The sequence below is a fragment of the Solanum verrucosum genome, unplaced genomic scaffold, assembly GCF_900185275.1.
Source record: "Solanum verrucosum unplaced genomic scaffold, falcon-dt-bn FXZP01000022.1, whole genome shotgun sequence".
Classification (NCBI taxonomy): domain Eukaryota; kingdom Viridiplantae; phylum Streptophyta; class Magnoliopsida; order Solanales; family Solanaceae; genus Solanum; species Solanum verrucosum.
This window is the reverse complement of record NW_026020086.1, coordinates 1,182,637-1,300,718: the sequence shown is the minus strand read 5'-3', so window position 1 is coordinate 1,300,718 and position 118,082 is coordinate 1,182,637. Positions and strand designations below refer to the sequence as shown.

General features: G+C 34.9%; 8 protein-coding genes and 1 pseudogene across 8 annotated transcripts; 6 read left to right on the top strand and 3 right to left on the bottom strand.

The window, feature by feature from the left end:
- The first annotated feature begins 905 nt into the window (after window positions 1–905).
- Window positions 906–4,181, top strand: LOC125824586 (heptahelical transmembrane protein 1-like). Its single transcript, XM_049503990.1, has 4 exons — window positions 906–1,312; window positions 1,700–1,792; window positions 2,715–2,772; window positions 3,241–4,181. Exons 1-4 carry the CDS (start codon window positions 1,023–1,025, stop codon window positions 3,910–3,912), a joined length of 1,113 nt encoding a protein of 370 aa, XP_049359947.1. The 5' UTR covers window positions 906–1,022; the 3' UTR covers window positions 3,913–4,181.
- A 1,732-nt stretch (window positions 4,182–5,913) lies between these two features.
- Window positions 5,914–32,727, top strand: LOC125824582 (uncharacterized). The gene is made up of 16 exons (XM_049503985.1): window positions 5,914–6,160; window positions 7,148–7,215; window positions 7,495–7,650; window positions 7,729–7,896; window positions 10,853–11,003; window positions 13,507–13,586; window positions 20,628–20,903; window positions 20,982–21,125; window positions 22,026–22,160; window positions 22,388–22,486; window positions 29,271–29,327; window positions 29,554–29,758; window positions 31,596–31,714; window positions 31,893–31,961; window positions 32,222–32,320; window positions 32,485–32,727. Exons 1-16 carry the CDS (start codon window positions 6,043–6,045, stop codon window positions 32,722–32,724), a joined length of 2,184 nt encoding a protein of 727 aa, XP_049359942.1. The 5' UTR covers window positions 5,914–6,042; the 3' UTR covers window positions 32,725–32,727.
- Window positions 31,989–32,097, bottom strand: LOC125824740 (U6 spliceosomal RNA; annotated as a pseudogene).
- A 6,831-nt stretch (window positions 32,728–39,558) lies between the features above and the next one.
- LOC125824583 (putative clathrin assembly protein At5g35200) lies at window positions 39,559–49,335 on the top strand. The gene is made up of 16 exons (XM_049503987.1): window positions 39,559–39,803; window positions 41,352–41,468; window positions 41,555–41,624; window positions 41,729–41,826; window positions 45,226–45,367; window positions 45,460–45,560; window positions 45,977–46,060; window positions 46,174–46,224; window positions 46,313–46,378; window positions 46,468–46,533; window positions 46,645–46,725; window positions 46,821–46,898; window positions 47,142–47,300; window positions 47,390–47,465; window positions 47,569–47,687; window positions 48,653–49,335. The coding sequence occupies exons 2-16, from the start codon at window positions 41,370–41,372 to the stop codon at window positions 49,034–49,036; spliced, it is 1,674 nt and encodes a 557-aa protein (XP_049359944.1). The 5' UTR covers window positions 39,559–39,803; window positions 41,352–41,369; the 3' UTR covers window positions 49,037–49,335.
- A 3,600-nt stretch (window positions 49,336–52,935) lies between these two features.
- On the top strand, window positions 52,936–62,454 carry LOC125824584 (uncharacterized). Its single transcript, XM_049503988.1, has 3 exons — window positions 52,936–53,500; window positions 55,922–56,106; window positions 61,814–62,454. The coding sequence occupies exons 1-3, from the start codon at window positions 52,969–52,971 to the stop codon at window positions 62,354–62,356; spliced, it is 1,260 nt and encodes a 419-aa protein (XP_049359945.1). The 5' UTR covers window positions 52,936–52,968; the 3' UTR covers window positions 62,357–62,454.
- A 1,642-nt stretch (window positions 62,455–64,096) lies between these two features.
- Window positions 64,097–71,130, bottom strand: LOC125824618 (flocculation protein FLO11-like). Its single transcript, XM_049504018.1, has 9 exons — window positions 71,067–71,130; window positions 70,859–70,992; window positions 67,855–67,914; window positions 66,954–67,774; window positions 66,277–66,875; window positions 65,318–65,441; window positions 65,157–65,237; window positions 64,369–64,600; window positions 64,097–64,332 (listed from the first exon to the last, which is right to left on the bottom strand). Exons 1-5 carry the CDS (start codon window positions 71,128–71,130, stop codon window positions 66,407–66,409), a joined length of 1,548 nt encoding a protein of 515 aa, XP_049359975.1. The 3' UTR covers window positions 64,097–64,332; window positions 64,369–64,600; window positions 65,157–65,237; window positions 65,318–65,441; window positions 66,277–66,406.
- A 36,268-nt stretch (window positions 71,131–107,398) lies between these two features.
- LOC125824587 (36.4 kDa proline-rich protein-like) lies at window positions 107,399–108,114 on the top strand. Its single transcript, XM_049503991.1, has one exon. The coding sequence runs from the start codon at window positions 107,437–107,439 to the stop codon at window positions 107,848–107,850; it is 414 nt and encodes a 137-aa protein (XP_049359948.1). The 5' UTR covers window positions 107,399–107,436; the 3' UTR covers window positions 107,851–108,114.
- A 3,201-nt stretch (window positions 108,115–111,315) lies between these two features.
- On the top strand, window positions 111,316–116,353 carry LOC125824585 (12-oxophytodienoate reductase 3). Its single transcript, XM_049503989.1, has 5 exons — window positions 111,316–111,633; window positions 112,095–112,235; window positions 113,726–113,856; window positions 114,708–114,890; window positions 115,406–116,353. The coding sequence occupies exons 1-5, from the start codon at window positions 111,545–111,547 to the stop codon at window positions 116,062–116,064; spliced, it is 1,203 nt and encodes a 400-aa protein (XP_049359946.1). The 5' UTR covers window positions 111,316–111,544; the 3' UTR covers window positions 116,065–116,353.
- Window positions 116,354–117,262: 909 nt separating this feature from the next.
- LOC125824452 (60S acidic ribosomal protein P2A-like) lies at window positions 117,263–117,607 on the bottom strand. The gene is made up of 2 exons (XM_049503830.1): window positions 117,405–117,607; window positions 117,263–117,362 (listed from the first exon to the last, which is right to left on the bottom strand). Exons 1-2 carry the CDS (start codon window positions 117,605–117,607, stop codon window positions 117,263–117,265), a joined length of 303 nt encoding a protein of 100 aa, XP_049359787.1.
- Window positions 117,608–118,082: the final 475 nt, after the last annotated feature.

The window sequence follows — 118,082 nt, the reverse complement described above, 5'->3', positions numbered from 1 at the left end:
AACATGAAAAAAATAAATTACGATAGATAATTTAAAACTAGAAAAGAGAAATTGCTTAACCGTTTGTTATATTGCCTTCTTAAATACTCAAGAGTAATATTTTCATCTTAACTACCATTATCCATACGTGTAACAAATCAATCAAAAACCGTTATATAAAGATAATCTCTACGTGGCTTATAATTATGATCATCCACATTTTATGTGTAAATAAAATTTGAATTTTTAGGTAGGTTGCTCAAAGTATAATACGTGTAACATGTGAGATTAAAATTTTTAAAATAAGATAAATACTTATTACAACGGATAAAAAAAAACAGATAATATAAATCAATCAGAGATAACAATAGTTAATCAAATTATAACTATAACCCCCCCCCCCCCCACCCCAACTATTTAATTTTTACATAACTCGAAGCATGTACAAGATCACGTACGCATTATATATATATATATATATATATATATCGAAAGAAATCTCCTTGGTTCACTTTATTTGTTGTTTTTATTAATAATAACTAGTTTAAAATAGTTTTCATTTTAGAAAATCATCAAGATATAATTAATTAATTACTTTCTATGTTTCAAAATAAGCGTCATTTTAACTTTTTTCACCCCATTAAGAAAAATCTAGATGCCACAAACAATAACAAGATCAACATATCCAGTGAAATTCCACAAAAGATTTTATATTATGAACGACTCTGTTGAAGATCGAACCCAAAATCTAGATGCCACGCGTACCAAACTTATTTATTTTTTAAAAAGTTGTGTGTGTTGGGGTGGAGGTGGAAAAATAACATGTCAAAGAAGTTATTGATGACCTAACTATTAAAAGTATTAGAAGTCAAAAAAAAAAAAAAAAAAACTCTATAAATACTCTATTCCTCCTCCTTACATTTTTCAACATAACACTAAAAACCTTCACTTATTTACTCAACCAAACACACCTTCAAAAAACCAAAAGAAAACAAAGATTTTTTTTTCCCTTTTCTATAATTCCACATTGATTTAAAGAAGGAATGATCAAAAGCTCTAAAGGGTCTATTTGGAAGAGAAAAAATATGAATCAAGAAAAGGAAAATGACAAAAATATTGCAAACAAAAGTTGCAAGAAGAATTTTGAGAAAATAACAAAGAAAGGGGAAAATTATAATAATGATAATAATTACCCTTTGGTTTGTTATGAAGAATTACCAGGATATATGAAGGATAATGAATTTATTCTCAATTATTATAGAGCTAATTGGCCTATTAAACAAGCTCTTTTAAGCATTTTTCGTTGGCATAATGAAACTCTTAATGTTTGGACGTAAGTATTTTATCTTATCTCTCATTACATTTCAACATATTTTTTTTATTTCCGATGACACGAGCTAAAACTTTGAGTTTATAAATTCTAAATTCTAAAAAATACAGCTCTATGTTCTTGATAAGTTAGTTATACGTGTTAAGTGGATTTTTGCACCAAAACTATTAGGTTTTGTTCATGGGTGGAGCTACGTAGAGTCGAGGGATTCATCTGAATCTTTTTTGACAAAAAACTACACAGTTTATATATGATTAAAATTACTTATTATGTATATATAGAGAGTAGATTTGAACCCCCTTCAACTTCTTCATAGGTTTATTTCTTTATTTTCGGTTTATTTCTCCTAATTTAGAGAAAACTAAACTTTTTTAAAATTCTATTTTGCAGGCATTTACTTGGATTTATTCTATTTGTGGCACTAACCTTATCAAATGTAGTGCAAGTGCCTCAACTCTCTGATTTCATGACTATGTTTATTTGGTAAGTCACCTAAATTATATTATCTAATATTTATATTGAGATCTGACAAAATTTCAATTTGTGTCGCAAAATCTTATATTAGAACAAAACACTTGATATATAATAATAAAGATGATTTTATATGCAGATTTTGAACCGAAAAACTCATTATTCCTTAAGTGACTTAAAAGAGATAAACTTTTAAGTGTTAGTATTACTTTGAGGCAAGATAAAATAAAGTTAGGTCACCTGACTATTAATTTTTTTTTAGCTAATTTCCCAACAAAATAATAAGTCAAGTATTTCCTACTATTAAATTTCAAAACTAGTATGAAAAGTCAATTTTTATTTTTAAATTTTTTATTTAAAAAAAAAGCTGAATTATTTTGTAGAGATAATCCTAGTGACAGCTAAAAAGACACTTTTAAAAGGGGTCCATTTTAATTACTATCTGAAAAGTTGGTTGATTGAATAGTAGTTTAATTTTAGCATATGCTTTTATGGTGTTGTTGGCCATCAAACTTCCAACTACATTCCATAAATACGTCCCCCCTATTTTTTTTTATTTATATATAAAAACAAAATAATAATAGTTTAGTTCTATGATTCATTAAAGTCATAAGAGTCACAACCTCCAACAATTTTTTTTGGGAATTTATGTCAATTCCGAAAGTAGAAAGAAGAAAAACAAAAAAATAATAATTTAATTTTATCTTAAGATTAGGGTAGGAAGGTCGAAAACTAGGTCAGAAGAGTCGTACGTAGTAGAGTCTTATCTTATTTTTAGTTAGTATTCACACAACATCTTCAATTTTTCTTCTATTTTTACTACTATACGTGACTTGTTTTGTATTGTTCATCTTGCTATTTTGCTGTCATTATTTCCTTTTAAATCTATTATGATTGTATGATAAAAATATTAAATTTTGGTTCAAATTCGCAGGAACTTTCCCATGAGTGGTGATGCAAATGTCTCTAACAATTCAAAGGAATTTTTCCAAGTGAGTCACTTTCCAAATTGTTTTTAAACAAATCAATTTCATTTTCTTGAATTCTAATTAAGGAAGAAAAAAATAACATGAAACATAAATATAAATAATAATAATAAAAAAAGTTATAACATGTTAAGTTACATTTTCAATAATTTTAATTTATTTATATCGACAATATATATAAACTAGGAAAATTGACATAACTACCCGTTTGCATAATGTATAAATATATATTATATATATATTTGTCCAGTAACTATAATCATTTTTGGTCAAGCGTCCAAATATATTAAGAAAAAAGTCAGTAAAATTAACTTAAATGGTTGTCCGCCAAAAAACAGTTGATAGATATGTAATATATGTATTATTAATGTATAATACATGTAATTTCGCTAACGAGCTATAAATATTTTTGGTCGATCGAGCAAATGTATATATAACTTTCCATAATATAAACCTTTTTTTTTCTTCTTTCAGGGTCCATCTAGACTAATTGATCACTTACAATTGGATAACATGATGTCAACAAAGAGTATACAAAGTGAAACAACATGGCCATTTTATGTATTCTTAGTTGGTTCAATGTTTTGTCTACTTTCAAGTAGCATTTGTCACCTCTTTTGTTGCCATTCACACAAGCTAAACATCCTTTTGTTGAGAATGGATTATGTTGGAATCACAGTCATGATAATCACCTCATTCTTCCCACCAATTTACTACATTTTTCAATGTTCACCACATTGGCAAATTGTATACCTAGGTGGTATCACAATCATGGGAATTTGCACCATCATCACCCTCCTATCCCCTGTGTTTTCGACAGGGAAGTATCGATCGTTCCGTGCTGTTCTGTTCATGTCTATGGGATTCTTTGGCCTGATACCTGCAGTCCACGCAGTAGTACTGAATTGGGACGAACCAGAAAGGAATGTCACGCTAGCGTATGAATTGGCAATGGCATTATCTTATTTAATCGGGACTATGTTTTATATTGCGCGGATCCCGGAGAGATGGAAACCTGGATTTTTTGACCTAGCTGGTCATAGTCATCAAATATTTCATGTATTTGTGATTTTAGGTGCATTGTCACACTATGGTGCTGCACTAGTGTTCTTGGAATATAGGAGTCGATTGAGCTGTGACACATAATAAATTACAATATACTATGATTTAATTTTATCAAAGGAAAAAAAAAGAATATGGTTATCATACTTTATTTTTTATTTGTATTTCTTTTTAAAAAAATATTTGATGTAAGGCATTGCATTGTGTAATACATGGTGTGAAGGTTCTTTTTTTTTTTTTTTTTTTATCTTTTTAGATGTAGGAAAAATCATTCATTTGTTATTTATATTATGTAATGAACTTCTAATGTATACAATTTCAAGATGAATTGAAGATTAAGATTTTTTTAGTGATTGTCACTATTTTTTTATTTATTTTTTACTATTCCATTTGAAGAAATATTAAAGTAAGAATACATATAATCATATTTTTGGGCTTTGATATGTTTTGTACAAATATGGACCAATATTTTGTCAAATGGGCTAACTCATTATGTTTTAATAAGTTCATAAACTTAATTTATGCCTCGAGATATAAGTTATGTCTCAAAGTATGAGTTCATTTTTAATATATCATGACTTAAAAAAATCATACTACTGAATTTATATTCTGAGGCACAAATTATGCTTACCTAACCTATGCCCCAAGGTATAAGTTATGTCTACTGAACTTATGCCTCATGCAAAATTTCCTAAAAAACTTGTTTTGTGAATTAATTAGATAGTACTAAAATGCCTTATAAAAAACATTCTCTAAGAAGATTTGTCTTATGAAAATAGGTCATAGTTAAAAATACTTTGATCCACATTTTTTTTATTAGAGGGTAATAGGGAAAAATTTAAAGACTACCCCCGAAATAGAAATAATCTGTAAAAAAAAAAAAGTTCAACTAGTGCCACTGAATTAAAAAAAAAGTATATAAAATTCCAAATACATGAAAAATAGCTAGGGCAAAAGTATAAAAAAAATTAATAATTTTGATCCCTCAATTGTTACACTCTTACTCTTGAAAGAGATGTAGAAAAAGCTCCAAGTAAGTGGAGTTTGAAACAGTTACTATAGCACTAAGAAATTGATGATGAAGTTCGTCGCTAAATAGCTCATAAATAATAATTTATTTTTAATAATCCGTCGCTAAATGTATTTCTTTGAATACAAATTACAATAGTAATTATCTATTTCCTATAAGAAGACCATAAGATGTTAAAGCAATCACACCTCAAACTCCACATAGTTTCATTTCTCAAGGAACCTCTTCTATAGAACTAACTAGTAATTTTTGGTTCCTTAACATTTCTTCGGAAGCAGTCTTTTTTGCCTTCACGAGATAGTAATAAGATGTGAATACACTCTATTCTCTTTAGATTTTTTTCCATTTATAGAATTTCACCAAATATGATGTTATAACATTTCTCCCTAAAAGGGAATTTCAACAAAGAACAAGTCTATTCACTTGGATCATAAAGTCTATAGAAAATGTGTGGCCCAATTAAAATCAGATTAAAGCCCATAATGGCCCATTGACAGCCCTCATCCAATAGATCTTATATATGGGCAAACAACACAAATTTAACTAGTTTAAGAGTAAATTGCTTTTCTTTAAGCGAGTTTTCAATATTTTGAATCCTACCAGAGCTTGAACTTCGGATACATGGATCAAAATTATGTGTAATTTATTCTAGATACACCGTATCCAAGTGAATTCGCATGTATCTGACTCTCTTGCTCGTCTGTCTTCCTATGTATTTGTATTTTAGAATATATGCGATATCGCAAATACATATATCTAGTGTGATTCGCATGAATCCGAAATGCATTAACTATCTCGTTCGCCTCCCTTTTATCTTGCTCGCCCCTATCCTTCTCTCGCTTGCCTCTCTCCCTATTTCAGTGTAGCCGATAGCAAAATACACTCACACACACATTTCCTTTTATACTCTCTCTCTCTTCTTCTTTTTCTCAAGAAAGATGGAAAAAATAATCGGGTCGGGTCGTGAAGGTCCATGTCCAACAGGATCCGACCCATTTCTTGCCCTACCAAATTAATCAGACCAATTCTCTTTCTCTTCATTTTTTTTCCTCTCTTTCCCTGCTGCTGCAATAGTAGGCCAAAACTGTGATAGTAATCACTGTTTCAATTTCAAGAATCTCAACTTTCTGAGCTCATTACACAATTTAGCGCATACCCAGATAAGTTTTTTCACTTTGGTAAACATGGCTGATGTTTCTGAAGCTGAAGGAGATAGAGAAGTACCAATTTGCCCTTCAATTCCTTCTGGTGAACAAACGGTTTGGGCTGATGCTTCATCTGTTCTTCAGCTCGCCTGCAATGGTCTCTTTCTCCTTTAATCACTTTATTTCCTTTATATCAATGTATTGGGTTTTCAAGTTTTGAGTTTTTAATGTGATGCTATAAGGAAGTGTGGGCGGGGTGGGGTGGGGTGGGGTGGGGGGTTATAGTACAGCTAGAAAATATTGATGTTGTTTTAGCTATTATCATGTTACTGAAGTACCAAGTAGTGGAAGAGTCAGGAATTCAAATAAAGGATTGAAAAAGAAACAATTTTTATGCCATAGGGATTCAATAATTTATATTTATGGAAAAAACATATTGTTTACCCTATTTCCATAGTAGAATTTCAACAATTGAGGTTCAGTTGGACCCCCTTGCACCCTTTGCGTCCGCCCCTGGTAGCACGTATGGTACCATGGGTGTTAGTTTATTGCTGCAATCTGTTATATATTTTGTTGAAACATGTTTATGTGCTGAGAAAAAAAATTGGGATCATTAAAAGGGGTGTATTGCGATTCGTTTATTCAATTAGATTGGGAGATGTAACAATACGAGAAGTAGAAGGAGCTTTGTTGAATACAAAGACTGCTTTTGAAGAAGAGCATTTTATCTATAAAATTGCCAGTAATATCCTTATAGAGAGGACATTTCCTTCTTTTTTTTCTTTGAAAATGGCGGTGTTACCTCCCACCAGCTGGGTAATTATGCATTTATACCCCTCAAGACTTAGGCAAATGGGAAGAATTTACCTAATGCCCAATCTTTTTACCTCTGTTGGGATCTGACCATTAAGGCCACAACATTGGGTGCCTTTTATGGGGGGGAAGTTTGCATTATTGTATTGGATGCGGCATTTGGGTTGGAAGGAAAAGAAAGAATTTTGATGAAGTTATGAATTTAACTAGTGAGCTTGATGTGGTCTTGGGATTTTGTTATTCATTATGCGGTCAAATATCATGCTACATCTGTGTAATTCAAGGAAGAAACTTGCCTCATGTGAATTTGTTTCAAATTATTTGGTCCCAGATCTTCGAGATGGAGAGCTGATACATGCGGAAAATTTTAATCTTTTTGCTGCCATGTCAGCATTAGAGGTAATGTTACGTTTCCAGTTTTGTGTTTTTTTCTTCAGTTCTATGATTATCTTGTGGATGATACCAATCATCCTTTTTCCTTGATACTTGTATGAAGTGGTATTTTTGACAAAGGTAACAGTTTTGTGTATGAAGTGGTATAGACTTCCTGGATCTTATCTGCTAGATCCTGCTTGATATGTTGTTACTTTTTGTCATACATTGATGAACTGTTTTTTTCCTTCATGATGATACTCTCTATCTTTGTGTTGCACTTACATGTTTCGTAATTTGAACTAGATAATGGACCCAAAGATGGATTCAGGCATGGTACGCACATACTATTCAGTAGATGAAGCTATTGAGTATGGTGCTGCTCCTATTCCTTTGAGTTTTGACAAAACAGTTGATGTGCAACGTGTCATTGATATCATGGATCATCTTCTTGCTTGTGAGGTATTCCTGGCTTCTTACACAAAGCGGTTATAGTCGAGCAAGAAGTTTTTCTTTGGCTGATATATATTGGGAATGCAGGCAACATGGCATAAAGGTTGTTCACTGGCTCAAACTGTTTTTTCTTGCTTATACCTTTTGAGGCCTGATAGGACGTCATCACATGCGCTACTACATTCATATTGCAGAGTCATGCGTGCAACCTGCAATGCGGTTGTCTGCACGGTCTCAGATACACGCACAAATGAAGTAAGCACCACCGCTACTCTCATTAATGTTTATCATTTCGTGTCTTCATGGAACATAGTTTTGACAAGTTGAATCTTCTATGGGAAAGGTGAAAAATGCGATCTATTTGTTATTTTAGTTAACTGATGAATATGATAGTTTAGCCTGATGTATGGAAGGTAGATGAGTCCTGTACTGCTTCAGTACCATCTTGGTACCTTATTAAACTTGACCTTTACTTATTAAAAATACATGATGTTATCTAACAAAAAACTGATGTATATAATATTTCTGGAAACAGTTTACAATCTTGGTAGCCCTTTTCTAAATGCAAATATGTTGGTGCGTTCTCCATGTCTGCACCTTGGAGGGGGACTGCAACATTTACCCTTCACTTTCTTCGTAAAATAGTGATGAAGAAAGTTAAAGAAGCATTTTTGTAGATCTTTTAATACTGGAGCCCAAATTGCACGATTGTTATTTGAAGATCATGGTGGCAAACCTTGTATGCTCTATGCTGTGGGTAGTGACCTGATCCTACAACTGAAAACACATGCGATTTGTTCAATGTTGTCCACCTCATATGTTGGAATAGTTTCACACTACTTAAGTTGATCTTCAGTTGGGTAACACTTGGAACCACGATATCTCCTATTCGTATGTTGTACTGTGACCCATCTCATAAACACACTCTAGGGTATCATTTACAAACAGTACATGTGAGAGTCTTGGGCTGTCCTTCCCCTCACACTAGTCGTGAAGCCCTTAAAGTATCTTTTTGTAACACTCTGTGCATCATGTTACTTGGCGCCTCCATTACCAGGGAGAATAACATTGGAAATAGCATGTTCCCCTGCATCTAGAGCTAGCGAAGAAAACATTGAGGCTCCTGGTAACGGGCAACCTCACTGTCGATATGCGGAATATAATCCATTTCCTCCATCTCTCTCTGCAACTCATGTTCGTCCTCGCTAAGTTAAAGAAGTCTGAATTCACACGATCGTATGTCTTCTAATATCCAGCTTCTCCTTGTATAGCTCCTTCCCACAAGTGATATTTAAAAGGTATCTTCCTTCCAGAATTGCCTTCGAAGAAACTGACATTGTGTCATGCAATGACTTCTTTAGTCTATTGGCAAGTATCTTAGCAATGATCTTATCGACAATGTTGTTAAAGATTCGCTATAAGATGGTTAAGATCTGAAACTATGCGGAATGCACGTTAGTGCTTTCCCTTGTTTAGGCTGCACATCGCGGCTGCCGGCAGGCATGGAGGCACTTCATGTGTTGTGTTGTACAGGCTCTATGCTGAAGAGGATGGCGCTAACTATATAATAAAATGTAGTTGGCGAAGTGATATTAATTTTTTTTTATGACAAGGGAAACCCGCAGTTGCTACCCTTTGGGTGCACACAGGGTAAAACCCCTGCTCCTATGCAATAGCTCGCAAACCACATAGGAGAGGTAACCCGCACTAGGCAAGCCCTCTCATCGCACCGGGAGGCAAACCTTGGCAAGAGGTTTCGAACTTGAGACCTCCAACATGGAAGTCCCAGGCCCAACCACTGGGCCACCCCGAAGGGTTGGCGAAGTGATTTTAATTGGCAAGAGAATATTATAATATAACGATTAGGAAAAGGAAATTAGAAATTTAGTGTAAGAAAATTAGCAACTGAACCATTAATAAAATTTCCATGTTAGGATTAAAAATGGTTTTTGAACTTGAGAAGTTTTTTCACTTCTTTTGTCCATATACTTTTTTCTTGTATTACATCATCTTTATTTGTCCCTTCACTTAAGGTCCCTAAAACCTCACAACTTTTCTACAGTTTTTGCCTTTGAAAAGACTGCTTATAGATGCTTCTTATTAGATTAATAGGTTTGCAGTCCTTGATTTTACTGCTCGATCAACAAAGTTACTGCTTATCAAAAATAAATTTTACTGCTCTATCATTTGTCTGTATTATTGTTATGAATGTGGCATCAATGCACTTTCCTAACTCTCGTCCTTCATCATTTACCAACACTGAAGAAAGTAAATGTTTTTTCTTGAAACTGGTAACATGAAAAAAGTCAAAGTGAATCCTCAGGTCATGCAAAACTCTCCACTGTTTCCAGCACTTCCTTTCCAAGATATCCCCATCTAGCCATTTCGTCAACTTCCCGTATCTGATTAAATTCTATCCCTCCTAGTGTTGGCCTCACTACCCTTATTCTTTGTACAATTAAGTGTAGAATCCCACAATGGCCCCTTTCACCTCCTTTCTCCCTTATGCACTGTTCCCTCTATCTCTATTGATTGTACAATGTTCCTTTTTGTGGTAGCTTGCCTATGAAAGAACTTTGTATTCTTGTCCGCATTTTCAACCAAAGTTCCAAATGTTTTTGGAGATGCAATCAAACAACAAAAGGGCTTTCACCTTGGCCACAACTCACGTCAAGAATCCCATCTTTCCTCATCTTAATCTGATTGCTATAAACATTATCTCTCTGTGTGGGGACAGTGAATGCTTAGAGTAGAATATAAAAAATGTAGCATTATTCAACATAATTGCAGATCAACAAAGGGATATTAAGAAATTGACCTGCTTCATAACATCGCATAAAAGAAAGGGAGACAGCACCTTTCTATCACTTTGAATAATGCTACATTTTTTGAGATTGGTGACTGTTTCAAGCCATGTACTGATTTAAAGAAATAGAACCAATCTCAAAAAATGTAGCATTATTCAAAGTGATAGGAAGGCGTTGTCCTCCTTTCTTTTATGCGACGTTATGAAGTAGGTCAATTTCTTAATATCACTTTGTTGATCTGCAATTATGTTGAAGTTGCTTGTCTTATGTTTAAGGATATTTGGTCCTCATTCTAATAAGAATATTCCTTTCTACTAAAAGCACTCAGTTATGTTCTTTAAGTAAGTGCCCAGATTTTGTTTTTGTTGTTGATTATCATTGTTTTCTTGTTATCTTTCTGTCAGGAGGAAGATCTCTTCACTATGACACATGGCCTTCCTCTAAAGGTAGATGGAGATGACAAATGTTTGACAATGCTACATGCAGTCGAAGAAACAATTGCTCGTCAATTACGGGCTTGTAAAGCTACATTGTCTAAGAAGAGAGTTACAGAAGGTAGTCATTGTGCATGGTGAGAGCAACCTTAGATATAAAAGAATTTAGACGTAAAAAAACTATGCTTTCTGCTACTGATAGATACTAGATAGTGCATAACATTTTGTCCTTTGTGCTTTCCCACTTTTTTGATGCTAAAGGAAGAATTATATTACTTTTTGCCTTATCTAAAAAATGGAAGAAATATTGCATATGTACACTCTACCCTTCCCAGACCACACTTTGTGGTACTACACTGGGTTGTTGTTGGCTTGGCAGACAAACTTCAATTCTAATCTTACTGCTGACTTCAGGAAAATAGAAATTGTTCCGAAAATTTCACCACTGTTTTTACCTTTTGAAGTCTGAGTTGTTACTTTGTATTTAACATCATAATGCCTAAAATTATTTGAGAGAGAAGAGCTCTATCATGTCTCCTATTGGTATCCTAATGCTATAATCACCAGGAAAAAGCTTGCAAACTGAAGGCATTGTGTTATTATTGATCATGAGATATTTCCCTTGCTATAAAGTACAGAGTGTTGAAGTTTGTCTTTTTGAGTGAAGCTATATTGCCCTTTTGGCAAGGTTTGTGCTGTCACTTGTGCAACTTTTATTTTAAATTTATTACAACGAGGTAATGCTACCTGATTTAAAAAAAAATTATTACAATGAGGTAGCCTTCAAACTTTGTCTTCCAGGTGTATTATATTGTGCAAAACCAGAGTTGCGACTTTTATGAAAGGTTGTGAACTTTCCGAAGTGTTGTGACTTTTCCAAAGAGTTGTGGCCTTTCCGGTAAGGCACAACAAGCATTTTTTCACACTACCTTTGTTGTCTATAAATAGAGGGGTTTCCTCTCATTTTAAAACAATGAAAATTCTTTTGCACTATTACATATTTAATTCTGAACTAATTCTTCTTCTTCTGCACAATTAAATACTTGTGTACTTTGATCCTGTTTAGTGGCTCACTAACACTATTGTTTTTGTATCATTACATTGGTGAGTAAAATCGTTTCATCCTGAGAGGATCTATTTCTTTAAACCTCGGGTACTAGAGGGGAATGATTTTCTTAAGGAGACACCGTGCATTCAGTGGGCTTGTTTTTTCTTTATGTTTCATTTTATTGTTACAGATCCTGGTTTGTTTTTTTTCCGTCATTAATTTATGCTTATGATATTAATTGTTGTTTTTGAGTACATATTTTAAACTTTGTTATTTATGTTTCTGTAAAGTTATTGTTATACAATTATATGATACACAATGATGACTATTTTTTTTGAAGTTTTTTTCCATTATCCCTTACTTCTCTTTCATCCTTTTCAAGGATCCTTAATGTTGTTTGTGCACAACTTCAATTCCAAAACACTATCATAACTATATTACATATGAAATTTGGATTTTGGAAGATTGCATTTTAATTTTAAAACACATAATGACTACATATTACTTATTGGTATATCAAATGATTATGGAATCTTTGCTCTTGATAAACACATTAGTTTTTTAAAACTTTTTTTTTTTAAAAAATATTTAATATTTTGAAAGTAATTGATAGTGTTATACTAACGAAATTTGCAAAGAAGAAAATTGAGAAATATATTTATTTGACTCTCTAATTAAAGACATTAAGTAACCATGCATATAGATGATAAAAATAAACTAACCATTGTAAAATTTCAAAAGCAAATTAATGAATTTGTAAAATGAAATTATGTAAACTAAGTGAAAATAGTGTTATGATTTGTAATTTTGCCTTTTCTTTTAATAAAACAAATGGTAAACTACAATTGAATAACATCTATACTCTTAAAAACAGATTTACATAAAAATACTATAACATCAAAATACAAGAAAAGTTCTATTCTAATAAATTTTAAAGAAGAATGTTCTAACCGCACGAAGCGTGTGCTCATTTACTAGTAACTGATAAAGCTGAGCTTTCCTAGCTCTTTAAGTTTAACATAGTGAAATATTTCCCCATAAATACAACAAGGGTAGACTTTGAGCCTTCAAAAAGGTTGTAATGCTGACATTAGCTATGGACATGCGGTGCATCTTTTGGGTAAGAATGCATAATACTGCTATTCTAATCAAGATCTTTTCAATACCATGAAAGCTTTGGTTCATGAGGATTTCTGATAATATAATTTTGCCAGAATCTAATTCTTGCATCTTCTTGATGCTGTTATTAATACCACTTACCTTATCAAATTTCTTTTTTTGCCAGAATCATAACTGTTAAGAACTATTCTGGGTCTTCTATTTGTTTAGATTTTTATCCTTGTATTAGTTTAAGTCCGGTCCTCTAATATCTGACGCTCTTTATGTCTCATGAACAAGCCCTTTTCTATTAAGGAAAAAACACTTCATATTTTCTGAAAATTGTAAGTTTTAAAAGCATGATGTGGTCAGAGAGTCTCATTCTCATGGAGAAAACTGCAGGAGCTTAGTGAAACTTCAACTATGCTTATCCCATCGACCACCATACGTTCTTATGTGTTGCTTATCTTTTGTGCAGATATAGAACCATTACAAAATAACCCTGATTTGGAGGAAGGATTCTGCAAATCTTTGTTATGCCGATTACGTTTTCGTAAGGTCTTACTCTGTGTTGTCATTTCAATAAAATTCTGTTATATAGGTCTTGCCGCCACTTTTCTTAACTAAAATCTATGTTTCATTTCACTCTATTAAGCTAGAGATTGATAATCATCTTGAGGATGTAGAGATGTTTTACTTGTTGACCAGGTTTCATGGCTCTCTCTGTCTTTTCTTCTGCATTCTCTCTCCCTCCGATTGATTTTGGCCTCTACCTTTGTATGCCATCATCAAAGCTGATGATGGGATTTCTGATTTTGGCTTGCAATTCAGTAACCTTTGTTCAAAAGAAGATAAATTAGGACGTAACTGATGCCCATATATCAAAAGGTAAACAAGTAACCCAAGCCCAAGATTTTTCAATCTTCCCTGGGTCCATATGAACCATATAAATGATTATTAGAATGTTAACTGTTTAGTTTGTCAAAAGAATGTTAACTGTTTAGTATCAGATTGTTAGATTAGAGCTTTAAAAGATATGAGTTCCTACTAGTGAAATAACTGGAAGGGGTCATTTGATTAGTTTAATAAGGATAGAACCATGTTGGGTACCTACACGATCTGCAGAAGGGGAAAATATATCAGATATCAATATATCCAGAAAAGGGAAAGGAATAGCTGGCAGCAGTAGGCATGTGACTGGGTATGAGTGTTTTTTTGAATTTGCAGGACCCACATGCGGGACCCAGTGACTTTACATGTGGTACAAATTTAAGAATGGAAAGGGATTTAATTACTGATGGGCTAAACTCTATTGGGCTCACTTCTGGGAAGCCCATTAATCTAAATACAACACAACCTTCAGTCACTCTCTCTGAAGCTATTCATTCAAGCCCAATAGAGGTTAGAATGCCATTCACAGAACCTTTCACTGAAGCCATTAGAGAGCAGAAGAACTTGGAGGTAAGTAATCTTGTTAATTTTGATGGGAATAAGGAGGTTGAACTTGCCATGAGGGGAGAGGAAGAAGGTAGGCGCAGGTGAAAAAAGAAAGAAGACAAGGATCGGTTAGAAAAACAAAATCATGGGGAGATTCTGATAATTGACGAGGTTATCGAAAGTCAAAAACAGGAGAGGAGGAGACGAATTTTTCAGACACTTTGGAAATCATGTACGCAGAGTCAAATCCAGTTCCACTTCAGATTGACATCAGTTCACAAGAGGAAGATATGGAAGCAAATGCAACTGAATGGGTTCAAGCGAACATGTTAAATTTGAGCCAGCTGTTTGGAGTTGATCTTAAGGGGTGTAGGAAGGAAGCACATGCTCTATTGATGAAACTTGATCAGAGGGAGAAGGAAAATGGGCTGGGGGAAAGTCAGAAAGTCACTAAGGAGAACAACATAGTCCCGAAAGAAATCGGAAATTTATTCTTCGATGTGAATTTCAAGTATGGAGAGCCAAGATCCAGTGGGAGAATTCTAACTCTCAAGCAATAATGAGTGTAAAAATTCTGTCTTGGAATGTAAGGGGGTTAAATGGAGAGAGCAATAGGGGGAATTAAAGATGGGAGGCTGATGTTCTAGTTCTTGTTGAGACAAAATTAGAGGGATCAATAGATAATATTTTACAAAGCATTTGGAGTAACAGATGGATGGGGGTGTTAATGAAGGAGGCTCAATGGAGTAGTGGAGGGATCTTAATACTATGGGATAGGAGAATCTGGAGGGGGGAGTTGTTTCTGAATGGAAACCAAAGCATAACTGGAAAGTTTTCCGGAGTAAATGATGATTTCAGTTGGCATCTCAGTGCAGTATATGCAGACTGCAACAGAATAAATAGGAGAGTGCTATGGCAAGAACTGTTAGAGCTGAAGCATAACATTAATGGGTCTTGGGTAGTGTGTGGTGACTTCAATGTCACTAGATATCCATAAGAGAGAACAAATTGTCACAGACTAACCGGTGCTATGACAGAATTCTCATCCTGGATTGAAGAAATGGAGATGGTTGGTCCTCCTTTATGTGGAGGCTCTTTCACCTGGAGAAAGGGAGAAGATCATATTTGTGCTTCTAGAATTGACAGATTTCTATTTTGTGCAGAGTGGGGAGAGAATTTTACTCAGATAATTCAGAGCAGTCTTCCCAAAATTGCTTCAGATCATAATCCTATTGTGTTGTCCTGTGGAGATGAAGGGTGGAGAAAGTCTTATTTTAAATTTGAGACATGGTGGTTAGAGGTGGAGGGTTTCAAAGAGAAGGTGAAAGATTGGTTGGGAGTCATTTAGTGTGACTGGCAGACCAGGTTATATTTTGGCTGAAAAGTTAAAAATGTTGAAAGTGAAGCTTAAGGAATGGAGCAAAAATAACAAGGGGAACTGGAAACAAAGGAAGGAAGATATTCTCAATCAAATTTCTAATTGGGAAACAATTCAGGAACAAAGGCCCCTTACAGATGATGAACTGCTACAAAAGACACATCTGGGCATGGAATTTGAAGATGTGGCAAGGAAGGAAGAATTAGCTTGGAAGCAAAGATCAAGAATCCAATGGCTAAAACAAGGTGACAAGAACACACGATTTTTTCACAGAATTGCAACTTCTCATAAAAGATTCAACTATATAGACCAATTGGAAGTGGATGGAGCTGTTACTAAGGATCAAGTTGTGATCAAAGAGGCCGTGCATAATTTCTATAAAAACCTATACAAGGAGGCAGCAGAACAACGGAGACCGGAGTTGAGATTGCAGGAGGCTACAATGATCAATGAAAAGTATGGCTGCAGAGACCTTTTGAGGAAGAAGAGATAAGGGAATGTTTGAACTTGTGTGCAATGGAGAAAGCCCAAGGTCCTGATGGCTATCCAATGGTGTTCTTCCAGACTTTCTGGGCTTTGTTGAAGGAAAACATCACCAATACAATTCAATTTTTTCATTCTAATCAGACTTTTGAGAAGAGCTTTAATGCAACTTTTATTGCTTTAATCCCAAAGAAACCTGGAGCATCAGAGTTGAAGGATTTTAGGCCAATCAGCCTGGTGGGGGAGTCTGCAAGATCATTGCTAGATTGTTGGTTGAAAGGCTAAAAAAGGTGGTGTCGAAATTGATCAACAAACATCAAATGGCTTTTGTAAAGGGTAGGCAAATCATGGATGCAACACTTATTGCTAGTGAATTCATTGACTCAAGAATGAAAGGAGGAGCCCCTGGCCTAATGTGCAAATTGGATATTCAGAAAGCCTATGACCACATGAATTGGTCTTTCCTCCTGAATACTCTCACACAAATGGGATTTGGTAGCAAATGGATGAAGTGGATTGAGGTATGTATAAAAACAGGCAAGTTTTCTGTCCTTGTGAATGGGAACCTGTGGGCTTTTTCGAATCAGAAAGAGGGCTGAGACAGGGTGATCCTCTCTCTCCTTTCTTATTCATTTTGGCATTGGAAGGCTTTGATAGTATGATGGGGATTGCAACACAAAACAGATGGATTAGAGGCTTTCAGGTCTGAGATAGAGTGGGGGAAGAAAAAGAAGTATGTCATATGCTCTATGCGGATGACATTATCATCTTTTGTGAACCTACAGCAGAACAAATTAGCTACATCAGAGTTATTTTGGTTTTGTTTGAAGCAGTTTCAGGGTTGAAAGTAAACTGGGGAAAAGTAGTCTCTTTCTTGTAAATGAGGTCCCTCAGATCCAACAACTAGCAAATATATTGGGATGCAGAGTGGAGCATTTGCCTACCATATATCTAGGCATGCCCCTTGGTAGCAAACACAAAACAATGGAGATATGGAATAGTATTCTGGTGAAAACTGAAAAGAAACTTGCTAGATGGAAGGCACAATACCTATCCCTAGGGGGTAGAATGTAGATTGATCCTCATAAACTCTGTTCTGGATTCTTTGCCAACCTATGTGATGTCCTTGTTTCCAATCCCAGCAAAGGTGGTGAAAAAACTAGACAAGCTTAGAAGGAACTTCCTATGGAAAAGCAATAAGGAGGGAAAGGGCTTTAACTTGGTCAACTGGAAGAATGTACTTCTTAGCAAAGACAGAGGGGGTTTAGGGATCAGAAATTTGAGGCTGCAAAATGAAAGCCTTTTGATGAAATGGTTGTGGAGATACACTGAGGAAGATGCAGCTCTTTGGAAGGAGGTTATAGTAGCAAAATATGGAGAACTAAACCCCTGGTGTACAGAAATCACCTCTCAACCATATGGGGTGGGGATATGGAGGACAATCAGGAACCTATGGTCACAAATGGAAGGAAATATGTATATCAAGGTGGGTAATGGAAACAAAACTAAATTTTGGAAAGATGGCTGGATAGACCAAACTTCTCTTAGGGAACTTTTTCCAGATTTGTTTCTAATCTGCGAGAACCCTGATGCTAGAGTGAGTGATTGTTCGACAGAACATGGATGGGACATATCTTTAAGAAGACTACTTAATGATTGGGAGGTGGAGAGGGTGGCAGCGCTAATGGGGAAACTAGCTGGAACGATTATAACCACAACAACAACAGACAAGATCCTGTGGAAACATAGTAAGGATGGAGTCTTCTCAGTCAACAATGCCTACAAAAGAGGACTACAGGGGATGACAGGGGGCCCAAAATATAATTGGAATTACTTTTGGAAGAGTAACATTCTTACAAAAGTAAAGTGTTTCACCTGGTTAGTGATAAAGAGAGCATGTTTAACAGAAGAAGTTCTACGGAAGAAAGGCAGGCAGCTGGTTCCTAGGTGTTTTTTGTGCAACTTGACAGGGGAAACAAATAACCATCTCTTCCTGCATTGTAAGTTTACCGCTCAAATTTGGAACTTGTTTCTCAACATCACAAGCATGAAGTGGACAATGCCAAAACATACATCTTGAGCTGCTGGATTAGGAGGGGAGGCAGTAAGAGTCAAAAGAGATGGTGGAAGCTAATACCATCATGTGTATGGTGGTCAGTCTGGAAAGAAAGAAATGGAAGATGTTTTGAAGATAGATCCAATTCCATCCACAAAGTTAAATAGAATTGTATAGTATCTCTACTTTTTTGGTGTAAACAGCTTTGTATAAATGATATAGATCAGATTATAGATTTGATATGAAATCTGTAGTCATCCCTTTTTGGAGGTAGCCAGCATACCCTTAATGCTGAAGAATTCAACTTTACCAGTTTAAAAAAAAATAAGGATAATAATCCTGGGATTATTTTATCCTATGTTTGGTTATAGGTATTGACAAAATTCATTTTTCAGTTGTATTTAGTTTATTACTTGAGATGAGACCTGGATGACACAAGGAGCTTGTTACCTTTTGAGTCAAGGGTTGGTCGGTAATATTTACCAAGAAATTAAGAATAATGGACAGCTTTATCCATTTAGAAGTGAGCTAACCTTTAGGAAAGGGGAAAAGCTAGGGTCCTTTGGGGCTGGGGATTAGGTGGATCTAGCCCTATGGCTAAATTTGCATATAGTTCTGTAAACATTTATTGCCAGATCTTGGAAAGATATTCCAACTACTTTATAAAAAATAATTAAAGGTATAACCGGACCAAGCTATAAATACTTGATAATGAAAGTAGGAGGAGAGCTGATAGAAAAGGAGAGGTTCCATAATTAAATTATTCTTCAAGCATGTTACCCTAGGTGAACCAGGCATAACATTTTGAGAACAATTCCTCTTTTTTATGAAGTAACAATAGTATTAAAAGCATCAAGAAGATGCATAAAAGCACTGTGCATGTGCTGATTACAAAGGAGAAATTGTTAGCCCTATTACAAAAGTCCTATGCTAGGGATAGGGAGCTAACAAAAACCAAATGAGACTCGGGGAAGCAAATAGGGGATAGACTGCTCCAACTACTTAAAACAATTAAACCTTGAACTTTTTGGGAGTGCAAGGGAGTTGCTAAACCATCAAAACATCTTCTCTCCTTTCTATCCAAATTGTCCAGAATATACATCCAGGAACCGTTCTCCAGACCTTCATGATGGATTTACCAACTTTCCATAGACCCCAGCTCTGTAGGCATCCTTAATGCTTTCTTGTAACACCCAATTAAATTCAAAAATAGAGAAAAACATGTTTCTACTGCACCAATGGAGGAATAAGTGTCTGTTTGTTTCCATGTTCTGATAGCACATATAACATTTGTTGACAATGTGAAAAGATCTTCTGCACAATCTCTTGGAATCCATGCAGACTAAGTGTTGAGCACAATTGAAGAAGATCTATGTAGGCGATATCAATTGCAATAGTCGAGAATATATTTTTTCTTATTAGTATGTTTCCTTTAGGTCTAAGCTTTCTTGAGTCTTTTAGCCATATCAGAGATTTTTATGCAAGTGCAAATTATATAGAACTTCTTGTACTTTTTATCTTTATTTTTACTTTGTATAATGTTAATTTGAGATGAAATTAAATGGAGAAACATGGTCAATGAGGATTCACATGACAAACTATAACTTGTTTGAGGTTGAGGCATAACAGTTGTATTTTATACCATGGGATTCCTGAATACTGCCTTACCACCAAGAACCATCTTGGTGCTAAGTCACTTCATTTTAAATATACAATCTACTTACCTTTTAAAAAAAACTTGATCTCCTGTGATATTGACTATCCCTGCAATCAAATGCACTACGAAGGATAATTATCTAATCTAAATTTTACTGGTCAGGGATTTTGGAATATAAACACTTGTGCATGCTCTAACTACTTTGGCTGTTAAGAGTTAAGACTTAAGCCAGTACCTCACTGTTGCTAAGGCCTTGGGCAGACTGCAGAGATGAAAGAAATGGAGTTGATTAGTTGTTTCTTTAGCAATGAGAGAATTACTTTTATGTTGTTTTGTAGACCAGCTCCCTTTATGAAGTATGTATAAAAAGGGGTTTCGGATAAAATTATATTCAACTTGCTCTAACTTGTAAAATCCGTAGAGTTCTTGCTGTTGATTAATGAACAAATGAATAAGGGGTAGTGATTCTACATCTTTGCACCTTTCTATTTAATTTGTAAATAGATAATGTATGTCACCCGGCCTAACTGATAAATGTCACTGCTGTTCCTCTTAATACTTATACTATTCTCTCTTTGGTGTTTCCAGCACTTTTACCATGTTGTCACAAATATGAAGAGACCACAAGGCAGAGGTTTGGAATTGGCAAAGAAACATATTGCTTGTTGCTTTGAAGAGTTAGAATCCATGATTAAGTCAGCAGAATTCTTGAGGTCTATCAATGCACCAGGAACTTTGGAAGATGGAATGAAAAATGAAACAACAGCTTCAGGTTGTCAACCTGTTGGGTTTGATTCTACCTTAAATAGTAGATTATCGGCTCCAACTCCACCTCGTGCTATTGAGACAATTAGCTGGAAGAAGGTAAGGCATGAAAAAACACATAAGCACCTTGCTTTGATCCAAGTAGTACAGCAAATCATGTTTGTATTCTTCTACCAGGCAGCTGAATATTTCCAAAAGCTTCTTCATGAACTAGAGATCATATGTTTCTACAGTTTAGATCCAGTCTTTGAAGGTGTTTTACGATTTGTGGTCGAGTTTCAAAAGTTTCAACCAGAATTGGTTGCTAGAGCTCATCTCCAGGTAATTTATAGCACATATAAATTCTGCATTCGTCCATTCATGAACATTGTGCACATCAATTTTGCCTGTTCTAATCTTGTTAATTCAATGGCTTAGTCCCTGAAATGGGAAGCTGATGTAGGCAACTCTTAGAACATCCCACATTAAGTTGCTGTCTTTACTCTTGTAGTCCAAAGAAGAATTTGTGCAGGGAGAGGAATACTAAGTATTTATGTAATCCTAAATCATCGTCGGTGTATAGACCCAAAGTATGGATCGTAGAGTTCAGAAAAAGTTATTTCTTAAATTTAGGCCTAGTGATTAAGCCATGAAGTGAACTGTACAGGATTGAAGGTTTTTATTTTTCTGCTCCCAAAGTCAATGACTTTGCTAACATATGCACAGAGGATAACTCACATTTTCATGTTAATGCATCTTGGTATTTGTGGTGATGACGTGATTGGAAGTTTATCCAAGAACAAGGATCTCTGTTAAGCTATTATGCTCATCTTTTCTCTACAAGTTTTTGGGAACTCTGATGTTTAAATTTAGTTAATGTTTTTGCATAATATTTAGTTATTATTGGGCCATCTTATGACTGAATAAGCCTTGTAGTTATGGTGCAAAAGGTTGGCATTAGCTTTTCGAGTTATCAAGAATCAACAAAGATATTTTCTATCTGAATTCACATGAAGAAAAATATGTCACCAGAAGATTATTCATTCATCCGCCGTCCAGAGGGGTGGTTGTGGGGTTGAGGGTTCATAACTTATGGTTCATATACTGGTTATGATTTGCCTTCTAATCTTCTATTGTATGTAGCAGAATTTGTGATCCAAGTTCATTTTTTTAACTTGTTGAACTTTAAGATATATTTTATCTTTTCTCAATGACATTCTCATGTGAAAGACTAATCAACAGCATTTGCTGGTTCAAGATGGGAAGCTTTATGGGCGTGACTCTGTCTTTGCTGTGATTTGTAAAGCTTCTTTGTTACCTGAGGTGGCGAAGAACCATGATATTCAGAAGAACGAAACTGTTGTACAGCTTGGGCAAGTAAGCATGAGTTTATTAAAGGGAGACTTTCTATGTCCAGAGCTTCTGATAAAAAATCTATCCTCAAATTTTTCTGTGCCTATTGGTACTCGTAAAATGTCAAACTGATCTGTTTTGGGTTTTATTTGTCGCCTAATTGGCTAGGTTTCTGCTTTGATCAAATTCCTTTTGCCTAGTCTATTTAATGAGATCTGTCACCATTAAAAACATGCTTTTGTCTAAAACAGTTGTTAATCACTTTGCTTCGAGTTCTTTGTACCAACATTTCGTGGCAACGGCGTAAACTTGGAAAGATTTTGCAAGATTGGCGCATCATACACGTACAGGTTTGAACAGTATACACTTGTCGAATTGCCGTTTCTTATCCCATTTGTACTTCTATTCTTGTGTATTTGCCTCTTTCTTTTTTTATCGTGATCATTACTTTTATACATTTTGTGGCCTGCGTCTTAGATTCCTCCATGTTCGGATGCTAAAGCAGAATTAGAATTTGAACTCTTTGCTTGTTCAAGTTGGCAGATAAAAAAACGTATAATGAGTAAACCACAGTCCTTCAAATGTTTTCTTACTTAGATATAAGCATGATGATTGGTGTGGAATGCAAGTGGAATATGAACAAATATCTGTCTTTATGATGGTCTACATAGGTGTGTTTTTCCTAAGGTTGTATTGAGATCCTGTGCCTTGGACATGGTAAGTTAAAATAAGTTAACTACTGATAGATGCAGGATGCATCTGTTAAGGTGTTAGTGGGAATCAATTTTATTAACAATATTCTTTTGCTGTTAAAGAGTAGATATACAACGTAGAATTTACTCAAATGTGTATGTTTTGCCCTTATGTGAGAGTAGTACTCATTTTAGTGAATTGGTATTTGTATCAAATCTTAGTCGCTAGCTTATTGATCTTTAGATGTTTTCTTAGAGATTTGTATTAAAAAGGGGCAACTCAATCACTAAGTGCCTGCTATGCCCAAGATCTAGGGAAGGGTTAGACCACATTGGGTTAATTGTAGGCAGAGACTTACCTTGCATTTCCATAAGAGGCTGTCTCCATGGCTTGGACCTGTGACCTCCTGGTCTCACGGAGAGAACCCTTTCTGTTGTGCTAACACTCCCCTTCTTGTTTGGTGATTTCTATACCTTTAGAAAATGTAGAGAACCTCTAGTTGTAGAGAACCTTAAATTGTCTTAAAAGACGAATTATTGAGTTAGGTATCAAAAGGACCCAAAGGGAGTGAATGGATATTAAGTTGGGTTAGAACAATACAAAGGTATTCTTAAATTCAAAGTTGGTAATGGAAGGAAAATATCCTTTTGGAATGATAACTAAGTTGGGGATACACTGAAATACCTATTTCCAGAATTACACAACCTATGCCAACAAGAAGCATCAGTGGCTGACATGTGGACACGACAAGGATGGAATCACAGCTTTAGAATACACTTAAATGATTGGGAGACTGATTAGGAAGCAGAGTTCTTCCAAATTCTATCCCACTTCAATGGTTTCTCAGTAGGGTAGGACAGCCTGATCTGGTAGTTTGACAACAAAGGGAAGTTCTCCGTAAATTCTTCTTACAGAGATTTCAGTTCGTACAACAATCAGGTGGGCTCTTGGCCATGGAAGATGATCTGGAAAGTCAAAGTACCTCATAAGGTAGCATGATTCACCTGGCTATTGGCTAAAGAAAAAGTTCTGACACATGAAAAGTTGATCAAGAGAGGTATACAACTATGCTCCAGATGCTACCTTTGTAATGAACAGGGAGAGACAATTCGTCATCTTTTCTTGCTTTGTAAATGGACAGATCAGCTATGGAAAATCTTCATCAACTTGAGGGAGATAAAATGGTTAATGCCAGGAAGAATCAAAGAAGTGTTAAACTGCTGGAATAGTGATGGCAATGCAGCTAGAAGAGAGGAGAGATGGAAGATTGTCCCAACTTGTATTTGGTGGTCTGTCTGGACAGAAAGGAAGGAATCAGAGATATTTTGAGGGCAAGTAATGCAGCATTCAGGAGTTTTTGATGAACTACCTAGGCTCCATCTTCTTTTTCCAGATCTGTACTGTTGTGTTTTCGAATATAATTTGGATCAGTGCTTCAGCCTTTAGTATAGTTGTTGATATCCCGTCTTTTTAGATTATACTCCTGTCGCAGTAGTAGCAAGTGTTTTCCTGTGTTGATTGTGCATTAGATTCAGTATCTTTCTAGTGGATTTGGTAGCTGATGGTGGTATTGAGTCATGTCGTCGGTTGAGGCCAAGGACGAGGGTAAATAGTGGTAAGTGGGTAACGGGTTCCCATAATTTTAGGGTAGGATCATGGAACATAGGATCGTTGACGGGGAAGTCCTTAGAGCTAGTGCAAATTCTCAAGAAGAAAGATAAATATAGCTTGTGTCCAAGAGACTAGATGGGTAGGTTCCAAGGCTCGGGAGGTCGACGGGTTTAAGTTGTGGTACTCGGGAGGATCTAGGGATAGAAATGGGGTGGGTATTTTAGTAGATGGGGATTTGAGGGAGCAAGTAGTGGAGGTTAGGAGGATCAATGATAGGTTGATGACGATTAAGATAGTCATTGGAGGCTGTACTGTAAGTGTTATTAGTGCTTATGCACCTCAAGTGGTCTTGGATGAGGAGGCCAAAAAGCTCTTCTATGAGGATTTGGATGAGGTAGTTAGAGGTATACCGAGCACCGAGAGAATAGTCATTGGTGGAGATTTTAATGGCCATATCGGGGCAACTGCTAGTGGCTTTGATGATGTTCATGGAGGCTTTGGTTTTGGGGAGAGAAATGGAGGTGGAACTTCGCTTCTGGATTTCGCTAAAGCCTTTGAGTTGGTGATTGTTAACTCATGCTTCCCGAAGAAGGAGAACCACTTGGTTACCTTTCGTAGCTCGATAGCTAAGACTCAGATAGATTACTTACTCCTTAGGAAGGGTGATAGAGGTCTCTGTAAGGATTGCAAGGTTATCCCAAGTGAAAATCTTACTACCCAACACAAGCTTTTGGTGATGGACCTGGAAATTAAGAGGGGTAGGAAGAAGAAGGTTGTTTTTGATCGACCGAGGATTAAATGGGGTGGCTTGACCCCTGCCCTTTCTCGGGAGATGGGCGAGAAGTTAACTGGGATGGGGGCTTGGAGTGGTAGTGAGGATGCGGACACCATGTGGAATAAAGCAGCTAGTTGCATTAGGGAAGTTGCTTCAAAGGTGTTGGGGGTATCAAGGGGTAACTTTGGAGGCCATAAAGGAGATTGGTGGTGGAATGGGGAAGTCCAAGGCTTAGTGGAAGCAAAGAAGGCGGCATACAAAAAATGGGTGGAGTGCGTAGATAAGGAAGAGAAGCGGACGCTTAAGGAGGTTTATAAGACGGCTAAGACAGAAGCTAAGTTAGCTGTTACGAAGGCTAAGACGGCAGCTTTCGAACGCTTGTATGTCGAGCTGGGGGAAAATGGTGGGGATAAGAAATTGTATAGGCTCGCAAAAGCAAGAGAGAGGAAGGCTCGCGACTTGGACCAAGTGAAGTGTATCAAGGATGAGGAAGGCAAAGTATTGGTGGAAGAGACCTCCATCAAACAAAGATGGCGAAGATACTTTCACAAACTTTTAAATGAAGAAGGGGATGGAGACATTGTGTTAGGTGATTTGGTGCACTCTGAAAGACTTCGGGACTTTGGGTACTGTAGGTGTTTTAGGATTGAGGAGGTTTTACGTGCTATTAGTAGGATGAGCAGGGGTAGAGCGACCGGACCCGATGAAATTCCGGTGGATTTTTGGAAGAGCACGGACAAGGCAGGTATAGAGTGGTTAACTGGGCTGTTTAATGTTATTTTTAAGACAGCAAAGATGCCTGATGAATGGAGGTGGAGTACAATGGTTCCGTTGTATAAAAACAAGGGTGATATCCAAAACTGTAACAACTACAGGGGTATCAAACTGCTAAGCCATACTATGAAGATTTGGGAAAGAGTGGTGGAGATGAGGGTGAGAAGAGGGGTGTCCATTTCTGAGAACCAGTTTGGATTCATGCCGGGACGATCGACTACCGAAGCCATTCATCTTATGCGAAGAATGGTAGAAAAATATAGAGAAAGGAAGAGGGACCTACATATGGTCTTCATTGACCTTGAAAAAGCCTATTACAAAGTACCGAGGAATATCCTCTGGAGGTGCTTGGAGGCTAAAGGTGTCCCGATGATTTATATTAGGGCGATGAAGGACATGTACGGTGGAGCCAAGACTCGGGTTAGAACGGTTGGAGGAGACTCGGAGCATTTCCCAGTTGAGATGGGGCTGCATCAGGGATCAGTCCTTAGCCCTTTTCTATTTGCTTTGGTGATGGATGAGTTGACGTGGTCTATTCAGGAGAAGGTCCCATGGTGTATGTTATTTGCGGATGACATAGTACTGATCGATGAGACACGGGATAGAGTTAATGCGAGGCTGGAGGTGTGGAGACAAGCGCTGGAGTCCAAAGGGTTCAGGTTGAGTAGGACCAAAACGGAATATTTGGGGTGCAAATTCAGTGATGCGTTGGATGAGGCAGATGGGGAAGTGAGACTTGACACACAGACCATTCCTAAGAAAGAAAGTTTTAAGTATCTTGGGGCTGTAATCTAAGGAAGTGGTGACATTGACGATGATGTCACACATCGCATAGGGGCTGCTTGGATGAAATGGAGGCTTGCTTCTGGAGTCTTGTGTGATAAGAAAGTTCCACCTAAACTTAAAGGTAAGTTCTACAAAGTGGTAGTTAGATCGGCCTTGTTGTATGGAGCGGAGTGTTGGCCAGTCAAGAACTCACATGTTCAAAAAATGCATGTTGCGGAGATGAGGATGTTGAGGTGGATGTGTGGGCACACTAGGAGCGATAAAATTAGGAATGAGGTTATCCGGGAGAAGGTGGGAGTGGCCCTGGGTGGACAAGCTGAGGGAAGCGAGACTGAGATGGTTTGGGCATGTGAAGAGGCGGTGTGCAGACGCCCCAGTGAGGAGGTGCGAGGGGCTGGTGGTAGAGGGTACGCGGAGGGGTAGAGGTAGGCCTAGGAAGTATTGGGGAGAGGTGATTAGACAGGACTTGGCTCAGCTTCACATCACCGAGGACATGACTCTTGATAGGAAGGAATGGAGGTCGAGTATTAAGGTTGAAGGTTAGTAGGGTTAGCGTGTTGTCTGTCCTTACGAGGGTTTGGGTTGGTAGTGTTTGTAGTAGTCCTAGCCTGGCACTTGTAGTTCTTATCTGTGATCCTATAGTCATATGTTGTTTACTGCGCTTCGTCTCTCTCAGTATTTTCTTGATGTTATTGTCTCCGTTGTTGATTATGCACTAGTTTTCTTATTGGATGTTATGTTTTATATAATGTTTCCTCTTCTCTTACTTGGTTTGGATGTACTTGAGCCGAGGGTCCACCGGAAACAGCCTCTCTACCTTCACGAGGTAGTGGTAAGGTCTGCGTACACTTTACCCTCCCCAGACCCCACTTGGTGGGATTCCACCGGGTATGTTGTTGTTGTTGTTGTTATAAACAGAATCTGTTAGGACAAACTGAAGATATTTTTAATGTTCTTGGCAGTTTGCAAGTATTTTAACATATAGGAGCCCATTTTGTAAGTGGCCTACTTTTGAGGGGGACTACACAGTTTCTGGTGTAGTATACCTGTTGATATTAATATATTGTTACCTTTATAAAAAAAAACAATTATTCGCTTCGGATCTAGCCCGCAAGATTTTCCCCAAAAGGCCTTGTACCATTAAGAGTATCCAACATCTTATTGGTGGCTTCTTGAGGGTCACGTTGAACTTGGTTCAACTAATAAGATGTTGGATCACACACACCCAACGATGACCTATTTAAACCAAGTTCCATGTGACCATCACCATTCATGAGCTGATTCGGAGATTAACTGTGTGTCACCCACACCATCCAGTATTTATGTCATCAAAGCTTATTGGATTTTTTTTTGTGAATCCGTCTTCAAAGTTATGGGTAAAAGATAGAAAACTGGCCTGTAGATAGCAAAGATGCTTAGTTGGGCCCCACACCAATACTCCCCGATCTCCATACTCGTCTCTCCGAACCATTGGCTCTGGTACCACATTGTTGGGCAAAACAAGCAACAAGAATGCACGACTAAGGTAACAGCGGAAGAAATACCAAGTGTAAAATTCCCTAATCTATTTGAACAAAGAGGAGACCTCAAGCACGAGCAAAAAAAGGAGCGGGCAGCAACTATAATCACCCACAAATAAATATGGCAATGCAAAAATAAATCAAATCCAAGAGGCATCAAATTTACGTGGAAAACCCTCTTCAATATGAAGAGTAAAATATTTACCGGACAAAAGCTCCACTAAATCAATAAGATAGTTAACAAAGGTTCTCCAAAATGGCCACAGAACAAGTGCCAAACACAGCAATGATCATTACAAGTTTGCACCAAGAAAAGCGAGAAATCACCAAAAACTCAGTCACTGTTCTTGGCTGAAAATCTGGAGCTATAAGACTCCAAATTGTGATCTATCAGTTCCTAATCATAGATCAAGATGCAAGGAACACTCTGTTCAAATTTCAGCTCGATCTGATAAAAACGAAGCAGAAACGCCAAAAGAAGTCGACTAATTTCTGCAGAAAAATCTGCACTTCACCCGTCCTCTTTACAAAGTGGTTGCTGTATTATTGCCTGCAAGCTCGTCTCTCCCTCTCTCTCTCTCTCTCTTTATGTATTGACATATTAAGTTCTCTGACTGAGCATTTTCTGGTGTGCAATGGAATCAGATTTCTAGTTAAAGCAAACCTCTCCTGTTTAGGTTCATAACATTGGTTTCTATCAAGGCATGTGTAAAACTGGGAAGCTGAGTATTGCACTATTGCCATACTTGTTTAAAGTAGAGGCTTCTGTTTCTGTTGCTGCAACTGGGTCATATGTATTATTTTCTTTTACTGTTTGGATTTCGATAAAATCGTCTAGGGTGCTGAGTAATGTCAAACTTGTTAAAGTATACGCTTCTGTTTCTGCTGATGCGACTGAGTCATCTATATTATTTCTTTTGTTAATCGCCTTCCTGTGAGCTGAATTCTGCATTTGTTTCTTTGATTTCTCCTTAGCTGGAACTGGCTTTTAGGAAAGAGTGCGGAGATATCTCAGCCACTTCAAGTAACGAGGTGAATATCCTCTGCAACTACAGAATACTATTTGAGGGTTTGTAATAATAGCTTTCTAAAATGAAATATGGCTTTTGAGGACCTGTAAAGCAGCTCTTGCTGCTGTGGTTTCCACCTTGTGCCATTTCTTCAAAGTGGAGAATACTGATCTTTCTTGATCTCTCGTCTTCTCAGTGGAACATTTCTCTTATGGAAACTATTATTCATTTTCTGAATTTTGTCGCAGAATATTTGCATGAAGATATGCAGACACATTCTCATATGGGTGGAGGAGCAAACATACTGGATTGCTTCCCGTTTCCTGATGTTGGGCTTTGAATTAGACTTGTATTCTACTGGTGAATATTGTATGGTCTATTGGTACATGTATATTATCCTGATCAAGCTTGCGGAGAGAACACATATGAGGGAAATGACAAGCAATGAAATCAGTAAGAATGCTGCTTGTTCCAACCATCTCTTTTTCCCTAGTTGTTGGTGTAAGTCTGTCGAACAATTCTGGATCTACATCCTTGGTAACCTTATATGTGGATTTCTAGTTTTCTACTGAAAGTTTTGTTGTACAAGGGTTTGATCTTTTGGATAATAGGTTTCTCCTTCTCTGTACCAAGGTCATACAAATTGATTCACTGGTTGAAGCTTTATGATACTTGTCATTAGTGGCTAGCTTATAGAGATCTGAACTAATTTTAGATATATCACTGTTTCCCTGTTGAAGTTTCTTGATCTTGAATTGTTTGTATAGGAGGACTTTTTGCTGGATGGTTGAATAGAGCTAGAATGTTATGTCATTAGATCACCTGCCATTAGCTAGAATGCCAAAAAATAAAATAAACCAGAGGGAAGAAAAGAAGGGAAAAAAAAGGTCATTGACATTTCATTTTTCATGATGAATGTAATGGTTTGACTCAGATTGTATTCAACCAAAAAATTGTGAAGGCATGTGTTGAATCATTAAAATGTTTTTCCATCTGATATCTAGACCGCGTAGAGGTCTCAAGATATTGAAATTAACAATTGTGGCTTTATCATATGTAAGTTATTTAGTGTTGACTGCACCTATGGTTGTGGCTTAGTGGCCAATGAAGTGGTGCAAATGTTGGAGATCAGGTTTCAAATTATAGCAGAGATAAAAATAACAGTAGGTGATTGTTTTTCATCTACGTTAGCTTAGTGGCATAGTTATCCAGTACCTGAACGGGTGCACCAACACCCAAAAACTTCAGCAATTTGTATTATACTTAATATCTTTGAGATTTGTGCATATACAGAGAGACCATATCAATGGATATACATACCCCCTACACCGTATTTTGTAACCAGTGATAGATTTATATTGAATGCAATTATGCACCGGCCACCTTCAAAAGTCTAGGTCCACCTCTATAGTAGCAGGTATCCAGTGGAATAATCGAGGTGTGTACAAGCTGACCAGACACTAAAGTTATATATATATATATATATATATATATATATATATAATAGAATTTTGAATAGGTTGTCAGTGCTGAATTACTTCATGATTGGGGTATAGATTGGTAAGAATACAAACATTTATATGATCTCTAAATCACCGATTCTCGTATAAGGATTATCAAATAGTTTCCAAAGGAATTTACTATTTCCCATAATAAATCACTAAAATTGTTGACTGAGGTAAATCTTGATCAGTTGATGGCTACGTATTGTAGACAACTTCGGACTTGGTACAACCCAACTTATCTAAATGCCCATATCTAAAGTCCCTTGGGGAAGGAGCAAAATTAGTTGAGTCTTAGTGTAGACAATTGATGAGCCGAGGCAATAGCTAGCAAGAGACATCGAATGTCCAGGTATTAAGTTGGAGAGCTGGAATGAGAAAAATAGAGGTAGAAAGCATGGGGAATGATGTTACCGACTACCGACACGCAGTTGACATTTTTTTTTGTTGACTTCATCCCCAGTTCCCACTCTTCGGTTTCTTTTTTTGTTTCCCTTCCTAAGGGATGCTCTTATTTAAATTATTACTTTGAGAACATTTTACTGTCGCATCTGCTTGCCACTTCTTTTAATAGAGTTGCAACTCACTCATCCACGGATATAGAAAAAATATACAACAACAATAACAATGTACCCATTGTGATCCCACAAGTGAGATTTGGGGAGGGTAGAGTGTACGTAGACCTTACCCCTACCTTATATATAGAACAAATATACAATTGAATTTTATTATATTATGGTTTTTTTCCACATAAGAGACACGCTATCTAAATATTTGACTTGTATCAGGTAAAAAGAAAGGGAAGAAGAAAAGAGATTTGGTGAAAGATGGAGGAAAAGATAATCAACTCCCACCTGCAATTTTGTTTCTTCAGTGCCATGTATATCTCGCTGAAGGTCTTACCATGGTAATTAGCTTTTTTCGATTTTGTTTATTATGCTTTCACTAATGCTCACAGCCTGCAAATCGTTTCTCCCGTTTTGGTTTTACCGTCTTTTTCATATCTGCACACTGCAGTGAGATTTTTAGTTGAACTTACAATTGATTCTATTGCTTGAGAACTTATTGGTTATTGCTTCCTCCAGATGCTTGCAGCTTTGAGGAATGAACGGCAAATCTATCTCAGCACAGGACCTTTCAATAGTGAGCATGAGGTGTGCCTTCTGATATTTGTCACGACTTTTTCTTTGGACCAGCACTCAATTTGTGCATGCCATCCTTGTGCATGGGCCTAGCCATGCTAACCCTCTCTGTATTGCTCCAATTTTATCGGATGTCCCCGAAGAGAGCACGAGTAGCTAACTAATTGTCATCCATTGTTGCGGAGTTCTTACATCTGCTCTCATTGATATGCTTGTCTAGTAGTGACAGGATATACATTTCCATTCTTGACAAATCTTGCATTTTTTCTCAGAGGTTTGTCCAGCACTTTGAGTTGCTTCTGAAAGCTTGCCTGCCTGATCATGTCTCATACTATTCTTTCGAGGAGACAACTGCTCATGCTCGTCTATCTGTGAGTTATCCTTGACAAATGTTTCCTTTCTGGTCTTTCTTTTTCTTTTTATTGTATATATTACTTGCCTTTTCTTTTTTTTCCTTTCGAGGGCTAGTTCTGGGGGAGGGGGTTGCAAAACTTGGTCTTCATCCAGGACGTAACATGAAACTCTAATTATGCAGAGCGTGTCTATGTATAACTGCTTCAAAGAAACTCAGAGAATAGCAAAGGAGCTAAGGAGCAATTTTTCTAATGATTCGGATAAAATGGCAGAGCTTCGACGTATCGAACAGGTTGCTGAACATAACAGTGTTGCGCTAAGTCTTATTTCCCGGCTAGGGGCTGTTGACGCGTCGCTTAAGGTTCAATTCGAGTTCAGCCACCATCCTTTCTTTGCCACTGCTGTGGTAAAGAGATCTTGAAGATGAACTCTTCCTCTCCAAATTTTGCCATCATTTCACTGTTGTGAAGAGATCTTGAAAGAGAAATTCTTCTCTTGATCTGCAGTTTTGAAGTATTATTAGGTCTCATTGGATGATGCAGTTGATTTTTTTTTCTTTGATATTTACATTATTTTTCTTTTCATTTATTTATTTATCATTTCCAATGATGTAATATTGTAATTTGGAAAATGAATAATCAAATATTTCATGTAAAATATAGCCATCTAGTGTGGGACATATGAGGCTTTGCTAGATCATATGTTGTGTTTTAAAAACAAAACAGAACTTTATTTTGAAATCCCAAAAAATTTAAGTGGAGAAGGGTAGAAGATCCGACTCACTATCCATCGAGTTGTGAATTGTCTGCCACTGACCTTCAGAGATTTCTCAATTATCGGAAAAGAGTCTCAATAGTTTCTAACGTTCACAATGATATGTGGCGTGGTATACCTAATCGTTTAGTCAACAAGATGTAGGTAAGTAGACATAGTTTCATGTATACGTTTTTTTGGAGCTAGAACCAATCAATAGAATAATGGCTCAAGAGTATCTATATAAAGCTCCTCTCTTCTTCACTCAAAGAGACAATACACTACAACTAGTCAGGAATTGCGTAAGAGAAGAGGCGTCGTAAGTAACAATAACGCAAAAGCAGGCGGTGGAGATCCGCTAAGGTAATCGGTTGCTTGGGGCTTAGGACAAGGAGCGTCCGGAGTTTCTTTAGGACAAAGAAAAATTTATATCATGTTTACACCGATCGGATTTTTAAAAGTACACCCTTTGATCGAACTGACTGTTGGACCCAATACCTGACCAAGATATTTCATAATTATTTCATTTGAAAGGCAGGTCGGGAGGATTAACGATACTCTGTTCATTTTTACTTGTCCACTATATTAAAAATAGAGGTCCAACAATAGTCGTCCAGTTTAAAAAATCAATGTATTATTACCTATTTGTATCCATTTTATCCTTGCTATTAGATACTATTCAATGTCTAATACATTTTCCAAAAGCATTCTATTGAATATATTCAAAATATAATATAGCAATATTACTCCTATTATTTATTGTTTCTTATATTAATTTCATTTCTCTCCACCAGATCAAATAATAGATCTTTCCACTAATGGCTTAAGAGGATCAAAAGTGCAATAAAAAAGACAGATTAACACTTTTCAAAGTAAACAGATTTTAAAAGTTTGGTCAAACAGATTATTATTGTCTTTACTAAAAATATTTGTTATTTTAAAAGTTTAAGATTAAAAAAAATAAAAAATTCTTAAGAATAATTATTCTTGAAAAACTAAAAACACATAAGTAAAATAAATATTAAAAAAAGAAATTATAATTTAAGACATAAATAACAATAAAACAGTTAAAATACTTCCCCTAATTAATATTTTTTAAGAAACATATAAAGAAAATACGACAAATATTTCGAGACGGGGTGTATAGAGAACAAGCTGGAGCACATGAAACTGTATTATTATTCTTCTTAACTGGCAAAACCACAAGCATATTTGCTGGATAATGAAGCATATTTGCTGTAAGCTGGAATCAATTATTTCATACTAATTAAAGATTGTTCATTAATTAGTTTAATCATCTAAAACTTATCTATCCATCTATCTAATATAGTATTAAAAAATAATAAATTCTCCATATTCTTATTGGCATATAAATTAATGATAAAGTCAAAATACTTCTAGAAAATCAATAAATTCAAAATTATGTACTAATAGTCCCAATTAGTAAAAATCACTTCTATGGATCTTTTTTCTCTCTATTGTACCCTATTCTATAATAAAGTATTGATTAGTTTTAATAAATTGCAAGTTATTTAACATAATTTTCTTCACATGATTCTACTTCTATACAATCCTCTTATAACTCTTTTATTCATCATAATTTTATACATACAATCTGATATATTTGTCGTTAATGTAAAATATGCTCAAACTATCTTAACCTATCTTTTCTCATTTTATTCTCAATGTATGCTATCTACACCTTCTTAAACACCACACATTTAAGAAGGTGTAGATAGCGTACATTGAGAATAAAATGAGAAAAGATAGGTTGAGATAGTTTTGAGTGCATGATATAATGTGTTAAAGTATAATCTTGTGTAGATGACCTTATAATTAGCTGTTTTATATGGTCTATATTTAATTTAATTAGGACCATCCTAAATCATTAGATTTGAACAATGGGTAATTGTAATTGACTTCAAGATTAAGTTTGAATTAATGCATAGTTTAGTGACAAGTCACAGCATGAGAAAATGATGCTAATTAACTTCTAGATTAAAAAATAAAATTCAAAGTTGACAACTAATTAAAAAGGTATTCAAGGATCCTTTTAACATCTAGAAACTAAAATCTTCGTTTTAAAAAAACTTAACAAATAATCTATCGGAAAAAGTTTTTTTTTAATTCATAAAAATAAGAGTAAGGTACTAAGATTTGCGTACACATTCATCCTTTTCAAATGTCACTCGTAAAATTTTACTGAATATATTGTTATTATACAAAATACAAATACACATAATGTGCCTTTTTTTAATAAACAAAACACACAAATTTTTATGTTGTTCACCGCTACTAATAAAGCATTAAAAAATGGAACAAAGAAAAATCATAAAGCTAGGTGGAGTCAAAATTAGTGTTTAATTTTTGTTAATTTATGTTAAATTATTTGTTTAATGTTTTAATGGGGTCCTCTATTTATTTTATATATTAAATAAAACTAGCAACTTTTTGTCAATGGAAATCTTAAACTTCTCATTTGATTAAAGATAATAATGAATTAAGTAACCCCAAAAGCTAATATCAAATACTTTCATATGAAGCCAAATTAAATAAATAAATAGCTCATGGTTCATCGTTGTGTTGAAATGATAAGTACATCTTTTTCATCATTAATCAAATATTTTGAGTTCAAATTCTATCAGATTTAGAGTTTTCTTAGTTTAAAAGTACTTTACTTTTCGAATATAATATGATCCTGATGCAGACATCAAACACTAAATATTGAATAGAGAATAATATAAAAACTTGTGGTTCATACCTAGAATATTTTTTTTAGTATTTGTTTATTGTTCAATTATTGGTTTAGATCTCTCCTTTGGTTGTGTAAGTCTAAAAAGGGGGATCAATGACTTGTGGAAAAGGAATAATACACTAATTGCCCACTAAGCATAAAGATTAATACTTTATATTTAATCATGCAGTGTCTTAAATTTTTATTATAATATTCCTTTATTAAAGGGATGCTGGTTTTTGTTCTTTATGTCTTAGAATTCAATTAATTAAAAGATAATCAATTTCTGATGGCTTCGCAATTTACTTGTGAATTGGTAATTTAAGGGCGTGAAGCAAATATTTTTATTCAGTGGCGGAGCCAGAAATTTTATTAAGGGTATTTAAGAATAATGGTGTGTGACTATTAAAATAAAACAAAAAAATATTGTGTTATTTGGGGTTCAAACTTGAAACTCCTTCACTCAATGGACGCCCATTACGACTACGTCAAAGATATAACTTTTGTCAAGGGTATCTAACTTTAAATGTATATCCTTTCAATATAGAATTTGACATATATATATATAACGTAATTTTCCGACGAAACGTGTTGGACACCTGGGTTAGCTCTAGCTGCGCCTTGCTTTTAGCTCCTTTGCCTCTCAATATATATATATATATATATATATATATATATATATGCATTTTTAACGAGCAAAGACCTTAAAATTGATTGTTTATTTATATATGTAATTTATGTTCAAGCATAATTTCAATTTTCATTAATATTTTATTACATTTTAATTTTAAATATTTTTTGTTGGACTTTGAGGATCAATTGATAGACATTTTTCTTGAAGAAGAGAATTCAGGATGAACACTTTTTTCATTCGCTATGCGCTGACTGGATGCGTACTTGTGTGATCAATCGATGGACGGGAGACTTCAACTCAAATAATCTTCCAAATACCTATTAAATGTTATTCCTATCATTTTAGTGAATTCCTAATGTGCTAATTATGAAATGGTAATAATCAAAATATTACAGGTGAAAAATAGATAGGTTGGACAGAATTTAAATTGAATAAATAACTTAAAATCAACAAATGACTCATCATATAATGGCAAAAGGAGCTAAGTTAAGAGTTGTTTAAACAATGAGTAGCCAAACTCGCCTAAATTAATCCAATATTTTTACAATTCCAAACTCGTTTCATTACTCAACTAATATAACATAGACTTATAACATAAATAAAATGATATTTCAAATACATTATTTGGCATACATCGTGATAAAAACAATCAGTACAATATATCAAAAATACACTTTCATGAATTAAAATTGATCTTTTTACAAGTAAAGTTAGACATCACAATAGTCTATTTGAATCGTTGATTATTAATAAATTAAATTGGTCATAAAGTCGTATAATTCAAATTAACCTATCATCACAATAGTCTATTGGTCATAAAGTCGTACAACTCCTATATGATTGAGTCAGTTAAAACTTCCTCTTACAATATAATACTAGTATAATTGAATGTAATATAAAGTGGTCATATGAAGCACAATGATATCCATAAAAATGTTAAAAATCCTCAAAATAGCAAGACCAATATTATACAACTCAAATATTAGTTACCAAATCAAGAAAAAGAGTCCCCCACTCCCTACCCCCTACCCCACCCTCAACTTTTTTTTAAAAAAAAAGAAAAAAAACAAGATTGATGATTAGCAGGTACATGTTAGTACAATGTGGTCAGTTTCACTAAAGTGCACATGTAGTTGTAAGATTTGTCTATTTGCTCAGCTGTGGACAGCTACTTTACATCTTAAACTTTTTGGGTCCCACTCTAACCATCATCATCAAATCTAACGGTCCATATTTAATCATTACAATATAATTAATACTACACTATAAAAAAAAATATTTACATTTATTTATCGTACGCTTCCGTATTCTGACAACTTTTCAACTAGTTAAATAAATGGAAGAATTTTACTGCTATTGTAAATTTTTTAAGAATTTTTTTTGGGCTTAAAGGATTTTTTAAATTTATTTTTTAGGGTGACAAATATTTAATAGGTGTTTGGTCATGAAAATTATGAGTACTTTAAAAAAATAGTATCCTCATTAGTAAGATACCAAACTAGGAATCGACAATTTGATTAAGGTAGAGAGAACGTTCCAAGCAATTGCTATTGATTAACCTTATTCAAGTACATTAATCAAAGATCTTACTTATCGGATTAATTTTTTGGTGAAGAAGAGGAAGTTTGATAAGCTAAATAAAATCTCGTTAAAGGCAATAATTTATTTAAAGGACTGTCCTTGCATGTGTAAGATTATATCAAAGTTTCACCATCTTATAAACTAGTCATTCACAATAACTTTCTTTATATAAGAATGGCGTATTTAAAATTTATTCAAACGCTAGCATGCATAAGTCAAAAAAGACAATTAAGAATGAAATATATGCAAACTAGAAAGGGAGGAGCCGACAATAAAATCCGCATTGTAAATATTGTTCACGCTTATACTAAAAGTAAACCCAACTAAAAATTTCATCAGGAAAATATTGCATGAAAAAATATATCGTATTATCGTTATAAGTAATTTAGAATAAGTTCACGTTGTTCTATAAATATTTTCAAAATGAAATTTTGTATTTGAAATTTAAGTTATGTTTGACCAAAAATATAAATTAAAATTACATACAAAATTACAAATTGGAGTTATCCAAAATACACTAATTAAAAAATTATCTTTTAGTTGTATTTACTGTTTACACGAAATTTTATTTATATAATTTAATGAGAAACATATAAATTGAAGTGAGTTAAAATTATTCTCTCTTTGCCTTCTCGATTAAAAACAATAAAGTGTTTAATTTAAATATTAATTAAATTGTGTAATTTTCTATATTTTTACAAACAAGATGTAGAACTGTTATAAGAACAAAATAAGAAATTAAAGAACTAACGTATGTAACATAATTGACTTAGTTATAATTAAATATTAAAACTAAGTATATATAAAGATAATAACACGGACTTTATATTTGTAGATTTAATTAAAATAAGTTTTTGCTCTAAACACCTTAGCAAATTTTTCATCACTAAAACATACAATGAGATGGTTGTGCAGTGTCAAATTCAAATCACACAAAAAAAAATATTCAGAAAATCTTAAAATTAATGGGATAAATAAATTTTGAACATAAAATATTTGAGTAAAATCCTGATTTTTAAAATTGCGAAGAGAAAAAAATGATGAGGAAAAAGGTGAACACAAACTTTTTTTTCAATCAAATTATCGGTGACATTCAGTATTTTAACTTGATTAAGTGAATCATCTTGACCTTTTCTTTTCATTTTTAAATTCGGAATACTATACATCAATATTATATAAATTTTTTTGACCCAACCCTATATGAAGAAACTAATATTTAAATTATCAATTTTATTCAAAACTATGATTATTAAATACTCATTCTAATAAAGAATATAACATCAAATAATATGATATTATATCTTAATTGAAGATTTTAATTTCAATTAACCAGACTTCAATGCACTGAATAAAAAAAATAGAAAAAGAGAGTAAAGAATATATAGAGAATACAGTAATTAGTACTACATATATATACAGTATAAATAAACCAAACAAAAAAAGAGAAAGAAGGCAGTGTATAGACGTGGATATACAAAATTTAGTACTCCTAAAATGCATATATATAATTATAATATAATAAAAAAAAAATGGTAATTGACACCGACCGCCAACCAAAACAAATTCATTGTTGGAGACTTTTCTTCTCTGCAGGCCACCAAAAAAGACTCCCCACACCCTCTGAGTCCATACCCTTCTAGCCCTTTTTACCTTTCTCCTCAAATTTCTCTCTGAAATTCTTCAGCTTCACTTGAGTTTCAACTTTTAAAACCTGTTGTTTTGATTCTTTTTTGTTCATAGGAAGATACCCTTTTGGCTTTCTTGGTTGTGGGATTGTTGGTTGAGCTGAACATTTGAGGTATGAATGTGTAAAGATTGAATTTTGGGTTTCTTGGATCTTTGATTATGAAGTTGTGTTTCAGACTAGTCTTTTGATTGTTATTTGTTTGTAAGAAGATACCTTTTTGGTCTTTTTGGTTGAGCTGAGCATTTGAGGTATCAATGTGTAAAGATTGAATTTTTAGTGTGTTGGATCTTTGATTATGAAGTTGTGTTTCAGACTAGCCTTTTGAATTTTTTTTGTTTGTAAGAAGATACCCTTTTAGCCTTTTTGGTTGAGTTGAACATTTGAGGTATTAATGTGTAAAGGTTGAATTTTTAGTGTGTTGGATCTTTGATTACGAAGTTGTGTTTCAGACTAGCCTTTTGAATTTTATTTGTTTGTATGATGATACCCTTTTGGCCTTTCTGGTTGAGCTGAGCATTTGAGGTATCAATGTGTAAAGATTGAATTTTTAGTGTGTTGGATCTTTGATTATGAAGTTGTGTTTCAGACAAGCCTTTTGAATTTTATTTGTTTGTATGAAGATACCCTTTTGGCCTTTCTGGTTGTGGTTTTTTTTTTTGGTTGAGTTGAACATTTGAGGTATGAATGTGTAAAGATTGAATTTTGGGTTTCTTGGATCTTTAATTATGAAGTGTTACAGACTAGCCTTTTGATTTTTATTTGTTTGTAAGAAGATACCCTTTTGGCCTTTTTTTTGGTAGTGGGATTTTTGGTTGAGCTGAACATTAGAGGTATAAATTTGTAAAGATTGAATTTTGGGTTTGTTGGATCTTTGATTATGAAGTGTTTGAGTCAATGTGCAGCCTGATTCTTTGTGGGTTCTTGGAATAAATTCTTTTGTTGGTTCTGAATTTTGATGGTGGTGACTAAAATGTTTTTGTTGTTTCCGATGTTCTGTTCTTCTTGAGCTTATTAGATGATCCCTAGGTGCATAACTTTGCGTTTGTTTCTTGGGATAGAATTTCACCTACAGAAAGTTTTAGAGATCAATTCAAGTGACTTTGTGACTTCACTAGGTCTCTTATGTTATATGATGAGCAGAATTTTCTTTCAATTCTTGGATTTTTTAATTTAGATTCACCAAAATTAGACTGACTTGGATATATGGTGTTTGAATCTTCTGGTGAAAGGAATACCATATAGATGATTTGACTTGGATATAGCGTGTTGGATTCAAATTGGTTCTTATCTGATACGTTAGAGGATAGCATGCTGTCACTTCTTGTGGAGTTATATCATACTCCGTCTCAATTTGATTGTTTGGTTTTGATTTGACATAGAGTTTAAAGAAAGAAAAGGAAGACTTTTGAATTACGTGTTCTTAAATTAAAGATATGTTGAATGTACCAAAATGTCTTTTAATCTTGTTGTCTTAAACATGCCATGTGGAAAGATGAAAATAAAGAGTTGCCAAAAAGGATAAGTGGCATTCTTTTTGAAACAGATTAAAAAAGACAAACAATTTGAAACAGAGGGAGTAGATGATTGGAGAAATGTTTCATTATGGTACATTTGAGTTCATTGATGTAGGCTGATTATTATAGCCACCACTGCCTGCAGGAAGCCGTGAAGAGAGAAATGTCGGGAGGAGGTACGCAGAACAGCTTAAGAAAAACCCTTGGATCACTCAAGGATACTACCACTGTCAGTTTAGCTAAAATTAACAGTAGCTATAAGGTAATGATATTCAGTTTTGTTACATGTTCTCATTCTACGTCCATTTTGAGTTCTCTCCTGATACCTGTTTTCTTAACGTTCTTTAGGAATTGGATATTGCTATAGTTAAGGCAACAAATCATGTTGAACATCCAGCAAAGGAGAAGTACATAAGAGGTAAGCATCAGACCGTTGTGTTACGGAGATGTAACTTGCCGTATTATAGCAATAAATTGCATTCAGAATGGGACTTGATAGAATTGTTCGATTCTCAATTTCAGCCATTTTTTCTGCCATCTCGGCTACCAGACCTCGAGCTGATGTTGCATACTGCATTCATGCTCTTGCGAGAAGGTTGTCAAAGACACATAATTGGGCGGTATGAACAATAAATTCAATTCTGTAGCATCTTTGTCATGAAAGATAAATTTAAGAGAAGCATTTTCTTTACCAATCAATCCTAGTAGTTCTCGAAACACTGATTTGGGAAGTCCTATTAGTTTTATTGTTGTTTCTTATTTACAATCAAAGAAAATTTACCATAAAGATTCTAAAGGTCGACGTAGAAACAAGGGGGCCCTGTGAACTACTATTCACCCACAAGTCCTGAAAATTAAATATAATTAGTTTTTTTAGGGAAAACAAGTTTAATCTCTCAAACAATTCCTCCATTAAGGGAAGAGAGAGTATTCATTTTGTTAACTTTACCTAGCTGATATATTGCCTCATGCTGCTTATAGTTTCTATACCTGAGAAGCGTAATGAATTCGATTCAGTAGCACCTTTTCATGAAAGGTAAATTCTTGAGAAGTTTGTCCCATACCTATCAATCAATATTAGTTCTCGAAATGCTGATTTGGCAAAGATCTCTTAGTTTATCGTTTCTTCTTTTCCACAAGCACAAATTCCCATTAAGATTCTAACGGTGAACATGAAAAATTAGGGGGTGCTATGGAGCTCTCATCCCAGTGTCACGAAAAAAAACTCTTCTTTTTTGGTTTTGGAAAAACCAAACTCACTATGTTCTTCCTGGAAAGTTAATTGAATCCCTCGAGCAATCCTTCCGTTAATGTAAAAGAATATTAAATCCCTCGTTTTATCCTTCTTTTAATGACAAGAGGGCGTTGCTCCGCTGGTAAGCACCATCCACCTCCAACCTTAAGGTTATATGTTCGAGTCAAGAGCAAGAAAGTGGAGTTCCTAGGGAGGGGTAAAAAAAATAAAATCCTTCCTTTGGGTAAGAGTTTCGATTTTGTTTTATTTTTCACTACTCATCTATTGCCTTTTGCTCTTTTATAATTTTAACTAACTTTGCATTATTTTTAATAAAGACCAACTATGTTCACATTCTTCACGGATAGGATGGTTTCTCTAATTTCTGAGTTAAAATTCTCAGACGGCTTTATTTGTGAACATTTCAAGATAGATATTCAATTGATGTTTCTTCTCTGTCTTATTTTGTGAGGGGTCATAAAATGGGAGGTAATTTTTGTGTAGTTGCCAAGCCTGTAAGCTTGCTATTTTGGCTAACTGAGTTACTGTCCCAGAAATGCCATGTTATTACATTAATTGTGCCAAATTATGTAAGCCAAAAATTGAATACATTGAATGGGGTATCAGTCCACAGTTTCATTAGCTTTCAGGTTTCCATTGTTGGACTGAAGTGAAAAAGATCCACATAATTACCACGTTCAGAGCAACAACTTCCCTTTAAGAATAATTTCTTTCTATTTTAATGGTTGGGTGAGCTAGGATTAGTACGCACTATCCCATTGGGCTAGACCACAAAGCTAAAGGTATACTTCATCTATGGTTGGGCTGTCAGTCCATTGTTCTTAAGGAAGTCCATTGTTCTTAAGGAAAACGTAAAAATTTTCTCTCCTTTGTTCAGAAGGGACCCTAAGGGGTCTATCAGTCTAAGATCCTAGCATTGATCTTGCAGCATTACTGTGTCCATGTCACAATCGAGCAACGCCAGCAGTAATGCAACTTTGTGGATCATGAGATGGTTCTCACCTATGTTGCTCGGACTCAGGTGCAGGTAGATATGGGTGCGAATCTAGAGGTTGGACTCTTCATCACTTAACTTTTTCGGTGGTATAGATCCGAGTGGATACTGGTACTGATACAGTCAATAAATGTATATTGTGACATATAAAGTATTTATTTTGATTAATTAAAGGTGGTATTGAACTAAAGCTAATAATTTTCTTTTTTTTTTATCAATACCTGATATTTTATTCATAGGATACCTTGTGAAATAGCATAGCAGTCTCATACTTCGTTTAACCATATATGTAAACCTAGGCCTACAAAATCAAATCAAATACCCAATCAATCTATACTTCCGGTCATAGATGTAGTCAAAGCACCCAAGACAAATTGACCAAATCCGGTGGATCCCACACACACCCATTTCGTGTCGACATGGGTGTGGCAAGGATTTTGAAGATTCTGTGCAACATAGGTTCTCACTTTTTGATTTAGTACTTTTTTCTTGTATATCATTTGATTACCAGAGCTTCAGCTGGTAACTGGCTTTTATAGAAGTTGATCACGTTTTAACTGCCATATAGCTGAGAGCTATTATTGTAGAATCTTGGTTGGTCTAAGGCACCATCATGGTAGACTGTTGGTCTAAGTTTCAAATGAACTCAAATTGGTGTAACCCAAGTTGGGGCATCAAGGTGGTATAAATTAAAAAAAGAAAAGGAAAAGAAACTCAAGTTGGTGAACTTTAGCCCTTTAGAGTTGTTTTACATCTGAAGGAGCTACTTTGAGAGACATTGACATGACTAAGGTCCAGGGTGAAGTTTCTAAAGTATACGACGACTTACAATTACAGCACAGCATCACTATTCAAAGAACATTGATGTGACTAAGGTCCTATGGAGACCCCATGAAGATCTCTATTGTCTCCCTCTTGTTCATGTTGAGATCCAATATATTTAGGAGCTTATGTTGAGCATAATATGAGACAAATAGACAACAGTTTTTGTGCTGTGTACTTAGCTATTTTGGTCTACTGACACATCATAGCCACTGACAATTTCATTGGTGAAAACTGTTAAAGAATGACAAATGTCCCACATTGGTGGTTAATGAGATGGGTAGACTCCTTATAAGGCTTGGGCAATCCTCCTCCCTTTGAGCTCGCTTTTGAGGTGTGAGTTAGGCCTAAGACCTAATTTAACAAAAACAAATCAGATTATATGCCCATTCTTTTCTGCAATATAGTTTCAGTCGTGGAGACTAATATCGTCTTGCTTTTGTGAAGATCTAACTCCTGGAGCTGAGGAATAATGTTGATAATCAAGTGTCAGTTTGAATGTTTTAAGACTCATTTTGCTTTGTTTTCATTATCTTGGTTTCACATTAATGCGTCAAACATAGAAACCTGATTGCGCTTCAAGTAACCTTGATTTCCTGATAATCATCACTTATATCCTCTCCACAGGTGACGCATAAAGCACCTTTACTGACCGAGGCAAATCTAGGATTTCTAGAACATGGTGTACTTTTAAAGAAAGGAGGAAAAAATGCTTAAAGTGGGAATTAATCCTTAGTCCTTTAGGTGAATAACTTAGCTTCCAACTAAGTGCACCATTAAGCCTTTTTGTAGCATAGGTGCCAACAGATAATATTAGATCAATTTTAGAAAATATATACATAAAGTACCTAGTTTTGTGGAAAGACTATAGGTTCACGTGCACCATAAAATTTCATTCCAAATTCGCCCCCGTTAACTGATTCATTTTTCACTGTCATCGGTTCACAGGTTGCTCTAAAAACATTGATCGTCATTCACCGTGCTTTAAGAGAGGTGGACCCCACATTCCATGAGGAACTTATTAACTATGGCCGCAGCAGAAATCGCATGCTTAACATGGCTCATTTCAAAGATGACTCTAGTCCAAATGGTATGCATATTATCAACCTTTTTTCTTGCTTACAGGAAGTTGACCATAGTGATCTCCTTCAATATTGATAATTGCTCTGATGAACTCTGCAGCATGGGATTACTCTGCTTGGGTGCGTTCATATGCCTTGTTCCTTGAGGAGAGGCTGGAATGTTTTCGAGTTCTGAAATATGATGTGGAGACTGATCGGCCGGTGAGAAACACTCTTTTTAATCTCTTCCAATAGTTAGTTTAAAGGAGTTCTGTTGCATATATGTGTGTGTGTTTGTGCATGTGTAATATATTGGTTGTTCAGGCCAACTTATGTGCCCCTCTACGAATCGACCGGATACCCTTGTCTGGCCCACAAGTCAGGTTGCTAAGGTTATTCTCCTTCCAAGGTTGGAACAGCCGCACCAAGTGTTTCAGTAGGGCTTCAAACTTGGGATCTTCAGTTTGTTACTCCCATACTAGGCCATCCTCTTGGCGACACCTTTGTGTGTGGATATTATTTTGTTTTTGTGCAACAATTGTTATTATATTGCAAGGACCCGTTTACTTTCCTTATCAATCTTCTTATCTTTAGGTGTAACATTAAATGCTGGAATTCCCTTGTGTTTTTTAATGCAGAGAACTAAAGATTTGGACACGCCGGAATTGCTTGAACAGTTACCAGCCTTACAACAACTTCTGTATCGTATTAATGGCTGTCAGGTACGTTTATCTTCATAATCAGTTCAATATAGTTGCTACATTGACAATATGTCCTTTATTCAGATGGCATATGCTTTTGTGCTCAAATTTATCATCATGAAACTTTCATGCAGCCACAAGGGGCATCTGCTCACAATTTTGTGATTCAGTTAGCACTTTCAATGGTAAGTAATCTGTTCTTCAAAGATTTATTAGAAACGATTTGCGTGTTTTATTTTCTCACTGTCTGATAGCTTATTATTATTTTGATAGGTTGCTACAGAAAGCATTAAAATCTACAATGCTATCAGTGATGGTACAGTTAATTTAGTTGACAAGGTTAGGCTTTTCTTTTGGCTATATTATAGATAGTCTTATTTCTCCTCAGTAACAATTAATTAAGGTTAACTGAGTTATTTTCTCAACAGTTCTTTGAGATGCAACGGAATGATGCTCTTAGGTCTCTGGATATATACCGCAGGGCTGGTCAGCAGGTATCATCCTGACACATTATTTGCAACGCCAGCTAATACATCATAACAGTCGAGAGACTGTTCCTTTAGGAATTTAGATACATTCCCTGATGCATCTCCATTTATTTTTAGGCGGAAGCACTTTCAGAGTTTTACGAAATATGTAAAAATATTGACGCGGGACGTGGCCAGAAATTTATTAAAATTGAGCAGGTATGAGATAACTTTTCTGGGAAATATATGCAATCTTTTCTAATTGCCATTGTAAATGTCTCTCTAATCCTTTTTATGTTCTATTTATAATCAAGCCCCCTGCATCATTTTTACAAGCTATGGAGGAGTATGTGAGAGATGCACCACGAGCTTCTACAGTGCGGAAAGATTCGGTAAGAAATCTCCTCACACCTTGATAAAACGTCAATTATCTCTGGATGGAGCTATTAAATGAATAGATGACATACTTTTATTTATTTAATAATATTTAACAAGCCCCTTCATATGAGAAGCTCTCCAAGCATGCAAAAATACTTTTTTGATAATGGTAGCCATTAGATTTGAATTTGATATGAACAAGTGTGTTTTACTCCAATTAGATTTGAAATTTTAATGCAACTTGTTTCGACATCCAGGAACCCAAAGTTATTTTAGCTATTGAGTACAAAAAGGACCCAGAGGTCAAAGATGCTGGCTCTCGTTCTCCCCCTCCACCTGAACCTGAAAAGGAACCTGAACCAAAGCCGGAACCTGTTAAAACGGAAGCTCCTCCAGCAGAACCTGCTGATCTTTTGGTAATAGTTTCAAGACACATCTCATCTGTAGCCTTATTGTATTTAACTCTATGATTGGATATTTGAAGCCTTTTATTTGTTGTCTGTAGTCTATGGACGATCCTTCTCCGGCTGCTGCAGAACTAGATGAGAAGAATTCCTTGGCTTTAGCTATCATACCAGTTGGTAAGTGTTTCAAACTCAATAGCACCAGATACCTAGAAAAGTTCGCAGCTCACCCAGGCCCCCATCCCCAAGATGGATATTCTGACTCTTGGTGCTATCACAGGCTCTACCTACCCACCAACTTCAACTGGTTCAAATCTTACTAATGGAACTTCAGGCTGGGAACTGGCTCTTGTGGAAGCTCCCAGCTCGAGTGAGAGTGCCACTACTGCTAGTAAACTGGTAAATTACACATTTTTCTCGTTTTGCTGCTTTTAATCGGTGCCCATTGATTAGAAAATTGAATGAATCTTGTTGTAAGAGACAAGATTATAATCTCACCATCTCTAATTTGGGGGCTAATGTAATGCCTGCAAGTAGAGGTGGATGCAACCTTCGTACAATAGGTACAATAGGTTCAACTGAACCCAGTATTTTTGACCTAAGTTGCTCAGACTCTTCAGTTTTGGTGCCGCACCCATGTCAAGACGACGTGGGTGTGGGATCCGTACCGGATTTGATCAATTGACTTTGGGTACTTTGACCAAAATCGACGGAGAAATCCGGGACAAATACGTATGATTTCTATAATCAAAACAAAGCTAAGGTGAAATTTAAGAAAGTGGAATAACTTGTATGTAGCAATTTCTATGTCATTTCTTTTTCTTTTTTCTCCTTGGGATTTCCTCTTGATCTCGGAATACCTTTTGAGTTTTCCCTATGTCTCATAATTTAGACGCATAACTCTATTTTTAGATATTTGGATTTTTTAAAGCTGAATTTCCCGCACCGTATCCGTGCTAGGATCCGTCCCCTCGAATCTTAAAATTTAGATCACGAAGGATCCGATCTCTAGATCCACACCCTATCAGACACCCGCACCTGTCTGAACAACTTAGTTTTGACAAGAAATATACTTGAAAACGAGAAGAACGAAGAATAGGATCCCAGACTTGGTGAAAGGCTGATGTTGCACAGCCATAGCGCCACAAAACTGTGAATTCCAGATATACATGTAACAATTTGATAAATATCAAGTCTCAACACGATATTTCTTAAGTACAATGCTAAGAATTTACAGGTTGAACCTTTCAAGTTTATATCTGGGATCTACATGCAGAAGAGTTAGATGCACCAGTGCACATTCTTCTTCACATGTATAAAGAGCCATACTTATACTGACGCTTCCTACTTTTGTAAAAATCTAGGGTGGAGGACTCGACAAACTTACGCTAGATAGTTTGTATGATGATGCAATGAGACAAACCAACCAAAATGTGAGCTATAATCCATGGAAACCTGCACCAGCGGTGGCTCCCATGATGCAGAATGTAGGATATGACCCGTTCTATGTCTCCAACATGGTGGCTGCCCCGACAAATGTGCAGATGGCAGCCATGGCCAACCAGCAACAGGCTTTCATGTTACAACAACAGCAGCAGCAACAGCAACAACACCACATGATGATGACGACTCCCCAACAACAACAGACTGCAAATCCCTTTGCCAACCCTTATGGAGCAGCTGCCAATCCATACGGCCCCGGTATGCATGTACAAACCGCTTATAATCCTTATACTGGCCTCATTTGAACAAAAATCCAGAGAGAACATGTTGCTATATTCAGCTATTGATTTTGATACTCGGAAGATTAGATATGTATCGATTCACGGGGTAGGAAAAGAATTATTTTGTTAAATATCTAGGTAGCTTTTCTTGGTTCATTCATTATTTGCAAACATCTCGGGGGCGCTCAATAATTCTCGACTCAAATTCTATCAGTTTTCTTTTTTGTAAGATTTGTGATTGTTGGAACACCAGATGTATTGTGAAACAAATTTGTTTAATGATTTGTACATCGTTTGGATATGAAATCTGGTCTTTTTGTATACTCTCCATTTTTATTAGGATTTTTTAGTAATCTTCCTATTGTTATTATGCATTTTGCAAGGCAATGCAGTTGTAACATTTGTACTTAAGACTGTTGTAATATAATACAAGACTGTTACCTTCTCAACAAAAAAAAAACATTTGTACTTAACATATTAGAATGTGAAGCATTTTGAGTTGATCCTTTGATATAGTTACGGAATCTTCATGAATTGGATCATTACCTTATTTCGTGGTATCTACGTTAGGTTCCTCTTTAAGGAAATCCTCGAAAAGCTTTCTCACACCCTGTCTCCTTATTTTTCTTGTTGGAAGGTCTATAAACGAGAATTCAAAGCCAAAAGGGTCATTTTTTCAAACAAAAATGCACAAAGCGCCACTTCTTTTGAAATGACCTTTCGATATAGTTAGGGACTCTTCATGAATTGGATCATTACCTTATTTCGTTGTATTTACACGAGGTTCCTCTTTAAGGAAATTTTCACACCCTGTCTCCTTATTTTCCTTGTTGAAGGCCTATAAACGAGAATTTGAAGCCAAACGGGCCATTTTTTCAAACAAAAATGTACAAAGCACCACTTCTTTTGAGATGACCAAAATGGACAAATGTGGGACACACTACTTACAACAAAAAGTTAAAATAATAAAAAATTATATGGCCAAACGACAGTTTGACCTACCTGTTATATTTTGGGTAAGTCGTTGATGAGCCAATGATTAATATGTTTTGGTCATATCTCCAAAATAGAGTACTCCTTTGTGCAGTTTTGTTGGTAAAAATGACCCTTCTGACTTCGGATTCCTATAAATGATACCCTTTCAAGTATCGAAAGGGAATGATCAACCCCTTTTAATTCAAAATTTGAGTAATAATTGTTACCAAATAATAACTAAAAGTCAAAATTATCTTCTTCTTTTTTTTGTAGGGAATATTTTAGCTATTTATCGTATTTAATAAAATTAGTAAATATCGATAAAGTAGTCGAAGAATGGAGATATACTCAATCAAGTTGTTTTAAAGACCGTTGTTTATCTATATTAGTAAAAAAATACTATTGATAAATATCAATAAAATAGTCGAAAAATGGAGATATACTCAATCAAGCTATTCCAAACACTACTGTCATTAGAGTGACATGTTTGGATGATTGAGAGAGACAAGCTCAACAAGAGGAAAAAGATAAAACAATACTCTTTTAAAGCAAACAAATAAATAAAAACTTTATTACACACTTCTCCCCACAAAAAATAAAAAAAGAAATAAAAAGAGAAAAAAATAAAAAAGAAAGACAACAAAAAGAGTCAATTCAAAGAGACTAAATTGGAATAGGTCCTACTCACCTTCCTTTGATAATAACCTTCTCAAATAAGGCGGTGCAAAATCGAATCAAAATTGATAAATTGAATTGAAAAAAAAGTTATTAATTTATTGGTAATGGGTTATTAATTCAGCGATTTTGATAATAATTTTGATTTTTTAAATTATCGGATTATTAGTTCTTAACGGTTTGAGGAGTTTTTAATCGGTTAATCAATAATCTGATAGTAAATTAAATAATTATATTTGTACCATTTGGGATGTAAAGTCTTTGAATTAGAGTTTAGTTTTATAAATACTTTTATTTTGTCTATCTCAAACTTCTTTTGTTATTCTACAAAGTGACCGTGTTTGTTTTTAAGCAAGATGCAATCTATCAACTCATGTGCATGGTTCATTTGGTTTGTCACATCATTTTAAGTGATTTTCAATAATTTTTTGTGTCTAATCTTAACGGTTAAATCAATAACCAAACAAATAATGGTAAATAATTGATAAATCAATATTTTAAGAGTTCTATAATGATTTAATATGTTCACAAATAGATACTCGATAAGCAATAAGTCAATATCTTAATAGTTCTTTAATGATTTTAGTATGTCTACAAAGTACAAACCGATAGGCGATAACCAATAAATCAAACATATAAACTTTAAAATTGAACTGAATCGATCAATACACAATCGTATTTGCAATACACTCAAACTTTTCGATGATAATATCATTAGTTGAAATATGTTTTTACTGTTATGATAAAATACTACGATAAAAGTATATAATAGCAAAAAATCAACTTTTTGTTTATTATAAAACTTTGACCTTAATTATGGCAATATTGTTATGAAAAATAGTTATTATTAAGAAGTCTGATCATAATAATAATAAGAATATCTATTAATTTCAATTCTTCATATTTTCACTCATTTTATTTTTATTGTTATGAACAAACTAAGTAATTGTATAATCATTGATCAAACACCATGGTGAGCTAGTCGCTTGTTTTTGCTCAAACAATATATTATATTAATAAATTCATTAAACATATATAAATATTAAATTTAAAATCTAATTCTTATCACTTAAATCATTCATTATAAAATTCAAAATGCATGATATGAAAATCCTAGTTTAGCTAATATAAAATATTAAAGGATCTGATATATCCCTCAACTTTGTCATTTAAAGCTGATATACCCCTCGTTATGAAAGTGGCTCATATATACCTCTAATGTTATACAAATGACTCACATATACCCTTTTTCTCTAATGGAAGTGAAAAAATTAATTTAAGTTTAATTTTTTAATTATTTAAAAAAATATAATCCCATATGGGTATATTTAATCCTCTTCAAACATATATTATTTTTTAAAACTTTTTTTTGTTTCAATGACTAATTTAGATTTATTATTTTGATGGTCAAATTTATTTAAGTTTCGCTAATATTCTTGTAAAATTTATTATAGATGACCCAATTTTTTTTTCTTCAAATACAAAAACTAAATTACAATATATCCAAAAAGTAAGTTTTAAATTATAATATAGCAGCAAAAAAAATAATTTTAATTTTTTTTCTTTACACTAAGGAATGAAAGAAAAAATAAAAAAAAGAATAAGAAACTCAAATAATGATAATTAAGAAGTCAAAAAATAATTTATGTCCGAAAAAATTATAACATACCTTGAAATTTGCTAGAAAAATCATATATACCCCTAAATGATTTTTAAAAAAAAATCAAAAGTCAAAAATATAAATTTAAAATTAGTTTTTTCACTTCCGTTAAATGAAGGGTATATGTGAGCTCATTTTGTAAAGGTAGGTATATGTGAGCCGTTTGTATAACAGTAAGAGTATATATGAGTCACTTTCAAAACGAGGGGCATATCAGCTCCAAATGACAAAATTGAGAGGTATATTAGACCTTTTCCCTTGTATGATTTATACTCCCTCCGTCCCATTTTATGTGGCAATATTTGACCGGGCACGGAGTTTAAGAAATAAATTAAGACTTTGAAATGTTTACCAAATTGTCATTTAAAAAGTAGACTCTTTTTTCTCTCTCCTCATAAATGTATTGGAGTATTATTTTAAGATTAAGTGGGACCAACAAGAATAAAAGAGGAATTGTACCTTTATAAACTTATCATATAAGGAAATGTGACATTCTTTTTGGAACTGACCAAAAAGGAAATGATGCCACATAAAATGGGATGGAGGGAGTAATAATTATTTTCTTCTAAATGAAAAAGAAAATTAAATAGAAATTTAAAAGTTTTAAAGGAGGAAAAATTGCAGATTGAAGAAAGAGAAAATAAAAATGTCATCTTGGTTCTCTCTTCCTATTCCAAATCCTTTCAAATTCGATGGCGACGGCGACGGCGGTGAAAAACCCTCATCACCGGCGGCGAAGGGTTCCGATCCCAATTCATCCGGCATAAAGGAAGATTTCTCAGCCATCTCCCAGACTTTCTCACAGCATCTCCGCGGTGTCGCCGCCTTTCTTGCGCCGACATCGCCAACTCAGTCGGAGCAAGAATCGTCAACTGAAAAATATAGTGGAATCAAGAGTGATTTACTGGAGATTGGGGATAGCTTTAAATCGGGTTTATCTTTGTTTTCTTCGAACAAAGCTGTTTCAGAGATTTCCAAGTTGGCTTCCAATTTTTTACAGTTTGGTGATGAGTCAATTGATCGTGAAAATGCTGAAGATGAAGATGGAGATGACGATTATGATGATGATGATGATGAAGAGGAAGCTGTGGGTATTACGGATGACGTTGTGGATTTTGTTAGCACAATCTCACAACGGCCTCAGTTGTGGACTGATTTTCCACTCTCTCTACCCACTGGTAATTCCTAAATATGTTGTTTTAGTTCACTGACTGTGCTAAATGAGTACTATTACTTGGTGATTAGATTCTTTGAGTGGTGATCACTTGCTGAGTGTTCTTTTTTTGAAAAAAAATTGAGTCTTGGTTAGCTTGCGTTCACCTTGGCTCTTTAACTAGATATCTACCACCTCCCAGCACAACTCACGGGTAAATGTAGCTACCAAGGCTTAAGCAGATTGAACATACTTCTTGTCTAAGCTGAGATTTGAAACCATAGTCCCCAAGGTTTGCACTCACTTTATTGGCCACTAGGTGACACTCTTGGGTGCTAGTCCACTATAGCTTGTTAAAGGATCAATTTTGACTGTAGGGCGAGAGTAGTACTAGGATGGGTGTCCCCTTGGAAGTTCTTGTGTTGCATCCCTCCTTTTTTGCCAAAAAAAAAAAGGAGCAATTTTTGACTCTGCCTTTTTAATGACATTGGTTGGGTGACAGCTTGCAACTCAAGTAATCAAGCTAGAAGCCTGTTGGGTAAACATCTCCATTATGACTGAAATGAAAGAGCTCACAAAGAGTTAGGATTCTAACAGTTGTTATTCCTATGCATCAACCACTTATCCATGCCTTTGGGACAATCTTTTGTGTTTTTTTGGCTAGATATTGGCTGAAATCAATTAACATATGCCTCAATCCCCAAATCGTTTGGTGTTGGGTTCATGATATTCTATATTAGTTTTGCTCTATTCAGGTCCATGTCTTTCCAATACTAAATAAGTGTTCTCTTAGTCTCATAGAGATTGATAGATGGCTGATAAAATCTTTGCCAGCAAAGGATGCAAATTGCTTCCTGTTATGTATAATTTGTCCATTTGGGTACTGTATTTGGTATATTATAACGCTTCATTGTCACCAAGTGTTGCAGTAGGTGTTACATACTTTATATTGATATGATAATGATGGTGGTTTGATCATTTGTAGTTGAACACTGCTATTAGTTGTTATCTTCCAATATTATGTTGTTCGTTGACTCTTGGTGTGTGTGTTCACAGAATGTATTATAGTAACTAGTAACATATTCATTTTTTTTCAAGCCTATGGTTTTGTTCATGATTAAAGAGGAAAAGTGTGGTATGGTTTTTAGTCACTTCATGATGTTGCTGTTACCTTATTTTATAGTATGCTTTGTATACAACAACAACAATTACTACACCTCAGTCCCAAACAAGATGGCATATAGATGATTTGCATATATACTTCAAATAACATGCATGCAACCAAATTTGGCAGTACATATACTCACATATGGTTAGTAAGGTAAATTATACATTAACTAAGGCATACAAAAATGATTAAGCTTTCCTGTGGGATTCCAGTCTCATAGTGGGAGTGTGGGACTGCCACCTGGTCGCTCCCTCCCCTCGATAAACAAGAAAAGGAGAAATGGAAATTATCATTTTTTTGGGCTAATTACCAAACCTAAACTATTAGATGCTGAACTTTTGTCAATAACCCTCTTCCATCCGGACCCCATCAATGTGTATAGAATTCAAATCATGAATATGAATTTGATATCTTTCCTTCCTTTTCTTTGTCCAATTTTTTCTTTTAAAAGAAGTTTATTAGGCAAGTGACTTTGCGTGTCTACCTGACAGAATGTGTTGGCAGATTGTAGCATGCAACAACTTCCTAAGTTGACAATCTTTATGGGTTATTCATCCATAACCTTTCACATGTATCAGCAAACCAAGTGGTTTTTGCATGCACGCTGGACTGTGTTTCTTAAGAATATCTTCTTTAATCTGTTTTGATAGTGGTTTTGTTAGTGAAGATAACTATAACATGATAATTAAATGTAAAACAGAAACTTGACAAGCTGAAAGGGAAAACAAAAGCTAGACTGTGTTTGCTAGTTCTTTATGCCTGCAAAGTAGAAGAGCGGAAACCAAAACTAAAAAAAATAAAAATGTAATTAGTGAATTTGTGATTGCCATTGGGGTATAAAGTTATAGACAATTGATGGTTACTACACATATGGAAGAGGCGATTTTTTTTTTTATAACTGTGGTGTCTGGGCCAGTTTGTGCACACCTCAACTATTTCCACGGTATACTTGCCACCTCCCACCAGCAACAAGTATCGGGTAACTTTGCCCATCAAAGATTAGGACACGGATGGGAAGAAATCACCTAGTGTTTTTGTCTTTGCTTGGATTTTAATCTGAGATCTCATGGTTCACAACTCACTTCGTTGGTCACTGTGTTGAAGAGGAGATCACCTTGGGTGTGAACGGAGGGGAAGGTCTGGGGTGGGATACTGGGATTTGTCTAGTTATTTTTTGCTTTATTTATGTTTTAGTTACACTTAAACTACATGTGTTTGCACAACTGTTCTTCATGTTTCTTGTGGCCTCTGATTGATGGTTATCAATTTTTCTTGCAGATTTTTCCATGTCTGATAGTCAGAAAGAACATGTGGCATCCATTGTGCATTTTGTGCCTGGACTTGAGTCCTTGAGGCAGAAGGTTTGCCATGAATTATCTGATCGGCAATTTTGGATGATCTATTTCGTTTTATTGCTTCCAAGGTTGAATGGGAATGACTTGGAGCTGTTGTCAACTCCTGAGGTAAGTTTCTCTCTGATAAGTTAATATATTCAATGACGTTTTGCTTGCAATTCTTTTATAAGTTGTGAGCAGACAGGAGACTGTTAAATTGAGAAAAATCTGCAATCCTGTAGATTAAAAACTATATGCACTGTGGAATGTTCTTGACCCGTATTTTACATACTTTAAGGATTACAATTTTGATTGGCTCATCATTCCATTTACATTCTTTAAATTTTACAGTTCGATTGAGTCATCATTCCAGCTGTAGCTCTAAAGTACTGCTTCTACATCACATCTCATTTACTGAACAATCAAACTATCCAGTTCATTGATTGTACTCTTAGTTTCTCTGTCTTCTGAACCAAGACAGTTTCTATAAATGAGAGAATGGAAGTTTACATGGCCTCTAAGGAATATATAATACCGTCTATTGGCCTAAGCTTAGTTAGTATTTTGTTGAAGCTTGACATTGCGGAAGTGATGAGTTTTTTAGATTTAAACTTTTATTTCTCCTAATTGTTCCTTTTTTGTGTGTGTATGTGAGCGTGGGAGAAGGGTGTTTGGTGGTGGTTGAAGTTGGGGAGAGATGAGAACTTCAGATCATCTTATTTCCTAGTTATACCATTCTGCTAGAACCTTAGAAATCACCTAATTTCATGGAATTGATTGCACTGAGAAATCTGAGTCTTATATTTCTCATTTTCTTTACACAGCTGACCAACGAATATACTTGTCTTTTTGTGACTGGCTACAAGTTGAATGAAGCTGAAATTTATCTGGGTGCAACTTAGAAAGTTCCAGGTTCGAATTTAGCCTGAGTTTTCAGATTCAGTAGGAGCTTTAGTGAAGTGAAAAATATTGAAAGGCATCAAAGAGGTACTGCCCCTATACGGATGCCGATATAGTATTGAGAAAACATGGACACTATTCTTGATTTATCTGCATACTAGCTTCATTAGTACCCCAAAAACTACTCCTAAGTGCCACAATAGAATAGGTTGCTGAAAAGTTAGTTTGGATCTTTCTAGACTCAGTCATGATCCTCCTACGTATTCCCAATCCTTGAAGCCAGAAGCACCAGCAGGGATGATGACTAACTCGAGCTAGTCCAAACCTGAAGTAATCTGAGGGAGTTCATAATCCAGCTCCATGTGAAAGCGCTACAACTTACTTCACTGTCTGCTATGTCCTTGATTATTTTATTGCAAACTAGTGATTTGATGTTTTATTGCTTTAGTTTTCATATTTACTATTATCCTTATTCTCTAATAAATTGTTCTACACTTGAAGGGATGATTTTGTCTCTTTATTTTCCTTCTACATGAAAGTAATTATCCCTTGTTGGTTTTTTAATAAAGAAATTAAGAAAATAACAGAGAAAGACTTTGAGAGAAAAAATACTGCAGTATTATCAAAGGGAATTATTTTATTAATAATTCAGAGACATACATTTATAGATATAATTCCTATCTAAAAAATAGAAAAATATGCTACTAACTTATCAGTTAAATTTAAATAACAAATAAAAGAACTAACTCCTAAATTTAAGTCACATAGGACTCTAATAAAATAATTTTAAAATCCTAAAAGTAGCTAACTGATTTATTCTGCAATATCCTGTGACATATTCTCAACATTCCTTCTTGGATCAGGAATTGTAGATTATAGTCTCATCTGAAATTGACCTTGTGAACAAATCTGCTAATTCATCATTTGTGTTGCAAGGCTTGTGTGCATCTTCTGTTGGATTAAATGAGAAGCTCTTACCTCTCATTTCAACTTGTAAAATCTCTTGCTTAGTAGAATCAAAGATTCGACAATATTTGTCTCCAAATAATAATTTAAATCCTTTTTCTATTAACTGACCAACACTAAATAAACTTTTATCCATATCAAGCACATAAAGAACATCTGAAATTATTTTTGTACTTGGATTTGTTTTAATTGAAACAGACCCTTTTCCTTTTGTAGGAATACAATCACCATTCCCAATTCTGACTTTCTTATTTTCCATAGGAATGAACTCTTTAAAAAGATTTCTTTCATATGTCATGTGGTTTGTACAACCACTATCAATCATCCAAAAATTAGATTTTTTGGTTGAAAAACAAGTTGCCACAAATAAGTGGTCTTCTTTTTCTTCTTCAGTAGTGTGACTTGGGCAACTGTTTCATCTTTTTGAAATTTGCTTTTGCAAATCATAGCTTCAGGATCAAGTTGTTTGCAGTTCTTGCACTGTGCATCTGGTCTTTTCCAACATTTATATGGAGGATGTCCATTTTTTCCACAGTGCTGACAAGGTGGGTAATTTTTCAAAAATTTACCCTTGCTTTGAGTTTTGTGGCTGGCTACTAATGCTCCTTCAACCATGCCATCTTGCCTCATAAGTCTCCTTTGTTCCTGAGCCTGCAAAGAATTTAACAATTCTGCCAAGGTAATTTTGGACAGATCTTGTGTGTTTTCCAAGGTAGTTATACATGCTTCATATCTTTCGGGCACTATAACAAGAACTTTTTCAACAATTCTTGTATCTTTAAATTCAGTGTCTAGTAATCTTACCTTGTTGACAATACCGAGCAATCTATCAGAGTATTCCTTGACTATTTCTGATTCTTTCATTCTCTGCAATTCGAATTCCTTCATTAAATTTAATACCTTCATTCCTCGTATTCTTTCATCTCCAGCATATTCTTTCTTCAGATAATTTCAAATATCTTATGGTGATGTGTGAGTCATGATTTTCGTGAAAACAGTTGTCGAAACAACAACAAACAAAGTTGCTTTTGCCTTCGACTTAATGGTTTTCTTTTCCTTGTGACTCTTGATCTGGGCCACGGTGGGATTATTTGGCAGCGGATTAATTTCATATTCCTCTTCCACGGCTTCCCAAAGATCAAGAGCCTCCAAGTAAGTTTCCATTCTCACAGCTCATAGTTGATAATTCTCACCATCAAAAATAGGAGGAGCCATTCGTGAAAAACTATTTTCGGAATTCATATTTGTACTCACAGGTCCCTCAAGAAGAAGGCTCTGATACCAATTGTTGGTTTTTTAATAAAGAAATTAAGAAAATAACAGAGAAAGACTTTGAGGGAAAAAATACTGCAGTATTATCAAAGGGAATTATTTTATTAATAATTCAGAGACATACATTTATAGATATAATTCCTAACTAAAAAATAGAAAAATATGCTACTAACTTATCAGTTAAATTTAAATAACAAATAAAAGAACTAACTCCTAAATTTAAGTCACATAGGACTCTAATAAAATAATTTAAAAATCCTAAAAGTAGCTAACTGATTTATTTTGCAATATCCGAGACATATTCTCAACATCCCTCACAAGTTTAATATAGTAATTATCTCTTAAAACTTTAAGTTGGTTCATTTTAGTTTATCCTAATAGTGACTCTTAAGTTTTGTGGAGCAGACAAAAATAGACAAATTGAAGAGGGAACAAGGGAAAAAAGTTCCTATACAAAAATTGCCATCAAGTCCATCACAAATAAAAAGTAAATACTCTTAATTAGAAAAAGTTCAAATCTTCATTGACTCTCCAAATAATTAATATTAGTAGGAATGTTAAAGCAAGAAAAAAGTTTGCGAAGCAAAGCGCATGGCAAAGAAGCAGCCAGCTGACTGCGCCCTTCCACCCAGCCTTCCTTTGTTGTGTGAATAAGGTCGTAGTCTGTATGGGCATTCTGGGCAGGCTGCAATAAGTCGCTAGTCGATGGTTTAGACCAATCGCAATTCATCACCATCTTGCCCGCCTCCAATTGATGACTGGCTATCGTACAATTGTTGACCTAAGCCCTTGTGCAGGGGCTCGGTATGACTCCTACTAAGAACTTGAAGCCCCCTCTCTCTAAATAGAAAAGAATGCATTTACAAAGAATAAAAGACTTTTTCAAAAAGCCGTAAATTCATGTTTATTTTGTCTAAAAATAGTCCCAGTCAAGTATCAAATACTTGTTAAACTATATGAAGAGAGTACCAAAAGGAAAAAAATATGTTTAGAAGTTAATTAGAAGCAGAGGCGAATCTATGATTTTTCGAACATGGGTGCACCAAGTAAAATGTATTGAAGTGAGAATTGATCCTTAATCCTCAAGGTCAAAAGCTCAACATTTAACCATGTGGACCGTTTAGACTTCTTGTAGTACGGGTGCAAGAATATAATATTATACAAAATCTTAAAAAATATACCTATAAAATATCTAATTTTACGAAGAGACCACGGGTGCGGGTGCCCTTTTTTTGGCTCTAAATTCGCCACTGATTAGAAGCAATGTTGTTCTAAGCGAAAAGCTCACAAAGCGAGAAGTTCCATGAGGCTTGAATCGAAAAGTAAGAAGTGAAGCGCATGCTTCTTTCAATTGAATCTCACAGTTAGTAAATAAAAATCAAATCAAATTACAATTAACATTAGAAATTCAAGTACCAAATATACAATATTGCTGATATTAATCCAACTCCTTTATGTTGGGATTTAGTTAATCGTTTCTTGTTGTGTGTCATTATTTGAAGTGCTTATTTCTCTAAAGAATGAAAGAAAACAAAAATACTTGGATGGGGATGGGGTGGTTACCGGCGGCAGTGAGGGAGGTGGGGGCGGCGGTGGCGAGGAATGGCTGCGGTGGCTGTGGATGGTGGTGTATTGACGAGTTAGGGTGTGGGGGTGGGAAGGAGGGCGATTTTGAGAGGAGGAGAGGAAAAATGGTTGAAAGTCAACCACTAGATCTGGATTTATTTAAAAAAACAAACCAACATGGTCAATATTATCAGTCGGTTTAGGTAATTTTTTTAAGAGTACTGACAGTTGGTTAAACTTTAAAAAATATTTAGTGGTAATTTTAACAACAGTTTCGGTCGTTTTTTTGGACTGACTGGGTCGGTCGGTTTTAGTAGTTTTATCTAACAGTAGCTTGTTGCCTACTATTATTGTTACACCCTGGACAATTTGGAGTAGACCTACATGCCAATGCCATCTGTAGATAATTCATGGAATTGGCAAGTTACAGCATTTTGCAGAGTATCTGTATAAATCATGCCGAGGAAAATGTACAAAGTATAGACTACTAAAGAAAAAGATCCAAGTATTGACTTGGCATTTGAGATTGAGGGCAGAATGATGTATTCTACTACCTGTGAAAGATAGTTCTGTAAGTTAATAGTGTAGGCTTCAACTGGCTTGAGTTCAGTAAATAATAGTGTGGGCTTCAACTGACTGAGTTCAGTAAATAATAGTGTAGGCTTCAACTGGCTTGCCTCGTGAAGATCCTAAACCTCAAAGTATGCTCTTCCCTGTATGGTTGTGTATCTATCGACTTTCTTAACCCAACCGCTCTTCCTCCCACGTTATTGCCTTTTCAGGTGGTTACAGGCTTACAGCGGCTTACATCTGATCCAACATGTTGGGATAAGAGATAATTTAATCACTTATTTTTTTCAGGGGGATTGTTTGGGAGATGTTGGGGCGTGTTGTTCTATGGAGGAGATGGAGAGTTCTCTTGGTGATATTTGTTTTTCCCTTTTCTCATATTTGCAAGTGGTTATCTTTTGTTGACTTTTTTTGAATGAAAATTTATGATGACATGATCATCATTTTCAAGGAAACAGCCTCTCTGCATACATCCTACCATCCTCACACCCTACTTGTAGGATTACATAAGTTCTTGCTATTGTTGATCATCTTTTTCAAGTTGATTCGACTTTTGCTGTAGATTGTTGAAGTAAGGGAGACACTTCTGCAGCAGTTGCAAAGTAAGAAAGATCCACAGCCAGAAGAATCCAAGGACTCTGAGATTGTTGATGCATCTGAGATGGATGTCAAGGTCAGTGGACAGCAAGGGTCTGATAGTAAATTGGAGGAGAAAAATATTTCAGTAGAGACTGCAAATGCCTCTCAAGATAAAGATAGTTTGCATGATGAGAAACGTCAAGAGCAGTTAGAAGATGAAAAGACCAAGAGTACAATCTCATATGCTGACAAGAACGAGGATGACGTTTCTTTCAGTGATCTTGAGGATGATGATACCGATCTATCGGATAGTAGACTACAAGGAAGCAAGCCCACACACAGAAAGAAAGTTTCCTCATCTAGTGAATCTCATGAATGGATTCAACTAAATGAGAACTCTAAAGCTCAAGGTAGTCAGCAGAAGGCTGGCCAATCTATTCACCGGGATAAAGATTCCGAAGGTGAGGACTCCAGTGACTGGCTCACTGTTGATGACGTTGATTCAGACAGTTTGGCCACCAATTGATTCCTCTAAATTCTGTAAATGTTTCTTTTGTTACTCTCATAAATTTATCACCTTGTAGATTTATGTTGATGTCTTTGAAAATAAGTTAAAACAACCCCCTCACACCCCCCGCCCCCAACCTACCTCAACCCCCAAAGCAAAAAAGGAAGAAAGAAAAAGAACTAGAGAGATCAGTTGACATGAGTTCACATGTCATAGCTGACCTCCTTGGTGCCAGAATTGGCAGAAATTGGTATTGCTGCTTGTTGGTTTGATTTTCACTTTCTTCATATTGTACATGATTTTCTACTCTTTTTTCAGAATGCTGTTATTTTTTTTAGATTAGTGAATTTACCCAATTACTTATGGGGCTTTTTATAAAAAAAAATCAAATGAATTAATGTCTTGCAAAAACATAACCAACTTTTTTGGGCATTCTTGCTCTTATCGCCTGGAAGTTGGGAACTATACCTTATACATTGTGTCAACAAGCATATCTGTGCCTTCAGACACCGTAAAAGGATAAGATATGAGGTGCTCAGAAATAGTTGAAGTAGGTGAATAGGAGGATTACTATAACAATTATCCTTCATCCAAAACAAAGGACATCTAGTCTTGGTTCTTTTTTCAACTTTTCATTTGACCCTACTGATCTATTGTTTCATAATTTTAAAAAAAAAAAGGAGTTACGAATAACACTGAAATAGTAAAGGGTCATTTACTCCTTATGCCAGTGTTGCTAGTGCATGTACTCTTCTTATTTTTTCACTTAGTAAGATATCATAAAAGGCACCAAGAAGGTGCATAGAGATTACAAAAATATACAAAACTAAAGAGCTAACAAAGTTTTAGTATGTCCAGCCTTCATGTTGTAGCACATGTTTTCAAATTAAAATAGAGTGAAAGAGCCTAAAATTTCAGGTAGGAAAAGCAAAAAACTGATAGTTAAGGTGTGCAATAATATTTGGTGATAGTCAGGTAGGAAACTGAAAACCAAACACACCTAATAGTTTTGGTGTGAAACTCAAAGAACGGAATACTTTCAATGTGTTACTGACCTTTATCTCTTTCAAATAAGATGATTAGTAGACCAGTCATTACTTTCCAGCAACATTGGTCTATGATCTAAGATAACCAAAAGTTAGGAGAGAGTTGATTTATAGAGCCAAAAGTATCATTCCATTCATTAGAGATTAGGAATCTGAAATTCTGGAAGCTTGAGCAGATTCTTCTCCACTAAACCAGGTGTAGCAAGCTCCTTGTTATAGGAGATCAATCAATTCCATGCCCTAAATAAAGTTAGAGAAAAGCTCCTCATAGCTCTTGACCTTCGTACAACAACATACACAATATAATCCCATAGGTGGAGTCTACAGAGGGTAGAGTGTATGCAAACGTTATCCTTACCTTGTGCAGGAGGAGAGGTTGTTTCTAAAATACCTTTAGCTCAAGTGACTGATATGTTAAAGCAGTTTGAAAAAAAAAAAGTAAACCGGACATAGCAAATAATACGGAAAGTATTACATGGTATTCAGAAAACAAGAAACAACAACAATAGTCAAATAATGCGATAACCAAAGCTCAAGAAACAACGGGGAGTAACAGAAATCATAGGACAAGACTACTGATATAAACAGAGAAACAGATATGGTGCTCGACCTTGGAATGCAATTGAATCTTTCAGGTTCATAACTGCATACATTGAAATACCCTGTACCACCCATTGATCATTCCATAAAGCCTTGACTGCAGATACCTCCCAAAATTCTAATCTTTCCCGATTAGAGTATGGCTTATAAACTCCAGTGAAGGATGTCAAGCTTCCACTTTTGTACCAGACTTTCATCAATCATAACTCAATTCTCATCTTTTCACCATGATTTGATCCTTACAAAGCGATCATACGTGTTGAAGTTTTGATTTCCATTCCCCTTCAACAAGGAAAGGAGAATAGTTGAAAAAGTATGCTATGCGCAGACTGACTTGCTACTTGCTTTCTTTGAGGGATTATTGAGTAAAGGGCGACGAAAGACGATTGAGACTCTTTTTACCACTTAATACATACCAGACATTCATCAATCATAACTCTTCTCGTCTTCTCACCATGATTCGATCCTTACAAAGTGATCATACTTGAGCTTTTGATATACTTTGTAGACATACTCATGGATTTTCCTTCCCCATCTTCTGCATATGTTACCTTGCGATCTGAAGCTGATTTGAGAGCTCACATATCCTCGGAGATTCTCATCATTGATTTTTAACCTGCTTGTGAATCGATGGCCATACTCGATTAAGAAAAAAAAAATTATGGCTTTCGTCAATGAACTATTAATTCAAAGGACTTCTCACCAACAAGAAAGAAAGTTTTTGCACAATCAAAATGCAGGCAAGAGAGTCCTGTGTTTTATGTTTCAAAGAAATCTTTTTTCTCAAGTGGTTTCTCTTTCTTTTATGCTGAACTAATTAAGTACATGCGGGCATGTATCTATATATAGTCACATATCCTTGATTTCCATGTACTGTTGCATATTCTATAACGTATAATATAATACAAAAATTCTTGCATAAGTATGCATGTATCATTTTATGTTATCTCGAAAACCAAATGTTCTATTTGTATTGCAACACTTTCTTACCAAAACAAAACATTGCATTGATATTGCACAGTTTTTTATGTTAGATTTTTCTTTTCAATAAAGGAAACAAAATAAATCTCAAGGGATGGAAACTTAGTGCATTAACCAAGTTCAAATAATCATACGACCAATAGCTGCATAAACACATATTACATTTTGATCTTGTTGATTGAGAATCGTACCTGTGTTTTGCCGGTTTTTCTGTCCCTAATAAGTAAATCTGACCACGTCCTATAGAGATCATCAAATCAATAGCTGAACTTCTGAAAGAGTTTTCATAATGCTATTACTTCAATTAAAGATCGAGTCAAAGGAGCACTCAAGCTAAAGCAAATGCACCTACAGAATGACGGCTCCAGAGGCGCTGCCACATGTGCCAGCACTGACAAGCGTTTCCAGACAAAGAGGGGAGGAAATGCTTGCTGCCAACTTGCCAGTCCTTGATCAATTAGTGGAGCATTCTAAACCTACATCAACAATCAATGAGGCACACATATTTCAACAGCTAATTGAATAGCCATTCTCATAATACATAGTTGTAGTTTTTAGTTTGGGGTGCCAACAGTAGCATAGTTGCTTAGTCGTCCTTCCTCATACAGAAATAATATAGGTGCTTTTCATGCTGCCTTTATTGGAAATGTACTAGACACACCTAGATGCACAAGGAAATGCACATATGATCACTTGGCTTTAGAAACAGGACACATAATTTTGTTTAATTATCTTGTGCATTGAATAAAATCCTCACCTAAGTTGCTCAAACTCTCCAAAATTGTTGCCGCACTCGTGTCGGATCCTCCAAAAAAGAGCACTACTTTTGGTGGATCCGACACACACTCTTCGACATTTTTGAAGAGTCCGAGCAACATAGAGATTCTCACAAGTCATGGAAAATCAGTCAATAGGAGTTACAGGTGAACAAGACAACAACTACTTGTTTCAAGGTTCTTACATACCAAATACTAATAAGCTATGTTGCTCGGACTCTTCAAAGATGTCGATGGGTGCGTGTCGGATCCTCCAAAAATAGTGTATTTTTGAAGGATCTGACACGGGTGCGGCAATATTTATGGAGTCCGAGCAACTTAGCTAATAAGCACATTAACCATCTACAACACCAATAAGATATGAATAATATACCGCGGGCGGGTGGGGGGTAGGAGGGGCGGGAAAAGGAAATTAAGAAAATCAATAACACAGCTAATTAAGTCACTAAACAAAGCAAGTATAAGATGCAGAAAATCCCGTTCACAATAACAATTGTAGACTTCACATGAAGGAATAAGAAGAAAGAAAACCAACTATAGACTGTCTCAATTTACTCCGCTATCCATGAACCTGACCAGCTGTCCATGCATAGTTACAGCTTCAGAATGTCGCTGAACAATTATCGAAGAATCATTTTACTGTTGATTGAGTTTACAAGCTAGTATCAAGACCTCCTTACTCTTTTATCCGCAGGCTTCAATGAACTTGCAGCAGCACGAGAACTAGACTGTGGCCTTGGAACTGAGTTAAAGGTGAATCCTGTCAAATTACTAGGACCTTTTTGAGAGGGTATGGGGGGTGGCACTCTGGAATTAGCAGGCAGATGATATAGAGGAGACGGTTGTGAAGAAAAACTGTCATGGGTAGGGGCAGAAGATGGATAAGGAAACACTGATCCTGTAGGAAGAGGCAGCAACATTCTCGAGGTTGGGTATTCAGGCGGAAAGGTCTTTGGTGGTTCATTTGTTCTTTCATTCTGAGCATCTGGCGGCAACCATTCAGGAATATCATCATCACAAAATAAGTTCTTCTTACCCGAGCTATGAAACGGAACCATCGGTGAACCATATGCACGAACAGGAACTGTCACTGGAATAGCATGACTTTGGCTGTAATGCTTTTCTTCCATTTGCCTAGAAGCAGTGACCAGTTGACTATAGTCATTAACATTTCTAGCTAGGGGCATCTCTTTACTGATCGATATTACTGACCTAGGAATAGTCATGCAAGCTGAAGGTGCCACAGGTCTGGTGGGCTGTTTAGACATATCTAAAATTCTACTTCCAGAAAGTTGAAGCCTATTGCCAATAATGGATCCATAGGAACGATGGGAACTTGAAGATATTCCGCTAGCAGTTCCAAAGTCAAACTCAGGGAGATCGTCATCATCTGGAAATGCCATTTTTCGTTTTGATGCATTGGACAGCAATGATGTTACAGGTTTTGGGAGGTTCCTGCTTTCCTTGGGTGGTTCATCATTTGACTGGTGCACACAAGAAGCTTCACTGCTCGACAAGTGCCCTTTAGATCCCCAAAGATGCGAGCCGGAAAGTTCAGATTTTTTTTGCTGAAAAGGTGGTGACTTCACACCTGAAGCTGTTAAGGTTGTCCTGCTTGCAGAATCAATATCAATACTCTTGTTATCAGTGACATTTGCTTGTTCAAGATTTGAGAAAGAGCTCAGTGGGGCAGATGGGTTTGAGTTCTTAACTGATGGCATAGATAAAGAACCTTGTCCCCCACCTTGCAACCTAGAAGAATCAGATGGAGACTTTTGAAGCTGCTCCTGCAAAGAATTAGCCTTTTCCTCAGACTTTTTAAGAACAGAAGTCAAAGCTGTTCGATTTTTCTGCCATACAACACAACCAATCATCAACTGAGAGTTCCCTTCCACAGCTGCCGTTCCCTTCAAGAAACCGTATTTTTCAAGAATAATGAAAATTGCATTGGTCGGGGGACAAAGGTAGATAGTAACACCTGGAGAGAGCTTTGCTATCCCGACTCTGCCACATTTCATATAATCTTTTGCAACCTAAAGAAGACAACACTACCTTAAGCAGGGGAACATTTACAGAAACAATATTTTCATTTATTGGTAGGAATAGCATTTACCGCTTTCATGCCCTTGAGTCCTATTGCAGAAGCTCCCTCCTTGAGGCAAAAAGAAACTACCTGAACACAAAACAATTCACTTAATAATAAATCACACTAATACAGCCGATGTATCTGAATCATCTGATCACTAGAGCATATAATCTATAATAGCCTTATTGTGCCTTCATACACCAAATATTAGCTTTTTTTGCACTAAGGACTTGTAAAGCCTTTTAACAAGGTGGGGAACCTCCAACTGGACATCGAAAGCATATAGAATTTTTATTTTTATTTTTTTCTACGAAGCAAAGAATAAAAGCGGATGGTTCAACTTGGTAGATGATGGGCTTGCCTCACTACCCTTCTCCACTTAAATATCTGGCTTTTTATCTATGGAAGGTTTGAACAAAAGCATGGAGAATTATTGCAACAACATACCTAGTGTAGTTCCACAAAGTAGGGTATAAAGAGGATAGAGTATATGCAGACCTTACCACTAACTCAGAGGTAGAGAGGCAAGCATGGAGAACGATTATGAGACATAAAATATTCAAGTCTAACTGTTGAAGATTCAACATTATAGTACCTGATGATGCAATTACATTTCAATTCCAAGGAAGTTAGGGTAGAAAAAACTGACTTGGAGACTTGGGACCTTGGCTTAGTAATGAATAAAGGGAAGCTCGTCGAGCTTTTTCTGCCGGCGGAAGAATTCCTCATATGTGAGCTTTTTTCATCAGCGGAAGAATTCATCGTTTGTGAGCTATTGGGGATCTATTAGGATTCCTCATATGAAAGGATTGACTTTACTTGCCTCATACTCGCTGCAATATGTCCACCTAGCATTTTCATTTTGGTTCAAAGTGTTCACTTATATAATCAAAAAGGAATAAATTATTTCCTTCAGAATTTACCCCTATTTAGATGAGTGTATATGTAATCAAGAAAATTAATTAGATAATAGTTAATTAAGGGTAGTTTAGTCAAAAAGTATATTTCATAGTGAAAAGTCAAAAACACACTTAGAGTATCCTAATTTTTTCGAGTTTCATACTTCAATTATTAGGTAAGCAAGTTTCCTACCTGAACTATCACCAAATGTTTATCGAAACACACCTCGTTACTGACTAGACCAAGTGTTCGCATACAATGGCTTCTAGGCACGTAACAACTTCATTTTCTCATAAAATTTCATCCACATGATATATGTAACGGCTATATGAGCTGACCCATTAATTTTGTATTGTTTTTTTTAAAAAAAAAAATCAATTATTAACCCTAAGCTCTTCCCTTCATCATTTCTCAAACATTTTTCTTCATTTCTTCTTCTCTACTGCAGATTTTCTCAACCTACTACTTCATCAATTATCAGCAATTTCTTCATTTTCTTCTTCTATCATGGCAAATCATATTTTCTTCTACTTTTTCATTAGTTATATTTTCTTCTCTTCTTCTATCCATATGATATCAAGACCTCTATGATTTGAGCAGAAATTTAAGTAGCTTGAGCCCACTAGAGTAGCCTAATAATATTGTTTTTGAGAAAATGTTGTATTCCTCAGCATTAGGGATATGTTGGAGACCTCCGAAAAATGGGTCCCAACAAGAGAAAAAAACAAGGCTAATAGAATACAAAGTACCTATAAAATCCAAAATTTGGGCAGCTTTTTCTATCCCTTCTTCTTTACACCAAATATAAAAAGTAGTCAAGCAATTCCATTTGACTTTCTCTATTAAATTAGCCTTTTTTTCAAAGCATCTGCTATTTCTTTCTTTCCAAATAGACCACCAAATGCATGATGGCATTATACTCCACTTTTTCTTAGAATTTTTCCCCCCTCTGCTGATCCAACAACTAAGTAGATCTGTTGTATGCTCCAGCATAATCCATTCGGTAAGTGTTAGTCCTAGAAAAAGGTTCCACAATTGTGTTGTCACTCTATAGTGAAGGAACAAGTGGTGGTTGGTTTCCTCAGTCTCATTATAGAGAGAGCACCAAGCGGCAACATAGAAACCTCTCCTTTTCAATTTCTCATGTGAGGAGCATGCTCTTCTGGCAACCAACTAAGAGAAACACTTTATCTTGGTTGGAACCTTGTTCCTCCAAGTCTGCTTCCAAGGTCCAAGCTTACAAACTGCATGCTCTTTCACCTCCTTAATATATAGCTTGTTAACATAAAGGCTTTAATATCTAGAGTGTTTCCACCCAATAGAATCTTTTTCTGCCAATAACCCATTCAGAACATGTAATAGCTCAGCCACTCTCCCAATCTCCCAGTCATTTAAATACCTTCTAAACCCAATATTCCATCCATGAGTAGACCATACCTTAGCCACTGTTTCTTCCAGATTGGTGCACAAGGAAAATAAGTTTGAAAATAAGACCATCAATGTCTCTCTCATATCCATTCCAATTCTTCTTCCAGGATAGGATTTTAGTCTCATTTTCCACCTTGTAGGCTATGTTTCTACTTAGTTTAGGCCACAAGTTTCTTATTGTTCTCCAAGCTGACACCTCATAAGTGTTATTCACAAAGCTAGAGACCCAATTTCCATTCAACCTACACTTGTTGACTATCACCTCCCTCCACAGGGCTTGTTCCTCAGTGTTGAACCTCCATAGCCATTTTGACAAGAGGCATCTATTCTGCAACCCTAAGTTTCTGATTCCAAGTCCACCGGATTGTTTATGTAACTGTGCATTCTGCCATTTGACTTAAATTCAAACCTTTCCCTTCTTTATTCCCTAACCACAAGAAATCTCTTCTTAGTTTGTCCAGTCTTTCTTCCACTTTGGTAGGCATAGGGAATAAAGAAATAACAAAAGTTGGAAGAGAGTCCAACACTGAGTTTATTAAAGTGACTCTCCCTCCTAAAGAGATACACTGAGCTTTCCAATTGGCCAATTTTTTGTCTTTTCAATTATGTCATCTCACATTTCTAGCTCCTTATGTTTGTTTCCCAAAAACATGCCCAAGTAAGTTGTGGGAGGCTGTTCTATTTTACACCCCAATATCCTTGCCAGGCTCTGAAGTTGAGGGACTTCTTTAATTGGAAAGATGCTGGTTTTCCTCCAATTTACTGATAAACAATAAAAAGAGACTGCTTCAAAAACCACCAAAGTCATTCTTATAAAGGCAACCTGGTCAGCCTTGGCTACACCAAAAATAATTGTGTCACTTGCATAAAGCAGATGACAGCTGCATTTCCCCTCCTAAAGAGTTACTAACCTTGAAACCTTTTAGCCAACTGAATTTGGATAGCTACTCTCATCATACTATTATAGCCCTCCATGGCTAGGATGAAAAGGAAAGGAGAGGGTGGGTCTCCCTACCTTGGACCCCTTTCTGATGGGAAAAACCAACATGTTCTCCATTCACTAAAATGGAGAACCTGATAGTTTTTATGCAATAGTCAATCCACTTCAGCCATTTCTCCCCAAAACCCATCTACTCTAGAATCCTGATTAGGAAGCCCCAATTGACATAACCCTTCGCTATGTCCAGCTTGCACATAATTCCTAGATCATCTCCTTTTGAGTCTAGTGTCCACACACTCACTTGCTATCAGTGTTGCGTCAATGAACCGCCTACCTTTTATGAAGGCTATCTGGTGTTTATTCACAAGCTTCCTGATCACTCTCTTTAACCTTTGGCAATCATCTTGTATAATCCACCTATTAAGCTTATAGGTCTGAAATCTCTCAGTTCCACAACTCCCACCTTCTTGGGGATCAATGCCACATAGGTTGCATTTAGGCTTTTCTCAAACACTTGGTGGTCATGGAATTGCCTCAAGTGCTCAAGATGTCTTCCTTGAGCATTTCCTAAAAATTTTGATAAAAACTCATTGGGAAGCCATCCGGGCCTGGGGCCTTGTCCCAGGTACACAACTTGAGTGTCTCAAGGACTTCATCTTCCTCAAACACAACTTGGTCTGTTCTGCCATGTTTCTGTTTGGGAACTCAAACAGAAACTTCTCATCATTCAGTTCGCAAATGTTGATTCCAAAGGCTTTCTTCCAATTAGTTGATGACCATCTTCTTATGTCTGCTAAAGTTGTCCTCTCCTTGGGCTTCTCACTGCAAAACCCAACTAAGCATCTAGATAACAGATCACCCTCCTGGTACTTATTTTATCTAGAACTTCCACCTTACCAATAATGCTTTTGACCTCTGCACTGCATAGGTTCCTGGATTGCCATTTACTATCTCATATAGCATTAGCATATGGGTAATCAACAACCACCCTTGTACTGGGTATTTCTCCTTTCCTTTCTTGCATTTAATGAACCTGTCAATCTTCAATGATCCACCCACCCCGCATTCAATGCCAACTCAAGAATAATTAGGCCTGACCTTCCCCCTCTATATACATTTATGATGCCTATGAACCTCCCATGTTTATTATGTTTTCTCGTGCAAAAATGCACTGCCTCTTGCTCAGCTAGTTTCCACCTCCTTGTCTCCTTTTTTTCTTTGGATGCTTCTCTTAGACAGAGACAGATCCATTCCAACACCTTTCTACTCATGGACAATCTGCGCATCATCTTTCTGCTTCTCTCTACCCATTTGTACCATTCAGCTTTCTCAGTTTCCCATCTGGTGATATCGAAAGACTTGAAACCAGCATTGAAATAGATTTGATTCTCCTCCATCCTACTAGTGGGTGATTTATCAATAATCACAGTGGGTGATTATTGTTGGCTATTTAAAAAAAAGGGTTGATTCCGGTAGAGGATGCCGGAAAAGATGGGTTCCTCTCTCCTAAGAAGTAGGAGAGAGAAAGAACATTGGGAACTATGTCTGGGAGTAAAAATCAATTGACTTATTTGACCTTGTTTCTCAACACCCTCATGCTCGAAAATTGTTCAAACTTATATTCTTAGAGAAATAGAATAATTATAGCTAAACTTAGTTCTCCGGGGTATTCGATTCCGGATTTAAAAGCCGGATTATATTCGCAGCAACCGCTTATCCTTTTCGAATGAGTTTTGGGTATGATCAGTACCCAATTGATTGTTTTCATAAACAAAATCAGAAAAAACTACAATCTGCTCCAACAAAAACTCCATTAACACTGAAATAACAGTCCTCATATACATCATCCCACTCCCTGTTGTACTGCATAAGAAACATAACATGCTCCACATGTGCAAATTCATTCACAGCTGCACCTTGCCAAAAATCTTCTCAATTGTTGGATTGATTTTGTGTAGAAAATGCATCCATGTTTTTGCATTTAATTCTATTGATAATGTCCACAAATTACGTTAAGTATCCATGTAGTGATGGTAACTACCATATGGTACGTCATATTATCTATTAAGAAAGCTTTAACAGACAATCTCAAAACTGATATAGTTACACTATTTTAGGGTTATTTTTTTATAAACGTGTTTTAGGGTTATCTTGCTATTAGAAACACTAATGTTCTAGCTACATGCATTTTTGTCCCTGTAATAAATTCAACTTTATGGTTATCAAGAAAAAATCACCTAATAAAGGAGGAGGAGTATTGTTTTGTGACTTGAACAATTATAAGTAAACTCTCATTTAGTAACTTTGATTGCCCAAGCAGTCAAGCATATTTAAAATGAAGTATCCACTTTAAAATCCCCATAAGGTCACATTTGATAGAATAAGAAATTACTACTTCTCTTCTTTTTGAATAAGAAAATATATTTCATTTGGTTTAAGTCCAATTCGAATGCATGGATAGGAGCCCACTTCATGAACCCCGTTCATCACTATTCTCCATCTTCTACATTTCTATTTTAGAAGGTTACTACTTGAAACTTCAAGAATAGTTTGTTTTTTTTAAAAATTGGCAATATGTTGAAACCTCAAGAACAGTGTTAAATAGTGGAACTCTTTCTCTCTTTAACTCACCGTATATTGTGATGTCTTCAAGTAGGACAGTTTTGGTTACTAGTAGTTTGTGGAAGGTGAAGAAATTTAAGATGCATTTTGCACATGCCACTAAAGGCACATTGGTTGCATATAGCTAATTTGATTGAAGCAGAGCTAAATTTTGGAAGTAATGACTGGTCAATGTTGTTTATACTGTTACTGGTGATAGTGTAATGACTGGTCAATGTTGTTTATACTGTTACTGGTGATAGTGTAATGACTGGTCAATGTTGTTTAAATTCAGAGTCTAGCTATGCATTTGAATGGTCTAACGGTTGTCCAACTTGTCAAGAAGAAATTTGACAAGAACTTACTGCTAACCTCTTTTAGATAGATTCATTCAGAAGGGAAGGACCTGCATTAGTATCTCAATAATTTAAACATGGTTTTGATTCACACTCCATGTTACCGGCAGACTTCCCGGTACTCAAAATGAATTGTCTAAGTCCTCTCCTTTAACTCATTGTTTATCTCGTAATAGTTCAATTCACCCGTAAAGCTAAGCTCCTACTGCTACTCCTCCTTTGTCCCTTTCACACAACAATTCTGGTCACCTAAGAGGACTAGCTATCTTTTTCTATATCCACAATAACTTGAAAAGCCAAGAAAAAAATCTACTCTGACAATGAACACGTATATTCATCACATGGAATGCCACACTCAATTGTTAGCGATTGCAGACCAGTTTTATCGCATGAGCTCAAAATATAGGTAATTTATGTTGTCACTTCATCAAGTTGACGACCTTTACATAAGAGGTTTCAGAGAGGTCAACTTGTTTTTCACTTTAGCTTCATTTATTTTAGTATTGTTACGATGGTTCAGAATAATAATATGATTGTTGATAGTTGACAAAAGTTTAGATAGGGATATTACATCCTTCTGGATTTATCAGCGGTTTTATTTTCTCAAATTATCTAGGTTTAATTTTTATCAAGATTTTTTGGCGAAAAACCTAGCCTGGATACTAGTTTAATATTAATGCAAGCAAATTAGAAATACCAGCTTTTTAGCAATAAGCATTCACCACTTGTTTACAAGCAGATAATACCAGCTTGGTGTTGCCTTGCTCACTAACATTGACAGGCTTCAATGGATTTCTTAAATCAGCAGAATCACCGGTAAACCAATAAACATGCTTTCCAAATTTAACATATAAAACATTGTTAATCAAGTCAAAGAACTCTGAATGATTAACATTCTCATCCCTCTTTTCTAATTCCAGAATATACACCTAATTTCATAGTAGATACTTAAATATTTGTCTAGGAAACCCACATGGATATATAGAACTGGATCAATGCCCTATTAGGTATGCTATAAAAAGTTTCTTGGGCAATATCAACAAAAGTCATTTTCTAATGTTGGTTGCGTAAAAAATTGAAAAAGATTTTCAGAAAAATATTTTACAGAAGATAATTAACCTTTTTTTACAACAAACCTCAGTACCAAGTGGAATCGACAAATGAATCATCTATATCCTTTGTGCTCTGTTTGGTCTCATTTGATTACGACACTATATAGTTTTATCTTTCAAGACAGATTAAGAGCTCTCTAAACTATAGGTTCTCCAACAGTCACATTTATCCCTACAACTACAATGCCATATAGATCTCAAAACAAACTAAAAAGACTTCAAGCAAATATTGAACCTAATGTGTGTGTTACCTTACTTAAGACTAAACGAGTTGGTCTAGCCTATATGGATCTTATACTTCTTTTGTTTCGCGAAATGCGCAGAATTCTGGTAGACTAAGTCTAAAATTATTTACACCACAGCTCTCTGTAATAGTACTCTTATCAGTTGCCTCTACAAGATTAAAGATGCATCTAGAAAATGTTTTTTTTTAAAACATGTAACATAAGAAATAGTTTTGCCATCCATACCCAAAAAAGCCTAAATATAAAGGATACTCATGTATAATATACATCCTTATTGTAATCAAAAGTTGGATAACATTCAAATGAAGTGTTGTTCTTCTAATGGTGGTTGTTCCTCCAAAGGCCTAGTCTAATATTAAGAAACTACACCCCGAAAAACAGGATATGGATTTTGAGTTCCATAGATGTATGTAGAGGTTGTTTAGCATCTACAGTTGAAGTCATAGAGGCAACAAGAAAAACCTTGTTGAGATGAGTGTTGGTTTTCAGTACAACGTTACCTGATCATTTATATCGTTATCAGGAAACAAAAGATAACCTGAGATTTTCGTATCAAGATTGTATGTCTCAGTTCAGTTCTATTGTTTTTTGGGAGTTCTTAAACGATGATTTTGCTGTATCATTCTAAATCCATAATTTCTACCAAGATCCTTATTTGAGTATCGTGTTAGACAACTAACGGACAGTAGCTACCATCTTTGCCAAGAAGACAGAAAACTTCTAGAGTATCCAAGTATGTTCATCTTCTCCAGATAAGCATGCCAACTCAACAAGGACTGTTAGATTAGATAGGAGGGAGTATTTAATCAGTCTCAAGAACTTAAAACATTTGCAGAGGAAAGTGACAGTAAACAAGTAAGATACAATTCTTGGATCACCAAGTTTAGGCAGCCAATAAACAGGTGACTTCTTCTTCTCTTTTTTTCTTTTTAAGGACCGAGGAGGAAGTGAGTAATCAGAGACTAGCGAAATGCATCTCATATTAAAAGTAACGTTTCATGTCTTCTTCTAATTTTCTATTAACCATTTCATTTTTCTACTTTTCAGCTGAAATCTCAAAGGAAAAAAGGCATATTTTCTTCTTCCATCTTTTTCTGAAATTTTTTAGGCATCTATCACAAATGAATCATGTTAACTCTCCGTATCAAAAAAAGCCCAGTTTAAGTAACAGAACAAAGATAACAAGTCTTACCGTTAGTGCCCGACTGCTTGAACTAGGAAGATTTTTGACGTATTTTTCAAAGTCATCTAATCTTACTCTGCCTTTAGCTACTACAAATTCAGACCACTTGACATCAAGCAACTTCTCACCGCTACATAAAATTCATCATTCATAGGGTCAACAAAATATAGAGGACATCAATAATCATCAAAGAAGAGACAGAAAGCAGCTTGCCATGCATGCAGGTCTATAATGCTACAAATCAAGTGAACAGAAATAGATCCATCGGCATCACATGTTAAGAGGATCGGCGCAAGAGCACGTCAAATTATGAACAAAAGCATGGAAAATGGAAAGCCCTATAGAATATGCTCAATAGTAGAGGCAGCTAAAATGAAGTTATTAAATAGGTAACCATGAAAGATGAGAATCTTTCCTGAATACAGATAAAATGCCTGCCAAACTTCATACTGAAAGAGCCATCATACTGAACAGTCAGTAAAGGCTAAACATGTCCAAGAAAATCTATTAGAACTTAGAACTAAGCTAACTACATTGAATCAAATAGACACAATTCAAGAACATAACTAATTAAATTGAACGCACATGAAACTACCTACAGTAGAAGAGATGTAAAAATTCCCAAATCTGTTCTGGTGGACAATTTAGAAGTAAGCTCAGTGTGCTTGTCATATCAAAAAAGGTGTCATGCAGGAATTCTAGGCATCTCTCCAATATAAAAGACCACACAAGCTCTTACTACACATCCCACTGACACAATTTCTTTTTTCCCTTTTCTCTTAACTGCACTCAACATGAACTGGAATATGTGATATACCTTAAAATAGTTCCACATTTAAGCATTGAGATTTGTATGATTTTATGAATTATGCCTGAATGGACAACTATCAAACACAAAAGGGCCAGATATCTTTCAATTGTAAGAGCCATGGAAAATAATTTCCCAAGGAACCCAACAAAAATAAAAATAAAGCTGTGTTTTGAATGTATAATGAAATATGGTATTCTTTATATTCACATATATCAGATCAAAATAAGCAGCAAATAGGGATATGGTGATGCTACTCTCGGAAAGTTGACACTAGATAGATATCGTGTGGTTATAGATTGATTGAAGGATGTGTTTTGATCTCGTGGACCAAGTGCTCAAGCTACACCTGTATGGTGAGTGATAACCTTACTACTGATTGTGTTTCTACAACTTAATGAAAGACCTAATTCAATCTCTCCACTAGTTGCGGCGCTGATACATGTTCTTAACTTTTAAAAAACTGGTAATGGTGAGTTCTTAATGTCTTAACTAGGTCATCAAAAGCTTAGTTATCTTCTATCCGTGTACATCATAACAAAAGGAGGACTCTTCAGCTAACACCTATCACAAAAATGATCAAAGAGAAGATTGCCTGGATATTGACCAGTACATACACCACATACATGTAACAGGCTACCATTTTTTAGAATTATAGGAATGTTCTACAAAATAATTTTTTTTTAAAAATAGCAACAAGTTCTAAGGTTCTAGAGCATTCCACCAAACTGTAAAGATATGGTATCTAGACCTAACTAAACCCCAAAATTAACTCATGAGGGGAGGATTGCCCAAGTCCATATATAAGCAGACCATCAATCCATTCCTCAACTAATGTGAGACTTTTAACCCACTCTAACACCCCTCTTCACGCCCAGGCCCAGCTGGAATGTGGATTAGATGCCCAAACAGGGATGACCTGGAGTAGATACCATGTAAAGATATGACACTTGGGCCTAACTCACTCCACATGCTAGCTCATGAGGAGAAGATTTGTAACACCCCAGATTCGAGAAAGGACAAAATTTCAGAAGTTGCAGGTGCCACAAATGAAGGCCACCTACGGATAGTTGGTTGAGCCATGAACCGTAGGTGGGGTCCGTGGTTGGTCACCACAACTCCACCCAGAAAGCTCAGTAAAGACACGACCCACGGCCCAACCTACGGACCGTAGGTCAGACCACGGTCCGTGGTCCAGGTCCGTGGATCGTGACCCTCAGCACTAGCTCTCTGAAGACAAATGACGCCCTGCCAAGACGGACCATCGATCAGTCCACGGTCCGTCGGTCAGGTCCGTCGATGGCCCCGTCAGCTTTTAAGTTAGGGTTGTTTTGGTCTTTTCCCCTATGCGTTGGACACCTAAACTATGTCGTTTAACCCCTAAACTACATCGTTTTGGTCAGTTTAAGCCTAGTAACTTAGTCAGAACTTACCCTAAGCAATTCATTCACCAAAAAATCATCGAACTTAGAGCAAAAGAGGAGAAAGAGTCGATCAAACCCCTCAAGAACACGCAGCAGGTTTTCTTCAGTTCCAGCCCCAAAATCGAAGGAATTCTCCGTAGATTTCGTCACCAGGTATGTGGGATTTTACTAGTGGGTGTTCCTTTCATCTACTAGGTCCCTAGAATTCAATCAGATTCTTGATTCGCTATATCTTGCTTAGACCTAAGGTTTCTAAAACCTTAGATATTGGTTGTGATTTAGTTGTTATAGTATTCGTAATCAGATTATCATGTTTTGTGGAATCATTTTTTAATTCCTTGCATGAAACTCAGAACCCTAGTTGTGTAGATTCTCTTAGTTAATGAATTACACTTGCTAGGTCAGTTAAACAGATATACATGCTCCAGTTTCGAATGTTTCATTGTCAGTACATAAATGTTGCATTCTCAAATTTGCATGTCAGAATATTGAGCTATCCAGTATTTCAATTATGTTGTGTCATACACATTTCCAGTTGGGAATAGGCTTAGCACCGAGTTGGACTAGGGTTCAACATACCCTCATAGTCCCAGAACTACGTGCCCCCGTAGGTTTATAAGTCCTCTCTGTGGGCACCAGATTTAGAAATCACGTTAGTCATGCCTTTATACCCCTGGCAAGGTATATTGGGTCCTTTCGATGGGGCATATACATCGGACTCCACATTTAGCTCACGTGATTTTATTTCGGTTAATAGTAGTTCCCACAGTCAGACTCCAGTGCATTTGACCAGGTTTTCAATTATATTTCAATATTTAGTCTCAGCATGTCATGTTAATAATCAGTACTTGGTCATTGCATTCAGTTCATTTCAGTGTATTTCAGTATTTACATTATGTTCAAATTATGTCATTGCTCAGTCATGCTTTGTTCAGCTTACATATTTGTTCAGTTCTATTCTATGCCATGCATGCTCAGTACATTCCAAGTAATGACGCATACTCTACGCTACATCCTTTCATGATGTAGGTTCAGGTCCTCAGCATTCAGGTATTCAGCAGCTTCAGTAGTGAGTCCTCATACTTCGAGGACAATAGACATGTTTTTCATTTCAGTCTTTTATTTCAGTTTCAGTTTTGCTAGGGTTAGCTGGGGACATGTCCCAACAACTCTAGTCAATTAAAGGCTTTTTCAGACAGTGTTAGACTCAGCTTTAGTTTTGAGTGATTGTTCAGTATCACCAAACTCTTAAAATATTATTTATATATATTCAGATCAGTATTGGGTATTCCCCACATTCAGTTAACTATTGTTTTAGCTTCCGCATTAGTTCTTGTTTTCTTAGATAATGTCAGTATGCTTATGTTATGCCAGACAGGGCTAGCTTGGGGTCACTCGTGATCCTAGGTCCCGTGTTTACGTCAAGGGGGTAGCCTTGAGGCGTGACAGGATTGCCCATATCCATATAGGCAGACCAATTATAATGTTAATTTGCATAAAAATTATAACGATTAAGAGCCTATTTGAATTGACTTTTGACTTATAAACCAAAATTTAAAAACTCGTAACTTCTGCCTTTTGGTATAAAAACATGTGCTTATAAGCACTTTTTTGTCCAAACTCTCCAAAACTGTTTAAAAGCTACCTTGACTTAAAAGCACCTAAATAAGCCAATTCAGAGGGGCTATAGTCAAAGGTGAGCTCTAACAGAAAGGACTCTGCTTTGCTAAAAGCCCACTATATTCTCTCACACCGATGACGTGTCACAAGTTGTAATAGTATTACAGGTTAAACCGGAAGAATTTTAATGAAAGACCATAGTTTTGATAAAAACTAAGCAAAAGGCAATTGGAAAAGAAGATCCACCTAGAACCCTACACGGACCGAACCACCTCAACCATGGAGATGCAAAGCGAACTCGATCGTCTCTCTATTCTTCAAGCACACTTCGTAAGAGTGCCGAAACAACCTATGTTCATAATCCCCTCGACGCTGATAACTTGACAAGATGAGGAGGTGCATTGTTGGAACTATCACAAGTCCATCCCATTGTTGAATCAAAACAAATGATTTTTTATGCAACCTCGAAGTTGGAGGTGGTATTGGTTGTTAATCCTTAATAGCATAATGCACTTTGGTGTTGGGGAATGGACATACATCTCATGCATTTTGCCTATACGGACTTGGACAATCCTCTTCTCATGAGATTAGTTTTTGTCAAAACTATGGCCTGTCATTAAATTTTTTCGAGTGACTATTTTCCCATATCTGATTTCTGTAGCAACCAGCGCGTAGCACCATGCATCTTTTCAATGACTACTTTCACATATCTAATTTGTATACCACCGCGCATCTTTTTGATGACTACTTTCTCATATCTGATTGGCGTGTATCATGCATCTTTTCGATGACTACTTTATCAAATCTAATTTGTGTAGCACCGTGCATCTTTCTGAACTACTTTCTAATATTTGAGTTGTGTACGATCGTGCGTCTTTTTGGTGACAAACATAAACTTTAAGTGGTGTACTAGGCACAAATTAATTGCCAAACTAGACAACATCAAATTTTAGTATTTATGACGTAGAGATTTACTCCTGTTTTCAGTTTCAAAAAAAAATTACTATTTTTTGTGGAACAGAGGATGGTATAGATCATTTATGGGATAGGATTGCAGAACTTTGTTCAACCCCCTCCCCCCCCCCCCCCGTTCCTCCACTAACTCACTTATAGTGTTCTCTTTTTACCACTCCTTGTTAATTCTTATCTCAAATCTGATTTTTTCTGGGAAGAAAAATGGTGGTCTGGGGATTAAGAACCTAAACTTGCAAAGTAAAGCTCTTCAAATGAAATGGTTATGGAAGTATGCAAATGGTAACCAACTGTTGTGGGAAAGGGTGATTGAGGCTAAATATATACCAGAAGACAAATGGATGACCAAAGAGGTGACTACTCCTTATGGAGTCAGCCTTTGGAGGTCCATTAGGAATCTATGGGATGAAGTGAAGAACTCAAAGGTGAAAGTTTTTTATGGGAGAAAGACCATGTTTTGGAAGGATAATTGGCATGAGAAAGGCAACTTGGAAGAGTTATTTCCTGATGTTTACAACTTAGTTACATTTCAGCAAGGGTTTATAGCAGATTTATGGACACTACAGGGGTGGAACTTCAACTTCAGAAGAAGTCTAAATGACTGGGAGGGTCAGAGAGTAGCTGATTTTCTTAACACAGTGGAACCTTTCAATGGACTTCAAACAGGGAACGATGTTCTATGGTGGACAGGAAACAATAGAGGAGTATACAAAGTTAATAGAGCTTATAAGCTAATGGATCAGACAAACCAACAAATTAAAAATTGGCCATGGAAACAAATATGGAAAAGCAGAATACCCTACAAAGTATCTTGCTTTGTCTGGTTGTTGGCCAAGGAAGCAGCTCTTACTCAAGACAATGTCGTGAAGAGAGGCTCTGTGGGGAGACTTTAGAGAATGTAAATCATCTGTTTCTACACTGCAAGTACACTCAAACATTATGGAGGATTTTTTTGAGTCACAAAGGCATCTCCTGGACTATGCCTGGGAAAGTTTCAAAGGCTTTAAAGTGCTGGGAGGAAGCAGGAGTACTGGCAAAAGACAGAGGCAGATGGAGACTTATCCCTGCTTCAATATGGTGGGCAATATGGAAAGAGAGGAACTCTAGGTGTTTTGAGAGCATAGAAAATAGTGTGCAGAAAGTGAAGCTCAACTGCATTTTGCTATTATGTTTTTGGTGTAATCAGTTATACTCAAATGATACTGTCTCTATAATTGATGTTTTAGACTCAATTTAGCCATAGAGCAGTAAGAATTTGGGGCTTTTGTATATAAGGTTTCAGTACAACCCATGTACTGTTTTGTGATATAATACAACCTTACCAAGTTCAAAAAAAAATCTGATTTTTTCTTCTACTCCAGTAATTCCTCTGCTGCTATTAAGAATGATGGATTTTCTTCAACATAATCATTCTCTTTTCCTATTCATGCTCTCTTTCTTTATTTGTTATACCCGATTCTAAATCTCTCTCTCAATCTCGCCATATAGTTACAGATCCCTTCCTCGTCTCAGCATGTATTCAACATCCTCAAAAATCCATCTCTTCTGGCTCTTTTCTTATAGTTCTCTTTACCTTCCATAATTTGTCCAGATGTCAAGCTTCCTTTTTGCTTATGCACCACTGATTAATTGCTGCAAGTTCTTAACTCTGACTTCAATATCAACATTCCAGCAGCTTCCCCTCCATGCAAAATCATTTTGGAATCAGCTAGCTCAATTATGCTTGGGTAGGTCCAGTATATAGCAGCAAAAGTTAAGTAGTTGGCCAGAGTCCACTTGGGCTTAGGAAGAGCAAGGTTAAACGTCAACACCCTAGCATTCTTTGGTTTCTCCAAAAACTCTAAACAACAAATTAGTCCCGATCTCCTAGCAAATCTTTTTTGGACAGACATCTTCTCCACTCAGCTTTTTAATCCATTATTTCCTTCTTTTCTTTGTTTGCTTAATTTTCTTAATTTTTTCTAAGATATCATTCCACTTTGAGTTTATTTATCTATGCCTAAAGTGAATAACACCAGAATATTATTTTAAAACATATGTAACATGCATCAAGTGTGCCATGATTTCTAATATAGATCTAATTCTAAGAGGGAGGAACTAATGAAATTGTGATGCACGTTAAAGTCTGGCTTTTGGGTTGGAAGTTCATTAAAACTAAATGCAGTCACAAAGCAATTTAGTAGTGCTACCGAAGAACATAGAAAACAATAAGATCAACATGCAAAGGAGCAGCATTTCAGACATGATTTAACCGAGATAATGGGGAATCTTTTAACATATAATTTGCCACATCAATGCCAAGATTAATCTACAGCAGACAACCCCTCAATAAAATAAAGTAAAAACTTAGTATTACTTCTAAGGTAGCTTGCAGTTTTTAAGAAGTTATAAGCAAAAGTTGAAAACCAAAACGAAAAGTAAATGGAAATACCTTTTGAAGAAAGCCACCACAGAAACGCTAAAACATGAGCTTAGCTGAAGAGATCCTTCCCATAGCTTTTCAGCTGCAGGAGACATCTTATTAGACGGTAACCTACTCTTCTCATTTAATCTGTGAGAACTATGGATTGACTTATTTGATTCAACATGTTGAACACAATTTGATGGAGAGTGGACATGTTTGGAGGAGAGGTCATCTGTCAAAGAACTTTTGATGTTCTCCTTAGCTATTGCTTTCAGGTCCTTTTTCATATCACCTTCCATGTGACTTCTTCCTCTACTTTCAAGTGTGTCTACACGATTATCAAAAGAACCAATGGAATTCTGAGCCTTGGTATGCAATGACATTCCACCAGCCTTTTGGTCAGTAGAAGCCGAGCCCCTTGAGAGAATATCTCTATTCCACCAACAGGGGATATTACTTCCAGATCTGTTTGAACACTTAAGACTTTGTTCCAAAACACAAGAATTTCCAAATCTATTGGCTTCTTCAGGGTAACCTCTTCCATGAGAAGAAGCATATGAGGAATGGTGCTGAGAAGAAATCTGCTCAATTGCTCCAAACTCTCTCACAACTCCAGTGGAAACATTATACTCCAATGGCATCCTAGAGGTGACATCAGGGTTCCCAGAAATCAAATATCCCTGATGAGGATGAATCTGAGATTTTCCAGTATACGAATTATCGGATTTTGAAGAGGATCTACCAGTGTCAGCTTGTGCAAGCATGTTATTTGTCTGTGATACCCAATTTAGTGAATCGGGTGTCTCCCCAATTGGAAAATCATATTTCCAGAGTGGATGCTGGTGCTGTGTAGATTGCAACTGCGTGCATAAAGGGTAATGGTTTATACTTTTAACTTCATATTCTTGGGCCTTCAAATTACTAGTGTATCCTTCGACACTGTTCTGATAATTAGATTGATGCTGGAAACTATCTCCAAGGGCAACCACTGAGGCAGACTTTGATTGATTTACAGTTAACTCACGGGTGTTTTCTTCTGTGGTGAATAAGAGTGGACCATTCTCTTTTAATCGTGATTCTGGAGTCCAGGAAAATTCAGGCAAATCAACTGGCCTCGATATCCTTTGACCCAAATGCGTCCCACAGGAATCAATGTCATAGCCTCCAGATGAAGATGGGAGTATTTTTTTTTCCATCCAAGCTTCCTTAAGTCGTAATAAAGAAAAACTTTTCTGACCAACAACAACTGCTCGCACAGTTATAACTCAATCCTGCTCACTAGCAAAATAAGATCAATAAGATAAGAGAATAATCAAAGGAAAACAAACAAAAGTCATCTACAAGCACTTCAGAAAGCTAGAAATAGTATAAAAGAAATAATGGGAGAACTTAAACTACAGGTGACAACAGAACTTAAGGGTACATGTTAGAAGCTTTATCTGAGTGATTATTCCCGCCCCCCCTCCCCCCCACCCACCACCCAAAAAAAAATCCATTCCCCTTTGTCCCTAACAATCAGTAGGTCTTTCTACAACCTTTTTATCTGATCTGACAAAATAGCCTTCTGAAATAACTTGAAGGATAATGATGATATTTCCTTGTTTCAATAATTTTATTGAATAAAATGAGGAAAACCAAATCAACTGCTTAATTGATTGAGCTAAATTATGTAAAAACAATATTATCTACAGATCAATAAAGAAAGATATACTACTGTCCCATGGGGATGACCTAGTGCTTGGAACATGCCGTACAACCTGCAGATCCAGGTCAGAATTCCAACTACAACACTCAGTGTGACACCATTTACTCCACACCTGATGTGTGGGATTAACTTGGCAAGCTTTACTTGTGGACTGGTCAGGCTACCCAGGGGATTAGTCGTAGTACAAACAAGTTGGACACACGACATTGATATACAAGATAAAAATAAAAATAAGGTAAACAACTTGGCTCGCCAAAATATATAAGGTAGTCCAACCCATTGACTAAATCCAACTTAGTCTTGATCGAGCCATCCGACCACAAAAAAGGATTAAACTAGCTTTGCCAAAGGGATAAGTTATTGCAATAAAAAAGTCTTTTGGTTTTTGTTGAGAAAGGTAACAGCATATTATTCTTTTATTTATTTTATTTTGAGAAAGGAAAAAAAGAAAACAACAATACATTAATCATCAGCACAAAGGCTATGCTAGAGCCATATTTACAATTTCAAAAAACAAATGTGTGACCTTGTTCTTCTTAAAGGAATTTAAGAATTCTAACAGAATTTCAGCTTCCTTTGCAAAGTTCTCTTTACACCAAAAGCAGTCTTTTTTGTCTTCAGTTGATTTCTTGGCGTTTCTTTTCCAAGTTTTTCATAGGGGAAATTTTACAGTAATGAAGTACAGTAGTATTCCAGTTTATCACAAAGAAAGAGGTGGTCTGAACAGAGGAAATTTGCAAGATGAAAATTATTTTGCATTTAAACTGTCACTAATGAAGCTCGAGAGGAGATGAGGGGGTATTTTCTTTTAATTTAATGTGACACGTGTGTCATGCTCCCATTGGTGTGTTATGGACTCCCCAAGTTGAAGTGGTCGTAAGTCATCTAGGGAGATCCTAGTTACGGAAATGAAAAACTAGAGCGTATAAAAGGGTGCCCACAAACAAAGGTGTGAAAAAAAATTCCTGCAAGTTGGAGGGATAAAGTATGCATTAAGCCTAAACTAAATAAAACAGACTTCATTCTGCACCGTAAGAGCAACTTGAATCTCAACCAACTCATATCCAACTCCTCTCACTATCTGATAATGGTGCATGATGACATCCATTGACCCCCCAACTATGTTTACCAATAGCTGTCCAACCAAACATCTAGATGACCCATTCAGTATCTTTACATATTTGATTCTGCTGGATGAAACCAAAACATCCTACATCTTTCTTCTTTGGTTCCAAACAAACACAAGTTGTCCATTGACATTCCAATGTTACCCAGCAATGTAAGTGAATGTCATTTTAAGTTTATGGTCCTACAAAAACTAGAAACCTTAGATCACCTCCCAAGGAATCTCAATATCAATTAACTATATCTCAAACCCAAACCAAACTAATTGCTATTGTTATCATTTGGAAAAGACAAATTAGGATCCTCTGAAGAAACTAGATGTTACAAATCTCACAATTATCATTTCACAGACATACAAAGTCTCTATCCAGACTAAATTTACTCCTTGAAAATATTGGACCTAATATAAGTGAAAGACAAGTAAACTTTAACCTTGATTAGTTGGTATCGCGTAAATGGATCATTTGCTTCTGTGATGTTCTGTTCTTTAGCTAAATTGGCATTGGTTTTTGAGAAATAAAGGGTTGTCTGGACCAACTTCAGTTGATGTGTATTTAAGTCTACTCCATCCACTTTTAGCACTTCACTCATCTATACCTACTGACAAATGTATTTGGCGGTTTATATAAGACATGGACAAACTATTTTAGGCGATCTTCTCGGAGTTTATCCTCCGTATTTTTACTTGCAAGTTGCACCCTCTATTGGAGATCAGCATTCTAATATTGTATATTCTTGTCAGAGAAACATTCATCTTAGGATCCACATTTCTACAACATTTATCCTATGAAAATATTCTATTGTTCCAACATTCACTTTCACAATATATTGTTAGTCATACTGTCGTCAGATAAAACTTGTCTTGCGCTTTGTTAAGTATAATTGTAGCATATAATTATATGTTTTAGTTAAAAAAAAAAAAGGAGGTAATATTTCATTAATAAGTACCAAGAAGGTCTACAAAGTACAATAAGGAACTATGTTACATCTTCATTTATCACCCCATTGTCCCCGAAAGAATGAATCTAGATATCTAAATTGTTTGCACTTAAGCTTCACAATCCCAAATGGCATACCCAAAAATAAAATGAACAAAGAGATGGCATTAGAGAAAGCTACACGATTCTCGAACAAAAAAGATAGCACTACAGAAAACCAACCAGCAACCTAGAATCAAAGGGACAAAACTCAAGCAACCAAACAAATCCATACCTACAGAGGAAAGCATGTTTTGGGCCATTCAAAATTTATAGAAGCAGCATAATTTGTACAAGTGAGCTGTACTTATTAAAACATAATTTCTATGTCACTGATATCTAATACTCCCTCCATTTTCAATTTATTCGACCTACTTTCCTTTTTAGTCCATTTTAAAAAAGAATGACCTTTTTTCCTTTTTAGCAACTTTTTAATTTCAACTTTCCACGTGACATGTTTAACACCACAAGATCAAAGGGAATTTTGGTACATTTAACAGATCTTTAATTTTACACCACAAGATTCAAAAGGCGTTCTTTATTTTCTTAAACTATATGTCAAGTCAAAACATGTCCCTCAATTTGAAATTGAAAAATGGAGGGAATATCTAAAAACTTAGTACCCGTTTGGATGAGCTTATAAAAAGTAACTTATAAGTCCAAAGTTAAAAGTAGGGGATACCTCGGACCCTTTGGGCTGACCCTTTGGTTTGGGCTTAGGACATCAATGTTAGAGGTCTCAAGTTTGAAATCCCTGGGTTTGCCTTTTGGGCCAAGCTACTCACACCGGGTTTACCTAATGCAGGTTACCTCTCATTTATGGTTTGCGAGATACTACCTACGGTTTGTCTTGTCATTTAAAAAAAAGTAGGGATTTTAAACTTTTTTAGCCTAAAAGTCGGTGCTTAAAATACACTTTTTAACTTTTCCAAACAACTCCAAAACTAAAAGAAAAAAGAAAGTGCTTAAAAGTCAATAACCACCCAAACTAATCCAAATACCCCATAAGTCATTGACTATGGTATTTTTCACTTTTATAGACTACTAATATGATGATCTTTTGACAATGTTCATCTAAATTTTATACTAATGACCACTGTTTAGACTTTGTTTCTTACTCTTTACTTGATTATTACTCTAAATTTCTCTTTTTTTCCTTACATTAAGAAAACCCTCATTAAGTTTTTGCTTTAAAAAGCTAACGAAATTTTAAAAAATAGAAAAAAAAAGGTAACCAAGAACTTACTGAGGAAACCATGAACGAAGAGGGTGTAGCAGTAGCAGCAAGAAGCAGTGAGAGTGAAAGAGAAGAGACCGAGAGAGAGCAAAAGGAAAAACTGAAAAAACTTTTGCGCAATACATCGAGTTTTCTTCTATTTTTGGACTTCGTAATTAGGGATTTAATATGTGGTGCAGTTCATGAATTTAAAATACAAGAACTTCAATATAAATATCGACTATGAGATAGATAATTGAACCAAGTCTTTGGCTTACTAAAAAAAATCAACAATAAGTATATATTATAAATTAAAAATTAATTTTATATATAATGTAGTTTTACACACAAGATTTTAAAATCAATACTAAAATGAGTATTGTTATAATTAAATAAATAATAATACTACAAAGTTTTTTTATAAGTTATACTTGTTCTATTTATATTAAATATATATATTATTGATATGTGTATTGTTATTCGACATCAATTTCAATATAAAATAATACATCAAGTACAACATAAGAATACATGAATTATCAATACAGTGATTAGAAAACCAACCAAACATTATTTAAGTGGAAGTTAATATCGGTAATATTTCAATATATATACATAAACTCAAATGACACCAAGGTTTTTTTTTTTTAAAAAAGGATAATAATGACAACACAAGAAGTTCTTATCCTTTGTTGAGTTTCAAGTATCCTTAGTCTACTTTAAAATAAAACTCTTACATCTATATTTAGATTGTAATAGTGTAGTCAAAGGAGGGCTCAAACCTTAAAGTGAAGCGTAGGTGAATTTTAATATCATCATAGCATTAAGGCATACTTTACTTTACTAGCTAGTGAATGCAATCTTAAAGATATGACACCAAACAATTAATTATTTTAGAAGGAAAAAAATTTGCTAACTTTTTGTATTTCTCAGCATTAAGGATTGTGTTGGTCACCTCCAAAAGAAGTTACAAGAAAAGGAAAAATAAGGACAAAAAATACTTACGAAATCATTATGAAGTCTACTAATTAAATCTCATCTTTTATATCATGTTCGTTACACCAAAAATCTAAAGTAGTGATAACTTCCCACTTAATCTCTTTGGTACATTCATTTCCTTCAAAAAATTCTTTGATTCCTTCCTTTTCACATAAACCACCAAGTACATGCTTAAACGGTTCTCTACCATCTTTTCTAAACTAAACGAATTTTTAAAAATATATATATTTCACTTTATTAAAAAAAATCGTCCATATAAATAACATTTTCTAAATAAAATAATAAAAAACATAAAGATAAATTTTAACTTAAAAAAAGTCAAAATTGACAACAAACAATCAAGGTAGAAAACTCAAACCGCAACTAATCATGACAAAAAGAATCTATCCCATGCTAAATGAATGACCTAAGAGATAAAATCAAACTACTAAACATTAAATTAAATAAGGAACAACAAGGAATAGCATGAAGAAAATACAGTAAAAACTTAGACTATAGAAATTTGAGGAAAACCAATATGTATACCTCATTTGATGACGAGGGTTTCTAGAGTTTGAGACCTATTATTCAGGATGGTAAAGATTTTTGGTAAATTTGAGTGAGTGCGTTTTTGAGTTGGAATATTTATAATATCTTAAAGAACATAACTATCCACTTGGACCCTCATTTTTTCTATATAGAGGTATAAGGATGTTTTCTCCGTGAAAATCAACTGGTTAGGCGAATTTTGTATAGTTTCACATGATAATTAATAAAACTTATTTAATTGTCAAAAAAATAGTTCAATTAATATAAGTAGTCAAACGACGCCTAAATATCTATTTTTATTTATTTTTAAAAAAAAGGGACAACAACAACAACAACAAACTTCTAGCCTTTGTTGGGTTCTAAGAGTGCTTCTTCAGCTTTAAAATAAAATATTTACATCCATATATGGACTGTAACATTGTTATCAAATGTGTGTTTAAGAAGCGAGGTGCAAAACATGTTGAGTGTTTTGTCTCGTTTTATAGGCATTTTCGTGTATTATTTAGGCCTTTAAGATATATTTTTTCTTACTTACAATTGGAATCTAAACAGTTGAATTCCACTTTATCAAAAATGCTAATTTCTTTGTTCATATATTTTTATTCATGTTTATAATTATTAATCTCAACTACACATACAAATTTGTAAATTTCTACATTCGCGTTTTTCTTTATTTGCGCTTGAAGCGTTAAAGAGTTTTTTGCACTTTTCACTTTTGATAACACTAGATTGCAAGAAAATAAACAATGACAGATAGAAATCAAATACAACTCTGAAGCCTGAATTTCATTCTAATCCTTTTACATAATTTTTTTTTTAAAAAAAGGCCCAAAACATGGAGGTGAATTTTGATAAAACAAAGTCAAATGATTTACAAGAAACAACTAAAGCAGAAAACTGAAATAGCAACTAATCAATGCAAAAAAGCACCCATCTGTGCCGATAAAAAATTACCAAAAAAAGATAAAATCAACTAGTAGCAGTCAAATTAAATGAGGAACAACACAGAAGAGGATTAATAGAATGCAAGAAAAGTATAGAATTGAAAGGGAAATCAATCGGTATACCTCATTCGACGACGATGGGTTCTAGGGTTTGAGACTTGTTTTCTGAAAAATGAATTGGTGAATTTGAAGGGAGAATGAGTTTCTGGGTCAAAAAGTACTTTTACAAATAATAATACAAAAAACAGGAGTTGTAGATTTCGAGAATTTCAACAAATTTAAGAGTTATTTGACCGCGTAGGTTGATACAATTATTATTTTTTAAAATTATGTTGTGATACAAGAATGGCGTTACAAATCATAAAGAGAGGTTTGAATTTTTGGGAATATAGCTTGAAATTTTGATTTGAAATTAGGGGGTGCAAAAATTGTTTTAATAAAAAATAAATCATTTTAATTTATTTCTACCAAATTGTTGGGTTAAAGTGTAATGTCGCATACTATTGAGATAAAATTTATATCATTTGATTTATGCGATTTAAACTAAACTAAACTTTTTATGGTTCTTAGATGTTTGAAGGATCTATTTATGTTGGTGAAGTGTTATTTAAATTTGGAGTTGATTTAGGCATGAACGGATTATGTTTGAAGGTATTAGTTCAAGCATGGTGTGAGGTACGATTATAGATTGCATATACGGATCGTATTCTATATTCTGGATATCTATAGAATGGAAAAACTACTACTTGGCAGGGAGGAGCCATCTACGGATCATACATTATTGCATGTATGAGTCGTATTTCGGTAGATGGAAAGTGGTGCAAGTACGATAGATCGTATGTTGAGTTTTGGTGCAAGGTTAACCTTCAAACGAGCTTATCTTCAAATATACGAGAATTTTGGAGTTGTATTACCTGTCAAATTAAATCTCTCTAATTTTAGTTTTATCACGATCTATGTAATGTCCCATTAAATTTGTTTTAGATTGTGAAGTGACAATTTTGCTCTTCCCCTTAGCGTTTTCATGCTTTGTGTTTTGGAAATGACTGTTGTGGTCCCCGATGAGATCAACTGTGTTTTCGGTGATTTGACCCCTTTTGAGTTGAAAATTCATGATGCAGTAACTTCACTCAATATTTTGAGTTCCAAGAGTTGGATGGGAATTCCGTCAGTTTCATCATGACCGAAACATCAAGTTTAATATTGTAGGGTGGTTAGTAAGGTTTTTGAGGCATTCAGTTGAGCTTTGGACGTTTGGGTGAGAAGTTGTGTTTTAAGCCTTAAAGTGGTCTGGAAGGGTAAATCCATAATTTGACCTTTTTTCAAAAATTCAATGATTTCATTGAGTCTGGAATTTCGATTTTAGTGGGGTAGCATGTCCAATTTATTTTTATCGAACTGAACAATTTTTGAAGGTCCAATCGGAGACTTGGACTTAGGTCTTTGTTGTTCTGGTGTCTGGTGCAAGGGGACCGCATTCTCGGGCACCCTAGCTCATTCCCGGGAGAATGATGCATGGGCCATCGCGTTTGCGAGAAGGGTAGGTTGCATTCGCGGGTGAACAGTGCTCTGCGATCGTAGAGATGTTCCCGCATTCGCGAGCATTGGTAACCTAGTAGGCCACGTTCGTGGACCCTAATTTTTAGACTCGGATATAATCCAATTCAAGATTTATCTAAAAAAAATTTCATTTCTTTCATATTTAATGAAGCTTAGGGGAGGCGATTCTTAAGAGCATTTTTGTGCAAATTTGTGTGGGTAAGATTTCTTTATCAATTCTTGGTTGATTCCTTCAAGTTTTATCTTCTTAAAACTCTTTTAAAAAATTGATTTCAAAGTGGGTTTTGGGGTGTTTTCTCCCAAAGTAGAAAAATTAGTAAGACCTTGATTTGAGACTCGTTTCTAGATCGTTTTTGATGGGTTTTTCAACCATGAATTTCTCTTCACTTGTAGAACTTGGTTTACAACTAAAAATCTGATTTTAGCCTTTTGGTTTTTGAAGTGATGTTTGGATTATATTGCATCTGGTTTCAAATCCTATCAATATGGGTATCATTGAACTCCTTTTGATGAACTCTTTTCATTTTTGATAGTTAAGGATCATTCTGGTGATTGTGTGGTTGAGGAAGTGCTATGTTAGAGTTGTTTGAGTGAAGTTCGGCCATGATGTAGGTTTGGCTATCCCTCTTTTAGACTGAGATGAGTAATTAACCTTTCTTAGGGAGTCAACTGTGAAATGAGTAGTAGCATGAGTTTTAGAAGTTCATAAATGTTAACCTCTTTGTCTAGTGCATATGTTGCCTAATTATGGTGTTTAGCATGTGTGGAGACTTGTGTGATACCTGTAATTATTGCGGGAATTAGGTGATATTTGAGTAATTGCTTGAGCGAGAGGTTGTGTGACTTATATTTATTTTGGCATCGTGCTGCCCGAGTTAAGGGGTTGAGTTGATTGTTTTAAATATCTTAAAATGAAAGGAATGTTTTTCTAATTGGTAAAAAGGGTTGGTTTCAAATAGTTTCTTCCACTATCTCTATCATTTGAGAATGTGTTTTGATGTTGAGTTTGGGAACTTGATACTAGTTGAAACCCTTGATGAACTAATTACACCTTTGTGTTATATGTTTTGTGATGCATTCATCATCATGCAGTATATCATTGTTCATGAAAATATGAGAAAATGGAGAAATACTATATGTTTTAGAAAGAAAATATGACACTTTACTTATATCCTTGACCACGAACTAGGCGGTAAGTTGATGAGATATTGAGATTATGAGATTGGTATATGGATTGTATTTAAATGCTCGACAAGCTATATACGACAGGTTGTGCGACGACCTTGGTATCACCATATCATTCCATCATACCATCATCCAATCGCATTGCATTGATCATTTTGTTGTGTTGTGTAACATGTTTATGTGTTGAATTAAATATTATTTGTGCCCTTATATGCTTACTTTATCCGCGCCCTTCTATATAAATGTGCGACACCAATGCTAGAATGGGACTTTTCTGCGTGCAAGTGGAGGTGTTCATAGTTTACTTCTTATGTTTGTTTAGTTTCTTATATTCAGTTGGTTTAACCTCCTAAGTACAAATGGATTGTACTCACCCCTACTTCTGTTATCCATTTGATGTAGATCTTAGTTAGGGTGATCATCGAAGCGATTGATTGGATCCAGCAGAGTTCTCTCTTTTGGAGTTGTGGTGAGATCTTATTTTCCGGATCACCATTGGTCTTCATCTATCATTTAAAGTCTTTAACTTTTCTTTCGAAGACTTGAGATATATTTTAGATTTTAAAAATGTATTAGATGCTCTTTATACTTATGCTACCAGGTTTTGAGATATTCTATTTGTCATTTTTTTGGTATCGTTCATGGCATTACTTTCCTTTGGGATTCTTATATGTATTTCTTTGGCTTACACATTATTTTAGGGTTTTCGGGATGTGTGTCATCATGACCTCGGCTTTTGGGTCGTGATAATTCGATCTATCCGATCGTATGAGTACCTATTCTAACACCTACATAAGAGAATGCTTACCCCCAAATTGGGTCATTATATGTGAAAGTGAACAAATAATATGCTAACACCCTATTTACATATAGAAGTACTCTTAACTCGATTTAAAATAAAGCTTTGTTAAAAAATACACAGAGCTTTTCACAAGAAACTAGTCTAAACATGTATAAAAGCTTCTACTATGGTACAAAATTATGAAAAGAAATAGGACTGGGCTTTCATGCCACCATAAGGAAAGAGAAGTAGAACTTGTCAGAGATCATCTTCGTCTTCACCTAAGAAACATCACTGATCCTGCAACCAAACTATGTCACTTAACATAGTAAGAGTAGGATTAGTACAAACAACACATTTTGATAGGCATGATCGTCCGACCCCAATCCACCATATAATTTCATGAAAATAATCAAAGAGACATGAAACTTAGAGATAAAATTTGAACCCCGATTTACTTGGTCACCACTCTCACTACAAGTAGCATTACTTTGGAACTCATACACTCTATCTCAAGTCACACACCTTCCTCTGCTGTCAATTTCATCATCTAGATCATTACACCCTCATATCATATCATAACCTAACCTTTTTTGTCACATAAATTTTTTCTGAATACAAGGACACAACTAAATTTATTAAATAGTTTCCCCTCCGACTCTCATGCCAATACTCCGACCCTTAACCCATTTATATAAACAGATAACATACAATTCTAATCACTATAAAAAGACGTAACCTTAACTCGTAGTTGCCAATTAAACTTAACATTCACAATTCACATGATCCACAACATTATAACATGTCATACCTGATTCATCACACCCTTCAAATAATTTGAACCTCAAGGGATTCCTAAAACATCACTATGGTATTTAGTTTATACCCCTGGTTTATACAAAGATCACCCTAACAATTTAAAATGATCGACTCCCCAGGGACCAACATATGATAAATATGACACAAAAATAAATTCAGTCGAGTCATGAAACAAATCACGTACCTATAACGTCACAGAGTAGTAAATTTAGTTCTATCATGAAACCCAAACACAAACTATTAATGTATTAGGTATGCACTTGTGTTAACAATTAGTATGTAGTGCATAGTACTTGAGCTAATCTATATGGATATTTTTTGTACTTGGCATGGTACCCTGTCATGCCCCGAGCTACCCCCGAGACGCGGACACGGGACCTAGGACCACAAGTGATCCCAAGTTAATCCTGTTGGCATGATCATGAGCATACTAAAGATAATAAACTGATGCGGAAACTAAATCATACATAAGATGAAAAGATGGGGAATACCCATATACTATAACTGAGATAGATGAAAAGTGATGAGTGTAAAACAAATAAGATATTAACTCAATACTAAGCTGAATCTATCTATGTCTGAAAATAGCCTCTAACTAACTAGAAATGCTGGGACATGCCCCAGCTAAGTCTAGAAAAAAACTGAAACTAAAGGACTAAAATACTGAAAAGAAACTCATGACTATTGTCCTCGGAGAATGAGGATTCACCACTGATTCTGCTGAACTGGAGATCGGGAACCGATCTAAGTGTGATCTGGATGCTGAGAACCTGAACCTACATCACGAGAAGATGTAGTGCACGTATGTGTCAGTACTTGAAAGGTACTAAGCATGCAGGATAGAGTAAAGCTGAAATTAATATATAATTGAACAAAGCAAATAAACAATGATATAATTTGAACATGATATAGATACTGAAAATACTGAATACTGAGCTAACTGATGCAATGATCAAATTTATAACATGCTGAGACTGAATACTGACTGTACTGAAATATGGTCAATGCAATAGAGTCTGACTGAACTGTAGGAGCTACTAATAACCGACATAAAACCACATGAGCTAAATGTGGAGTCCGATGTATACGCCCCATCGAGAGGACCCAATATACTCTGCTAGAGGTATAGAGGCATGCTGACGTGATCACTAAATTGATGTTGCCCACAGAGGGGACTTACACCTGCGTGGCTCGTAGTTCTAGGACTATATGGGTACACTAAACCCTAGTCCAACTCAGAATTATGCAACTCCCAATGAATTAAGTGGTTAACTAGTTATGACTGAATTTCTGTAAAATACTGGATAGCTCAAAACTGAACATGCAAACTGAGAATGCAACAACTAATCTGATAATGATACATTAATAACTAAGGCATGTATAACTAAATAACTGAGATATCTGACCTAGCATGTGTAATTCAAGAACTAAAGAAATACATAGCTAGGGTTCTGAAATTCATGCGAGAAACAATGTATTAACATGATAATCTGATTTGGAATATATTAATAACTAATTCATGATGATCTGCTATAATTCTAGAAACTCTAGGTCTATTCATAATAAGGGAATCAAGAAACTGACTGAATTCTAGGGACCCAATGGGCGAAAGGAACCCACTAGTGAAATTCCACATACCTAGTGACAAATTCCACGGAGAAATCTTTCGATTTCAAGGCTGAACTGATGGAACCTTGTTGCGTTCTAGAAGTTAGGGTTGGTCGCCTCTTACTCTTCTTACGCTTCTAATTTTCTAAGTTCTGAAGAATGATTTGACTTAGGTAAGTTCTAGTTATGTTTCTAGGCTTAAACTGACTAAAACCTCATGATTTAGGGTCCAAACTATGTATCTTAGGGGTTAAACAAAATAGAAAAAGACCAAAAGACCCCTAACTTAATTGTTGTCGGAGTGACCGATGGACTGGACCTACGGGCCGTAATTCAATTGACGGTCCGTCGATTGGAGTCGTCGGTCGAGTCTGCCGATAAGGCTTCACTAAAACGAGCATAAATTTTTTACTCGGAGGTCGGATTTTAGTAAACTCGGTGGCATTAGAAAGAGGATTCAGTTATCTATCATATCATAGGTCATGGGACACATAATTCCTTCTGTGCTAAGAGTTATGACCATCTGAAGTTGACCCACTCAACAATTCTCCCCTAACTGACTGTTGACCCTCATCTACGGTCAGACCTCCGGACCATGGATCAAACGACGGTCCGTGTTGGTTGACCTTAGTCCGTGTCAGAGGCAGGATAAATGAGTCTTGATCCACAGACACAAACCATGGACCGTGGTCTGACCTACGGACCGTGGGTCTGTCCGTAGGTCGAGACTTAGCCAATTTTTCTGAGCTTGGCTGGGGAGGGGTTGCAGTGGTGAACCACGGACCACCAGCACGGGTCGTTGTCTGACCTAGGGTCCGTAGATGGCAACCGTGGGTTGCACCTGCAACTTCTCAAAATCTGCATTTTTGGTCTGTTTCGGATACGAGGTGTTACATTATCTCCTCCTTGGGACCATTAGTCCTCGAATGAAGACTTAATTAGCTAAATGGAGGGAGAGGACTGCAATCCCTACCACTAAACACTGAGAACTGAATTTTTGACTAAATTGAGTTCCAAGAACATGCAAATACGCTGAAAATGTAAGTACAAACTGAAGGAACATGATTCTAAGACTGAATTTACACATGAATGACTAAAAAACTGATGAGGAACTATTACCTCAAGCTGGAATGGAACCGGAAGAAAAGAGGTGAGTATACTTGGACTTCATGGTTGTTTCTGCTTCCCAAGTAGCTCTCTATACGGACTGACTCCTCCACAAAACCTTGACTGAAGCGACTTCTTTGTTTCTCAACCTTCTAACCTGACGATCGAGAATCTCAACTGGTACATCCTCATAAGAAAGACTATCTTTTACAACAATAGAATTTAATGGCACTACAGATGCTGGATCACCCACACACTTCTTCAAAAGTGAAATGTGAAAAACTGGATGCACTGCTGCTAAATCTGCTGGCAACTCTAACTCATAAGCCACTTTACCAATCCTTTTCAAGATCTGGTAAGGGCCTACATATCTGGGACTGAGCTTTCCTTTCTTGCCAAATCTCATCACCCCCTTCATAGGTGACACTTTCAGGAAAACCCAATCATCAACTTGGAACTCTATTTCCCTTCTTCTCACATCTGCATAAGACTTCTGGCGACTCTGGGCAATCTTAAGTCTATCTATAATAAGTTGCACTTTCTCCATACCATCACGTACTGAATCTGGTCCTATCAAGGCTGTTTCACCTACTTCAAACCAACCAACTGGAGATCTACATCTACGCCCATACAATGCCTCATAAGGGGCCATCTGAATGCTAGAATGGTAACTATTGTTGTAGACGAACTCAATGAGAGGAAGGTGATCATCCCATCTACCCTTGAAGTCGATCACACAAGCTCTCAACATGTCTTCTAAGGTCTGAATGGTACGCTCTGCCTGACCATCCGTCTGTGGATGAAATAATGTGTTAAGGTTAACATGAGTACCAAGACCCTTCTGAAATGACTTCCAGAAATGAAAAGTAAACTGAGGAACTCTATCTGAGATGATAGACAAAGGAACCCCATGCAACCTTACAATCTCATTAATGTAAAGCTTGGCGTAATCCTCCGCTGAATCTGTAGTCTTGACCGCCAAAAAGCGAGAAGACTTAGTAACCCTATCAATAATCACCCAAAATGAGTCATATTGTCTGCGAGTACGAGGTAAACCTGTGATGAAGTCCATGTTGATCACTTCTCACTTCCAAGTAGGAATGTCAATCTCTTGAGTCATACCTCCTGGTTTCTGATGTTCTACCTTGACTTGCTGGCAATTGGTGCACTTAGCCACAAAATATGTTATATTTTTTTTCATACCATTCCACCAATAGACTTCCCACAGTTCGCGGTACATCTTAGTGGCGCCTGGATGAATAGAATATCTGGAATTGTGGGCTTCTGCGAGAATATGCTGTCTCAATTCACCCACATCAAGAACACACAATTTACCCTGATAGTGAAGTATACCATCTCCCTCTTTGGAGAAACCTCAACTCTATGTTGGTGGACTGCACCCTTAAGTTGAAGCAAGATTGGATCTTTGTCTTGCTTTTCCTTAACCTCTACTACCAAAAAAGATTTTTCCCCATTTTGAACCGTTAAACCACCATCTGATATGCCCATAAGATGAACTCTTAGGCGAGCAAGTATGTGAACATCCTTTGCTAACTCTTTTCTTCCTTCCTCAACATGTGCTACACTACCCATAAATAATCTGCTAAGAGCGTCTGCTACCGATGGGTGAAAGAAACCCACTAGTGAAATCCCACATACCTAGTGACGAATTCCACGGAGAAATATTTCGATTTTAATGCTGGAACTGATGGAACCTTGCTGCGTTCTAGAAGTTAGGGTTGGTCGCCTCTTTCTCTTCTTACGCTTCTAATTTTCTAAGTTCTGAAGAATGATTTGACTTAGGTAAATTCTAGTTATGTTTCTAGGCTTAAACTGACTAAAACCTCATGATTTAGGGTCCAAACGACGTGTCTTAGGGGTTAAACGAAATAGAAAAAGACTAAAAGACCCCTAACTTTATTGTTGTCGGAGTGATCGACGGACTGGACCTACGGGCCGTAGGTCAATCGACGGTCCGTCGATTGGAGTCGTCGGTCGAGTCTACCCGACAAGGCTTCACTAAAACGAGCATAACTTTTTACTCAGAGGTCGGATTTTAGAAAACTCGGTGGCGTTGGAAAGAGGATTCAATTATATATCATATCATAGGTCATGGGACACATAATTCCTTTTGTGCTAATAGTTATGACCATCTGAAGTTGAACCACTCAACAATTCTCCCCTAACTGACTGCTGACCCTCATCTACGGTCAGACCTCCGGACCGTGGATCAAACGACGGTCCGTGCTGGTCGACCGTAGTTCGTGTCAGAGGTTGGGTAAATGAGTCTTAATCCACGAACACAGACCACGGACCGTGATCTGACCTACGGACTGTGGGTCTGTCTGTGGGTCGAGACTTAACCGATTTTCTAAGCTTGGTTGGGGAGGGGTTGCAGTGGTGAACCACAGACCACCAGCACGGGCCGTGGTCTGACCTACGGTCCGTAGATGGCAACCGTGGGTTGCACCTGCAACTTCTCAAAATCTACATTGTTGATCTGTTTCGAATACGAGGTGTTACATACCCCGTGTCAATTGTTAGCATTTACCAAGCGTGGTCTCCAAGCCAATCATGGAAATATCTTATACCAGGCATGGCAATCATGCCAACCATTAGTCATACATCACAATCACAAACACAATGAATAACAAGCACATTTGTGCACCAAGTAAACACATTAATTATATGAGATTGAAAATACTCATCATTTCAAATCATGTTCTTTCCTTTTTTTCCTAATTATATATCATGCATGCATTATTAACAAAGCAGTTTACAAGCACATACAACATAAATGGAAAACAAGCAACCATCACCTATCAGTAAAGATTCTTTTCTGAATGTTCTTTGCTTATAATTTGATCACACACAATTACCTTTCCAATATAGCACCTAAAAAAACATCATAATGTCTACAATAAGTAACCAAGTTCATAATCAGCCTAAACCACAACTAACCACACATTCAACCATCCAGACTCCATGCCCGAAGGTCTATGCATGAAATCTATCGACAATCTACATGATATTATATGAGTAAAGACAAATCTAACTATTCGATTAAAACAAATTAGTCTACTTGGACATCAAACACTGTTGAAGAACTTGTAACACATGCTTCTAACTCTGTGGGCACGAATCTTGACAGACGTAGACAAAAACTCATGAGCTTTAACCGTCATTTCGTTGAAATCCCTCCCCTCAATGGTTTCCAAGATTAGAGTTGTTTAAGGGGGGGTTTTAGAGTAACAATCGTCTGTGTTTATCAATGAAGAGTGGAAGAAAAAATAAAAAAATTACGTTTTCTGAGATTTGCCCTCGCTGACTCCGCTATAACGACGAAGCCATAACGGGAATATTTCTGATATGGCGGGATGGCGTCAATCCGATATTTTTAAATTCAAAACTTTATTCATGTACCTCAATTTTAAATTGGCAATGTATTTCAAAAAAATTGAGACCCCGCACGAGTGTCTTTTGAATAACGACTAGATAGATCATTACACGTTTCCAACAAATTAAATCATTCATCAATCCGAATTTTATACAAAGAGTTATGTACATTAAAAGTATCATCCAAGCACATAGATGAATTCAAAGAAGAAACATTTAGTGTCCATGTCACCGTCATGCGGAATGTTGAAGCCATAATGTCATTAGAGAAAAAAAAGGTCTAGTCCAGGTCGGTGTCACTACTAAAAAAATAGTCAAATCTAATCTCCAAAATTAACCTCTAGAGAAAATTGACTTAAAATTGTAGGTCGTAAAAATTCTTGTTATAAAAAAAAATTAACCTCTTAATGTTGATTTTTTTGAATAAATTTTAAAAATTATTCATTGATGAAATCTCGCATGTCTGGAATGGAAAACCTTGGTAGAATCCTTGAAATGAAGCCTAAAGATGAGAATTCTAGTTTATTGCTTGAGAGAACTTAGAGCATAACTAATATGATTTTCTGAGTGTTAGGCGTAGGGTTTTAATCGACTAATTTTCCTTTAATCCCACTTAGGATTTGTCAAAAACGTCATGATATATGAGTGAAAAGAGTGAAAAAAGATAAAAAAACATCTTTGATTGAAAAAATGTCGAAACTTTCCACTAGAAAAATCTATGATCCGTGGTTTGATCTACCGTCCGTAGATGTCATTCTTGGAATTTGGCTAAATTTTTAGTATCTAAAGTTCAATTCACAAGATCAATCTACGGTGTTATTCATCATCTGTAGATTGACTTCATGAAACTCGGGTTAAAATCAAGTTTCAGGAGTTCATTCACGAGCCCATCTACTATCTTTGGTCTTATTTATAGTGTGTAAATGATATCTGTGAAACTCATATTTTGAATTCATCTAGATATCTAACTCCTCATATTCAGATATGTACGGTTTGATCCTTAATTTAGAATTTTCGAGGTGTTACAGAAAAAAGAAAGAATATTTATAATTCATAGTTTGGGAGAGACGTGGTTTGATTTTTAAGCAAAGATGAGGATGTGAATGATTTTTACCCTTCTATATTTGGTATGCATTTTTATTTTAAGGAAAAGAGTGTAATATACCCCTCAACTTTGTCATTTAGAGCTGATATACCTCTCGTTATGAAAATGGCTCATATATACCCTTACTATTATACAAATGACGTACATATACCATTTTCCTCTAAAAGAAATGAAAAAATTAATTTTAATTTTGTTTTAAATTATTTTTTTATAAAAAATATAATCCATATGGGGTATGATCCTCCTCACACATATTTTTTTGACTTTTTTGTTCCAACGACTAATTTAAATTTATTATTTTGATGGTCAAATTTATTTATGTTTCACTAATTTTCTTGTAAAATTTATTATAGATGCCCCATTTTTTTTACAAATATAAAAACTAAATTACAATATAGCCGCAAAAAAATTAGTTTAAAATTTTTTCTTTACACTAAAGAATGAAAGAAAAAAATAATAAGAAACTCGAATAATGATAATCAACGTAGTCAAAAAATAATTTTTGTATGAAAAAGATTAAAATGTATCTTGAATTTTGCTAGAAGGATCATATATATACCTCCTACATGATTTTTTAAAAAAATTTAAAGTTAAAAAAATAAATTTAAAACTAATTTTTTCACTTATGTTAGATGAATGGTATATGTGAGCTCCTTTTGTAACAATAAGGGTATATATATGAGTCAATTTCATAACGAGGGTATATCAACTTTAAATGGCAAAAATAAGTGGTATATCAGACCCTTTTCCCTATATTTTAAACCATGATATCACATATCTTTTCTTATATAATTATTTAAAATATATTTTTCTACATTAATAATAATTTATTTATTTCAATTACTTTAAAAATGCTATGATAAAATAATCAAATTCAATTATACCTTATACCTTATATTACTTATTGTAAATTTAAACCATCCGAAGTTTAAGGAGATCTATATACTAGTTCTAAAAGAAAAGAGTAGAACAAATATTTAGTTGAAAAACTAATGCAAATAATTCAACTTTATAACTAAAAGCACGTGTCCCGAACTTTAAATGATGGGTAAAACTTTCTTATTTAGCATAATTCAGTGGCAAATTGGACCATTTTTTCTTGTTTTAAAGCAAGTAAAAGAGATATTTTTGAACTATTTCGTTAGTTGGATGACATATTTTAGCTAATAAGGAAAACGTAACGGTAAGTATATTTTTGAGCTAGAAATATAACATAAGGTATAATTAACTCAATTTTTGAATAATTTAGGGATAAACAATTCAACATGTTGATCTGATCCCTACGCTTCTAGCACTAGCAAACTCGATTAAACGAATTATTTGATTAAAATTAAAAAAATTAATCAATCAAAAATCTTTATAAGTAAGTTTAAAAGCCAATAACAAGGGGAAAATCACTTATTATACATTATTTTAATTTAAAAGCACTTTGACTTATATTGCTTTTTGGGTTAACCAAACATATAAATAAGCTTAAAAAATGATTATTATAAATGATTTGACCAACTTATAATTTTTTCTAAATACTATTTTCGAAAATAAAAGAGCAGGTCAACTAGGTTGCTTATCGGATTGATCGGACAGATAATTTTGCTTAACGATTTAGCTTATCGGATATCGACTTTTAAATATATTAATTCGCTAGCCAACCAATAAGATATCGCGCGGTTGGTTTGGTATCAGATTAGTAATTATCGAACGTTTAACGGACGATGTATTGATTCAATCATTTCATGCTTTCATTTTTTACCTTCACTCATCAATATATTGATCTCCCATCAAACAAAATAATTTTTCTAGCACTAATTAAGCTAGTAATTTTGTAGTTATAAATCACAATGAGATCTACATGAAAATCTAAATTTTGAGGGTGCATGAATTTACTGGTACAACAACTTAACATTTTAATGACTAAAATATATTTCAAATATATATATTTTTTATATAAGAAGTGAAGACTCGTACATTATAATCAAGACTAGCTAGCTAGTAGACTAGTAAGAAAATTCAACTCACAAATATGTATCAAGTCATATAAGGAGCGACAAAACATTAAATGAGGCTTTAAGATTAATATTATGTACTTTATCTACCCAAGGGGTAAAAATGTAAGTAAATAATTCTTAACGGTTTATCCAATAAGGAATTTGAGTAATCTGTCACACACCAATAAACCGTCAAGTATAATATATTAATCCGCTCACCAACCATCAATCCAATAACTCAATATAAATTAACCAATAATCTAATTTTGCTTCTAGCTTATCAGTTATGGTTCGATTTTGAATAGCCTTAAGGTCAACAATATAATCTTTATTCGTATCAGGCGTTTATATTAGACCTACTGGGTCAAGTGATACATTAAGGTGAACATATGTATTAATTAATTGTGATTTAATGATATATATGTGTCAGTAAAAACATGTATCAATATATTTATTGAATTAGTGTATACATCAATGAAAGTAAATTTTTAGTGTTATATTATGAGTTATGAGCTAGTTTCAAATATATACAATAAAATAGTTTATAACATATATAGGCATGTTTTATTTACATAAAAAATAGTCAAAAGTCATAGAAATTTAAAGTATATTTGACTATACAATATAGTTTACCAAAAGTTATAGAAAATTTATATTGATTATACAATATAACTTACCTATACATGGGATATATACCGACTATATATATGACACACTCAATGACCCAAAAAGTTGGATATAACTTAACTACACAAGAAGTATAAACTCACTATTCAATCTTGATCAACTCAAAATCACCTCTAAATAATCTCAAAATTTAGATATAAAGTCCTCTCAATATTTTGAGTCTTTTGATATAATTCGCTTAAAACGATGCTCGATTGCGATACATAAGATTTTAAAGAAGAATAATGAGGAGAAGATAAAGATAAAGAAGGACTAAGCAGGAGCAGAAGAAAGAAGTAGCAGTGGAAGAAAAAGAATGAGGAGAAGATATATCACTCTGTTTGTTTTAATTTATATCGCACAAATAGAATTAGGAGAGACAATCACATTTTTGTATAATTTTTAAATATTATAAATTTTTAATTATTGTGATTGATAGTACTCTTAACATAATTTCAAATCACATATGTTACTCACTCCATCCTAATTTAATTATGTGATACATAAGAAATTTTGAAAGTCAACCAATCAATATATATATATATATATATATATATATATATATATATATATATATATATATATATAAAGTTATTAATTATTTTGATATATAGTACTCCTAACGTAATTTTTAAATAACATATCTTACTCTCCATGTCTCAATTTATACGGTACATGTAAAATTTTGAGAGTTCATCAAATTTTTAATATTTTAAGTAGTTAATTATTATAATTTACAGTATTACTTTTTTCGTAATCTTTAAATACATAACATACTAAAAGCAGTAAGATAAATGAATAAAGTACTAAATATAAATAGAAAAAATTGAAGAAAAAAAGGCAAATCGATCAATTGAACCAACTTAAAGTTCCTCAAGATTCTTGTAATACATAACATACTAAAAAAAATATAAAACAAATAAATTAAAACGAAAAAATACTAAGTAAACAGAGGAAACTATAGGAGAAAGAAATATCAATCAATTGACCTGACCCTATATATAAAGTAAAAAGTAAAGTAATATAGTAGTAATACTAGGAAAACATTGGCATGTGACCATAGTCCCAATGGTTCACATGCAAAGTTTAGTTTTTTTGTTTGCTAGCTTTCACCAGTATTACTCACTCATTTCATTCTATATATAACAAACATCACTCTTTGTACCAACATCTTTGCCCTATCTATCACCTTTCCACACTGTAAAAAAAAAAAAAAAGGTATGTGTGTGGGGTGGGGTTTGGGGGAGGGTTGAGGTCCTCCTCCTCTAACATATCAATTTTTTCTTTTCATTGCCATACTTTTCTCATATTTCATCTCAAATCTCTATTAAAGTTTTCGCTATTTGTGGAATTCTGAAAAAAATTGTATCCATCTTTTGTATACAATATATTGATATTGAACAAAATGTTTTATACTAGTAGCGTATTATATGTTAAACCTTTATAGTCAATAATTTATCAATACGTTAATATAATTTCACTTTTCTGTAGTTGATTATCGATGCTTAGTGTTAATTTGTTTATAAGATTACTCGATAGCGTATATATAACTATCTTTTACATGTCAGTTTATAGAAGTTATATAAACTCCAATCAAATATGTGTGTATGCTACCTAGAATATTTCATATACGTGATGTGGTTACAAATTATATATGTAAGAATCTTTACGCTGTCAACCTATATAACTTAAATTCATTTTTGCTTTTGCCATATTATACTAGCAAAACATGGCATGGCCACATTAGACCCCCCCCCCCCCCCCTTTGTTCACGTGACAAGTTTTAGGTTTTTGTTTTCTTTCTCCACCACTCAATACAAGTCATTTTCTTCTATATAACATCATCAATCTTTGCACCAATTTCTTTACCCTATCCTAATTTCCTCCCAACAACCAAAACAAATATACAAATGGAGTCTTCAAAGGCCAAAATAACAACTCTTTTTTTCATCTTCATGTTACTCATTTCTTCACTAACTCCTATTCTTGGTTGTGGTCATTGCAAAAAACACAAGAAAAAGCCCATTATAATTAGTCCACCACCTCCAATAGAGGTACCTACTACTTCTTGCCCAATTGATACTATTAAGCTTGGGGCTTGTGTGGATCTTCTTGGTGGGCTTGTTCATATTGGGCTTGGTAATCCTGTTGTTAATGAATGTTGTCCAATTATTGAAGGGCTTGTGGAAATTGAAGCTGCTGTTTGTCTTTGTACAACTCTTAAGCTTAAGCTTTTGAATCTTAACCTTTATGTCCCTTTGGCACTTCAATTGCTTCTTACTTGTGGAAAGACTCCACCTCCTGGCTACACTTGCTCTTTGTAGATTTTTTAAGTTAACTATGCAATTTCTTGTACTACTTTTTGATGTAGAAATAGCGTTTACTAGCCACTTTTCGGTGTTGTTTTTGAAGAATAGTCATTGTTATAAAACTATGTGTAGATTTTGAGTTAAGGATACAATTTCTTGTACCACTTTTAAGGTAGACATAGTGTTATTTGGCAACTTTTCGGTAATGTCTTTGAAAAATAGTCATTATCGTAAAGCTTTTAATTTGTAGACTTTGAGTTAAGTATGAAATTTCTTGTATCTCTTTTAATGCAGAAATAATGTTAATTGATCACTTTTCGATCTTGTCTTTGAAGAATAGTCCTTGACATAAAGCTCTTTTGTATATTTTTGAGTTAAAGTATGCAATATCTTGTACCTCCTTTATGGTAGAAAACTAGAAACAACGTTTTCTAGCCACTTTCAATCTTGTCTTTTAAAAATAGCCACAATTAAAAAGCAATTTGTAGAATTTTGAGTTAAGTATGCAAAAAATTGTACTCCATTTAAGGTTGAAATAACGTTTTCATAATCACTTTGCAATCTTATCTTTGAAAAATAGTCACTATCATAAAAGTTTTAAATTTTTATCGATAAAACTTCCTAATAATGTTCTAAAGTTTAATTAGGAATTTGAAACTATAGTGACTATTTTTTAATTACATGGACTGAAAAGTGATTATTTGTGAGTTCTAGCCACTTTTATCTATGTAGCTCTAGCTTGCACTATTAGTTAAATTTGGCTCATCTTGTTTTTGGTAAGTCAATGAAATATTTGGAAAATATTGTCAAAAGGAGTTCAATTGTATCCCTTCATCAGGAAAAAGAAGTAAAATGCAAATAGGGTAAAACATTTTTTTTAGTATATAGTTACTTTGTTTTAATTCATATTGCAATTTGACTGGGTACAAAGTTTACGTAAAAAGACAAATTAAAAAATTTATCGTTTTAAAAATGTCATGACTTTTTTAATAATGTTAGTAATACTCTCTCTGTCCAACAATAGTTGTCTATTATTAACTTGATACACCTCTTAAGATACAATAAATAATAGGGATATATTACTATATTGTCCTTTGACTTTATTAAATTTAATGATTTGAAAAATGTGTTAGATAATAAATATTCCCTCCATTTCAAATTAATTGAATTGTTGAGGTGTTTCACACCCTTTAAGAAAAGAAGATTAAGACATAAAGTAAACATAACTTCCATTTTACCCTTATTAATTATTGTCAAATTTATGATTAAAATAACTAAATATTTAAGTAACTAATTCCAATACTAACCAATAAAGGGTAAAATTGGAAGAATATTATAAAAGTAGTCTTGAAAATTGAACAATTAAGTTAATTTGAAAAATAAAAAATGTTTCAACAATTCAATTAATTTGAAATGGATGGAGTAATATTTAATACCAAAGATAAAATAGATACAGAAAATAAATTATCTCTTGATTTTTTAAATTGGATAAGTATTATTCGATATTTATTTTTAATATAATGAAGGACTATTATTGAATCGAAGGAGTAATTAATATGAGATGGAAGGAATAATAATGTTCAATTTTTTAGTACTACTAGAAGTTTTTTGAGAAGTGCTTAAGCTAATATTGGTCATTTATTTTACTTTCCCAACATCAACAAACTTTTATCTTGTGTATTGGTACTAGTGTTAATTTTTGTCTTTTGTAGAACAATAAATAGTTTATGAGAATTAGTTATAGTGTATAGTTTTAGAGTATATATTTTTAAGAAAAAAAAAATTGCCCAGAGAATTTGGTAAAAATGATATTTTTATCCTTTTAATTTTAATATTTTTTAATTAAAAAATGAAAAAAGATCAGTTTAATTTAAAATAAAAAAATATCATAAACTTTTTAAATTTCTGACCAAATTTTCTGATCATTTAGCATTATCCTATATTTAATTGAGTGTTTATCAGAAATTATTTTTCTATCCAATAAAAATAGAAATAAAATTTATATGTCTCGATCTTATTATTCTTAGTTGTGGAACTACACTAATTAATGTGTGACTTTTAAAAAATATTATTGTGGTACTGAGGAATACAATTTTCAAATAGTGTTTTTCAATTCTATTATTTTTTATTGATTATAATATTTTTTAAAATATTATTCTTAGAAAACAAGTTATCTCAAAATGAAAGAATGTTTTTTAGTAAAAGTAGTGAAAATAAATTTAAAATATGTCATTTCAAGTCTATTGTTGACCCTACCCACCCCACCATCCCTCAACTGCCACCCTCGATTCCCCCTCTCTTCATCCGATCTTATTTCTATAATATTCGCAAGTTAATATATAAATAATTTTAAGATAATATTTTTTAAATTTATTTATCAAATATTAAAAAATATTTTTTGTAGAAAATATTTTCCCTTCGTATCAACACACAATCGAATTGACATTACTCTAACAGCGAAATGCCCAACAAAATTGTAATAAGTGGGTTGTGTCCATACGCGAAGTTTGAGGCGCCGTCCACTTGATCATACACAATTTGAAAATACATGTTTATAACATTATCATCAATTTTCAATGACAATGCTCCAAACATTTGTCTTGAATCTTTTTAAACGTGTTTGATTATGTGAGATAAAATTATAATTTGAAATTATGATATATAATTATATAAGATGAAATTAAAGTCAAAAGAGTATATAATTTGAATTTTTGAGTTATATTTTTTTCTCGTAAATATGAAATTTCCATAAATCAAATATTATGAGTATTTTGTTTGGTACACTTTTTCAACTCAAATCATTAGTTATACAATCTATTTTTTAATTATGTTATATATAACTAATATATAGGAAATCATGATACTCCATTGAAGTGGTTTAATTTTAATGCATATATTAGCATGGTTAAAAATATGGTTACTTTTCAAAACTTTTTACATCATTTTTCCATCGAATTTGTGGAGGGTATTTTATAAATTAATATATTTTTATTATAAATTATATCATGTATGTTATTTTCAATACACCAAACAAAACATAACATAAAAAATAATCTCATCATAACTAACATCAATCAGTATATCATATTAAGCACAATTTTAATACATCTTACTAAATATACCGACAAATTTAACACTTTGTTTGGAGGTTTTTTCCACATTGTTTCGTAATGTATAGTTATTATATTGTATTGCGTTGTATTGTATATTGTTTTAACGAATATAGTGTTTGAATAGATTGTATAGTTCTCTGTTATTACGTAATGTCACATATCTATAATCTGAATGATAAACCTTAAAAGGAAAGTAGGGTACGAGGTAGAGCTAGTATGAAAAAGTAAGATAAAAAATGAAATATAAAGACAAAAATGAAAGAAAATATTAAAATAACGATGCGATCACACAAAATTAATTATTATATAAAATTAAATTTAAACTAACAATACAATACGAGAGTGAAAAAATTAGAGCAAGGAGATAGAGAAATGTAGTTGAGAGTCAATAATATATTCATGTTCAATATCTCCCACAAGAACAAAGTGGATTTTTCAAATTCCAAGTTCAACGAAAACGAACCTCACAGTCCACAATTCATCGCCGTCCAATCCATTTTTATCTTTCACCATTAAAGCACACCTTTTCTGTATCTCATCATCCTAAAAACTCACTCTTCTTTCTTCTCAGTTCTACAGATCCTCCTTCAACAACAATGGCTAAAACGACATCGTCTTCAGCTGAAGATGGAAACAATCCCCTTTTCTCTCCTTACAAGATGGGAAAGTTCAATCTCTCCCACAGGTCAGTTTTCCTTCACAGTTCATTATATATTTGAATCGAAGATTTAGTAGATTTGGATCTCAAAATTTACTCTCGTACTTTTTTTTATGGGTTTTTCTTAACAAGAATCCAAAAGGGTATTTACTATTTACATACTGTTAAGATCATTTTTATAAATCTGAAAAACAATAAGCAACTTCCATTATAAGATCCTGAAAAAATTTACTGATTTTGCTAGTTTTTTTTTTTTTTTGTATACAGAATCGAAAAAAGTTATATCTATTGGATCATATAATAACAATTGGTCCATGCAAACTCAAAAAATGGAAGTGAATTATTTTTGTGACGATTTTACCCTTGAGATGGGATCATATTTACAGTCGCGTTGCTCGAACATCCTTCACCTCCGATCTTAAGTTTGTGAATGGAGGAACAAAAATAATAATAATAATAATAATTTACTGTTGTTTGACACGTGGCAGGATAGTATTGGCTCCGATGACAAGGTGCAGAGCACTGAATAATCTTCCACAGGCGGCGCTAGGGGAGTATTACGAGCAGAGAGCGACGGCCGGTGGATTTCTGATCACTGAAGGCACTATGATTTCCCCGACTTCAGCTGGGTATGTGTTTGAAAATTTGATTACATTTTAGGGGCTTTTTCGGTAAGACAGTAGTCAATTACTGCTGCGTTTGGGCCCCACGCTATACCATTAAAAAAGTTGTGTCTTTACACGTGTATAGTCATTAATTAATTTATTAGTGGAATTTTGTGGTGTGTGGTATTTTTCCACTCCCGTATACTCCCCTCCATTCCATTTTATTTTTTTTACGTAACTTTACCCTTCTATCTTTATTTAATATTTTTGAAACTCAAGTTTTCAATCAATGAATATAAATTAATTTATTTTGATTAAATAATTTGAATAATGAACATGAATCATTTACTTAGTTTTTTTAAATTAGTCAAATATATATTTTTAAAGGTAATAACTTACAGGGGTAAAAAAGGAACAATATGATAATTCATGCATTGATTTTATGAAATGACAAGTATTATGGACCAATTACTTGTAGAAAGAGATGTCATATAAAAAGAAATAAAGAAAGTATTATATTCATTGAATTCAATATTTGAAGTTTATGCACGTTTAAAGTAATTTTAAATTTATTTATAATACTAATTAAATATTTATATGCTCAGTGAAATTTTAAAATTATAATAAATACGCAAGTTATGTGCAAAAGTTTTTGGGTTTACCTTGAATCCGTACCTAAATTTTGAATTTGCCTAATTATGTGGCCGTGGTTAATTGGACGTAGAATTTAATAAAATGATCAATACTTTTAAAATTATTGGGTTAAATCAAGTTATACATATTTATGTGAATATAAAAAAAAAATTTAAAAATAAAATGAAAAAGTTAAAAGTTAAAGCATACTTGGACCAAATGTTTTTACCTAAGCCAACAATAACAATAATAATGTATTTAGTGTGATTCTACGAGTAGTGTCCGAAGGAACTAATAAGAACAAGGGGAAGGTGAGAGGCAAGAGGCCAACTCCGATGATACTTGGCTATCTACTAACCTTCTACTTTAATTCTTGACCTTCAAATCATCTGTCTACTAATTTTCTACTTTAATTCTTGACCTTCAAATCATTTGTCTAGGGTCATGTCCTTGCTATGCAAATGTGTTATGTTTTTATCTAATCACGTTTTTCTAAACTCTTTTTCACCTTACCTCTACCTCTCCTAATTCTTGCTAAACCAATCTTTCACATCTCTTTAATGGTGCATCCGCGCCCCTCCTCTTCATATGTCCCAACCATCTCAATCTTGCTTTCCTCATTTTGTCCACCGTAGAAATCACATTCACTCCCACCTTGCCCCGTATAAATTCATTCCTAATGTAAGATATATTTCTCATATACATCTTTTAACACTTAAACATGATATGTATTTTCACTTTATTTTGTTAATTTTTAAGATTAATTGCTTAGTTCGATGCAAACACCCCATGCAAGTATGTATTTACCTCCAAAAGAATCATTATCAAATTAGTTTCTTGAGAATTTCTTTCTGAGATATCATTGTGGTGGGGTTTTTCAGGTTTCCTCATGTGCCAGGGATTTTCACAAAGGAGCAAGTAGAGGAATGGAAGAAAATAGTTGATGTAGTGCATGCAAAGGGTGCTGTCATATTTTGTCAGCTGTGGCATGTTGGTCGTGCATCTCATGAAGGTAAAAGTTGTTACGTTTACACTAAGTTAGGATCATGAATGCTCAATACTGTCTAGATGCATTGTAACTAGTTCGACATCTGTATTGGTGGGAGGTAGAAGGTACTCAGTGAAATAATCGAGGTATGTGCAAGCTAATTTAGACATCATTATTATAAAGAAAAATATTGGCTAGGTGTATTTGCAAGAGCTAGAAGATACTAAGTGAAATAGTCGAGGTGTGAAGTTAGTTTGGACACCACCATTATAATGAAAAATGTTTTCTAGATGCGTTGGTGGGAGGCAGAAGAATACTCAATGAAATAGTCAAGGTGTGCGGTAACTAGTCTAGACACTACTATTATAAAGAAAAATGTTGTCTAGATGCATTGATGGGAGGTAGAAAGTACTTGATGAAATAATCGAGATGTGTGCAAGCTAGTCCAATCAACAGTTCAACACTATTCTAAAGAGAAATAGGCTAAATACATTGGTGGGAGGTAAGAAGTATCTAGTAAAATAGACAAGTTGTGTGCAAGTTAGTCCTTATATCATATATCTTATGAAGAAATTTTTTTTCCACATGCATTGCTTTTTCTCTCATTTTATTCTCTTTATCTATCAAAGGCCAACTTTTGCAACTGTTCCCTCATTAGGAAAATGCGATACTGCATGTTCATTCCTCTCTTTATCTCTATTTCTCTTTGACAGTTCAAACTATGTTGCTCAGACTCTTCAAAAATGTTGTTGCACTTGCACCCATGCATGTTGGATCCTCCAAAAACCCGCATCAGTCAACCTTTTTTTAAGAGTTCGAGCAACATAGGTTTCAAATTAGTTATCTTACTAAGCTCATGCTTATCACTTCATTAGTGTATCAACCTGCTGGAGCTGCACCAATTTCATCTACTGAGAAGCCTATATCAAAGAGGTGGAGAATTCTGATGCCTGATGGAACTCATGGGATTTATCCAAAACCAAGAGCAATTGGAACCTATGAGATCTCACAAGTGGTTGAAGATTATCGCAGGTCGGCCTTGAATGCTATTGAAGCAGGTTAGCTCATTCTTTATGTTAATCATGTACTAATAGACATCTCTGTTTGAAATCCTATGACATCTTTTTCATTGTGTAAGTATTCAAGTTCATACTGTTGAGTTATTTCTGCTCATAAAAAGGTTAACCAGAACGGAACCTTCATTTCATCCTCTAAAGGGTCGTTCAGTAGAACGTTTAAGAATAGTACTGAATAGGCCAATGTATTAGTAATGTTGACATTACTTATGCTAGGATTATTTCTTATTTGGTGTATTAAGGACAGTTTTGTCTTTAACCATGCTTATCCATGTACTAATAATAACCCTCTTATTGCTAATACCATGGTTTGCTATGTATTTTACTTATACACACTATAATACTGAATAGAAGCTTAGAAAAAGTCATCAGCAGGCCGTCATGGTAAAATAGAGTTTTTATTCTGGTAGATACCGTTTATTGCTAATTCGTTTTCACTCTCTTTGGTTCGTTATGCTGTGTTAGTCTTAACACCAGAAAATATCATATATATACAGGTTTCGATGGTATTGAAATCCATGGAGCTCACGGTTACTTGATTGACCAATTCTTGAAAGATGGGATCAATGACCGGACAGATGAGTATGGTGGATCACTAGCCAACCGGTGCAAATTCATCACACAGGTGGTTCAAGCAGTCGTCTCAGCAATAGGAGCTGATCGTGTAGGCGTTAGAGTTTCACCAGCAATAGATCATCTTGATGCCATGGACTCTAATCCACTCAGCCTAGGCTTAGCAGTTGTTGAAAGACTAAACAAAATCCAACTCCATTCTGGTTCCAAGCTTGCCTATCTTCATGTAACACAGCCACGATACGTAGCATATGGGCAAACCGAAGCAGGCAGACTTGGCAGTGAAGAGGAGGAGGCGCATTTAATGAGGACTTTGAGGAACGCGTATCAGGGGACATTCATTTGCAGTGGTGGATACACTAGGGAGCTAGGAATTGAGGCTGTGGCACAAGGTGATGCTGATCTCGTGTCATATGGACGCCTTTTCATCTCTAATCCTGATTTGGTTATGAGAATCAAGCTAAATGCACCTCTAAATAAGTATAACAGGAAAACATTCTATACTCAAGATCCAATTGTGGGATACACAGATTACCCTTTCCTTCAAGGAAATGGAAGCAATGGACCGTTATCGCGTCTGTGAAAAGAACAGTTGTATTTTGTAAGAACTTGTGAAGCCTGATTTTGTTGGGCAATTTATTTACTTGGTAAAGTATGTATTTTTAAGTTGTATATGCATCTATGTGAGGGATGTTTTCTTTTAGAGCCTAGTACCAGCCATGCCTCCTCGACTTGCTAACAAGAGTCGGTTATGGAATAGTCTTTTAGTCAGCTTTCTCGTTCTTTAAGGACTTTCTGGTGAATTTCAGGAAGAAATTTGTACTGTTAAAAACATTAGGATTTATCATTTATGAGAGTGCTCTAAAATTACCAATTTCTTAAGCATTGGAATATTGTTCCTATCTTCTCCTTTAGTTCTTTGGTCCTTTGTGACTTTTATATTCTGTTTTTGCATTGACAGAACTTTAGGGGTGTCACACTATCTCCTATTTATGCTCCAAGTGATACTAAAATTCTTCTAAGATATCATAACTAGCTCGATCGATTGTCAAAAATTTATACTTTTAGAGACTTAAATAAATAATTTTGTGGGATCAAGAAAATAACAAGGTGTTGTGTGAAGATTAGCAAGGATGGTGATAAATAAGACAATGAAGAGAAACATACCAAAAGAGACATAATAATTTGGTAAAATTAACCTACATATAATCAATTCACTAATATAAGAGCTCATAAAGACCCGTAACCTTTTCTCCAAGAAAAGAATTTGTCAAATATGAAAGAAAGTTATAATTATTATTTTTTAACAAAAAAAAAACAATTATTATAATGCTCTGTGCTTCCTTAAAGAAAAAGGAAAATTCAAATATAGTAAAATAAAATAAAATAAGAAAATTAGGGTAAACATCTAGCCCCAAAAAGGTACCACAAAGTTCGAAGCCTTCGTTTCACCAATGCCTTTTGAACTAATTTTATGCAAATTATTACTATTAAATTAAAAGTATGTAACAATGGATCAGAAGAATGTGGTGTATTGAATAGAGTTGCTTCTTCTTTAACTAGAAATCTCAATTTCGAAATTTAAGAAAAATAGAAAATGCTATATCCTATCCGTTAACTAATAACTAAAAATATGCTATTGGAGAAGCAAAGGTAATTAACTACAAACATAATAAACTTTTATTAAAAGAAAACAACTTTATTAAACTTAAAAGAACATAATCAAAACAACACAAATACTAGTGCATAAAAATAACAACAATAAATTAAAACTATAACATCTAATCAAAAAGACTAAAATTAAAATCTTCTTCATCAGACTCTTCCACTTTCTCAACTTTCTTTTCCTCTTTTTTCTCTTCAACAACTTGTCCACCAACACTGGCATTATTAGTATTATTATTATTTGTACATCCAAAAGACATACAAGTAGTAGAAGCCAATCTTTGTTTACCAGCAGCAATTAACTCATTAATATCTTTGCCTTCAACTTGTGACAATAATAGTTCAATTTTCATATCATCAATTTCAGCACCAACAGAATTCAAGATTTTTTTCAAATCATTAGAAGATGGATTAGAGTTGCCACCTAATTGAGACAACAAATAAGCTGCTATCACCTTCATGATGTCTAGTTATAAGTTTTAATAAAATTCTTGATAATTGAGAAGTTTTTTTTGTTTTTTTGGAACTATGAGAAATATGTGTCCTTCTAAAGGGTATATATAGGCAGATAGTTGTAGGAAGTCTAATTTGAGTTAAAATAGATTTAGACGTAATTAAGAGTACCATATTTTAGTTGGATGTATGAAATAGCTAGGATTCCTACTACTAATAGGATTGGAAAAAAAAAGAAGGAAAATCTTAAAATCCAACACGTACAAAGTAGTACATATGATTCCAACTACTATTAGAACTAGCAGAGAAACATTGACTTCACTTTGTGGAACTACACTGAGAATGTTGTAATTGAATTAAGGATTTATTGAAACTAATTTCTCTACCTTCTCACGCTAGAGATAAAATCTGCGTATATTCTATCCTTCTCAGACTTCACTTTGTGGGACTTTACTGAGAATGTTGTTGTTGGTGACTTGTGGT

What these genes read in the sequence shown, in the direction of transcription:
- LOC125824585 (XM_049503989.1), top strand. Translation starts at nt 111,545, where the DNA reads ATGGCTAAAACGACATCGTCTTCAGCTGAAGATGGAAACAATCCCCTT. An exon ending in ATTTCCCCGACTTCAGCTGG is followed by an intron (nt 112,236 to 113,725) that starts GTATGTGTTTGA and finishes GGGGTTTTTCAG; the next exon opens with GTTTCCTCATGTGCCAGGGA. An exon ending in CTTGAATGCTATTGAAGCAG is followed by an intron (nt 114,891 to 115,405) that starts GTTAGCTCATTC and finishes ATATATATACAG; the next exon opens with GTTTCGATGGTATTGAAATC.
- LOC125824583 (XM_049503987.1), top strand. Translation starts at nt 41,370, where the DNA reads ATGTCGGGAGGAGGTACGCAGAACAGCTTAAGAAAAACCCTTGGATCA. An exon ending in AAAGGAGAAGTACATAAGAG is followed by an intron (nt 41,625 to 41,728) that starts GTAAGCATCAGA and finishes TCTCAATTTCAG; the next exon opens with CCATTTTTTCTGCCATCTCG. An exon ending in CCACTACTGCTAGTAAACTG is followed by an intron (nt 47,688 to 48,652) that starts GTAAATTACACA and finishes GTAAAAATCTAG; the next exon opens with GGTGGAGGACTCGACAAACT.
- LOC125824586 (XM_049503990.1), top strand. Translation starts at nt 1,023, where the DNA reads ATGATCAAAAGCTCTAAAGGGTCTATTTGGAAGAGAAAAAATATGAAT. An exon ending in GAAACTCTTAATGTTTGGAC is followed by an intron (nt 1,313 to 1,699) that starts GTAAGTATTTTA and finishes TCTATTTTGCAG; the next exon opens with GCATTTACTTGGATTTATTC. An exon ending in ATTCAAAGGAATTTTTCCAA is followed by an intron (nt 2,773 to 3,240) that starts GTGAGTCACTTT and finishes TTCTTCTTTCAG; the next exon opens with GGTCCATCTAGACTAATTGA.
- LOC125824452 (XM_049503830.1), bottom strand. Translation starts at nt 117,607, where the DNA reads ATGAAGGTGATAGCAGCTTATTTGTTGTCTCAATTAGGTGGCAACTCT. An exon ending in TTGGCTTCTACTACTTGTAT is followed by an intron (nt 117,363 to 117,404) that starts GTCTTTTGGATG and finishes TAATAATGCCAG; the next exon opens with TGTTGGTGGACAAGTTGTTG.
- LOC125824618 (XM_049504018.1), bottom strand. Translation starts at nt 71,130, where the DNA reads ATGGAGGGCTATAATAGTATGATGAGAGTAGCTATCCAAATTCAGTTG. An exon ending in GACTCAAGGGCATGAAAGCG is followed by an intron (nt 67,775 to 67,854) that starts GTAAATGCTATT and finishes TGTCTTCTTTAG; the next exon opens with GTTGCAAAAGATTATATGAA. An exon ending in GCTTGCATGACTATTCCTAG is followed by an intron (nt 66,876 to 66,953) that starts GTCAGTAATATC and finishes CACTGCTTCTAG; the next exon opens with GCAAATGGAAGAAAAGCATT.
- LOC125824587 (XM_049503991.1), top strand. Translation starts at nt 107,437, where the DNA reads ATGGAGTCTTCAAAGGCCAAAATAACAACTCTTTTTTTCATCTTCATG.
- LOC125824582 (XM_049503985.1), top strand. Translation starts at nt 6,043, where the DNA reads ATGGCTGATGTTTCTGAAGCTGAAGGAGATAGAGAAGTACCAATTTGC. An exon ending in ATCATCTTCTTGCTTGTGAG is followed by an intron (nt 7,651 to 7,728) that starts GTATTCCTGGCT and finishes TTGGGAATGCAG; the next exon opens with GCAACATGGCATAAAGGTTG. An exon ending in TCGCTGAAGGTCTTACCATG is followed by an intron (nt 31,715 to 31,892) that starts GTAATTAGCTTT and finishes TGCTTCCTCCAG; the next exon opens with ATGCTTGCAGCTTTGAGGAA.
- LOC125824584 (XM_049503988.1), top strand. Translation starts at nt 52,969, where the DNA reads ATGTCATCTTGGTTCTCTCTTCCTATTCCAAATCCTTTCAAATTCGAT. An exon ending in TCCACTCTCTCTACCCACTG is followed by an intron (nt 53,501 to 55,921) that starts GTAATTCCTAAA and finishes TTTTTCTTGCAG; the next exon opens with ATTTTTCCATGTCTGATAGT. An exon ending in AGCTGTTGTCAACTCCTGAG is followed by an intron (nt 56,107 to 61,813) that starts GTAAGTTTCTCT and finishes CTTTTGCTGTAG; the next exon opens with ATTGTTGAAGTAAGGGAGAC.